A 141,691-nucleotide genomic window follows, 5' to 3' on the forward strand; every position below is an offset into this window, starting at 1 on the left:
GTGAGTAACGTGGACAGCGAAGCCACATAATATTCCAGAGGCCAACGGGTTTTTTGTTAAACAATATCCGAATGTAGATAGTAGTGAACAAAAAAGATCAACCAATTTACTTTTACTGGCTCAGTAACTGCTTAGCTCATACACATATATATTTTTACAGGTTCTCCTAGAATGAGTTGACTTTTCAACTTTTACATATCACAACAATTAATTTCAAATGTAAGAAAAACTTTATTGGTCCATTAAACATTAAATCTATAACAATACATTCACTCAGTATACAAAAGGAAGTGTCCATTAAAACCATTAACATGCTTTAAAAAGGCAAAACTGTTGACTATTTTACAATTAAGATCTTAAAATTCTGAAATCTTTACCAATCCTTAAAAGTCAAAGTGTTATAGTTACTACAGATCACAACACTCACAAAAAATGTTAAATAAACTAGCAAACCTCCACTTCACTGGGCTACAGCTTAATAAAATAAAACCACACATACACACCAAAAAGTTCCCTTGAGATATTAAGAACCTTGACAAAGACTAATTAAAATCCCCATACGATTAAGAAAAAGTGTTTACATTTTGACTACTTTGCATCCAGTTTTTGAACATGGCATATAGGAGACTGAACACTGCTCATTGGTGGTAAACAAAAAGCAGACAGTGAACCCATACGTTCCTAGTAAGTATTTTTTCAGCTTGTATATGACAAGTTGAACAATTCTCTCTGAAAGTTAATTCTCCTCACTTTAAGTTTGCATGGATGTCCAACGACACCTAAGCACCTGGACATGTAACAGCAAGAGGAAAAATAAAGCTACGGTATGAGTAACGAGACATTGTTTCCCCATAGCTTTCCAAAATTCTTCTTTGCTTCACACTGAGGCTTCTTTGGCAAAAGTGCGGCGGCAGTGCTGCACCCCGCAGCTCTGGCAGGCAAAAGCCCTGGAAGCTTTAAGCCGCTGGAGCGGTTTCAAAGCTGACGACTGTGGCCCTGAAGAAGTCTGTGCAAACGGCTGTACGCTACGGCACTGGCAGCTATCAGAGACTGGCAAACGGGGGGAAGCCAACGTGGCTTATGTCTGAAACAAATTCCAACTTTTAAAAATAACGTTACTGAACAGGTTGTGGAATGAGTTGAAACTAGGTTTGGGAAAAAACAAAACAAAACTGGATTTAAGGCCTACTTGAAACCTACAGAGCTTCTTCGGGCATCAGAAAGCAGCCATCATGCCAGTCTCTCAAAGTTTCTACTTTAAACCCTGTGCAGGGTGTCGCATCCCCATCCTCGGGCACTCGGGCATTCTGCCATCAGGATGGCAGTTCCCAAGCTACGTATCCCGTTACGAGTACGAAAAGCCAAAGCTTTCTCAGCACTTGACCCCTGGCATTCCCTTGTACAGTCATGTGAAACACTCAGCTCAAACTACTGCTTACAAAATGAAACACAAAGTAAAATGTCATGGTGCTGATTATGTGTCTTCCTCCCACAAGAACTTGTAGGCCACTTCAGAAAACAAGGAAGCCGTTTCACAGAGGATCCATATAATAACCTACAATCCTTGACTTTGCTTCAACACAGCAGGTTGTCCTGCTATAAACAGGAAAGGATCAACAAGACCCGGCAAAGAAGTCTTTGCTCGTTTCTAGCACCAAAGACATCCCACTTGACAGGAAGAAGAATGGGAGTGAAGCAGGTTTACAATGCCTTTAAAATACAAATCCAAGGAGAAAAAAGCAAATAAAACAAGGAGATACAGCCTGCAAGCAAAAGATATTGCTTCTAAAGCCCAAAAGGAAAGATGAGAGCAAAATTTTAGCTGCAGATAATCTCGTTCATCTAGCCACACAGATACAATCTCATGGTATTTTGCTTCATGAACTTACTTAGGAGAAAAGCCTAACAGTTTATAGCATAAAATCTTTATAGCATGTTTTAAAAGCCGTCAGTGGATTACTTTGTTAGCAATCTGTTCAGAGATGCCCATGATCCTTTGGGCTGCTAGCCAAAGTTCAAGCAGCACTATCTAGAGTTACCAAGTTTTCCTGTTGCATTGGTCAAAACCAGAGAACTGTTAAAAACCAGGTTTTTTGCAAGTGCAGCAGTTGCTTCATTAATAGCAATGTTCTAGCCCAGAAACGGCTGCACCGGTGGCTAATGAAGCAGTTATACGTGCATAGCTTACAATCTCAAAGCGCTTCTAGATTTGTAAAAAGGTGCTAAAACACAAAATAAATAAATAAATAGACATGCAGTGTTCATGATTCTGTGAGGGGATAAGCCCTCTCTATGGGCTATGCCTACATTAGCAACACTGAATTACCCGTTTCAGACGGAAGTGGCCCAACCCAGCCAGGATTTACCGAATTAGCTGGGCAAGTATGAGCTTTTTGAACCTCATGGAAATGCTTGAAGTACAAAGCTAAGAGTATCACAAACACGTAATAACTCTGATGTGTGATCACAGTGGAGTTCCTTACTTAGCATCCAGCTGCAAGGGTTGCCTGCGCGCTTTGAGGAACTAGGTGGTAAATGGCAAACAAGCATATCCATCTGCTTTCCACACGTTCTTCACAAGGTTTTATGGTCTGTCAGTCCAACTATTTGGATTCAGAGACTTGCTCTCCGAGTCCGTCCCGTTCATTTTACCCCAACTGCGGCGCTCGGTTGCCTTCGTGAGAAAAACTAAAATTGTTCCAGTCTCAGACAGCAGTGCAGCAGTGAGGTTCCAAATAACCTTTCTCATGATAGCAAATTTGAAAAAGTAGGAAAATGCCAATAAAATTGTTTCAGCTTCCCAGCAGAACTAACTTCTGCCAACACGGTCTGTTCCTCCAAGAGTCTGTTGAACGATAGCACTAATTCAGATTCAAGTTTAACTAGAGGAAACTTAGTACAGGACATGTTCTCTAGTCTTCCTGTCTTGGTAACAACAGCTTCCTCACTTCACACAGCCCCAAAATCCTAGGAGCCAGAAATGCTGCACCGCTCACTTACATCCAGGAACAAATTCAATGAACAACCGTAGCACACAGCAGGACAGACACCAGGACAGACACCGCACAGTGACTGCCTCAAGCAGAGCAGTTACCTGCACCTTCAGGTACGGTGAGAGAAAGTTAACCCTTTACAGTTTAAATGTAAATATAAGCAACAAATACTCATTTATTTACAAAAGAATCAGGCTATTTTTGAGTTTTCCCAGTTCATCTTCCACTACACAGTAATATCTGAATCAGTCTCATCCCCAGAGGTTTGTCAAGCACAGATTATTTGGTCTTCCACCTGCACCACAGGTCTGGCTGTGCCTTGTACGCACCGATGTAACGTACAAGGCAGCATCACCCAGTCACAGGCTCAGTTCAGGTTTTCCAGTTCCAGTGCCACCTCAATTATTAGCTATCAATCACAGCAGTAGGTATGAAGGCACTTCTTAAAAAGGTTTTAAAAGCCCATTTGCATGAACTGTTTGGAATCTATGAACTGGGCATTTGAATCCTTGACCCTAGCCGAGGATTTTATTAAGTAGTTGTACATGGAAGTTCACAGTACAGATTTTACAGCGAATGCTAAGGCTGTGACATTTGCCTGGCCAGCAGGAAGCCGTGCCTCTGAGGCACTGAGGAACGGGAGGCTTTGTACACCCAGGTGCCACCAGATACTGATTCCTTAGAAAGGCCTGAAGATCCATAGCTGGATCTGAGGCCGCAGCATGGACACACAAGTCCTCGAAGTTATTTTCAGGTCTGTTCCCACAACATCTGCTCAGAAGCAGACAAAGCAGTGTAGTCAGGCACTGCCCCATTCCCACCCTACGGATACCTACAGATCTAGATGCTTAAGGTCAATAGCTGGTGGAAGGGAAGGATGAAAGAGCAACTCAGTGAGGCGAGTGCTGTGTGAGAAGAACTGACTCATGCCTCACTGCGGACTTTCCTCTTACAACCCTGTTTCCTCTGTGCAAAACCTATTTCCTTAAATACAAACTATAAAATGAGCACAAGGAGGTGCAGGAAGTCCTTATGCAGGCAGATACTGCCTACACAAAATAAGCGTTTTCGTAAACAAATCAGAACATCCCTTGGCCAAGATATGTATTAGGATCATCCACATTTGTGACTGGGATGCCTGCTATCAGAACCAGAGAAGAGTTACCATTCCCTGCCTTCTAACTTGATATAGTGCATGCCTTCTTCTGTAGAGCTCCTTGCCCAGATTGTTCTGTTATAAAAAACATTGCTAATTTAAAAAAAACAAACATGCTTGGTTTCTCATAGTACAACACATATGGCACTAGAAGGCAACTCCTGCGAGCCTCTGTACTTTAGGGAACAGCATTTGCCAAGGGAGGAGCAAGAGCCTGGACTATCTCAGCTGCAGCTCACAGCTCTACCACTGGATCAAGACTGTTTGTCAGAAGAGCTGCTATGAGTTAGGTGGGACAACTGTTAGTCATCATTGCACAGCCCATAAGTTCTTATCTTAGAGATGGGACAGATAAAGGCTTCTAGATTGCAAATGCATTAACAAAGGTCTTTTTCTGCTGCAGAAGGATCTGCGTGGCTGGACTCCAAATGCAGGCAGAGACATCCTGATGGGCCCCCATGCTAGCAGAGCTCTTGGCAAGATCAGAACTTTCCAGCAGAAGCAAAAGGAAAGAAAAAAACCTGCCTGCCTCTCCAGAGCTATTTGTTCCTTTCCTAACTCAATGTCAAAGCTAAGCTTCAACTGCTTTTTCTCCCCTAGGGGCAAACAAGGAGAAGAGCAGCAAGAGAGTCACCTCTGGACAGACTTCTCCTTCCCTCAGATCTCATGACAGACGTATTTTGAGGCTCCTAATCACTGGGGCAGGTGGTATAAGTATACAGGACTGCAGACCTGTAGATTTCGTTTGAGGTAGGAGTGCATGGGGTTGGGAGGATCGTACCCCCAGCAAGCTCCAAGCAGGACAGAAGCCCTAGGATACCATAGCAACAAGGCAGCCAAAAATGGTAATGAAAACAAGAGCAGAACTGAGATCTGTACATTAGGATCACTTACCAGGTGTGCATTAGCCATCAATTATTGCAACAGAACAAATAAGGCATGCAAATATTTTTGCCATCTCATTGGCCTCTCTGTTGTGCATTTCTTTGTTTTGCAGAAAGCATTGGGCAAAGATTTAAGGCTCAGTCGTATTTCAAAAAGAGAACTGCTAAATCAGTTGATTTTGTTTATATCCTGCATATTTCACATTGTATGTGTGTATATATAGAGAGAGAGAGAAGACAAAACCTCTGGGACTAGCATAAGTCATAAATTCATCCCACCACCTTATTCAACATTTAGGGCATCTGAGCTCTTGTTCTCCCACCAAATCATCTGCTTAAAGCAAATAAAAGTGACGTGGTAGGGTTTAATGTTGTCAAGTCAGTCATTTGTACTACGGCAGCTGCTGTTAAATTTGTGTCTTCTGGTTTTGTTTTTCTGACTGCTTACCCCACTGCCTGGAATAGGAGTTCTCCAAAAGAAGTTTAGTCTCCATTAATGGACTGGTTGGCTAAGTCCCATCCCAACGGCAAAACTAACATCAACAGAGGAGTATAAAAATATGGCCGTTAGAAAGAATACTTTCCAACCAACACACAGGCAGAAAAGGAAGATGACGCACTATAGTCCTTTTCTGACCATCAATGCATTTAAAATACTATAAAATTAGTAATGGAAACAGAACTGAACATCCTGGGAGATCTTTAGACCCAAGTTGAAATAGCAGGGTAGAAAAGTGAATGAGCACTCCACTTTTAAAGTTAACAGCAACTTGCAGTGCTCCTGTATTTAGCATTTTCTCAACAGTAAACATTCTGAATAAAGAATGTACCATATCTTAAATCCCCGCGCAGTACACACAACTTGCAGTTTAAGTGAGCTGGCAAAGCAAAGTTGGACAAAATTCAGAGTTTAAGAATTTGTGTGTAGAACTCCCCTTCTGTTAACAACTGGACCAGATCTGAATTGCATAAAATATTCAGGTGCCTTTTAAAGTTATAACAGAATAAATACTCTATTATCATTGGTACATTCCTTTCTCAATCTAGGTATACAATAACTTAATATATTTAATATTTAGATAAACAATTTTTAGTAGATGCTTTGGCAGTCAAATTCTTACATATTCTCTATTTCTACAGAAGTATTTAGTTATGTTTTTGGAAAAAATTATCTGGATACTACTTACAAGAATTATATGCTGTACAAAACAGCAGTCCAAATCATCACTGCAAACTGTAAAAGACAGTTAATAATAGAGTATAAAAAGGAATGCATATTTGCTAGAAAGATATCCAACATTCACAGAAAGGAAGAAGATACATCTACACCATGATTTTTTCTTTTCTTGCCAATGAAGCCAGAGAAAGACTGTCAGTTATTTGAAAAGCATTTCACTTATTCCAGTTTATGCAACAACTGTATTTCCTACACTCCACACATCAGCGCTACTAAGTTTTGGAACAGATTTGTTCCTTTGGGCAATGCTTGTTCATGGCAATTAAAAAAGGTAAAAAAGTCTTCAATCATTTGTTTAGTCTGACTAAAAAGTTACTAACTGGTACAGTAAGTAAGTGGGCAATAGGTGTTTCCTCATTACAAAATGACTGCTCTATTTTATTTGTAACAGGAGGAAAAAAAAAAAAAGGAAAAGAGAAAAACACAGAAGGACCTTCTGAGTGTTCACACTGAGAACTCTCTGGTTGGGCAACAGAGTGGAGCAATAAGAGTCCATAAGTACAGACAGACACAAACCCAACAGGAGACCATCTTAATCCAGAAGATGGACCAGGTTCCGGTGAAGAATTTTTCAATCTGAGCACTTTCATAACTGTTAAGGGAAAAAAGAAAAAAAAAAAAAAGAAGCAATAAATTCACTATTTATATCTCAGACTGCAGTATCCTCTGTTTTTCCAAGTGGGTCACAGACTTTGACTAGGTTAACCCAGACACAAAGCAGGGGAGAGCAGCCCTTCATAGAGCAAGATCTTGCTCAAGAATCGCCTGGGAAAGACTTGCAACATCTCTTCCAGCTTCTTACTTAAGGAGAGGAGACACACTAACGGCACAAGTCAGCAGAAGTTCGCATCTCCCCTCTCAATGCAGGGAGACATTAATTTCTCAGTTTTAAAGAAATACACTTACTGGAACCAATGAGTTACTGTCATCATCACGTAGAGCGAAGCCAAGAAGAAAACGAAGTGGAAGTAGGCATAACTGTACACTGTGCCTTTCTTCTCATCATAAATCACAGTCTGGCCTCTCCTTTTTTCAACGTGCTCTTCAGCATCAGCTGTAAGACAGGAAACAAGAAAGCTTTTGCGACTTTAACGACAACTGAAAACAGCAGCTGGCTTCTTGAAGTACACAGCAAATCCTCTACGGTGTGATCTAGGAAAGCCTGATACAGAGCAACACTCAAACATTTCCTTGCCCTCAGGGCATGGGTCTAACCCCTTAGTAGAAGAAAATGGGCTGCCACTGATATCCTGCTTTGTATCAGCTTCCTGGCCTACTGGCTAGTTTTTGAGTATTCTGGCAAGTCCAAGCTGATAACCTTGATTGTACCAGATCTGCAAACAGGACACTCCCTTCCTAACTCACTCCTGAACTGCAGTCCCTGCAGAGCTGCTGAGCGAAAAATCCAGGAGTCAGTCACACCCACGAGCATGCAAAGAGCAGAGATTATTCTTTGTATATTGCAGTAATGAAATGTCCTTTAAGAAATTAACTGGCCTGTTGTTTTAAAATGGTATTGTTACATCTCTTGCTTCCTTCCCTAGCCTAACTTCGAGCACTTCAGCTGCCTCAGTTTGATATGCTGCAGGACAAGGACACAAGCACTCTCCATCTACAGATGTGTCCTTACACTCTTAGCACAAGTGAGGTAAATTGTGCAGTGAAACCGTAATTACCGTCTCCATCAGGCATGCAGCAAAAGCAGCAACGAGCTACCTGTGGAAGAGAAAACAGGAAGGTTAAGAGTCTGTCCTACAGCAAAGAAGCAGAACAGTTGGTGAAGGAAGGTCTGTTATGTCTGTTACAGACACTCATTTAGAAAAGTCTGGTTTGTATTTCCAACCAGCACGAAACTCAAAGTAGGATTTGCCAAGTAGTTCATAACAGCAGTTTCTAAGCTTTGGAAAAGCCTACTCAGTAAGATTTGGAGCAAATTAACCATTCCTTAAGAATTACTCTCCCCATTTTACATAACTCAAGGTCATACACTGGTGCAAATAATTATGAAAAAATGGTGGGAAAGCTACAGTAAAGCAGTTGCACATTAGTAGTTCAGAGGGGACTTACCTCTTCAGACTGGCATCTAAGCGCTTTTTAAATAAAAAATTTCTCAACTGAAATTAAAGTATAAGGAACTTTTAAAATCCTGCTGCATGGGTTGGAAATCACAACCACACAAGCGTAAGTCAGAAATGTACTTTGCAAGATTTTGCTGAAATGGAGCTAGAATGAGTACAAGCAGAAGGAGTAAAAGCAGAAAGCTGGTTTTACTGCTTTCTTTAAATGAAGATTTTCTTTTTTTTTTTAACTGATGGAAAAAGGAAAGCTGAAATTGACACTTCTTCTGTTGAGTGGTAATGTAAATGAGAAAAGGGTGCTGACCATCCAATAAATACATAAGCGCATTTTCTGCACCAGACCACAGTTCAAGTCAGCACCTACTGTGGCGTATCACCAACATCATTTGTTCTGATAAAATCCTACTGTGGGATTTATTTTGGTTGTGGTCTGATGAAGACAATGAACCCTGTTAGGAAAATTCCCTGCCCTATTATATCGATCAGTCTTTATCGTATGAAAAGTGTATTAACTTTGTTAAGGTGTATTAGTTCACAATATACACTGCAATGTTATGAGGTAGTGGAGTTTCACACTGGAGCCTTTGGTATTGTTCATGCTTAAGTAAAACAAACTAAAGGACAGCTCAGCCCTGGAAATAAGGACTTTGCTTCTTGGAAGCTTAGAGCTGTTCATGAAGGATAAAAGATGCCCCTGGACAACCAAGATAATACCAGCATCCTAGCCCCTCTGACACATCTCTGAAACCCTCCCAGCATCATAAATAAGTAACTTTTGCAAGACTGACTCAAGGGATGTCTGAATTAATAGACAAGTGGCAAGAACACTGCAGAAATACAGTTGCTTTGCAAAGTTTTACTGTAACTAGTAATCAGTGGTGTGGGTGTTAGTGATTAGTCAAAGCATGCCACACCTGAATGCTTGAAGGCTCTAACAACCCTCTCTAAAACCACATTTGGGGTGCCCCAATTTGGCTGGGACTCCTCACGTGCATGAATAAATGTTTACCCTTGTAATTCTATACTTTGCGTTGTAGCCTCTCTCCTCGGTTGGCCCAGGCCAGTTGCAAGTTTTGCTAACACCCCCAAAAATCAGATAGTATGCCTTTAAGATAAAGTGTCCAATAGAAACATCAAAAGGCAGTTTTTACCCCGTGTATCCACAGTTACATGTACTCACTGGGTTCATAAACTCATGAAAGCCAAAAAGCTCATTCTTTTTTAAGAGACTGGCTGAGAGTTTAAATAAAACCCTTATTCCCTATCTCTTTCTACTGCTGTGCCAAGCCCCACCCACAGCCCTGGCCTGAGCACTCACGTGCTGAAGCAACTGCTGGGTTCCCTCAAACTTTTTAATCAGTTGCAATTAAGTCCTTGCACATGCAGAGTGATGAAATTAGCAACGCTGGCACACATACTGCTAGCCCCTCGTAATGCTCGGCTGTCTTCAGCACAGATGCCAACAGACCCTCTGTACACCACAAGCAACTGCAGAGCTATGTTCACACTCCTGGCCGGGAGACAAAGGCCCTTTGCCACAGGGAAGGCAGTCGGAGTGCAATTAGTTGCTCTTCACCAGTCACTTCTTTATATTTACGTTCAGCAGCTCTTGTACCGCTCTTTAAAACCAAACGGTCTGGAAATAATCCTGTGGGCAAGCACTGCGGCAGAGGAGCTGGCCTTTCCTGGTGAGGGGACCGCATCCAGCGTCCCCGCTGTGCCAGCCGTCCCCAACCTGCCCGCTGCTCCCGCTGCAGGGTGCATCGCAGCCCCATGCCTTTTGGACGAGACCTCCTACGGCGTAATGCTGGCAGGGGAAGGCGGGTGGGCATGAAAGGTGGCTGTTTTCTCTCCGGTCCCCCCGAGCACAGGGCGGGAAGACACAGGTCCTGCCCGGGTCTGGCCGAGGCGGGCCGGGCCACGTCTGGGTGCTCGATGTTGAGCCTGCCGGCAGGCTGCCTGCCAGCAAGGGCTGGGGCCGGTGCGAGGAGCCACCAGGCACTTAGCTTCTCAGCGCTGGCACCGGCGCCCCGGCCAGTTGCACTATCCTTTCAGAGGGAAGCTCCTCCAGCACTGACGTGCTCCCACACTGAAACATGTTTTGCTTCCCCATGCCCAGCTACTGCAAACGCCAAGTGCCTCAGCAGATACTTCTGCCTTTTTGGATTCTCACAAACACCCTGATTAAAGACTTGAAAAAGAGGAGTTAAAACTGCAGATGCAAGTAACACTAATGTAGAGAGAGCTAGGGATGGAGATTCATCCTTCAAACACAGACGTACATCTGAAAAGTGACACCAGCAAGCCTAAGGGGTAACTGTTACCTAGCAAAAACCCAGTTGTTTCCCAGTGTTTCTGGGTGTTCCCAGGATAAGAAGGCCAAAGAAATAGGCAGGTGGAATGAAGAAACCAGTACTGCTGAAACAGGGACAAGAAATATAATCCGAGATGAAACTTTAGGCAAAAGGAAAGAAAGTACGTATGCGTGGAAATAAAAATAAGAGATAGGAACTTAGGATCATCATCAGTTGCTATGAGAACAAAGGCAACCAGGATTGAAAATGTTCAAGAATGCCTCCACTTCTTTTTCTGATACCTTCCCAGCAGACTTTTCCTTTAAATGAGACGGCATGAGCTTGTGTGGAGAACAACAAGGATATTAAATAAAATGTAAGAGCAGCAAATTATTTTAGTAGATAAAGGGACCTCCAGGAGACCAGCAAGAGCTGCATAAGGGCCAATGGGGACAAGTGTTCTAAGTCCATACCCAGAGGCACGTAGCATGCATGCTGCTAACAAGCTTTTGTTTTCACCTAATTACAGATTACTTAGCCGTGAAAACAACAGCAAGAAAAGGACATGAGGAAACCAGGGCAGGGAGGAAGCAAGAACTCACTTCAGTTTCAGGTGTTGCATATAGTCCCCTCAGTGCCTCTGAGCTTGCACGTGTTGTTGAGGTCAAACTAGGAGGAAAAGAAGATAGTGTCAAAACCCTCAGCATACATATAAGCCCAACAGGGTGATTTCCAACACCACAGCAAACATAGTCTGCTCCCATGTCTAAGCTAAGCATTTGCCCGGATACAGCATCAAGCACTAGGCATGTGAGGAGCCTGTTCTGCACAAGTATAAACCAGCCTGACAGCCAGCCACTGGCCAACTCAGGCTGAATCACAGCCTGAAAGGCCACTCCTGAAAGGTGGTGATTTCATCACCACCAGACAGTTAAGCACTCCAATTTGCAATTCAGAAGAGATCTCTCCTGCTGTGCAAAACCAGTGCTTTTATATTAACTTCACAGCCATCACTTTGGCTCAGCGTCAGTTTTTTGGCAGCAGTTTTCAAAAGTAAATTACCAACCACTATTGTAGTGCACCCGTTGCTGGAAATCGCTTTCTTGCGTGATTGCAGTTGTCTGGAGGGAATCCTTTCTAGTTTCTTCTGATTAGAAACATCTCTTGCCCAGTCTTCACCTTTCAGGATGTGTAATGCAAACTTCTTATTACCCACAGGGAGACGCGTGTTAATGCTTTGCTGTACTCACTGAGCCTTAGTAAGCAATACTTCAAAACATGTCCCTTGAAGGCCTTCTTATCTCCCCAGCTATGTGGTGCACTTCCCCTGCAGGCTACGTGAATGTTGTCTGCATTCCTGAAACACCTTCCTGAGGCGCTGGAAATACTGTTCTAATGTGAACTAGATCGATCCATGCTACATGATACCTGTATATTTGGTATCAGAATTAAATGGAACACATATGCATATTTGATAGCAGACGAGTAGCTGTGCTACCTCTTCAGAAAGCCTCGTTTTCACTTCAAAATTACGAAGGAGTTTCAGAATGTGAATTTTGAGGTGCACTGATTCAGAAGCACAACCTGCTCAAAAACCTGCAGCAGACAGACAGTGCTGTCTCCCAGCAACCCACACAGCCAAAACAAGTGACACATCACCTTTCAATCAGCAGCAACTCCCCCCCTCCCCGTCCCAGAGCATGACTTAATTTATTGATGTGGGTTGCAATAATATAAGGCAAGCATCACAACTCTACAGGCACAAACAGAATCTTTTCGAGCAGGAGATTCCTGGCAAATCCTGATGGCAGTACTGTGCTCATCACTTGTTCAAAGAAAGCCCTAAACCCTCAAGGAACAGTTACAGCCTCTGCCAGGAGGCTACAGACATTTCAGTTAGCTTTTTTAGATGGACATAACTGCATAGAGTTTGTCTTATAGAAAAAGTAAATACAGAATCAAAGCACTCCAAGAGTGTTTGGGATCATGGACAGCTGGAAATTTTTTCCCTCCACCTCTAGATGTAAATTGCTCTATTCAGTTTTAATGAAATATATTTGTTTCAGAAGTTATATTATCTTGTTGAACATTTTTGGCTAAAACATCTAACCATTCTGAAACTAAGGAGAATATGAACCTTCCAGCTCAGTTCTATTCTCCCTCTCCCCGTTACTTTGTCTGCATAAGGCCTGCTATAAGCCTTCACTAGCTGGACCACAATATTGCATTTACAGTGAAGTAACTGCAAACCCCCCAACTTACCAAGAATATAAAATGCAGCCAAACAAAATGGTAGTACCCAGGCCAGTAACCAGGTTTTCATCTCTATGCAGGCCTTGGCTAAATTCAGGTACACAGATTGTGATGTTCTGATTGTTTTCATCCAGGACTTCACAAAACAAAGGAAAACAAAGAGAACAGTTAGCAAAGCTCATTTCACTGCATTTCAAAGCAGTCTTCAGACTGAAGGTTTTCAGCTAAGTATTTTTATTACTCCAGGCACTGGGTAGGTACATTTCAGTGCTTTCTATCTATCTTTTAAAAAGATCATACAGAAAAAAATTCTGTAAATCTGACCTGGCAGATTCTGTAGTTTGGACGAAACAAAAATGCAACTTAGTAAGGTACTAAAATTTCTTGTTTCACCAGAGCAGACAAACAAGGAAAAAGACGGTCTGGTGAACTAAGAAGCTGGAAGTTTACCAACACTTCGCCCAAGACTACAGAGCCATATAACACCGAGATAGTACAGACCTGAGACCATCAATTTCTTTGACAGCAGGGGTGCCTTGAGGACAACTATGAAATTCATACTTGGTGAAAAAAGGAGGTGTGTAGCTGCCCTGTTCTCAGACTGATATACAGCAGACCAAAGAAAAGGAGATGCTCCAGTTAAAGGCAAGATTTTATCTTACCATCTAAGCATACAGTACTTTTAGGTCCCAGGCAAGATTTTATCTTCGCATCTATGCAAATACTACTTCTGGTCCCTGAAATGAAACCAATTCAGTCCTCGATGTTCCAAGATGCATCTGGCTTTTTAGTGTCCACTTGGGGTCAAAGCAAAGCAAAGCAAGTAGCCTGCAGCATCACTCCAAAGCAAGAGATTACAGCTACCCTTTATCTCAAATCAATAGGTTTTAGAGCCAATACTGTTTAAGGCAAACTGCGTTCCCATCTCCTCTTTCCTTCCAGCAGCCAGTCTGCATCCCCATTGGGACAGCACAACCATCTGTAGGGGCAGAGGGCAAAATGTAGCAAAGACTACACTCAGGTTAAAAATAAACTTAAAGTCAGTTCCCTGACCTGGTGGGGGAGGACTTTGTGCGGCCCTGCAGGGCTGCACAAACAGCTTTATCTGCACACAGCATAGACAGCGCAACAGTGGGAGCAAAAGAAGGGATGACAAGTCTTTATAGAATCACAGAATTATTTAGGTTCGAACAGACCTTTAAGATCATTGAGTCCAACCGTTAACCTAGCACTGCCAAGTCCACCATTAAACCACGTCCCTAAGCACCACATCTACCTGTCTTTTAAATATCTCCAGGGATGGGGACTCAACCACTTCCCTGGGCAGCCTGGTCCAGTGCCGACCACCCTTTCAGTGAAGAAGTTTCTCCTAGTATCCAATCTCACCCTCCCCTGGTGCAACCTGAGGCCGTTTTCTCTTGTCCTATTGCTCATTATTTGGGAGAAGAGACCAACCCCCACGTCGCTACAACCTCCTTTCAGGTAGCTGTAGAGAGCAATAAGGTCGCCCCTCAGCCTCCTCTTCTCCAGGCTAAACAACTCCAGTTCCCTCAGCTGCTCCTCGTAAGACTTGTGCTCTAGACCCTTCACCAGCTTCGTTGCTCTTCTTTGGACACACAAACACCTCCGTCAGAGACGTGCAGAATCCCCCACCTGGGTCAGGGACACATCTGCAGCAAGGCAGGTCCAGTGTCTGGCAGGCCTTTTAGCCAAGTCTGGCACCAAAAAGCTAAGGCACACTATGATAAGCACAGGTTCAAGAGACATTAGCTTTTGTTTGCCCATTACTTCTAAAGACATTTGCAACTCTGCTTTTTGGCTGTTGCAAATAAATATCTGTAGCTTGCCTTTTCTTTAAGCCTGGTTCGCAAGGTGGACCTAGTAAACTTTTGGATGGAGCTGTTCACCCAGCTTCTTCCAGAGGCATCCAAGAGCCATCTGTTCCAACTCTTTTCCCACCATGTGACCAAACACATTATGTATTTAGTCATGTCCTGTCGTACAAGAACACGCACTTGTCAGAGGGACAGGCTACAAGACTCTGGGAAATTTGTCTGTAGGAAACAGGCTGGAATTGCTCTGGTGCAACAGATGCAACTCACCCAAGGTAAGTTAAGCTCCTCTAGACCAAAGGATTTTAGGTACACAGAGAGTGCCAACTGCATGGTCTCTCTGTTGCAGAGATTTATTTTTAGTATTTGCACTTTCTTCTGCATAGGCCAGAACAGACCAAACCCAGCACTCCTATATCCCTGAATTTGTTAATTCAGATTTGCTAAATTCTTGCTTTTAATACATGGCCTGTCTAAAAGAATTTACATAAAGCATTAGATAACTTACTAGTTTCTGGTGGCTTGCTGGATAGTGCTGAGAAAGTGAGGTACATAACGTAGCAGCTGATAACTCCTGACTGCAGCAAACCAGAATGGGGCTGGCCTTTACAAGAAAGAGGAAAATAAGTGATTTCTGCAGACATTTTAACAAACTGAAAAAGACATTCATATCCTTTAAAGAACAGTACACTAGTATCTTACAGAAGAGAAGAGTATCTTTTGTGTTTTACTTAAAGCAGTTCATAAGTCTTTGAGACAGTTTAGATACATTTCCACTGGCATGCAAAGAGAAAAAGAGTCTGTCCTTTAGTTCTGCTGGCTGTTTTAGAAAGGCATTAAAGATTCCTACTTAAGTAAAGAATCACCCCTCTGCTCTCACCAAAAGCACCAGCTTTCTAAAAGCTATTGACAAGCTGCCCTGATAGTTTTATTTGCCTGTAAAATTTGTGTTGGAGTCACTCAAATTACTATTTCCAAGTCCAATGTATGCAAGATACTAACAGTACACATAAAAGATAGCAAAGCATGAAATACTACTGTCAACTTCTCCAGACCCAAACTTTACAGATGGTAAATCACAAGCAGTCAAAAGTAAATGGTAGAACACCAGTGAATGAGTTTGACAGCTATTACCTCAACTGCTACCACTGCAAGAGCTGTGTGAGCTCCACAACACATTACCAGCCATCAGCACCTGAGTCTTCTTTAGCGTATGACTGCCTGATGGCACACTCAAAATGTCTCACACCACTATAGTTTTAGCAGCTGAGCTAAAACAACACTTAGCAACAACAGCAACATACAGTAGATAAAGTGATAGAGGCAAGAACAGCACCAGCTCTGAACTATCATGAGACTTTCTGCCCAGAACACGGCTCATGCCTCCAGGCACACAACTGTGGCAGCACCAGAAACCCAGGAGGAGAAGAGGTCAGTGGACTCACGATTCTGGACACAGGGCGATATCGCCACCAGCGACACAAAGAGGCACAGGCCACCGTTAACACCAATCAGGACCTTGTTGTACATGCAGCCCTCTGAGCGCGTGTAGAAAAGAGCCATGAGGACCAGGGCTGCCACAGCAACGGAGTACAAGATGAGAGTGACCAGGGCGAGCAAACCACTCCACATCTGCTTATGGTTTGCACCTGCAGTCCTGCGGAAAGAACAACAAGCACCTTATCTTTGTCTTCCCTTCCCCAAAAAGTAAAATTCTAATAGCTGGATAGTTCATATCCTCAAACACAAAAGACAGTGCTTAGTTTGCTGAAGGATGTGTATGTCACTACACCAACACAGGCCCTTGCAAGGTTACTCCCATGAAACAGAGGGAAACATTCCTTAGCATTAGTGTTTATCTTCTATATTATCCTGCCCAGCTGTTTCTGTAATTATAGCCCAGCATGACTCCAAGAACTCCCAACCTCTGGGATCATCCCATCAGCGCATCTCAGCTCAATACTTCATGGATTTCCTCAGTGGGAACTCAGAGTGCCCCAGGCTCAGCTGGCAAGAGGTGCTCTTCAGACAAGGACAGCAAAGGCATATTGCTTCGCACAGCCTCTCTTCTGCCCCTTGCGCTACCTTGACAGTTTTACTACCCTTTCGCTCAAAAAGCCTACTCTCCATTTGGGTCTACCAGTCTCCCTCAGCTAAAGTGTGGTCCATCTTGTTTTTCTCTCTTCACCTTCCAAACACCTCTTGCAAAGATCACAGGGTTTTTTTAGGAGTAGCAACTAAAAAAAGTTGTTTTGGCACAATGGGCTTTTTGGTGCATGTAAGGATTTTTTTGCTTTTTGTTGTTGTTTTGTTTTGTGGAAACATGACTTATTTTAAAAGAATATCTAATGTAGAAAGTGCTAAAGTTAAATGCTGCTGCTGGAAATCTTTCATCCACATAAAAGCAGCTACAGTAATTAGCAGTAAAAATATCTGTGGTATAAGGACATCTTACCTCTTCCTCCCTGAAAACAGGTATCTAACAAAGCCCAAAGATTTGCTAAAACTCTTTCTTAGCAGTCAGTATGCTAACTAGAACAAGACAGGACTGCAAAGGTTTGTAGAGGAAGAAATGAGAGACAGAAAGGGTGGAGGCAGGAGTTCCTGCATATATGTGGGAGGACAATTTAGACATTTTAAATTAATGAGAGGCTAAGAAGGTAATAGCAAATATGCTTAAACCAGAAATTAAGTCAGTGCCAAAATGGGGTATATGTGGGTTGATAATGGAATCTTGCATATTTAGATGGAAGTAAAGAAGCTGAAGAGAAAGCAGCAGTTCTCATGTTGAGGAAAAAAATTGATGTGCATTAAGCTGACACAGAAAAGCAGGATTTACCAGCTTACATCACTGCACACAGTTTTGGGGTTACATTTTTCAAATCTAGTTTTATTCTCTTGCACCACTCTGTTTCTTAGCAGGTATATTTTCATACAAAATATAAAACAACCTGAAGTAAGAGGTTTTTGCATCCTAACATGCTACTACTTATTGGAGGCCGAGCAATGCAGGGTAAGAATAAGTCAGCAGAGTAGAAGTGAATAAGGAGGAAACATCTCCGCTGGGGAAGGAGAAAGTGGATGAAGCAAAGATGAACAGCTCTAAATATTGACATTAAAATGTCTTCTTTCAGAAATTACGTCCACGATACCTTTAAATTCTGTTACAAGTAATGTATTTTTCAGGAGACCGCCAGAATTTTATGCAAATAACTACTTGCCAAACACATACCAATTTTTATTCCATTTGTGTGCGAACTCAACAAGCAGGATGAGCTGAATGGCAATGAAAAGGAAACCTCCTGTTGCTCCTACGTAGCGCCAGGCTGCAAGGCAGAGAGGCAGAAAATAGGTCAAACTGCAGTTGCCTTTCCCTTGAGATGAAATGGAATTATTGTCTATGCAGTGAAGCTGTTATGCGGTTTGAATATCTCAAGCCCACAGATGCAGCAGATGAGAGATTTCAGCTGAAAGGCCAGCTCAGCTAACTCAAGATTAGCTCCCTGATGAATTCAGCTTGCAACCTGCTGCATTTTCAAAATAAGCCTGTTAGGACATTTACCAAGTTTCCCTAACTAGGAAATTTCTGTGGAGACTATGAGTTACTATATTCAGACAGAAAATACTGAAACCTTTATTTGTGACTGGCGGGAGGGAGGTGGTGTGAAGGCATTTCACAGGAATCTAAACCCTGAAATTGCAAGGTACTGGAACCCAGTACTAAAGAGGGCAATTTCTTCCAGATTCCAGTACCACAGAAAAACAAAGGTGGGGCTTATCTATTTACAAATGCTGTCCCGAGCCACTCCCAGAGAGACCGGAACACCTGGTATTCACTGACTAGTTTTAAGACAGATTATTTGACTACTTAACCATTGACCTACATATACTATATTTGGGTGGCTGTTTGGACACTTCAGACAACAGATCTCCTATGTGCAACATCAGAAGTCTCTGAGGAAATACAGATACCTATTTAAATGTTTAGTCGCATATACAGATTGTGCTGCTGTGCAGTGCATAGCCTATAAAAGACTCCAGGTGTGTTGTCCCAAAAAGCAGATTCTTTGCCCAGTGTGCAATAGGCCAATAATCACACACTCAGGAGAGATATTGCTTATTTATTTCAGGTTTGTGCAAAGCTGGGTGCTCGGTGGTTTCCTACAAAACAAGCACACTGACAGGCACAAAACAAGATACGTTTATACACAATTTCTTACATGACATCATTATCCATACATCCCTATTGGCTATACTTTAATCTGTTCCTCCTCTGATTGGTTTCTTCTTCTCCTGTTTTCATTTAAAGGTACAGTGTACTTTTAAATCACTGCACACGCCCAGAGGGGAAAGGTCTCAAGCGGGCCAGGTCTCCAAGCCTAGAGACGTGATTTTTAGTACTATAATGAGGGTAGTTCTGTAAAGGATACACGGACCTTGAGTCTTTTTACCAAGTTGGCAATGGACACAAAGTATCTTGATTAACTGCTTCCTCAAGGCCTAATTGCTCCAGGCTTTCCTTGCTCAAAGAATGCTAACTATGTACTTTCCTGATCACAACCTTATCTTGTTAACTTAGTATATATAAAGTATATCTTGTATAAAACACCCAGACCATTCTGCATTTCCGAGTTAAGCTTCAACAAGTGCGCAGCTCATTTCAGTGAAAAAGACCAAGGAAGTGTGTTAGCGAAGTTCAGCCATATCCTACCATTGTGTTTTCCTTCTGAAAAAAGCTTGTATAAGTGAAGTGGAAAAACAGAATAGTCAGAGCATGTTACCCTTAGCAGATGGTGTAGAGTTGTTTTTTCTTTTTACTGTACCATAAGCTCGTTATTTGAAAGCAAGCAAAAATGCCATTTGATAGTTTTGCTAAACTTATTGTATGTACTTGATGAGCATGCTGTTCTTCAAACAAACAAAACAAAAAATGGAAGAAGCTAGCATGTAAAAAAGTACATAAAAACAGGCAGGGAACAAGGTGTGCGTGTGTGTTTGGGAGAGGTGGAGTAGGAAAAAGCAGACCACCAATGGAGAGAGTAAATAGCTAGACTCCCAGGATCTCCCACTGCTACAAGGAGGACACTGCGGGATGTTTTATGGATCCATCATAGACAAGGTTAGCATGGCCAGTGTGGATTTAACACCACAGCCCACACAAACCTAGTGCTTGCATGTAATACTCCTCCTCCATGATTAACAAACTGCTAAGCACGGGAAGCATGGCAAAAGCTTTCTTTTTAAAAGAAAAAATAAGTAAACTGGGAGAATGCTCAGAAAAAAAAAAAGTTTAAGTGTCTTGATGGGAGGGAAAAAAAAGGAAAAAGAAACCACACAATACTCATACCATCTGTAAATCTCAAATTCAGGGGCTAACTGGAGGACAGTTTAGCAGGATGTGCAGAATACAGGTTTAGACAGAAAAGTCAAGAGCTTTGGGGAAGAATTTGGGGAAGAAAGCTTGTTATGCTGGATCTCCACACTGGGTTAGACTGCTGTCGAGAAACAGCACTCCAATCAGCACAAGAACTTGTTTCCCCTTTTCCCCAAAGACTTCAGTTCTTGACGACTTTTCACCACACAAAGGGTCACTTGCAAAGGTGACAGGCAGTCTCGCTTGCTTATGAGTACAACGCATTGCACTGCTACACCCTTCTAATCCAAACAGGTATTAAATACTAAGGACAAGTACATACAGCCACCCCATGACTTGGCAGAGGAGTAGGAATAAAGAGCCCTTCACTTCTGGGGCATCAAACTGAACCAGGACCAAACAAACAGCTAGTAGGGGCAGAAGCTGAATTACACCTATCTGTCATTTACTTGAGGTGGCTTTTGCCTTAGTTTCCCAGAGCACTGTGCTCTGTAGTATGTCTGCCCACTCTGTTCTCTTCCCCGTGTTACTCTGTCCTGTTCCCCTTTTAAACACGCCGGCTAGAGGAGACCAGTGTTGAAAATGCAGGTAACCAAGCAAGCCGTAGTGGAAGCAGGCAGCAGACACAACCGCTCCTTCGCATTACTGATCCCACTGCCTTCCACCCGCCCTGGTGAACTGAAGAGCACAAACTCATCTCGCTGTCACTGGGGTTTTTGCTCCTAGCCCACAAGAGGCCTGTGAGAAGCCCTCTCCAGAGTTGGCATTTAAGCACTGGGCCAGTACCAGCATGCCTGTGTGGTGCCAGGGCATCTTCCAAAACTGGAAATGCTTCAGGCACAGCATCCTCACCAGAGCACTTGCAACATGCCCCAAGAAGTCTAACTTTACCTTACTGCATTTATGCCACCAGCCTGAAAGCTAACAACATCCCAAATTCTTTTGTGGCATCGCAGGTCTCCAGGCAGCAAACAGCAGCGCCTGGCACGTCACCGTGCCCCCTTCAGCACCAGCAGCTCTCCACCGTGCAGCACGGACCCCGGCTGCTGCGCTAGGGCAGAGCTACCTGCACGAGCCAAACTAACACACGGCTCTGCGCTCCTGAGTGAACAATTTCTCGTGCACCGTTAGAGCTCCCTGCTTCTTCAAGAATTTGCAAGACAGCACCGCAGTGGTATTTTTACCTACCCATTTGGCCTCCTCTTGGTCAAAGAAAACCCATGCTCTTTAATGCACACAGAGATCATGTACTCGGTGCACACAGAGTTTCCCCCAAACAGCTCCAAATACTCCTTTTACACCTGGACCACACCGGCTTTACTTGAAGAAATATGGCAATATTCACATTGATCAGACCTTTAGGATTTATAACCACTCACAGGGTAGTACAGAACAAAGCAGTATAACAAAACAAGGACATACCATTGAGGAAAGTGTCCTGATCGGGAATGAAGAAGGCTCCTGAGCACATTGCTGCCAGAAGTATAAGTTTAATGAACCAGAATCTGGACAAGAAGAGAGGGGAAAAATAAAAAAAAGAATCTGCTTATGATAGGAATTAGAGGTCTTCAACTCAAGTACCACGAGAAATCTCTATTTAAAGCCCAACAAGAGAAAAAACAGCTTTTGATGACTGATTGCCACTTTAGTTAGTCTTCACTTGACCGCATTATTTCTGACAAAAGCAGTAAAATCAAATTTTGTTTTGTTTTGGTTTTTTTGCCTAATACTACACCTGACTGGAAAGTAGGCAGCACAAACCTGTAAAGAGAAGTGGAAATTAAGCAATCAAACAAATACTCACCCATTATGAATGTATGCTCGGCAGCTTTTGCTGCTGTCGATTTTGATGGTGAACAAGAAGAACAAAAAGAAGAAACAGGCCATTCCAAAACAGACTTTGTACACTGCAGAGTATCCCACCAACTTCTCACACATCTCACCCGCCTGAATACCCTTGCACATCTGCTTGTAGAAGGGAATCTGAAAAGCACAACACGTTACAAGCCATTACATGGGACACAGGGCTCCTTTTAACTAAGCATGTCTACATCTATGCATCACCGACTTTTCACTGGCTTCATTTAACACCTTTCATTCTTGATACCACTCAGCCTCGATTTAAGGGTTCAAGGGACGTAAAGAAATGTAAAACACAAGGGGCTGGAGTTTTCCAGAGCCTCAACTCTCAAATCCTTCCAGATGCTCTGGGGTACAAGCCCACCTACCTCTCTTTCAGTTCTGTTAGCTTAAGCCATCCCTCACCCTCACAGCTTACCCCCTCACCCCGGGGACCCTCTCCTTCCTACACTTTACAGTGCAAGACTTTGATTGCTTCAGTCACCCAGCTTACACAAGCCATACCGGCGGTTTTACCCGCCAAAGGGGCATGACTGGGGCTGCAGGGCAGGAAGCTCCGCTCGTGCTGCCCTCGGAGGGAACGCAGACCAAAGCACACCCAAGCAGCACAGGGGCAGCGAGCCCCCTCCCCTCCATCACAGCCTCTAAAAGGGAGTTGTGCCAGTTGCCCTGATTTGGTTTTAAATTAACAGAAAGGCAGGAAAATTCCACCTTTCTCCTGACTCATTAAATATTTGCCTTTGAGGCCTCGCTCTCACTGCAAGGGGAAAGCAAACAGCTGCACATTTTGGTTTCAGTTTCACCAGGCGGACATGATGCTGGGCACTCAAAAAAGCAGGTTTATGTGGCCAGAACCCACTCCTGTGGGGTGCCTCTGTGCAGACATCCCCCCTTACAGCCAGGGCGCCATTCAGCTGCGCAGAAATACAGGCATTTAATTAGAAAACCACTGTTCGTTTCAAAGAAAGAAGGGCCTCTCTGTACACTCACAGCCCTCAGCCAAGGGTGGTGAGACCAGTCGAGCAACACATCAAACCTGCTGGAGCCGACTGCTGCTACCTGCGCAGGTAACTGGAGGAGACAGAAGACAATGTGTGCCAGGGCACAACATGCACAAATAAATAACTCAGGCAAAAGAATTGGGAATATGACTTCAGAAAGCATTCAGCCAGGCCAGATTTTGCTTAGGAAAAATATACAAAGATTGTGGGCAACACCATCCTTGAACATTTCCAAGAAATTAGCAAAGATAGGAGCGTCTCCCTCCTTCAGCAGGCAGGTCAGTACACAAAACCAGGACAGGAAAAGAACAAACAGGACCTGAAAGCAAGTGACCAGGCAGCGTTCCCAGCTGGGTAGAAAGCCATCCGATATGCAGGAAATACATAAACTGCTGGCCTCCAGCTACCAGGCTCTGAAAGCCTGCTTCCCTCGGCAGGGTCTGCAACTTCCCATCATGTGCCAGCAGCCCAAACCAGTCAGGAGCTTAACAACCCTCCCAGCAGTTTCCTAAAAAGAGCAAATATTTTAGCAACTCACAGTAACACTGAGTTGCTGTGCTAAGGGTAGCAAACCTAACTACGGTAGCGAGCTGATCCTAGGTGGGGTAGAAGCAGCCAAGGAGATGAGAAGCAGGTCTCATGGCAGCCACGTGGTGTTACAAGAACGGACTGAAGCTGGGCCACTCTGAGACACTCTTTCAGACATAACTCCGAGATAAGTAGCCACTACGTAAGGAGCTGGACAGTAAACGAGTAGCTATGACTAACTCCGATCCAAGAGTTTTTAGAGAGCTCCTGTAAAATTGTCTGCAGCATCAGCAATGCCTTTCCCAGGTCTTGAAAGGCAATGAAACGTCAGACTGGGCAAACGTACCAGCATTCAAAATGAGCGAATGGATTGACTGGAATAATTAAGAGACCTATCCACGCCACAGTGATGCCAGGGCAAGCCAAGGGGCCACAGCAATGCCAGGGAAAGCAACTGGCCTATCAATCAATGCTTTCCAGTTCTTTGCTTATAATAACCATAAAACTAGAGATTAAAAAGATGCATAATATTGAACTAACAACATTTCTGAGAAAATCAGGTATTTGTTTGATATAGATGATAGTACTGACCAAGGAGACAGATTTCTCTAAGATCTGTACTTGGTACCAAGCAGCATTTTGCTTATGAGACTTACAGAACAAAACAAAAAAAATACCATGGAACTTAGATTAATTGACTAGCTGATTACAAACAGATCTCTGGGTAACTGTAAATGAGCATCTTCTTTAATTGCATAGGTTTCCACAGAGATCTTGATGGGATTTTTGACCCTCTATGTTCTTTTCTCCGTTTAGTAGTAATTTCCTTACAGATCTGAAAGAAAATGGATGGATTCACAAGAACAATAGCTTGGTTTATGCCTACACAAGCAACAAAGAGCTCAGCCGTCACGTAGTACGCACAATACTATGCAGTAATAAGTGATGGCAATAGTCCTGTGGGATTGAACGCCCTTTTTGGAGACCCGTGATCCTGAAGGAACAAAACAAGAATAAAACCAAACTCCTGGGGGCCCCGGCAGATAATAAACGCGAGCACAATGCTGGGGACAAAAGGGCTGGTCTAATGAAACGGGCATGTTTTCGTGAGAGGATGGTCTACTGCTGGGAACAATTTATCAAGGCTTACGTGACTTCTTCACTGAAAGTTAAAAAAGACTTAATTTTTTTGTTTGTTTTTTAAAGTCTTTATCTCTGAAACATGTTCAGCTGCTGAGCAGCCTGCCCAGCCTATGTGATTTACCAGGCTTTCCATTTGCTGGGTAGTTTTGCCAGCTGTTAAAGTCACAGATTAGTTATTTGCCAAGTTTGATATAGTGAAATATCTACTTTTGTACCTTTAAAAGCAACATAGGCTAAATTCTTTGGCCTCTGAGCAGGGGACAAAGCATTCTTGCTGCAGAAACTCAGTATCTGCTCAGATAACATAAACGCCTCGGCTGCTGCGCAAGCAATGATGTTATCACAGAAAAGTCGGCAATTTGCCGAGTGCAGTGAAACCCTCTGAGATGACGGCAACATCTACAGAAACAGGGACAGACTGCCCTGAACTTGCTTTCCCCTCACTGCGAGCTGCTGGCGCCCAAAATAAATGCAGTGCAAGAAGGAAGCCAACATGGCCACGCCACGTCCAGGCTCCAGCCAGCTGCGGCTTGGCCATCTCTGAGCTTGGGTCTGCACCCAAACATGTGAATGCAGGAGCATGGGAAATAGCATCAGAGGGGGAACAGGATGGAAGAAGTATGTAGAAATGGGCCTGAAGAGCCCAAAGGAGGCAGCTTTCATCAGGATGTCCTCATCCAACAGAGGGAGAACGTGGCAGATGAGCTTTGTTATGGAAATGGAGGAAGCATGAAAGAAAATCTGTGTAGGTGGGGAGGCAAGGGCAATAAAACAGGTAAAACCACCTGTCTTGACTGGCTGAGAAATGGAATAGAAAAACAAAAAACAATTGGACCAAAACACATGCCATCTTGCATCTATGGCTAAATTCTTATCAGAAATAGGCAATGGGCATCTGCACTGAACAAAACTAATTTTTGGTAGCAAATCTGGGTTTTAACATACTATAATGCAGTTAAGGGCCAAGATACAAAGCTGGCTGGGGAAACAAGCCTGAAAGCATGCTCAGCCAGAACATGTAACCATATACAACTGAAATGCTTCAACACAACTGAACTGGTTTTTACTGGTGTTTGTTTTCCTGAAAATATCTTTCTTATTTTTCCTTTCATTATTTAAGTAGGACATGGATATTTTCAGGGTGAAACAATTAGTTCTGAAACAGCTTTAACGTTAAAAATGTAATTAAAAAATAAATCAAAACACTATTTTGACAGACCAAAACAATTCTCTTCCTTTTCTTCTCTCAATTATCCTTTCAAAGCCTGTGAAATGCGAGGTTTTGCTTCAACAGAACATTTGTGAGTAAAGCAGTACCCGTTTTTCAAAAAACCAGAATAACTGGAAAAAAGAAATAATATATGGATCAAGGCATAGAAGCAATTCTTCAAATTGAGTCCTGCTTTGCTTCATTTTGGAACAGAGTCAAGTCTCTCAACCATTTTGTGCAACTGCATACTGGTCTTTTCTGTCTTTCTGTCCCCATCACTGAGGCTCTCATGTCTTGATGCTCTACTCCATCTTTTGCCTTGATACACAACCTTGCTGCTCTGAAATCTATTCTACATGCTACTACTGAAAATATTTTCCTGGTCAAAACCGCCCTTCCCCACCCCTCCACTGCCTCTTGCTACTTCCCCAGAGATCAGACACAAATGCCTTGGTTTCTCTGCACATTTTTCAGAACTTAACCCCTTGGGCCTCCCTCCCTTGGTGTCCTGTGGGCGCAGGAACAGCTCAGGAGATGGGGAAGACGAGTGAAAACAACAGAGAAAAAACTCCACCCCAAAAGACACTGTTCAATTCTTAAGTCTCACCACAAAATACCATGTCCTCAAAATGCTCCTGGTTAGATTAGGAACCAACGTTTTGAAACCATAACCAAATACTCCACAGGTACCATGTCCTCCCATGGACACAGGGTTTCGTCTGCCTGCCAGGTTTGGTGAGGATGTGGAAGCTGAGCTCCCTGGGACAGTGCCTCATTTTCCCAGCCATGTTGCAGGGCACAGAGCAAGTCCCCAGCTCTGGGCTGGCACCTGCAGAGTCCGGCACTTCAGGAACTGAAAAACTATCCTAAATGTGTTTTAATAGACAGAATGCACAACCATGGGGGTAGATAAATACTGCAGAACAAATACAAACATTTTCAAAAGTCTCTGTTTAAGGTGTCCATAAGAGACGTATATTTGCTGTTGCTTCCTCTCAAAATGATGCCAAAGGACCAAGTGGTACAATAAATACTTTTAGAACTACTTTAGACTTGGGAGTTTATAGCCAATCAACCAAAAAAACCTCTCACTGACAAGAGAGAGATTCCTTTCACATAAGAGCAGCATGAGTATTTGAACTCTAAACTGATAAAGCAGACACACGGTTCCCTGCCAAGATTACGGCCTCACAAAGGACTGCACTAAAATTTTATTTTTGTTTATTTTAATACAAAAATTTAAAAATTCTAATTAAAATTACTTAAAATTCTCTCTCCTTTCAAGAAAGAGAGGGTGAGGTCCTAGAAGCATCATACAAAGTGCTTGCTTACAGTCTGGCTTCAGGAGCTAGGAGAGCTCCACGATACAGCCAACAGCAAAGGAATCAGTAAGCGCCCAGCACTTTCAAAACACAGTTCATCATTGGGAAGCTGAGACTGGTTAGTCTGAATAAATATTTTCAAGGTGCACTCTATTACAACTGGGCTGAATTAGCTTCAGGAGTCTTTGAACTTTTAACAGCCCTGAACATAATTATTACATTAGAGAGTAGATAAAGAAAGCCCACTTTCAGATGGTCCGCTTCCCATTCAAAGACATTAAATGCTCTAAATTAAGAGGGTGATTATCTTTCCACTTCACACTAACAGCTACTCTTTGTGCCATTTCTTCCCACACTGAGCTTTCAAGACTATGAACTGGAAAAGAAATTTGGCAATACTGAAAAGCATGTTGTTGAAGGCTTCTTGAATCACTTTTCTGTTGGACAAAGAGCGCGTATTTTTTGTTAGGGATACAAGCTGCATTAAAACCACACTATTGATGGAAAACGACTTTATGAAATTTGGATATGAGCACGTAATTTGTCTCCCACACTCTTGATTTCCTTGGGTTATTCACTTTATTGCCAAGCTAAGCATCCAGTAAGTCAAAGTAATTCCTGGCAAGCAATTTCAGCACACACATGTTGAATACTTTTTAAGTCGCATCTCACAGGCAAGCATCATGTCTGTACTGGGTGCTCTTGCAAGGCTGTCAGCAGCTTCTGGTAGCTGGGGGTAAGAAGGTGGCACTAGGGTAACTCAAGCAAAGCGCTATTAAATGGAAAAAAAATAGGACGGAACATACAAAGAGGGTACAATGGGAAGACAGAAAGGTCACTGGCAGCAGAGCACAGAAACCCTCGAAGTAGCCCCATCATAAGCCCGCCGGTTCATCTGTGTTGCAGGCACAGGATTCTACCAGCAGCTTCTGGATCTGGGCTGCTGCGGAGGGAAGCGTTTCACAGGCAACTGGAAGTCAAGCACAGAGGGTAAGCAGGGCATCAACTTGACCAGCAACTGGTTAAACGAGGAAACAGCCTTAACTGTGCACCCACCAGCACTCCCTCTTGGGAGAGTGGCACAAAACAACTAGATGCCCACAGCGAGGGAAGCCTTCTGAACCTCCAGAGCAAGCACATCCACAACTTGAAAGCAGGTCCGATGTAGAGTTTGGTGCAGAAACTTAATTTTTAAGAATTAAGCAATCCAGCCATTGTTCCCTCTACTTAAAAACAGACTTCTCTTCTTGTAGTTTGTAGAGGGCGAGAGAGAGGATTTGTGCTACTAAGAACAACTTGGGTGGCTTAAGAAACCAAACCAAAGATGTGGTACAACAGGTCTAGTGTGTGACCGCAAGCAGGCTGGTGAGCGTTTAGCTTAGGAAAGTTATATTAAGACTCTGAAAGAAACTTGAGTTTTAAAATCTAGTTTTAGCCACAGCGCCTTTCATGCTTTTGAAGCTTTTTAATTAAAAAGACAATTAGAGATGAACAATATCGCTGTGGTTAGAGGCCATGTAAACACGATGACTAAATGCACACTGAAGAAAACCCTTTGTAAAGGATCCACAGCCCTGTGCACTGCAGTAGTCTGTCACACAGCACCAAGAACACAAAATTGAAATTATAAATGCAACACTTGAAGAGTTCTTTTCCATTTTGCTGCTTCTGCTGCTAAACAAGTTGCCAGAGACAAACTCAACGTTAAGACTGAACCAGTTTGTTCTACTATAACATATTCCCTGACAGTCTCTAGTGACACTACCCATGCAGCAAACCTGGGATGGGTTCACTGCAGCAGGTTTCCACACAACGGAAGAGGAGGAAGGCTGTGAGTCCTGTGATCCTCGACTCTTCCTGTTGTGAAACATACACAATGGGTGAGCAATCAACAGAAGAGGCTGAGCACGGAAAATCATCCCATCTGGGTTTGGAAGTGGACGGGTGGAGGGAATTCACTGCCTCTTCTGAGGGAGCGCCCCTATACATGAAGAGCTGTGGAAGGAGCCCCGTTTCTTTCCAGGGGCAGCAGTGGGTTTTTCTTACTTACGTGCGTTTTCATTTCATTAGCCACTGTTGTTGACATCATGACACAACAGATGATAGTCACCAGGATGAAGTAAAGCGCATACATGAAGCGGGTGCTGGTTGACTGTTTTATCTTGGGGCAGCATTTGCAGCACAAGGCACAGGCGGCAGTACCGCAGCAGCAGGCCAGCTGGAAAGTAAGACAAAAAACACAAGTCATTCCATCACTGCCTTTAGGTTTCTATTGCAAAAGTCAGGCGGGGAAGCTAGGAGACTTGCTGTAAAACTCCAGAATTTCTTAAGTCCTCTCCTCCCAGCTGAGCAGTATTTAAGTGGAAGCAGACTGTCTTGTTTATCAAAAGTCACTAGGTTTAAGCACACCAGTTTATAGCTTTCCACACGCTAAGGATGAGAATGAAGAGGATGAGGAGGAACCGCTTCCAATTTCTTAACCCTGCTCTTTGCTATCTCTGTGCAGCTCGTGGTCTTGACGTGTTTCACCCAGCAGAGCAGGCATTGCGACGGTAAGGGTCTATTTCCTGCAATACACTCTCCGCCCCCCCCAGTGAAAAAACAAACCTGCACAAAACCCGCATGGACTCCACAACTGTTTGCTTTTAACATAGAGACAAAACTATTTTGTTTCTAAGGCAAGCTGGAGGCTGTGTTTCAAAACAAGCCGTACAGATCCATTTCAAGTCAACAGAACCATACTGTCCTTTTTAATATGCCCTTTCTGGTACACACACAGACAAAAAACTTTTTTTCTTTGCTACAGAACTTTTTATGCCACTAAAGTTTTTGAGAAAATTAAAGGGGGGAGGGAAAACTGTTAAAGTCACCCTTTGGGATAGTTTTGCTGAAGGCTTTATAAACAGACAATAGCTACAAAAACCCCGAAACAAATCAACAAACAAAAAGCTACATTAACAGTTCTAAATATTTTGGGCAGTAGAGAAACAATCTGGAAATACTTGGCTAACTGCAAACAAAGCAAATGATAGCTGAGCTTGAAGGACCCAAAATACAATGGCACCATCTTGTACCGAAGAAAGCCAGAGAAGAAATGCAGCTTCATGGTTATTTAGATACACTTCGCGAAGGTGAAACCGGTGACTCCACGTGCACGATGGCAAGGAAAAAAAATGCACAGCTGCAAGGAAAATAATACCAAATCACACTTTAGCTGATACCATCCCAAATGTTTAAATGTTATTAGGGACAGAATGCCTTGTGTATTTTAGTTCTTTTCTACCTGCAACTGGGGGTCCACCAAGCATAGCAGAAAGTATGTAATTGCCTTATTCAACAAGGAAAAAGGTACTGAATCAATCCTGAAAGGGATCTAGATTGATGCTCATTATTTCCTTGCTGTCAACAGTATCATTAACTTTCAAAGAAGCAGGATTCACCTTCCCTGCCTTCTACTTTTAGGAAAGTCATATATAAAAATATAAGCCTTATTTTTATACATAAGGCAGCACTGTCCTTGGCCAGGCTCTTCCTTGCAGTAGGCAGCAGCTTCACATGGCTCCTGTGCTTAACCCAGCAACCGCAACCACAGGAGGGATTTTTGGACATCAGCAGGCAGCCAGGAGCAGGCAACCTCTTCCAGGTCTCACTGCTGCCAGCCCAGCGCAACCTCACCCCTCAGCACTCCCATTTTCAAGGGGCTCCCTGTGGCTCGTGTGCAGCCCAGGGGTGGTGTGCTGCTTTTTCCCAGTGTTTCCTCAGCCCTTGGAGGGGCTGCAGGGATGTACAGAGGACTCCCCTGCTTTCTAGCAAGCAGTTGTACAAGATGGATAGCTTTTCTTAGCCCTTGCCAAGGGATTCAAAATGCACAAGTGCCACATTTGAGTTGCCCAGGCAAACTTCACTGGCTTGTACGTGCCTTCAGGCGCCAAATCACCACGCACTATTTTCCTCCCAGGACACTTCCAGCATTGATGACTGCCTGACTCGGAGAAAGGGGTTTCACATGTGTGTTTGCAGACAGGCATATCTGATATAACTCCACAGAGCCTCACAACCAGACTGATTTATCAAAGAGCCCCAAATCATTTTGAAGAAGTGTCTTGAAAAGCCTCCCAGCTTATCATTTCGTTGCCATGACTATCTGCTGCACAACCAAAGCTCAGGCTTCCAGCCTTTAGCCCCACAGAAAGCAGGTAGTGGATGGGCCCTTGGCTCGCTTGACAACGGCTCTTCAGTTTGCAGAAGACCTAGAACAGGCACAGTCCAGCCCGGCTCCCACGCTGCCCTTCTCTCAGTTCACCACCGGATCTCACGCCAGAGGAGATGGGGGCCTCAGAGCACACAGCTGCTAAAACTGCTGCTGCTGCAAAACAGTAATCTTCCCCAAAACACACAAAGCTCCAACTGTGGGGAATAAACAGAATGGGCTCGTGTTGGCACCAAAGCTGGAAATTAAAACTGCTATGTGCACAAGCACATCGTGCACGTGTACTTTCAAAATAGAAGGCACTGGTGGCTGAATGGCAATTTTTTTATATGTAGTGAAATTAAGTTAACTTTTACAGCATCAATACAAGTCCAAGAAATAGGGAAGCTATGGCAAGTTACCGATTCAGCAAACAAATGGAATAATAACATTTCAAAACAAAAACATACCAGAAAAGTATAATCCACCCACTTCAGAATTATGGGGGGGGGGGGGAAGGAAAGATTAAGACTAAGAGTCCTTTCAATCTGTATCAGACAGATCCAAAGCAGCCATGATGAACTTCAACTGCTGGCCATACTCACCATAACGTTAAAAACTATAGCACAGAAGTAAAAAGGTATGCAGCTTTGGCATTTGTAAGGGGAACAACATTTTCCTAAGCCAGGTGCTAGAGAGCTCTGCCAGTGAAACCTCATCTACGTCCAGAGATGTGTCTGCTATTCCAGTCCTGAGTCCCTAGGGCTGCTATTTAAAGCAACAAATACTTAAATAGAATATATAGCTCATTTATGCATTGTTCCACATTACTCAGAGAGACTTTAATGATAGTTTCTAATACTGAGCACATACCCTATAAATTGGCAATATTCGTGAAAAATACCAATGTCTCCATCTTTTTTCAGATGCACTCCTTTAAGCATTCTGAATAGCCATGGAAACCACAGAAAGTTGGTTAGGTTATTCAGCCACAGTCCCAAATTTGGTGGTTTGGGGGTTCTGTTGGTTGTTTTGTTGGTTTTTTTTTTTTCTTTTTTAAACTCCGGTTATGACTAAGTACATTCCAGAGTGGGCCACGATGAAATAGGTGTTATCCAAATATAAATCAATACAGTCTCTGTCCCAAAGAGTAAGATGCTGGCCACAACCTACTGGCCTGAGAGGTTTCAAGAATGTTATCTTTGGGTGGCAGACTTCAAAGCCCACATATACAATGAGTTCTCTGTGGAAAGGTTTGGGCAACGTGCAGCTAAACTCCGCAGTCCCTCTGATGCCGCATGCTTTACTGTGGGCATGGCCCACCTCGCCTCGCCTCTGCCTTTTGACCGCAGCGAGGATCTGCCCAGGGGCTCAGGACCCACCAGTGCAGAAGTGCAAGCTGGTAACAAATTCTTCCCATGTTAAAAAACTGGGCTGTGAAGAAAAGGCAAGTAATGTCATAAATCTTTTACAGATTTAGCTTATTGTTAAACAAAAGCTCCTCTGAAGGTCAGGTTCTGCAGAAGGAAAGCGCTGTGCAGTTTTCAGGACGGAGACAACGCAGACAACCCAAGGTCTGCCATCACTGCCAGCAGGCAGGCCTTGAAAATCCTGGTCTGTATCCACAGAGCTCCTTCAAAGTCCTGTGATCCTTCCAAGGCCGGGCTTCCCAAGAGCCCAGCGCAACGGCATCCAAGAGCCGGGCTGCTCTGGCAGGAGCCTGTCACACTGCAGCAGGGTCTGGTTCAAGTCCTTCTCATCCCAAGGCTCCCACAAGTCCGGCAGCAAGTACAGCCACCCCGGCTCCCTCTCTAGCTTTACATCTCCTCACCGGGTGAACATCACAGTCTGACAATAATTACAAGCGCCACGCAAATATTTATGCTTTCCACAAATACTTACCATCAGCCGGCCCCCTCACGCTAACCCACCATGGTGCCAGGCCTCCACAACGTCGGCCAGCCGCCCGCTTGGCTCGGCGCTACTCTTTGGGAGCTCAAGGAGGGTGCAGCGCCAGCTCGCCTGAGATCCCGAAACTTGAAAACCTAGCGTACCTGAAAACAGACCGCACCGTGATTTGAACCACCCAGGTGGCGGCTGACTTGACTGGTTTCACAAGACCAGCTGTGCAAAGCTGTGCGGGAAATTTTTCTGTCAAAAAATAGTCAAAGCGCAGTTTCAGAGACATTTCTGCCGGCAGCCAGGCTGGCTTAACAGCCACCGGCTGCCCCCAGCCTTCCTCCTCTGCCAGCTGCTCACCCACTCCTGCCCTGGCACCAGCACCTCAGTAGCCCTGACAGTCATCTCTGCTGCTGGAAGTGACCAAACGAAGCAACCTACTGGCTAAAATAAAAAAAGGGGGGGAAGGAGGGTAGGGGGGACACAAAAATGACATATCAGTCCTTCTCAGCTGCTGATGTATTATGCAATGGCAGAAACAGTTTCACCGTTTCGCGTGAGGGCACAGTGCGCGGGTGGGAGGGGAGAGCGGAGGTGGATGCCTCGCAGCAGGCCCGCACGCTTTGACCCTCCTCTGAACAGACGTTTCGGTGGCGTTTTCCTATCGCCTCCTTTGATTTGAGTGCAGTAGGCTCCTGGCCATGCAGAGGAATGATGATTTTTAAATCCACACAGTGAGGAGCAGAAGCAAGCAGACTACGTAACAGCCCTGGTCCACGCAAACCACTTTTCCAAGTCCAGGCAGGCTTCCCTATTTCTTGGACTCGTATGTATTGATGCTGTAAAAGTTAACTTAATTTCACTACATATAAAAAGCAGGATAAATAGGCTGTAGTTTTGTATGAAGGTGTGCTTGATTTGTGGGAGATCACCGAGCCCCCAGATTTGCGCAAACCTGAAATAAATAAGCAGCGTCTCTCCTGAGCATGGGATAATTGGCCTATTGCACACCGGGCAAAGAATCCGCTTTTTGGACAACAACTCGACTACCAGCATTATCTGGGCCACAAGGTTTGCAGACAATGCGGTCACTGCGCTGTTAACAGCAACGTCTACGAAAAACACCCAAACATCTACTCTCACAGCTACATGCAGCATCGAAGCAGGCTGGAAGAGCATGAATAACGTCCTGAAGCAGCTACACACCTGCTCTTGGACTTTTAGTTTCAGGAAAGAGCATCTAGCAAGCCAACTGTTCTGCTGGTGCACTGGTTCATAAAAAAAAAAAAAAAAAAAGAGATGCCAGGTGTCCCAAATGTTAGGAGCTGGGCTCAGATGATTATTGAAAACCCCCGCTGTTACACATACACGTTTTGCAAAGCCTTCTTCAACCAGTCACATGCTTACACAGTGGTTTGTCCCTATGAAGTAACTAAATCCACTGAAGAGGCTTTATTTTGTCCTTTGTCCGACTTAACTGGCTTTTCACTGCTGCTTCTTTAATATTCAGACTCACCGCGTGGCTTAAGCCAGGAGGTTTTGTGACCAGCATACCAGTTAATCAACTGACGACCTGTTTTTGGGAGCACACCTCACATGGCAAACTGTGCAAAATCAAAACCGAGAGAAGAGGGCTGCCAGCCTAGAGGCTGCCGAACACTGCTTCCCAGTGAGGCTTTCCCACCCCGAGCTGAGTTTCCAAAGCGAAGGGCTTGTGCCCTGCACTGCGGGGCATAACTACCACACAGCACCGAGCCACTCAAAACTTAGGCGAGACGGCAGCATCTAGGACAGCTACGCTGAGCTGAAACGCGGATGAGCCACTGCCAGCTGCCGGCAGAGCTGAAGTTAAGCCGAACCGCGGGTGATTAGCTTCTGTCTCCATGCTCAAACGTTACTAAGTGGTGACTCAGCTCAGCATCAGAAAATAACGCCACTGCAAAATGTCTAAATTAAAGACTGCCCAACTGCTCTTCTCCTGATGATTTTGGAAAAATCAAGACAATTGTTTAGTCTGACCTGAGCCTGGCAGTGTATCACATCACCCACCTCCCTAATAGAGAGCTATTTTCCATTAGCATAGACCATCTGGATTTGACAGCAGTTACAAGGTGGACTGTCTGTCCCTCTGGCTACTTATTTCTATCACTAAAAACAGAAAAAAAAACCCAAAATACCTTCTAATTTGTCTGCTACAGTTCCCAGGCACTGGTTCTTGGGGAGGCTTTCTTCACTAGCCTAGAGAGCCTTTTAATTACCTGGTCTTTTCTCCCCGCTCGTCAAAAAAGGAACCCAAACCATTTACACTCAGTCTCATTTGAAGGCTTTAACACTTTTCCCCCCCAGCACGCAGAGTTGTTTGTGTTTTTTTCCTGCATCCCTTCAAATTTCCCTAGTGCCTCCTACAAAATCATGGCAGCAGCATCAGCCCAACTGCAAACAGCCCAGCAAGTCGCCTTGCTCCTCTCCCCCACGTGCAGGCAGCCAGCTAGCTGGCTGTGCTTAAAAGGAGTATTTTATTTGCACTGGGGTCCTGCCATCTGGGTTACATCACCTTCAATAGTACTCTCCCTCCACTAATCCTTCCCTGGACGCCCATGTGCTTTCGGGAGCAATTTTAAACATACTCTCAGGTCACTGATGAAAACAGGCACCTGATCCTGAAGCTTCTTTGCCCTGATCCCTCGACAATCTTCACTGAGAGCAACCTCCGCTGGGTGACAGGTTCAACTGTCCTTTCCTATCATTTCATATTTCACAGTTTTCTCACCTGCAGGTCGTTCCGGCTCACGCTGCAGCCACTTATTTGCCTTTCACAGCAGAGAAGATACTAAGAGAGCAACTGGAAGATGAAAGACAAGTCAGCAATGGCAAAGTCTGACAATTTGAGGCCATCACTTCATACAGCGAGCAGATTTCCTCCAGGTTAGCTTTGATGTTCGAGACCAGGACTCTGGAGGTAGAACGGCACACACAGATGCAACGTGGTGCATTGCCAGGGACAGAGAACCAAGTGCAGGGCAGTAACCACTTAAGTCCATGTACCACTGGAGTGAAGAAGCCGTTAAAATGAAATTTCTGTATGCACTGATTTAAAAGCATGTAGCTGGAACAGCTGCTTCACTTTTGAATGAACTGACAGCTCTGAGCTGTTCCACAAAGATGTTGTGTCTTTAAAAGCTGCTTTCAGTACTGAGTCCAAGAGGACTTAAGGTGGGGGAAAAAAAAAAAAAAAAAGACATTAACACTTTGTACAAAGTGACAAAAGCCAATAAATTGGTACAAAACATGAACTATTTCTCACCACATCATATTAAAAAAAAAAATCTACCTGCTTGAAGCATTGCTAAAGACGTTCCAGTTTAGATCAGTGTCACAAGCGCCAACTTCACACGTTTCCAGATTGGCAGGCTCAAAATGGAGTCTGCTCACGTATTCACATTGCTCACTTCTTGATAAGCATTTCTAAATACAATGACTGCTCGAGAAGTATCTTGAATAGTATTCCTGAACCACTGTTTTGCCAGTGACTAACATAAGAAGCCAAGGAAAAAAACCACGAGAGAGGTCTCTTCAGAAAATGTTAAGCATGGTTCCTGTTAAAACTCAGTGCGAGAGATGACCGGTTGACATATTTTGGATCAGTCCTACTGGACAGAAAGAAGTGCAAAACTTTCCATTTTCAGACTGTGAACATTTACATGTTTAAATACTTGAGCATACGCCGTCTCTAATTGCTGGAAGTTCCAATCACTAAACTGCAAACATCAGTCCCAGCATAGTCATCACTAATTAAAATGGCGACGAGATTGCCTGGTGTGTCAGGACTCCCTTCAAAACGAACACGGAGCCACCTTCCCCCCAGGTGCTGCCGTGGGTAAACGCTGCAGCCCCCGCAGCGCTGGCTGGCCGGTCCCTCGCTGCCGCGTGCTGCGGCACGTGCTGATGTCGAAGCCTGTCTCCTGGGTGACCTGAACAATGCAGTAGGTCCAATTCAGTCGGCGGAATGGGCAACCACAGCCTAAGAATCTAGGAGACCAGGCATTTAACATGCCAAAACATATTAGAGCCTGCACAGTTGAGAAAGAAGTGAAAGCGCCATTAACTCGGCTATGAGAAGGACCTTGGAAGCAACCTAAGGTCCAAGCATCTTCACATGGCTAAGTTCAGAACACCATCCAGCCTCAGCATGTGTTTGGGACGACAGCAGCCGCCCACTCCAGGCGACACCTTCAGCTTATACTGTAGTTACAGCTCAGGCTTTCATTCAGTTGCTTCCCTTGAAATAAGTATGTCTTGCACCCACAACTGCGAGTGCATCTGTTGTAATGAAAGTCTCAGTGACGGAAAAAAACAACCTGGAATACCTACACTTGCAAAAATTAAAATAAAAGCAGTAATAGGATTTATATCCTTCCACAGAAACGTATCCCCTTGCCCTTAAAAATGAAGGCCCTGCTCTTAAACTGCCTTCCCTCCACAGCTGCAGAGCCATGGGTATTTAAGTTGTTTCTTTAAACCCACAATGCAATCAAGTTGTGGCATGCAAGAGGAAAAGGCGAAAAAAAATTAGGCAGCAATGGGAAATTAAGCAGGAATGAGAAAGACTATCTTCTGCCTGGAATGGGAAAGGGTATCTTCTGCCTCTTATGAAGTGCCAGGGAAAGATTCCAACCTAGCAATGCAAGTGTCAAATGATACAACACTTACAGGATCTCACTGTCTTTTAGTTGCTTCTCTCTCACTTTCTAATCACTTTTGAATCCAGCAGCACATTTTATCCAGCTATGACAGGCAGATGGGGGCCTCAGAGATATTACGGTCTTACAGTTTCCTTGAAAATAGGCAAAAGGTTTAGCAGAGAAAAATGATCTCTCAACCCTGAGCAAGGAAAAGGCTGAAACACAAGTTCAGTACTTATTAGCAAGAGAATCAACATAAGATACCAGCCTCAACGGACAAAGCTGCAAACTTTGCTAACACAGTTGTTCAGGCAACCATTTGTTTAACACAAAAGCTCCATGTTTCTGCAAACAGGGAAAAAAGTCCTTCCCCAGTCTGTTTTTCCTAACTGTATTTAAGTGGAGTACACTACAATACTCCACATCAGACCTCAGACAGCTAGTTTCATTTTCAGTCATTGATTAGTAGTGGTGGTGGGGGCATGGAAAGGCAGCTGTGAGAGGGGGTAAGACCCACAGCTAAACTTCTCTTTTTTTTAACAGACTGGCTCAGGTTAAACGCAGTAAACCAAACCCCTCTCACCCAGGACGACCATCTGCAGGAGGAGAGACGTGTTTTGGGGAGCACCACGTGGAGCAGAGGCAGGAACACCGCCTGCACCATCCCACAGCGCTGCAGCGCATCACACCACCCATGTGCCCCAGCAGCGCCCCGGCGTCCTCGCAGGACACAAACCTGGACAAGGGTGACAGAGCCACCCTTTTCACCATGTAACAAGAAGAGGAGACCACGGGGACAAGGCTGCAAACCCCCTTCTCAACCTGCAGATGCAAACGGGCAGTGCCAGAGAGGCAGGCAGGCAGCCCTGGAGTGCATGGGGGCCTTCCCTCCCTTGCCCCAAAAGCCATGAGCCCCAGAAATCATAAGATTGGCCAAGGCCAATCTTATAAATAAAACATTTTAATTTTTTTTTTTACACCCCTCAGAACTAGAGGTCTGGGTATAAAATGACAATCTGATACTCACAGCACATCTTACTGCATTTACTACATGATACGACTTCGAAGTGCAGAAGAGTATTAAAAGAAAGCACTCAAGATTTAGCAGACCTTCAAAAATAGCTTTATAAGCTTTAATAACTACCAGGTCTAATTGAAAAATCCATCTTCTTGACCAAGCCAGCTACAACATACTGCCCCCCTCAAATTAATGTTAACTATCTAAATTACATTTATTTAACTCTGGAAAAAACATATTCATTGTAATAAAGATTTTCCGCAACAGCTGCTTTTCTTAACCATGATCTCAACTTTATTCTCTTGAGAATAACTACTGAAGAAAAGCCAAATGTAAAATCCTGTTTCCTGTCCATTTAAGCAGATGTTTTTATGTAATCAAAAGCATTGTGGAGGCCCAGGCCAAACTGTATTCTCACTGCATTCTCAAAATAGGTCTACCAGCAAAACACTACCCAAAGAAGAAACATATAGCTAGTTTATTACAGCTGAGAAACCTAAAAATTGCAATTCTCTTCAAAACAAGGTTGTACATTGCCTGATAAAAAACAACTGCAGAAATTAAAGTTTATAAATGGCCAAGCTCCTTGAAAGCAAGTTCCCAGGGTCTACTTGGCAAGGATACAAGTCACACAGTAATGTTAATTAAGATTATTTAAAATAATTTTTGAGTGCAAGATCAGCATAACCAAAGTACATTGAAGGTTGGCAGCTTGCTGCTGTATTCTTTAACAACAGGAATCTGGGCTGCGAAACCTGAATACATTTATTCTGACAGGCACCACCAACTAGATGTTTAGCATAGTTTGACCCAAAACTAAAAGTACCCATCACTCATCATCTGCTTCACACCAGGAAAATTTGTTGGTGTTACAAACGGAGAAAAAACGGATAGTCAAGTGGTGTTAACTCACAACAAAACTTTGATATCAGCTACAGACAACCACACATGATAAATGCACTTTCACAGCTCAAAAGGACAATACCAAAGCTCTCAGTCAGTTCAAGGAAAGCAGATCCACACAAATAAAGGTGCAGATATAAGATATATACAGGGCAAAAATACTTTATACAAAAAAACCACCACCCTGTGGGATATCAAACCCATGAAACTGATATATTTTAGGGAAAAAGGAAGGACCCAACATGAGGGTTGTTTTTCAGGACTCGTATAAAGTTCCATCTTTCCTCAAACACATCATCCCTGTTTCTGGAAACAGTGTTAACATCCTCTTCAGGGAAACATTTAAGGAGAGGCGAATTCCTTCTCAATTTTCCAGCTTGATTAACAGTACCCATAAAATGCCTGAGAAAGTTGGGTTGAGAGAAGAAGAACTTCTATCCCTTTTGTTTTTCTTGTGTATTAATGTTAAACAAACATCCCCCCATCAAGGTTGGAATAAATCAAGTAATGAAGAAAAAGACCTTTTTTCCTTTTAAAAAAGTTACACTGATACTATTGAAACATGGTTTATGCCATTTATCATCTTAGCCTATAAAAAGGTTATTCACACTAAGTTCGCTGCTATAACTCCAGCAATATGCCATATTTAGCACAGATAACTCTTACATCAAAAATAGTGCTTGAGCCAGCAGAATGCATCTCCCCAGGGTACTGCATAATTTTGGTGCTATGACTGCATCCACTTCAGGGCTTTTGCTTCAGCTCCAACATCACCGAGGAGTTCAGTTTACTTACAGACTCCAAAGTCACACATCAGTGTCAATAAAACACATTACTGTGAGATATTACTACACGGGGTAGGAACAGTGGCTTTAGAGTGTCTCGAAGTTCGGTCACACTAAAGCCACGCCATTCACCACACGAGTCTCTGGGCAGTTTCATCCTCTTGTTATTAAGTCACTTCTGCAGGAGCTACCACAAAAAAAAGCAATGAAAATGCAGAGAGCCATGAACCACTGCAGTAACAGCACCTACTCACAGCACTTCATTGAGCTGCTCCAAAACTTGTTTCACACGTTGCCAAAACGCATGCGAAGCAGCAGCCAGGGAGGCCCCCTGCTTTAAGAGGAATATTAGCAAATGCTAATACTCTGCTGTCCCCCATGACCGCCCAGGGCTGTCTGGCGAGGCGCAGGGGAGCTCGCGGAGGACAGGCGCCTGGAGGCACCCTCAGTAATCCTCCTGGCCCACTCATGATTGCAAGAACCACAGCCGGCAGACCAAATCTAGCCCAGGATTTCAACCTGCAGGGAAGATCTGAAATTTTTTCCAGGTGGTTCACACAAATGCAAGAGAATAATCAGATGCTGAGGGTGGGCAGAGTGACCAATGAAGAAATATCAATAGAATTAGGACCGTTAAGTGTTCAGACATGTAAAAAAACGGGAATAAGCTCACTGGCTACTCTGCTGCAGACGGGACAAGTAGTAATGGGCTTGTATTGCAGAAGTGGAGATTTGGGAAAATGAAGCACAAAATAAAGTGCCTGGAGGAGATGCGGTCTAACACCAAGCTAGAGACAACTGGTAAGAACAGCAGTCCTTCCCTTGAGCACAAGCCTGGAGCTCTGGGCAGGGCCTCACGGCCACCCTTCTCCAAGTCCACGGTCCTTCATCCGTTGGAGTTGATTCAATCAAGGAAACAAGCGCAGCAGGGCGAGGTGCTGCACTGATTGATCGCCCCGTGGATGCTGAAGGGCGCAGGTCCTGCACTGCCCTCCATCACCACCTGCTCTCACCTCTCACCTCCACCGCCAGCACTTGCTGAATCTTTCCACAAGCCAAACTGAACGGGGTTTGTGAAGGGGTCTGAGGAGCAACAGGCAGCCAGCCGCTAAGAGAGAAGCCCATTCCACTGCCTACACCGCGGGGTCTCGTCTCCCCGCCAGCAGCACCAGCGGCACTTATCTGGCGGCCTCTCGTAGCTCTCAGCGCTCGGTCGCCCCTTGGGGAAGGGCTCCTGGCAGCGCCGGTCTCTGGGAAGGCGCCTCGCCATGCCCGCGCCCTCCTCCGCGCCCCGCTGCCCCGCCACGGCTCCTCGGCCGGGAGGCGGCGAGCGCAGGGGCTCCCCGCCGCCCGCACGCCGCGGGGGGAGGCCGGCAGCCTTCGACCGCCGGTCCTCCTGAAACGGGAGGGGAATTCATCCCGGGAACCCCGCAAAGACACCACGGTAAACACCGGCGGAGCCGAGCGCTGCAGCCAGGCTCCGCCGCGGCACTCGGCCGCCTCTGCAAGTGCCGCTGTCACCGCGGGGCGCTGCCTGCCCGGGGCGGACGGCTCCCCGCAGCCCGGCCGCGCACAGCGCGAAGCCGCGGCCGAGGCGCAGCGGCGGGATGCGGCCCCCGGCCCTCCCCCGGCCCAGCCCGGGCGCTCCGTCCCCCGCGGTGGCCGCCGCTACCCCGGCCCGCGGGGCGCTCCCCGGCCCCTCGCTCCCCGCCCTCGACCGCGGCGGCGGCCCCGGGCGGGCCCCCAGCGCCGCCTCCCGGGGGATCCCCGCTGCCGGGGGGCCCTGCGGCGACCGCGCCGCCCGCACCTGCCGGCCTCCCCGCGCCCTCCAGCCCCTACCTGGCCGGCGCAGCAGGGCGCGGACATGCCGGCGGCGCAGCGCGGCCTGGCTCCCTCGCTGCCTCCCGCATGCGGGAGCGGGCAGGGCAGGGCAGGGCAGGGCAGCGCAGGGCACCGCCGCCGCGGGCGGAGCGGCACCGCCTCTGCCCGGCCGCGGACCGCGACGCCCTCGGCCCGGCCCCGCCGCCCCGCTTCCGCTGTCGTCAGCCGGCGCGGCGGGGGGGGCGCCCCGGGGCTCCGCGCCCTCGCCGTGCCGCGGCTCTCGCTGTCCCCCGCGGCCGCCGGCCTGCCCCGCCCCGGGCCCGCCTTCCCTCCGAACCGGAGCCCCGCCACCGGGAGCCCCGCGGCCGCCGGCGGGCACGGCGCCCATCCCGGCCTGGCCCAGGGGAGGGCTACCGCGGCCGGAGCGCCAGCGCCTCTGCCTGGCACAGCGGCCAGCGCGGCTCGCCCGCGCTTTCTTTCGCTCGCCCGAGCCAGCAGAAGCGGCAGCGGCATCCACGGCTCTGCCCTTCAGACCGGATCCGTGCAGGGGTGGCCTCCGCAGGCTGCCCCGCTCTCAGGGACGCCGCTAAGGTCACTTGCCTGCTCACAGACCCTCTAAAACACCTGGTTCTCAGTGGCTGGAATTCACCAAACCCACTGAGTAAGGCAAACAGGGATCCTCAAAGACCAGGTGTCAAACGTGAGTTCAACACCGCAAGGCACCAACCGCGGGTTCAAACTGCTTTGCCGCATCCCGTGGCCGCCACGCTGCCCACGGCTTCGTGGAAAAGTGGTGTTTGTCCACAGGGCAGCTTGAGGGCTGTGCTTGCCTAGCAGGAGCAGGTCTTTCCCGGCCTGATGGTCCCGAAATACTTTCTCCAGCACCAGTTGCTCGGAATCGAGTGCAGTACGAGGCAGTAGCTGAGCACCGCTCGGCTCCCTGTGGGACGATGGTAGGACATCTTTGCTATTGCAGAGAAAGCCGCCAATAGTAGCAATGAGGGTCTCCCTGAAAAGACTCCCTCGCCTTGTCTGCTTTGTTGCCTCTGTGTGTGTGTGTGTACTATAATATTTAAGATTACTATTTGGAACTCTTATTTCTAGTCTCAAAATGCCCTAGCTTTAGGAATTCAGCGCGACTAAAAGCTATTAAACTGTGTACGGGTACATACATGTAGCTAACGCAGCCACACGCACCAAAAAGGAAATCGGTAAGGAGCGTGGGACCTATTGCGTAAAACCCCATCCTCTTTCCGCGCGCCTGCAAACAAACAGCAGGCCGATGCTTTGGGAAGCGGATCACGTGGGGGACCGGCGTTAGGTAATCTGGTGTTACGCTGGGGACCGGAGAGACCGGAGTTACCATAAAGGTATATTTTATAAAAAGCAGACGTGCTTTATTTTTAGTGGTGCTTTACCACCTGCATATACTCGGTTAGAGATGGGATATTTACCACTGTTGTAAGATTAATTCTGTCAACCAGATGGTTATTTAGCTGCAAAGGACAGCAGCTTGCGGGCATCCCAGAGAACCCCACCACAGTTCAGGCACCGATGCCTCTGACGCTCCTGCTCTGTAGGAGCCGCAAAAGCCCCAACCCCGGGTGAGGACTCCTCAGGTCAGGGCTGGGGGTAGGAGCCTCAGCACACCTTCTCTGATTTACAGCTCCTCGCCCCAGAGGCGGGGCGGAAGAGAAAGAATCAAGAATTGAACAAGAGACAGGAAAGCAGTGTGGTCAGTGAACAGGCAATGGAAAAACACTGGTGTTTTTAACTTCAAAACATAGTCGGATTCTTCAAGCATGTGGTTAAGACAGGGGAACATGAGCATCACAACATAGTAAGAACTCAGCAAAACTGCGTTCATCTTCTATTTCTGTTCCAGACTTCTTATGCAATCACGAGAAGCTGACTGGTCAGGCTTTGCTTAATTTCCACATCTACAAAATCAACTCAAAACATGAAGGAGAACCTGAGGTTTAATTTAAAAATTAAACTGTCTTGCAAAGCAAGACTGGTGAAGGTGAGATACAGCTATGGTGGAAGAGTACACCCACATCAGCATGTCTGCCATAGCAACAAGCATTCACTGGGTGGGGAATGCCATCAGTTCACTGCTCCACACAGGTCTGTTAACGCCAGCACCATTAGCGCTGACACAAAAAAAACCCCAGCCTCTGCACTGAAGAAAACAGCAGAGCTCTATAATGGACTTTCCAATAAAGTTAGAGCACCCCAGAGCCCTGGGATGTGCGCCTTGGCTTTTTAAGTGAAAAATTCGTCACCAGAAAGGCTTGAACTTTCCTGCTGTGTTGCTGGCACGCATTAAGCAGGCTAATAGCAAAGCAATGAGCAGATGTTACTGCGTGAAAAGAACTGTCACTCTGAAACTATCCATGCATTTAGAATAAGGTTTACCCATCAAATACATATTCTGAAATCAGAAAAGACTGTTGTGTTCCCCTAATCTGATTTACGGGCCAGAAATCTTAAACCAGTAATTCCTGCCTCAAACCGTTCCTTTTGGCAGGATAAAGAGTGCCTCTTTGAAGAGATGCTAATTCTGACTTAGAGCTTTCAAGTAACGGGGAATCCATAGCATCAGTAAAGAAAAGCAAGATACTTTGGCCTTGCGTTGTATAAGGAATTTTACGAACATAGATTTACAGAGATTTAATGAGTCAGGCAGAATGGGGGCAAGAAGTGGCCGGTGAAGACGGTGAAGGAGTACCCAGGAATGGAGTTAAAACTCGGGTCTCAGTTCAGGTGCTGGGGAGCGAGGAATGAAGGAAAGCGTTCAGTTAGCAGTTGTAACCACGTGGCACTTCCCAGAAGAAATCCTGGTAAGAAGCCAGTTGTGCCGTGGGAGCAAGCCACCTTCCTCACTCAGTGCGTGTGCAAGCAGAGCGGGGCAGCAGAACCTGAAGGCCCAGCAGCACGTCGCTTTGATCCAGTTACCTCCAGGCAGCCTACAAAAGTCTGCCTGCAAGATACCCAGCCGTTTCACACACAGCGGTGACCTTCCGTGGCACGTGGGCTTTGCTCAGGTCACCAGGAGAGGCATTACCCTTGGATCCTGACTGCAGCGTCACTTGCAGATGTTGCACCTTGACACGCGTCCACGGTACTCATTCCCAACTCGTTTCTAGATGGATTATCGTAACTGAACCAGAGGTTCTCACTGTCCCCCTTCACTCTGAGAGGAACGCTGCGTTAGTGCCTCTACTGAGAACTCAAAAGATGTTAGTGGTGAAGCAGAAAGCTTTTTGGCATAGTGCGTGGAAATCATAACTTACCAGGAATGCTCAAGGACTCTGTGCTTCCTCAGTACTCGCATACTATGAACCAGCTCAGTGTATTTTAGGGTAAGAATATTAGGAATTGTGCTGTTTTGTTCACACCTTCTGAAATGAAGCTGCAACTTGGAGTGATGCATTCAGTGTTTTGTAATTTCAGTATTTTTCAGTAATTAAAGGATTTTGGTTTGTGCCAACTGGCAAGGAGAAGAGCACAAAAAGTCTGCATCCAGTGAAAAGGAGAAATCTACCACTTGGCTGTTTTTCAGGTGAAATGAAATACAGCAAATCTTTCCAAATGTAAATGCAATCAGAAGGAAAACAAATCCAGATTGTTACACATCACGGTGGCCACTTACCTAAGATTAGTTCATTTTTATAGTGTAAATTTAGACTTTATATGCCTGTTAAAATACAAAAGATGTGAAATTGCTTTTTAGGTAAATGTATATTTTGCTTGAGCCTAGCAATTAGACAGCAGTCAAAAATGTGGTTATGGGAAGGAGGGGAAATGTCTGTGCACATGCATGCACGCGTTCTGGAAACCACCACTCGGATCCAAACTGAACCTCTTACACAGCTAACGACCTAACCGCTGCTGAGATGTTTGCTGGAATAGTTTCCTGTGGAAAAGGTGTTCCAGTAAAGGGGAGCACCATGCAAAGGTGTGATGAGACGGTAAAAATAATTTATTTACCACCCAGGAGTTTTCCTTGTGTGTGACTGCAAGACCATCCCCGTCTCACAGTCTAGGTGGCTGCAGGCCACAATAAACTCATGACTTCCTCAGGTTCTTTTCCCAAGTATGCACCAGCACTTGGATTATGGACCGCTTCTCCCCAGATCCTCTTGGGTAGCCAAGGGTTTCCAGAACCTTTGGGTATCTTCCAAAAGCCAGCGTATCTAGGAATGGTGCCAGGACCAGCTGCCACAGCACAGCATAGCCCAGCTGTGGACCTGACAAAAAGCAAGTGGGAATAGCCCACTTAGACAGAAAGGTGCACCATCAGCAGTTGAAGCATCTCAGAGGCGTTTCAGTGCTTGGCTGGTGCTTTTTAATGCTTGGTGTTTTAATGCAGGAAGCCCAAGGGCAGGGTATGGCCCATGCCAGGATTTGCCAAGAGCACCAAGTCACCAGTTACTCTTTTAGCTCAGAGTTCTTGGCCGCTACACCTTACTTATTTGGCTCTCCAGTTGCTGCTCTGCTTAGAAATAAATAAATAAATAAATAAGACCATTACAATAATGGCTGCAAAGAGTCCAATGACAGAAAAAAATGTCATTTTTATGTCGTCTTTTGATGTTTGAGCTTTTAGGATCTGAGCTTTCAAGCTGTTGTCAGCTTCTCTAGGGGCAGGAGACCACATCTCCCAGCAGCAGCTTTCGGAAAAGCATCAGTTGGCTTGGGATCTAGTAACAGACTTACACACTGCAGTGTTTGTTACTGCTGTAATTGGATGATCACCTTCAAGATTGTGTGTGGAGGTGCAGGGAGGCACAGAGAGCAACTGTAATAGCAAAGGGAGCACTGAATGATCTGCCGGTGCAAGGCAAGAGCAACCTGCAACTATAAATCTCCGAGATGGGGCTGATGACAGAGATGACAGAGACTGTCTGCATGTGGGGCCAGACACGCACATGTAACTGGCCCTTCCAGAATATCAGGCTGGTCGTAATGCTAAATGGTGGTGTCTTCCACTATCTCTTCATTGGTGTTCTATAATTCACACTGATCTTTTCTAGCTGGTACTAGTTCTTAAAAAAAAAAAAAAAAAAAAAAAAGGAAAAAAAAATCCAGGCACTTAAGTACTCAAATTTGGTTAGATTCTGTGCAAATTAAATGTTTTAAATCACTTGTTGGACTTGAAAGAAAGCATTTCACATCACTTGACGATTTTAGTATTAAAAATCCACAAGGTTCGTATTTCCAGGCAAATTTGCTTAAAAAAAAACCTTTTATTTTGAGTAAGGTAGTTTAATAAACTGGTTACTTACGTTTTTTTTCACTCCAATGTTAATTCAAAGTGGGTTCAAATCTGCATTGCTGTTAAGGAAATGCACCAACTAAATCCTTCTGACTAGGTTAATTTTTGTAAGCAAGTACAGAAGAGTAATATTACACAGCTTTAAACTGAACTCCCCAGGTGCTGCATTTGCATGATCTTTGTTGACCCTTTTTAGCACAGTACCATGTAATGCCAATTATAAATGCCATTCTTTCTGACCTCTCAGCAGCTGTATGCAGTATAGCTTTTCATTCCTAAATCAGGATTTTATTATTATGATGTCGCAAGTTTCTTAATCATCGCTCATACCTTTACCTTACGAATAACTGACGTAACCATTTAACTTGGGTGACACTAAGGAAACATTGTGCTAGGAGGAGAGGGGACAGCAGCATTGCCCAGCGCACGTACACATTGCTGGCACTCAGGTAAGCAGCAGGGAGCCTGGGGCTGCCTTGAGGCACTCGCTAACTCTTACTGGAGTTAATGAGTGACAGATGGAAGAAAGGAAGCCTTCGTGCCCCCAAGTTACCAGATAAGGTCAACATAAAGGGTCTTAGTAAACAAGTTCTACAAGAATATGAAATTAAGCAGGCTCAAGCTGCATGCTGAGACAGCCCGGTTCTCCATCCTTACAATGAGCTTCAGGCTGACAGTTGTTACCCCATCCGACCACCTGCCTGCCTCACCTCTCTGTCAGACACTGCCTCTAGGGGCAGGGAAAACCGATCCGGTTGTAAATCAGCATTTCAGCTCCTGCAGTTGTGTCTGATAGATTAAAATTGGTTTCTACCAACATATATAAAGATAAAAACCATGGTGGCACTGTCTTTCTGCGCTGTTGACTTCCTCAGGATGCTGACATGAGAAAACCAGAGGAAGCTCCTGAACATGTGGGTCAGTTTCAAGTAGCAAGAAAAAGACAGTTTTACACTTCTCAACCCAGTAGTACCGGTTCTGACTTCTTTAGAATTGCCAGATTGCAATACTTTGTTAGTTATCTGTTAATTTTCTTTGGCGGTGAACTTTTTCCTTTAAAAAAAAAAAAACAAACCAAAACAGATATTCATTCACGGGTGGCCTAAGTATTCTTTGAGGGCACCTGCCTACCGGCCTGGCCCAAACTGTAGGTTTCCCAAAACCAAAACACATGGCTCACAACCTGTTGTCCAAGTCAGCTTAGTGCGACTGCCAGCATCCCTACTCAAGTGGCACAAATACGTTGTTGTAGGCAATAAACCACATTCCACTAATGCTTTCTAATTAAGAGTGACATGCCCCCTCGCCTCCTCCCTTCTCTGCATACCATTCTGTTCTTATCAGAGTAATGAACGCTGCTAGCGTGGAGGTTTCTGGGCACAATTTGAACCGACAGCACTGGAGGAAAGGGTCACAACGCTGACGGCCTCCGCGCTGACCACGGAGCAAGCCTCTCAGAAGATCCTCATGCAGGAGCTGCCTGCCTGCCTGCCTGTGGATTTGATCCTTTGGAAGGAAGAGACAGGACCCTCCCTGCCCAACCCCCCGTCCTTTTATTTGAAAGAATAAGAGTTTCTAAAAGGAAATTAATAGAAATTTTCTGAATAAGTTGCTCACAAATAGAAGAAAAGTAAGAAAATACTAGAACTGATCACAGAGATGGTATGAGGCCAGTTCAACAGCACCAACACTGAGATTTTATTCCAGCTCTACTTGGGGAAGCTTGAAAATGAGAAATTGGCATTATACGATGAACAAAGTTTGGCCAAGCAGAGTTCTCAAGCTAGTGAGAACAGAGCTGCGTCTGGAGCCTTCCCGGTAGTGGTGGTGGGCTATGGGAGGAACAAATCTAATTCCCAGCAGGTCTTCAGGAACATTAGAATCAACAGAAGGTTTTCCTAGGCAGTGCTGTATTTTGGAGCCAAAAAGAGACTGCAGCCATGCATGTCTTTTCCCCAGCCTCTCATACTACTGGATATCAGCAAGATGTATGTCAAAACACAGCCTGCCAAAAGTGCTCAAAGCACTCAGTTTAGCTCTCCGAGAAGCTTTTCTCTCTCAACTTGACAAGCTACATCCAGACCTATCCCTGTTTTATCCTGTGATTTTACTATAGCCATGTGGAGAGAATACCTTACCTCGGAGATGAAGTTGACATAGTTGAGTATGAAATGCAAGGGGGAACAGAGGGATTCAAAGAAAAGCAGGCCTAACTACAGCCTTTTTGTAACGACCCCTCCCTTCTCTTGGAGAAGCAAATGAGTATTAAAAGGTCACAGGTGAAACCTGCTCTGTAAAGGCATCGTTACATTGGAGCACGTGGAGCATAAACATTTGTGCACCAGAAGAAATGGCTGAGTAGGAGTTAAGCTAGCAGCATACGTGCAGTAAGTCAGGAGAACAAGAACAGTCACAAAACCCAAGAACGAACACAGGTAAAAGCAAAGAACTGGCAGTGCTGCCTGGAGTGCCGACAGCATCAACGCCACACCATGGATAAGAGCGTGCCACAGATGCAAAGCAACAACTGTATGTAACAACTCAGCCTGGCTCTGAGCCGCCTTTGTCAAAACAAGGCGGCTGCAGGGATCACACAGCGTTGGCACCGATCAAGAACCCAGGAGACAAGATGAGGATGTGATAGCTATCAGTCCTTGCTCTCCATGCCACCACAAGTAATCCTGGTATCTCTGAGAAAATGAAATCAGTTCTGTTTAAAACAGAGAGCACCTTCCCCTTCTGTCCTGTGTGCTCATACAATGAGTTTTGCTACGTTTATTGTGGCAACCAAGTGGAAGAAAACAAAGTTTTAATTCAATTATATAAACAGTATTGACACAACGCACAGAAGTTACGCAAATTCCGTTAAGTCTCAAGGTAAGAGCCATCAAGTTTGCACAGAGGAGTACTAACCTTTCAGGAAGAAACAGCAGCAACTCATGATAAAAAGGTGGTAAGGGCAGAACTGTCTCAACCCAAGAGAGAAGGCATTTAGATTATGTTCCAGTTTGCACGAGTGTACAGCTTAGACCTTTGCACAAGCATGCACATTGCAGGCTCAAGGCAAACCATCCTTGTTTGTTATGGTTCTGAACAGAAGCCAAGTAGATTGCAGCAGCTGTATATTCAACGAGTTGGTGTGATAACAGATTGTCAAAGCTGAAGCATGATTAGCGTGATAATAAAGCTTACAAGGTAACCAAGTCACAAATTAAACAGTATTTAGATGACTAATTGCATATGATTGCATATTAAGTTATATTCGCCAGGAGTCCCAAATATCCCTTCCAGAGTTCTGACCTGAGTCACAAACGTTAAATCAAACTATCCAAAAGCCTGAGATGAAGAAAAAATATTATGCTGATTCTCCTTCTAATCTTATCTTACTCTCTGATGTACATACACTTTATCTATGCACAACACCACCGTTAAGAGCAAGGCAATTTTAGTACCTGACACGGGCGGCTTCGTTCATGAATGCAGCTGAAAACAGGACTTACTGTATACCCTCACGGTACAGAACAGGCCCCAACCGTACATGCAGTGCACAGTATGCCAAATGAATTGCAGGGCGGGAGCTGGAAGGGAACAGCTCCTGAACCTACATCACATGGAAGCATTGTTATTTTTGAGCATCTGCTGTGGTAAACACATGACTCGAAGCATACAAGACAGGAGCCTCGGTCACAAAATACCTTCCCTCTTCAACCCCCCTCTTACAGAGCACAGCGACTGTTCTCTATACATTCAAACACTGGCTGCCCATCTAACTCAGTACCTGCTCTACAACTCTTGCCAGTACGAGCTTAGAGGATTGCTACTTGGAGTCAGAACGGTTTGGGTTGGAAGGGACCCGAAAGATCACCTGGTTCCAACCCCCCTGCCATGGGCAGGGACGCCTTCCGCTAGACCAGGCTGCTCAAAGCCCCATCCAACCTGGCCTTGAATGCTTCCAGGGATGGGGCATCCGCAGCTTTTCTGGGCAACCTGTTCCAGTGCCTCACCACCCTGATAGTGAAGAATTTCCTCCTTAATATCTAATCTAAATCTACCCTCTTTCAGTTGTTTTACTGGAAAACATTTCCTCCAGGGAATGGCATCGTCTAGGCACACGCAGCATTTGACAAGAAGGAAATGCTGTTACTCTCTCAAGGCAGAGCTGACAGAATACTTAAAATTGTCACTGCCATGCAAACTCTTTTTGTTATACCCAATAGTTGGGACACTCACTGAAAAATGCAGTATTTGTTTTAGTGGCTGAAGGTTTCTAGGCGTTGAATTCCAGTCAGAATGCTGCCCTAGATAAGTTCAATGCAAAAAAGTTTACAGTACTCCTAACTCTCTCTTCCCTACTCAGATTAACGTATTTTCATATGTGTGCTTGTAAGAAGTAGGGCTGCAGTTCTCTTAACACCCCAGCCTGCGTTCAAGATGATGATGTTTGATGACACAGACAGTAAAAACTGCTGTAACTAATGTTATTTGATAAACATTTTCTCTACACTGTCAATTAGATCTTAGTAGGAAATGTAATTTTCAACTGCCAACAACCAATACAGAACACAGTAGGGTACTGGGAGACCAGTAACTGTTCTCCCTTACAAGGCCAGCGTACTTCACATTGGCTCAAGGTAGGAGTAAAATGAAGTAACATGGGAGCAAGAAGATGGTTGCTCTTCCCCTACAAGCCTCAGAGTCTTCTACTAACACACTTGCCACATACATTAGAAAACAGAATAGTGAGAGCGGTTCACAGGTGGGACAATGACAACGGCTCACTGGGTACCCCTGAGGTCCACTGTGCAACAGGGGTGGGCATGCAGTTAAGCTGCATCAACAGCACCTGCTGGCTTGCTTCTCTCCACTGCACAAGTTTGGTTATCCAGCAGCCACTCTGCAACACAGCCATGCTGGAAATCAGGCAACAGAGCTGAGCCCAGTATCTGCACTATGAATTGTTCAACAGCCACAGGCTGACAGAAGGGCTGGTAGAGTTTTCCCAGCTGGATCTCCCTCTATCCCTTATTGCAATCTCAAGGCTGCGAAGGAAACAGTATTTATATGCTCTCACATAATTTCTCCTGGAAGACTGGAGTCTGCAAAAAAAACCTAGCACTTCACATTCAATCTGTGCATCATGTTGTTTTCAATAGAGTGGATGTGTCCTTGGAAAGTCTTAATAGGAGAGAGCACATGCCTGCTGAGAGAGCACATGCAAACTCATTTGTTAACACACTGGCATATTAACTGGAACAAAAAAGCATCCTGCTCTTCCCCTATAATGTTACATTTTTTCCAACATTTATTATAGGGCTGGCAGACAATCATATGTACATCTAAGCTCCAGGTGAGAAGGGTGTTATTCATAGTTTTCCTCCTTACGGCATGCACCTGTACAGGACAGCACATGATTCAGCATAAAGGTTCTGCAAAATTAGTCTCTGTAAATCTGTAGCCAGCAAGCAGTTTTGACAGTTACTACCTCAAAGCACGAGTCAAAGTAACGAGACAGCAAATCAGAGAAAGGACTCTCCTTGTTTTTGTTAAAAACGCTTTTATTCAAAAAAAGAAGTAGGGTTAATGAAACCTCTTTTCAGTAAGGAAATATTAAATTCACATTTTACATATGAAAATATTATAAAATAACCACCTATTACAGCGTGTTTTCCATGGTTGGGACTTGGGCCGTTTTCACTCATTTTCATCCACCAGCCACAGCAATCAAAAAATCAACTTTTTTGGTAATCCTGAAAAGTGTAAATCACATTGTTACCAAAGTAAAGGGGTCCAGCCCCCTCCTCAAGGTTTTAGTACTCATTTGATACTGTTCTTGAGATACATCCACTCTGAGATGCTGTTTGCTGCTGCAGCAGCAGTACATGTTGACTTTTTCCAGTGAATCTATGAAAGAACGCTAGAATGGAGGCTCACTTGAATCAGTAAGTGTACTCCAAATGAGTCCCAAATTCTGTAATTAAGTGTTAATTGCATTTGGGATACATGTAAGTATTTATCTTTGTGGGTATAAAAAGCTAACCAGTGAATTCTACTTTTAAAACTAAGAAAGGCAAGCTATTCTAAGGCTTAACCTGCCCCAGCACACATACACTCTTAATGATTTTTCTTACGTGCTGTCACTACCCAGCAATAAGTTGTCTGCAGGAAGTAACAGCCCTTTTAGTCTCTGCCTCATTCTTTAACCATATCTTTGTTTAGTATCAGCTGTTGAGATGACGAAGGCAGCAGTACTTTTCTGATTCCATTCCAGATCATAGAATCACAGAATCATAGAATTGTTAAGGTTGGAAAAGATGCTTAAGATCATCAAGTCCAACCATTAACCTATCACTGCCAAGTACGCCACTAAACCATGTCCTCAAGCACCACGTCTACCCGTCTTTTAAATACCTCCAGGGGTAGAGACTCCACCACTTCCCTGGGCAGCCTGGTCCAGTGCCTGACTACCCTTTCGGTGAAGAAGTTTTTCCTAATATCCAACCTAAACCTCCCTTGGCGCAGCTTGAGGCCATTACCTCTCATCCTAGACCTTGTCATCTCACTTCTTCTTATGCTACTTATTTATAATGTAGGTAGAATAAACCATAGCTGCCTTCTGGGATGGATAAGAAGCTTACTATGAAAGGATCCAACTGTTTTTGCCTCCCCTATAGGCAGAGGTCTCCTCTAAAATACACTGACATTGAATCACACCCATGAACTTTAAACGAATGCCTGAACAATATGAATTCTTAACCTAAGATATGAATAGAATTTTATTTTTTTTCCAAACCAATGCAGAATAGTTCTGAAATTAGATAGATTCCTTACACTGCGTTAACTCAGGAAAACATTTAGTGCTGTATCTTCTGTACTCTCTGTTCCATGAACCTACAGCTCCGTAGAAATGCAGATTAATAGCACTAGAAATTGGTGTCCCAGGGAAGGAGTGCTGCTTTTGATTAAGTGTTTGCCAGAGTGGAGAAGATAGACAATGATGTCATCATAGCATCAGTGTCCCCACATACCTCACTGATCAGAAATAAGTGGTAGCAATAGCTGGAAATTATGCATGCTTAATACTTTTCACAGGCAGTCATCCATCTAGTGATAGTTTTCCCCTGACATTAAAGAGGCTGTTTTTTGAGAAGTAGAGCTGTTGCACATTTAAGTTTGGTGAACACACCCCACAGGCTACAGGGTTTTGTTCTTCTGGAAAAGCAGCACTTGTGGGGATGGCACAAATTGTTTTCCTGGCAGCCAGCCCCCAGTGCCAACATTTTATAAGAAGGTAGCCATCAGTAATCACTCGGTCCATTCTGCTAAGTTCCAGAGTGTTACCTCAACAGGGCTAAGGGAAAGAGAACGTGCTGTGCAGGATGCAAGCACAGGCCAGCCTAAGAATTTCAGGGAATGCAACTTATTTTTCTTTCAAATGACTTTTGCACATTTCTACCCTCAACAGCAATAAAAACATGCTGTGCTTCAAGTTTTATTTAAACAAAGACTGTAGGATTCTTCTTCCAAACCAATATTCAGATTTTAACTTTAGATGATAATGCCATGTAAGGAGGTCAAATGAAATCCAGGGTAGCAGATTTGCTAGCTCTAACATTGGCTCTCTCCTTTAAAGTTCATTGGCACTAGAGGATCTACCTTTGAGACCCTCTGGTTCTGTCAGCCCAGCTAAGGCAGTAACAGAACATAATGGAAAATCCACATCAGGAAATCCATTATGTTTCCATTTGCATTTAGTGGAAATGATACTGCTTTTTATACTGATACTCAAATGTCTCAAAAAGTAATGCTGACTTCCTAAATTCCTTAGTTATAGCTAATCTCAAAACTCTTGGCATTTAACATGCAAGTCTGATTTCCTCTCACTGAAGATGAGACTTTCAGAAAGACGTTAAAGCAATTAGTGTTCTAGCTTGATACACCTCTGGAAACTCTGCTCATTGTCAAATGCAAGACTTCAAATGGGTAAGTCACAGAACTCAAGGAAGCATTTCTTCCTCTTCCCTGTCCTTTAGTTAACAGGCATATTTTAGGGCATGTACTCCAAAACACTAATCACAGACCCTCACACGGTCCTTGCAAAAGGAGCTAAATTAATTACTTAATCTATGGTAACTTGACAGGTTCCCACGTGTCAGCTGACCCACGGTACTGGGGTCTGCAAAGAGCATGCAAATAATCAACTGATTAAATTTTTCTTTGAGATTAGAATCTTAAGCTAGTGAACTAATGCATTTTACTTTTAATTTGACACAGACTAAGAAATAACAAGTCAAAGTGACTAAAAAGTAAGTTAAACTCTAATAATGTAGCTGTCTCACTGAATTCAAGGGTGCTTCCATGCACTTTCATGGAAGCACCTCCATTCCAAAAAGATATCACTCTTGTATCAAAACAGTCTCATACTGGCAATAACAAAAAGCTGATGCTAACCTGACAGCTGCTATCCAGCATATTCTACCTGTTAAGAAGACCAACTCCAAGTTTAAGAACCAATATTTGCCTCTCTACTAGAAGGTCTGAGTAATTTAGTGTCAGATACAGGTCTTGAGTACATGCTGCTGTTTGGGGCAGACTGGAGGCGCCATATAGAAGTAAATGTTCGGGAATAGGCTTGCCTTTTAAAAGGGTCACAGAAATGTGCTTAGTGTTCCTCACCCAGAGCAGTCTTAACAGTTACCTTGCTTAGTCTAAGAGAGAGAGAGCAGAAATCTCTCTTCTGAACTCGATTTACAGTCTCCAGTCTGTCATTTGAAAGAATAACATGCTGTGTTTCTCTGTATCTCACCCCCCACCTTTTTTTGTTTTAACTGATGTGAAGTTAAGTTATTTCCACCTCAGCGAGATGTCTCAGAAAAAAGTGTATCATAATAGCCTATAAATTACTTGGTAGTACCACACTCCATTACAGAAGTTACTGGAGTTAGGTATTTCTTCTAACAAATAGATGCCTAAGTGTCATAAAAGAGCCTTTTTTGTACCAATTCTGTTAGAACATAGAACTAAGTCATTCTCACCCTAGAGCATTTATCCTAAAACATAAATCATTAAAGGGCTTCAGCTGGTGCTGGTGCCCAGGGATGTAGTCCATTCAGAGTTTTTGTTCTGAAATACTGAAAGTATTACGTTCTCTTTGAGCATGTAGCTCCTCTTTTAAAACAGGTGAAACAGTAAGAGGTTACCTTGATCTATTCCTTCTGTTCTTTTCCTTTTTAAATTTAAAAGTGCATTTTGTTGCTCCTTTACAGCTTCTGCAGGACAGTTGGGTCTTGGTAGCTGGTTTCCTGGAGTGGGTCCTGGTCGGTTACTGAAATACTTCTGTTTCAATGCCTTAATGATAATGGAAGAAAAACAACAAAGTGATTAGTATAAAGTGTCAGAACACCACCTATAAAGAGGTTATAATGAAATAAAGCACTTGCAATTGGGACTTCAAAATAAAGCACTTGCAATTGGGACTTCAAAACTACTTTGACACTTTTATACTAGAAGGTGGCCTTGGGGCAAATCAAGATTTGTGTTCTCAGTAACTACCCACAGCACTTTGATTTGTAAGCCAAGAGATAATTGTGTACTGTTAGTTTTAACTAGTGCTCAGACATCCTAACAAAACTCTTAACAACACTGCAGGAGCTCCTGTACAAACAGCAAGTTTCTAGCTCTGAACAGCTTACATTCTGAATAGACAGATGGGACAAGAGGATAAAGAAAGTAGGAATAAAGAAAGATTAAAATAATATATCCAAAGTCTTGATCACATCCAGGACCTGGACACCAGCTGTTTTGCTAGCTTTTAAGATAGGTCTTTCCCCAAAATTTCTTTACCTGTGCTGTTTCCACACTGTAAACTGTGAGAAGAACGTAGTTTGAATTAGAGCCGAAGGCAAACACAAGTGAGCAGGGTTAATTTCATGTAGTGGAATTACATAGCCTATTTTAAATTTTAGGAATTCCACAGCTTCCATAAAATGTGGATGAGGAAAAGAGGCCAAGCTGCCTCTTAGGTAATCATTACTCTTGCTAATGTCAGTTACATGGTATTCAATGCCAGCTATAAATCAAGCCAATACAGTTAAGAGCAAGTTGTTTCCTGCCTTAAACTGTAGCGTTGTCAATAAAACTGCTAGACTAGAAAAATCATATATATTCAATACTCAAGTCACCAGCATACAATATAACCTCTAAATTTACTTTGTACATATGAACTAGTACAGAGGTGTCCCAACCTCAGCAGAACTAATTATTTGGAAACATATTGAAAGTTCTTAAAGATGGTGACCAAGAAAACCTGAGTGTGCTCTGAAAAAGCCTTCTAGTAAAAAGATATGTAACACATGTACTAATCCCCTGGATTGGGATCTGCCTTGTCTAACAAGCAATGAGGGAGTCCTGGCCTTAAGGGGAAGGCTCTGTTTCTTGCATGCTTCCCTAATAGTGTAAGGTAACAGAGATACAGTTTTGAAACTGCCAACTGCTGTATCTTCCTCATAGCAGAAATCCATATTCTGAACTAGAACATTCTGCAAGATTTTCATTCAAAGTCCTTCCTTTCTCCCCATCAAGGAGTAGTGAAATTGAGATCAGTTTCACCCAGGTATAATGGAAAAGGATACTCAGATCAGAATGCTGGTTTAAATCACCACAGAATTTCATGTTAAAAAAGAATTTTAAAAGTTTAAATGAAATTGAAGAAGAGACTGGATGAAGTAAGGATGAAAACCTTTCAAACCCAGGGAATAAGATAAGCTATGTTCAGTCTTAAGTTTCAAGCTTTAGGTGCCTGAATTTTGAATGTCAAATATAATGACTGTCTGAAGGCCATGACTCATACACCTTTTAGTTGTTTACCTTTGCTCTACATTGGGAATGATCAGTCAGCATCATTCATGCCTTTCAGAGTTCCCTCTATAAAACACTGGAAATATGCTTCTAGTATTTCATAGACCGAGCTATAGGACATTTCTTTTCAAACCTGGCTTACTGGCTTCAAAGCACATATATCTGATATGAACAGTAGGTTAATGAACATTAGGACATAATGCAAGTGTACTATACCTGCGTAGCCGTAACCCTAGTGCAAGGATTAAATGTGAATAAGCCTTGCAGAAGGTTGAGCAAATCATCACCAGCTGCACTGAAGATATGTTGAAGTGGCATTCCAGGGAAAGACTTAAATGTGACATAATCTGGAAGACTTGTCATCCCCTACAAAGACCAAAAATGGAATGTATATTTTTCAAGTTAGAAAGCTTTTCACAGAAGGGGAACTTCATATGGCTGTCTTTCAGCAGAAGCACATTATCTTTCAAAACACCTTGACTAATACTTGGTCACTGAAATAAAATAAATATAGGAATAGTAGGTCATAAAGATGACTTTTTTTTTAATAACTGTTAACAGTTGTTTCACACTTTCCCTTTCCAAGTGATCTGTCCTTCCCTTGCTTTAGTGGTGACCAGTCCAAAACGAAAAACTGCTAACAAAGAAAGGAAGTGTGAAAGAACTTTAGAGTGAGTGCAGACAAATGCAGTAAAACTTTTTTCTTTTGCAAACTGACGTGGTGGAAGAGACAAGATTCACAAAAGAGCTGGTCTGCATTTTCTCCAAGTTAATAATACACTGTCCTCCTCTTCTAAGTTAGCTGATCATCATGAGCGTTTTGAGCTACTTTTGAAATGCACCACTGAAACTTTTTATCTGGGGAGTGGTAAGGAAAACATGCCAAGCAGTTAAACAACAGATGAATTGCGTACTTTTTTTCTCCTGTAGGTATGAAATCAATCCCATTGTATTCAAATTCTATCATAAAAATGATCTTGTAACAGACAACTATCCAAACATAGTATTTTAATAGTGTTTTAAGTATTTTAAACCTCTAGTCATCACACTTCAATAAGTTTATCCAAGCAAAATAAAATATTACCATTGAAGTGAAAAATGTGCTCAATCAGTTATAATCTTGACAGTGAAGGTTTCAATTCTTGAAATGCATGGGTTTGCAAGTTAATTTGGGAATGCATCACCTCTGTCATGCTAGCAAATCTCCTATTCTCTCCTTTCCCCACCTATATCTTAACTCTTCGCCTCCAAAGAACGCAGAAATGTCATTCTAAAAATCTTCATGCATTTCAGTTAGAATCCCGGAGCAACAACAGAATTGTGTGGAGCTAGTACTGCTTTATATGATATTTCTCCGTATGGCTATAGCTCCATTTGGTGATCGCGTACCATAGCATTTGAGCACCGTTCACACAAAGGAAAAGCGGCACGGAGAGGGAGCAGAGGTGGGATGTGATGACTGGTTAACAAGTCCAGAGAGTGCTTCCACAGCCCAACTACAGAAGAGGATGGTCTGATCAGGGAATTCTGGACCCCCTGTGCCCATCAGCTGGTCCAAGTTGCCCACCCGAAGAAGCCATGCCCCGCTTCCTGTCAGCCTGCCTGATAACCATGGTTATGTAGGTCATTGTGCACCCTCACATTAGGTTTAGCCCAGTATTAGTGAATTACTGGATTTACTGTCATCTTGACCCAGATAATGATACTAGTGATTTGTATTTGTTACTGCACCATTATTCTCAGATAAAGTGTTTATCCCTAAAGCTATTGGTCTGGTGGCTGTTACCATATCCTGAACCTGTAACTTGGCTGGGCCACCTCTGGTGTCAGAAGTGGGATATGGTACACAGCATCGTTACCTGCCCCAGCCTTCTAGCAGGTGCCCTAATTGGTTGTTTTGCCCCCCCCATATACACCAGATTCTCTGTCGGAGGAATGTACCTGTTCCCTTTTCCCTAGCTACTTTAATTAGAGAAATTCAGAAAGACAAAAACACGAAGGGGAAGTTACTCTGCCTATTCCTCTTCGCTCATTGCCTCAGAAATACTGAGCACCGTTTGACTGCAGCCAAAGCCTGAGCTGTCTCCCTGCGAAAAGAATTCTTTCAAGCCCAACAGGATACTCAGCCTGCAATTGAAGACAAGGCTCTCGCCACTGCCTGTGTTAAAAGCGTGCAGGCTTGCGCAGAGAAATCAGAGCGCCTCGTGGTCCCCCTGGTGGCAGCACCTGCCCGAGAAAAACTTGACCGACAGCTGGAAGCTACAGAAAAGGGAGTTTCTGCAACAAAAATGCATAAAACTTTATATATTGACCAAGAAGACTGGGAAGGAAATATTTGGTTCGATTTAGATTCAAACAATGATACATCAAATTCTTAAAGTCCAACCAGACTTACAAATCTCATCCATTATTGAAACTGAGTATGATGCTAATGGAGGCATTGCAAGTATCTCTACACGCCCTTTCACAAACCTACACCTAGCCAAATTAAGCAAGTGCTATCGCAGATCTGTTACTTTGGATTACTTAACCTGGCTTGGAAATATGAGAGGCGGATACCATCCAAATTTCAGAATCAGAAGCCCAGACCCTCACTTTAGGGTGTCATGCTTTAGATGTAGGCTCTGTGGCAGATGAAGACCTATCATCATCCCACTGAGACGCCGCGGTGCCTACTAGTCAAAACGGGTCCACTCACATGACATTTAATGTCAAAAGGATCTGGCCTTACAGGTGCAGCACCCAGCCCCACACAGTCCCTGCTATTACAAAAGGTAGTTTTTTGTAATACTATTCACACATCTCCAAGTCCCTCTCCTACTTCCCTTCCCAAACCCAGTATATCATCCATACCCTTATCAGTATGATTTTCTCTCTAATTGAATGGTTTTTGTAATACGAACACTTGCATCAACTATTGAAACAGACAAAGAAGCAGGCACAAGAAACTTTAATAATCATTGTATCAGAGATCAAACAAATCCTGCAAAGTGTTGGTTTTTGTTTTTTGAAAAAAGTCAAACATAGTTGGCAGGAATCCCTTTTAGGACTGCCTCCCACCGTTAGAGGGATATGGAACATCCTACTACTTTACCTAGTTGTTATCCTTATTTTGAGTGGCTTCCTATTTGTTTTAGTTGTCATATTAAAGATTTGTACTTGGCTTTTGGCCCACAGTGTTCTGATGGTTTCTTGGCACACCACCTTATTGACTGTCTTGTCTCAATTTAACCCTTCATCACTCCATGACCAGACTCCTCTCTGCACCTGACACTCCCAGTCAGGTGAGTAGTGTCAACACCAGTCTTGGGCTTATCCTGCCATGGCAAGACGACCACCCTTTCCCCCTCACAGTCGCATAAACAAGGGGTGAAAACATGGGGCTAGTATTGCCTTACACAGTGTCTCCTCCATATGGTTATAGCTCCATTTGGTGATCGTGCACTACGTAAGGTAGTGCCCGAGCACCATTCACACAAAGGAAAACTGGCACAGGAGGAGAGCAGAGGAGGGATGTGTCAACTGGTGTCCAAGCCGCTCATCAGAAGTTACGCCCTGCTTCCTGTCAGTCTGCCCGATAACCATGGTTAGGTAGGTCATTGTGTGCCCTGACACGAAGTTTGGCCTGGTATTACTGAATTTACTGTCATCTCAACAGAGATAACTGTACTACTAATTTGTATCTGTTACAGTAGCGTTACTCTCAGATAAACTGTTTATCCCTAAAACTGTTGGTCTGGTGTTTCTTACTGTATCCCCAAACTGTAACTTATCCAGGCCAACTTAAGTCCCTACAAATCATTCCTACTTCTGAAAGTGATTAAAGCCTTTCAGGTTAAAGCAAACTAATTAATCAAGCATCTCAAAAACATTAAGCAACAACAATAACCTCACACCAATAGCTATGGGAAACTGTGGATACACAGAGAAAGGAAACCAGGAAGTTTCATTACTGTTGCTTAACACTAACAACACTGCTATATTGACCAGAGATTTGCCAAGAGAAACAATAAATCTCAGCTTCTTATCCTCCGCTTTCTGAGATCAGGCAGCTGCCTTCTGAAAATCTACTCAAGTATTCTGGTATACCCTTTAATTTAATTTCAAAAGCTAAAATACAGAGTATCAAGTAAAACTAGCGTCAGTCTGTTAAACAAAAGGACTCACAGGCCACTGTTCTTCTGTTGGAGTGCCCAGTGTTTCAAATATCCTTGTCAGCTGGTCAAGATCAGAGTCTCCAGGCAAAAAAGGAACCTGGAAGAAGGCAACAGCATTTGATTGAATTAACTTCTGAACTTCAATTCTAGAGAGGAGCTTTGAGCTATCCCTCATAATTGCAGGGCAAAACATCTTTGTATACCAGCTGCCCACAGAGGTACACTGAATATTTGAGGCTTTCTAGTGATGTCCAAATAGATTTCTGAAGGCTTCTTGCAACCTAGGCTTGATATCACTGACTTGATAGCAGAGAGCAAAACATAAGATTAAACCACCACCACCACATTAACATAAAATAACTAAACACAGGAAAGACTTTACATCTCAGTTGCCAGTTTAAAGTCGGTTGGTCACAGTGATCTTTCTGTCACAGAATCATAGAACGGTTTGGGTTGGAAGGGACCTTAAAGATCAGAGACTCATAGAATGCTTTGGGATGCAAGAGACCTTTAAAGGTCACCTAGTCCATCCCCCCTGCAATTGGCAGGGACATCTACAACTAGATCAGGCCCATCCAGCCTGACCTTGAATGTTTCCAAGGACGGGGCATCCACAACTTCTCTGGGCAACCTGTTCCAGTGCCTCACCACCCATCATCTGCTCCTTGAAGTTAGGTTTTATATGTATATTCAAAACATTTAAAGTGAATTGTAATTGCATTACACAAGCAGCAGTTAGGCTGATGGAATGAGATCACAACACGAGGGAGAGTAGTGACTCACTCGGACAGAAACTGCATAATCAGTGCCACAGCTCATTTAAACTAAGCAGAAGACAGAAAAGGGGATATTTGCCCAGTTCAACTTGGAGCTTGTGGATCAGGCATACAATGGAAGAAAAAAGGGACTTTGTGACCAAAGCAAAATTATGAAGTAGAGGCATTGTTTAACTAAGTAGGATAGAAAGACCATAACGAACATCCCTACTAGGTAGTGTACTAAATTTTGGTGTCATGAAAGCCCCTTGAACATAAACTGCTTTTGTAAAGCTCCCAGAAGCTGCATTGTCCCTCAACCCAGTACACTCAGTAAGAAAACAGACAGATATATTTAAAACTACCACAATGATAAAACACACATTTTCTGCTTTGTGAGAAACCAAAGAATCAACAGAATTTAACAATTTCTTATTTGCTTTCTGACTTTCCTTGAGTTTATCCAACTTTAGCAGGTCTAATGCATATTTATGTACACATCACTAGTGCTGCTTAAACAGCCACTGTATATTTCCATTTCTGCACTACCAACCAAATTGTACCAGCACACCTGTCTGTGTGATAAATGAAGGCAGAAGATTTCTTTCAAGGTGTTTTCAGACCCACCAGTTCCCCAGTCTGGTTCATGCCATGGCCACACAAACATTTAAAGCGTGGTGCAAAAACCAAGCAGAAGACACTTACTCATGGAAGTTATGTTGTATTATACTGCTTTCAGCTGTGTCTGTGCCCCTGCCCTCCACTCCCCACCTCACACTTTCACTCCTCTCCAAAGAGCTGCATAATAAATGCTCTACTTCAGTAAAAGATACTTAAGGACCATTACATCTGTGTACCATACTCAGGAGCAGCATAGGATTAGCCTGATGTTAACCTTCAGCTTCATTCTAGTATTGTCAACTAACCACAGCTTAGAAAATTATTGGTCTTCTGTTCATTACGAATAAACCCACAATTAAGGTACTGGTGATAATTATTTACAGCTATTGAGGAACAGTGTAAAAGGGACAGAGTATGCATGTATCTATGATGTCACATTTCTAGCCGGATAGCAAATGAAAACTGACAGAAGGCTGTGTGAAAGGGTAACACTCAGAGGACTGGAAGAATTATCTACTCGACCTTCCTCAAGACAAGACTGTGACAGTTTGATGCATTTTTTTTACCCAGCTGTTTTTAAAGACTTGCAATGATTGTGATGCTTATGGAAACTCAGTCTATTCCAAAACTTCACTTTCTTTACAGTTAGCAAGCTTTTGGAAGCTTTTTTAGCCTCTTCTCTACTTCCTTTCCTAAATAGCCTAACTGCCTTTGCCTGCTGCTGTTAGCAGGAAAGGGAAAGCCCACATACAAAGTTTTAACGCACTGAAGAACAAATACAAAAGGCTTACATTTGAAGACTTACCCTGAGGAGCAATTCAGCTAAAATACAACCAACAGCCCACATATCGACACCAACACCATACATTCTAGCTCCAAACAATAGCTCTGGGGCTCGGTACCACCTAAAAAGAAAACACATTTTGGGAAAATCACCTGGGTTTGCTCATGTCAAACGCTGTATACTGTAGCAATGCAAGAACTATGAAGAGGATACTGCTCCTGCCTATATATTTTTCAGACACTGAAGAGCTGTACTGTACCCTGCAAAATGTTTTGTTTAAAAAAAGACTGAACAAAATTCTGCATTCCTCACCATGGGGTCACATATAACCACAAATTAACTACAGTTTCAACTGAGCTGATTAACAAGCAACAGAACTGCAGATGTGCAAAGGAAAAAAAGTATTCAACAGGCAGGTTTGCATGTTATAAACCAAAATTTTCTTTAAACTTTATGTTGAAGAAATGACAGAAAGACAGAATTCCTTCCAGCTTCCAAAAATCTCCATACCAACAGACGTAAATATAGGGACTAGTTTTATGCAAAATGAACCTTGACAGCCATTGTTTAAAACATCTACTTCCACTGCCTAAGAACAATCAAGTTTAATGCAATGATCTGATACACGCTGTAGCATTTCTGCCTTTTGAATAAAGGTGTTGAAACAAACCAGCTTTGCCTGAGTAGTTTCAGCATTACAGCAGACAAAAGGAAATACTTTGCATATTTTGCAGTCCTGCTTTTTAAAGCATACTTTAAACAACATTAATAAATATTTTAATTGGTTCAAGCTTTTCTCTCATAATAGGTATTGTGACTAGCTACAAAAAAAATTCTATGTCTCATGATTAACAGAAAGTAACAGCTGTCTCGCTCTGAAAGCCAGGCTTACAGGCAGATACCTAATATTTCCATGCGTTTCAAAAGACTATCACACCCCAGAAAAACCCCCATGTATGCATACTCTAGCAGTTATTAAGGAGACTGCTAAACAATGCTTTCTTGTGTTTTCTTTATGAGGCTCTTGCCCCTACAGCCATATCACATGAGCTAGATGTCAAACTTTGAACATGTTGATTTGACATGGCGTATTTCAAGAGAGACTGCAAAACAGCTACATAATTACTATGTAAGAAACAAAATAGAATGTCTTACCTTGTTACTACCTGGTGTGTATAAACTCTATTTGGGCTTCCAAAAGATTTTGCCAAGCCAAAGTCAGCCAATTTTAAAACTCCATTTTCATCTAACAACAAATTATTTGGTTTAAGATCCTGTCAGCACAGAAGCACAGAATGAATTTTGTCAGTGTTGATAAAAGCAGACATACAATGAACATCCTGGCCGGTGTGCCGTAACAGTATTCTAAAATGCAGGCTTTTGATTCTATTGTAAGTCTACATTGTAGACTTACATTGTAAGAAAAAACCCTAAAAATACCCCAGGAAATCAAGTATTTCATCATACATGAAAGCCATAGTGAAACACGCCCATTTAAATATTATCATATTTAAGCTGCAGAGTTTAAAAAAAAAAAAACCTGCCTCCTGATAGGTTTTAGCTTTGCTGCAGGAACAGCAGCTCTGTCTTAACTGCATAGCTGCCAAACGAATTATAAGAAGACCTTGCAAATGTTTCAAGTAACTGTAGAAATCATGGAAGTGATACAGTTTAATACAACAACAGTGTGTTGTGGGTTGACCTCTGGCCAGAAGCGAAGCACCCACACAGCCATTTGCTCACTCTGCTCTCATCCCACCCTCAGTAGGAAAGAAAACTCTGGGAGCAATATAAAGGCAGTTTAACAGGTGAAGGAAAGAGGGAAAAACCCAAAGAAACAAGCAATGCAATGCAAATCATTCACCACCTTCCACAAGCAGACCAATACCCAGCCAGTCTCTGAGCAACAGCCACCTTGGAAACCAAAAAACCCCTTCTTCCTCTACCCCAGCGTTTATTGCTGAGCATGGCGTTATGTGGCATGCAATGTCCCTCTGGCCAAGCTGTCCCAGCTGTGTCCCCTCTCCACTTCTTGCCCACCCCCAGCCCACTCACAGGGGCAGGGGCAGAGTGGGAAAAAGAGACAGCCTTGACAGTGCCCAAGTGCTGTTCAGCAACAGCCAAAACATTGGTGTGTTACCAAAACTGGTTTAGCCACAAGTTCAAAACACAGCACATTACCCGCTGCTGTGAAAAAAGTTCAATCCATCCCAGCCAGACCCAGTTCACAGTGCTAACCAAAGTCACATGTAACTTGAGACACTTTCATATAAATATCTAAATGACAACCACATCAGTAATTCTTAACATTTCTGGTACTGCTATTACCTCTCCAAAACAGCTAGCATGAATGCTTATGGACTAAGAACATCTGAACTTCAAAACTATCTTTATTAGACTTTAGACTCAAATTCTATCAAATGTGACTTTTGTTACGGCATAAAGGGTGTCAATTCAGTACAGGCTTACCCTGTGGAGAATCCAGTGCTGATGTAAATATTCTAATCCTTGAAGCGTCATCAGCATGTATGCCTTGATGTGAGATTGTGTCAACACAATACTAGTATCCTTTATAATAACCTGTAAAGTGTTAGATTGATAGTAAAGCTTACCCTTCAAGATTAACTTACTTCCATTCGTTCAGCTCCAAAGTTATTTCATCCTTTAAGACAAAGTTTGAATTGGCAATCACATATTCTCTACCTTTCTCACCCTTTTTCCAGAAAAATAGGTCTATTCTGGAGAACAGAAATTGACAGGGGGAGTCCAGATAACCTACATGAACTTTGCATAACCAGCAAATGTGAAAATGGGTCAGAAACACAAGTTTATTTTATCTCGGTTCCAGGTTGATACCCAAACTTACAAGACAAAGATGTACACGTAAAAATTATAAATGTGTCAGTAAACTTGAAATTATGTTCCCACTTATTCCTTCTTTCTCCATGCAACCTAAGCATCTAATCTTTGTAAATGCAATGGTCTCCTCTTCTATTTCCAAGAAGACCAGGAAGTATGGCCACTTTACTATATTTTAACAAATCTACTTACATTTTCTACATTCTTTTAACACTAAAATTCTATGTAAATGTCCTGTTTGAAAGTATTTTCTACACTACTCCCCAAATTTTGCTTGTTAATATTACTATCCAGTTCAGTAATAGCCTTTCCTAAGCTTTAAGTTGTTTGAGACTTACAAAATAGCTGTCTAAGACTGCACAAAATTTCACGTATGCCACACATGCCCAGTCACAACAGGCTGCAGTCCCAAATGGTGGCCTGAGTGATACCACAATACAGTCAAATGCTCCGCATACCACAGCATTATAGAGTACAGGAGTATTTCATTCCTCTTTGTACACTCTATCTTCTTCAGCATTAAATGCTGCACAGTTAATATGTAAACAGAATGAATCCTCTAGAAAGCCTACTCATTGCGTTAACTTCTATTAGCAAAAGACTGATCTAACCTCTTCAGTCTTGCATTCATCTAGGTTTCAGCAAGCCTGTCAGTGTTTTCTTTTAATATTTTAAATGCCAGCCCCAGTTCTTAACAGCATATGCGTATTAAGCTAGCTTAACAACTACATTAATTTCAGTCCAGAGTAGGTATAATGTGTACATATACAGATCTGACAAGAATTGTCGTCTGGGACGGTCTTCCAAAATGAAGAATCTTGCATCAAAATATCTGATACAAAGACTTCCGCAAAGACAAACTTATTTAAGGTCTTGGAGAATGAAACTTCTATAAGATGCTGATTTGCAAGTACTTCGCACTGATACACTTAAAAGAATGGTTCAGTACTATCTCATCACTTGGTATACTTTAGTATCAGACTTACTTGAACATGTTTGATGATATTATACTTAGCAACTGCACTCTGAGATGTTGATCTATGACTGAGATTCTACGCTCTGACTGGAGTCCCAGGAAACTAACATAGTAAACATAATCTGTTTCTTGGAGATCATGCTGACAAGTATTTAAAAGAAAAGGCATCAGCTAAAAACTCACAAAAATTGTCAAATTATTCAAACTACTTTTAAGACATGATCTTAATCAACTGACATAATGAAAATCACCTTTCTAACACGGACAAATGTAAGCCTGTCAAAGTAGCATTTTCAAAAACCACTTGAAGATACTGAAATAAAAGTGTCTTTAAAGAAATATTACCTCTAGATCTGTTTCCATAAAATCAAACACCAAACTAATATTAGACTTGTGTCCAAATGCATCTAAAAGCTGTAAAAGAAAATACATTATGATGAAACATACTCTCATACTTCCAGTTTTCTAAAATTCTGCACCATTATAGTCTGCATGTGGATTTTCAGCTTGCTGAACTGGTTTAAGCTTTTTGACTTGCAATACAAAAATTCTTACTCCGTTTAGCTTCTTAACTCAGACCCCCCAAAAAAACAAATCCCCATTAAGTATAGTAATAACATTTTATACAATTGCCCCTCCTTCTTGGAATTAGGAAAAAAAAAAAAAAGGAGAAAGAATTAACTTTACCATGTTAGCTACAACATACAATCTAATGCACACCTTGTCCTTTCCCCAAACTTTGCTGTTCTGCAAAACTCCTACCCTTTCCTGAAACCAGACTAAGTTTTCCCATGGATTCAGCTCTGTGTATCTGCTTCCTGTAAGCATGCAGTATTTTGAAATTCTAAGTGTTAGGTTCATTAACTTGCTTTCAAAGATATTCTCAAGTGTGTATTCATCTTTGTAGCAAACTTTCTAGGATAAATAAAACTCTTTGGAGAATATCCAAACAGCTCTTTCTTAGGATGAAGCTGCAGAACGACAGAATCAGTTTTTAAATCTGAGATAACACAAGTGTGATGCTGAGTAACAATAACAGATCATCTAGCCTGGTATTCTGCCTTCAAGATCAGGCAGGTATGCTCTCCGTGGTGTGGCTCATTCCTCACAGCCTCAGTATGATGACCATGTGAATTACCCAATTACAAGATACTCATTTGCATAGTTCACAACAGCAGTGACTGTGCTCATGCTCTTCCTCAGCAGAAACCACGGTAACAGGAGATACTATGCAGGTGAGCCTACGGGCTTGGCCATTTTTTGCAATTCATGTCCCTTACACTTCCAACACCTCCAACAGTTTTATCAGGACTGCCAAGAGGAGTACAACCTTGTCTGTTACTTTTAGTACCTGCTTGTGGACCTGCTGATCATAAATTTGCTTAATTCCTTTTTGAACTGCTGATGTTATCTGCTTCTACAACACCTGTGGCAACACATTCAAGAAATTCACGACACACTGTGTCAAGTAGTACAATTTCCAACCCCTCACCCCCTCCGATGCAGGTATGTTTTAAACACATCTCTTATTTCTAGTACTGTGGGGTTTTGCAAATATCAGTTCTGCATGCACTTTACCTACAACCTCAGTTTTCTAGACCTCCCCATTCCCAGCCTGTTCTCCAGAGTGAGGAATCCCAGACTTTTTCATAAAGAAGATGCTTCATCCCTCAGCCATTTTAGTTGACTTTGCACATTCTCTAACTTTGATAGCTAAAGCAACCACTTTGAAAGTAAGTTCTCAACCCTGAAGAGAACCATATTTCCACTCTGAAAAAGTTAAATAAAATACCTGGAAAAATTCATATGTGGTCTAATATTTATGGCAGACCTTCAAAACATCACTATTAGCTAATTTTAAAATATCTTTAGCTCCAGCTGGGTATCTGTAGCTGGAAGTCAGCCTAAACACAACTGAAAAGATAGAGGTTTTACTTCTCCCAACAGAAGTTTTAGGTATCAGCAATAAAATCTAATAAGCCACATGAATCCCACTTTACTATTGCTTACAAAAGCCTGCTTTTGGCTGTCACCAGTTCCATGTGAGGCAAACCATCAGATAAATTCAGCACTGCACTCATTTGCAAGTCTATCAGAGAGACACAAAATCAAGAATCCACAATTCTTTCCACCATTAATATCCACATAGCCCCAGACTAAAAAGTAAGAGGATTTCAAAATAAACTACTTTGTTATTGAAATAGGTGTTTTGCCCTAACAGTTGTTCTACTGTCCATTTTGGTCTGGGAAAAATAGTTCAAATAAAATTAAGTACCATCTCCATGTTCCAACTAATTCTAAATTTCAGTTTGAACTTGTACCGAAAGTACCTGAGGACTAACTCTAGAAGTAGCATTCATTTTACTTACACCAATAATATTTGGATGGCTTAGCTCCTGTAACAATTTTATCTCCCTGAGGGCTGTTCTGTTGATTCCTACAGGGGGGAAGGGGGGACAAAAAAAGAAAAAAGATGAGAGACAGAACAAAATTTAAAACTTTGGATTAAGCTCCAAATAAACCTCTCATTCTGTTACTCACTGATGATTTATTACTACAAACTGCTTTTTCACCACTCAACAATTAGTTAAACACGTACATTGCCATAGACAAGTAGATTGCTGTGGAATAGAAGTGGATATACACTTTCTTCCACAGCAAATAAATTCTACACCATAGTAATCAGATTTTGATTATGAAGCAACATGTCCCCCTGTTGGCAAAAAGGGAAATTTCTACCAAAAGCCTAAGGAAAAAAAAAAAAAAATCACCTTTTTCAGGGTTTTGTAAGCTTTGGTTTTATTTTAAAGGAAAGATACGTCTTGCAAATATCAGTTCTTTGATGTATCTCACTTCCAGAGGGAGGCACGCTGACAAACCTCATGAATATATCTCTTTTCTTTTTGACCTAGCATTATTTAATAAGGCAAGGCACATATCTCTTTCTATATTCATGCTGTGGCATAAAAGCTACAGTGGCCAAAACCTGCTCACCCTTGCTTGAATCCTTTAATAGCCAGATTTTATAGAGAAAGAAACAGTGGAGGATGGGGGCAGGGAACAGTGCACTTTGGGAGTCACACTGACCGCACTGCATCAAACCATGATTCCTGCAGGGTAACAATTCCTCCTTCAAAAAAACTGGTATGTATGGCTTGTATGAAAGCTGACTGGCAAGGAAATGCTCCTGTGGTATGCTGTGCAGGAAGCTTCAGCTGCACATGAGCTGAAAAACAGTGTTCTCCCAAAACCTGGGATATGATTCAACACATAAGACTGGAAAGTTTTGGGGAAAACTACATGGATTACTTTACACTCCTGCTTTGCCTATTTCAGTGACCTATTTTGGAATCAAGTTGTCGACGGCTGCTTTTGGGTGGACAAAGCCTTAGATTAAGAAAAAAAAAAGTATGCCATGTTATCAGATAAGACAGGGAAACCAGACATGATCACTATTTTTAATAACATCTTTGAACTATAGCTAGACATTGTATAGGCCAAAAGCAATGACTGTCCTTAAAGGACATTAGTCCACTGAAGGCCAGGTGGACCACAACTCTCTTGGCAGTCGGCTCAACCGTGAGACTCTGGGATGAGCGCTCAGTTTCTTTTTAAAAATTCTTCCCTTATAACAGAATTGGAGAGCTAAGAGCAAAGATTCTTCACTGGAAAGCTGGTAACCTGATGCAGGATCCCTGAAGGATGGCAGCCTACGCACATACAAAATTCTACTGCACCACACAGGCTGTAAGAGAAAACCAGGATCCTTGGGTTTTTACTTGCAATATCCACGCCTAAAGGCACGTGGCTGGTCAGAGCACACGATCAAAAGACACTGCTCTGTAGACCTGATTTCTCGACATAAAACAAACCCACACAGAGACAAGAGTTTTAAGGTCTTGTTTTTATCAACTTTTGTCTCAGCATAAATCACAAAAATAGAACAAAGGAAACATCTGAAAACAGAGATAAATACTCTTACCTGTCTTAAATATTTAAGGCACAGAGATGCATCAATACAGAAAGGTATTCTAAACTAAGTGCTGTAAAGATTATTATTCTATGCTATATTCATGTTTGTATTCCACTTAAATTGAGAAGCTAAGCAGTTATATACTCTTATTTAGACACATACTATGCATGCAGGTATCTCTGCTGCTTTTTTCCGTCTGTGCAGTTTGGGAAGCAATCCTCCACTAAGCCTTACACTGAGAGTTGAGCTCATTTTTCTCAGCCAAGTTATGGTATGTGAAATTAATGTACCAATTTGCACACAAAAAAAACCCCAAACAAACAAAGCACAGCTTCTGCAGCATGAATTACTTTTGAAACTCACCATCTTTAGCTTCTGATCTATGTCCCAGTTTAATCTGAAAAGAAATGTTTCATATTTTTAAGGTTAAGCCATCTGTCCCAACAGCAGGGGATACATTCTTTAGTATTACTCTTCTAAGACATTATGAGTTTCAATACCATAGAGCACTTTACCAGCTAGGGTTGGTTTTGGGTTCATTCTCCCCCCCCCAAATAATTGTTTCTACAGCATTAGTTTTTATAAAAGCTTAAAAACAATCACGATGGCACTGAAACCAGACATCATGCAAACTGGCAGCATAAAATGCTTTGTAGCTGCAAAGCTTTATTATACCACTAATGAGCTTCTCCTCTGGGAGAAATGAGGGCAAAGTAATTGACAGTCATCTTAGAAGGAATTAAGGCAGCCCAAGTTTACAGAGTATGCTGATTTTACTAGAATCATTCTATCTCAATCATCTACTGCCCTGAAATTTCCAAGTCCAGAATCCCGACATTCATATTTCCTGATGATAAAAGTTAAGAAAATATTCTGATAAAAACAAGAATGCTTTTCACAACAGCTGCTACTAGAAGCAACCATACAGGAGAAGTATTATAATGCTAAAAGGGACTGGTGTATCAAACAAAATTACTTACTATTGATATGGTTCAACTTGCCTAGTAAAATAGGCTCTTTAACTAACCAAAGCTCTGTAATATGCATTTTTCACCCCTCACAAAGCACAGCTAATCATCCATTTTTAATACAAAAACCTCCTGCACTCTATTCAAATAGTATGAAGTGAAACACTTTATGACAACATAGACATTTTCAACATTTGTATTCAAACAGCCAAGCTGCAGATCTAAGATCACTTTTGTCAAATTTTGTCAAAAAAATATCACCAATTCTAAAGAACTTAATCGGGAGTAACATTCCTGGGCTGAAGGAAATTTGGCACAGCAGGAAGAAAGATTAAAAAAAAAGCCAGTGTCAAGGACTAATAAGGTCTGAAGTTTGGAAATGCGTGGGTGTTTTGTTTGGTGTTTTTTTTTTAAATAAATCTAACAAATAACCAAAAATTCAAGTTACAGACCAAGTAACCCTTTAGAAACACAGAAACAAGACTGAAGCTAGCCTCTCTTCCTGGCGGGGGAGGGGAAGGCATTAAAGAGAGGTTAACTAGATCATTTAAACAAAACAGTCTAGAAACAAAAATATATATTCTCCCATTACCCATTAAGTCGGTCATAAAAAAAAAAAAAAAAATGATTGGGCAGGTCAAGGGCAACCAGACACTTGATCGCGCAATGGGAAAACTATTCCGACACTCACCTTTTTAATAGCCACGATCTGGTTGGTGTTCTTATCCCTCGCTTTATAGACAGTAGCGAACTACGGAGAGAGAGAGGCTGGCGTGACCGCCGGGGCAGGCGAGCCGCACGGCCTGCGCCAGCCCGGCCTTCCCCGGGGCTCGGACGCTGCGCGGCGGAGGCGGCCCGCGGGCCCGGCTCCTCAGGCTGGAGAGCTGCCCGCGCCGGGGCCCTCCCGCAGCAGGAGGCCATGAAACCCCGCCGTCAGCAGGCTGGTGCGGGGCAGCCCGCCTCCCCGGCCGCCTCCGCTCTCCCCCTGGAACCGCCGCACCCCCCAGCCTCGCAGCGGGGCCTCGCAGCGGGGCCCCGCCGCCGCCCGCGGAAGGCGAGACGGGGCCCGGCCCGGCCGCGGGCAGCCCCCGGGCCGCGGGCAGTTCCCGGGCCGCGGGCTGCCCCCGCCGCGGCCTCCCCAGTCACGAGAGGGCCCCCACCGGGGCCGCCTGACCGCCCCGGCAGAGCGGCGGGGCCCGGCCGGCCCCTCCGGGGAGACCCCCTCCCACAGGCACCTTCCGCCCCCCCGCACCCGCTCACCTGCCCCTCCCCCAAGAAGTCGAGCTTCTCGTAGCGCTTGGCGCGCGCCCGCGCGTCCATAGCCACCGGCGGCGGGGGGGAGGGGCGCCGGCGGTAAGCGGCGACTCCGGCCGCCGGGCTCCGACACGGGCCCCGCCCCTGGCAACGGCCGGCGTCACCGCAGCCCCCGCCCCGCCCCCTGCGCGCGCAGCCAGTGGCGCCTCGCGAGAGCCGCCGCAGGCCCCGCCCCCCGAGACGGTCGAAGGCCGCGGCCAAGGCCGCCGCGCCGCCATTTTATCAGCAAGGAAGGCGTCTGGCCGGGGCGCAGCGGGCCTCTGGGCGTACGTGGCCCCGGAGGGCCGCCTGCTGCGGCAGCTACCCGCGCAAACCACCCCGGAAGAACCTGGTTTTATGTCGCTCGCAACCGCAGCTCTGACCCTCAGGGAAAACGGCTGCTGCGCAACTGCCCGACCGCAGCTGCCTGGCTGCCGAGAGCAACTGAAGCCTCCGGGTAATGCCCGGGAATGCCTCGGTGTCCCTTTCCTGCCCCTGGAAACACTCCTGATGAGACGCCCGAACCTCTTCCAGTAGAAAAATAAAATTACTCAGATCTATTGTCAACTTTGCAAATGGCTAATTAGAAAAATACTTTAATGCTGTAGACATCAAGTATATTCAATTGCTAGTTAGCCATCAACAGAAAATCCTTCTCCATCACAAATTAATACATAGTGTGTTGTGTCAACCTTCTCACCCTCCATATGGGGTTTTATTAAAGCTATTAGTGTACAATCATTTATAATATTAAGGAAATGTCTTTATTGTGAATACAATACTTCACTCTTCAACAGCGGCCAACGAACTGCCGTCCATACTTATTCCGGACCTCCACGCTGTAAAAAAAAAAAGCAGACAATTAAATATATTCCACTAAAAGAACGGGAAATGGAGCTCAAATCTTTGGCACTGTCACAGACTAACAGAGTTCTAGTTTTAATTTCTGATTTATACATTGATTTTTAAATCTATATAAGAACACGCACAGAGAGTCAAATACCAGCACCTACCAGTTAACAGCTCCATTTTTTCAAGGGAGAATACAAAAAGATCGCAGCTGCTTCCACTTCTCCCCCTCTGAAGAAACCTGACTCTTACTCACTTTAGAAAGGTCTCACAAACACAGCAGTGGTGAACACAAGTTTTAGAATTATTTTCACTGCCCAAATTCCAAAGTGCAAAGTAAAAACAAAGCCAAGGTGAGCCATTACAATCTTTATGAGAAATCAGAAAGGTATTCATTGTATTGCCAACAAAGTTATTTTATAACTTACCTCACCGTTAGAAAATTTACACTAGAGGTCAAGAAGTGTATTACTATGGGAAATAACTAATTTTATTTCCAATTAGAATACCCTACCCACATATATGCAGGAAAACAGATTTCCTCTACTACGAAGATTACACTGTAGGTGTCCTTATCATTTAACAAAGCTACGCAAGCATCTTTCCATTTGAAACACACGCCCATCTCACATGGCGAAATTCTTCAAATTTCGTGCATTCTCCCTTTTTAAGCACCAGTGTTTACAGCTGAGAATTGTTACAGAACAAAAGCAGGTGTTTCTTGCCTTTCACGTACAATGCCGTATTTGCAAATACTGCAGAAAATATTTGTATCACGTTTAATAAAATGCTTCCACTACTAGAAATACAGGAGCTAACTTACTAATAAATAACTTATAAAAACTAGTTTGAGAAACATTTTGGACTTCAATCACCTGGTGATAGCCTTTGCTGGTCTAAGAGCAAACTCGCATGCTCCAGTCCAGCACATCCACATTACATATTAAACAGCTGTTACAAAACAGGTCGTGACAGTGATTAACATAGGCTACGACTGTTGCTAGCTATCTGCCGGTCTGTTTTAAGTCCGTATCTCTGTAGTCAGTGGTACCACAAGCTACTAATTAGTGAGAGCTGGGTACCTTGTGTATTAACAATTTGTAGTTTGGGTGTTGTGCATCAAAGCTATGAAAGCTGGGAGTGCACCCTTACCAAGAATTACCATGCAATACCATGTCTGAAACTTTGAAGAAGGTGTAGAAATAAGCTAAGTACTAAGTAGATACAAAAAAATACACACCAGTAAATGAAACTTACTTGAATATATTCAATCTCTTCATCTGACATAAGTTTCCTTCTGTATTTCTGAGGTAAGGTTCTTGCTAATTCAGAAGTGTCTGGTGTACCTTGTACTCTATTAACAGGTGAGATATTTTGAAATGCTGGTGATCTGCCTCCTATGGACTCCTGTGCTTTTGAAGCATGGAGAGATGGCACACTTGCTTGTAGAGATTCCTGTACTGAAACCCAGATTACAAAACCATTTACAGAAATACAAAAGGACCGTAAAATTAATTAATGAGCAGCCAATAAAAGTTACCAGCTATTGACAATTTCTTCATCATAACAAATGCTTAAAAGAATTAAGACACTCTACTTCTCACAACATGTTTTTATTGTTGTTAAATATACCAAGAGCATAGTGAAAAAATTCTGACAGTGAAAGCAAGCATGTTTGAGTGGCAGAAATACCAATGTGGAAATAGAAGACAAATGAGCGTATATCCTAACAAGGGCTTTTTTTCACTGGGAAGCTGTACTTACAGAAAAAGCATAAAGTATCATAAATGTGTGTGTGGAGGCAGTTATGTAGAAAGATAACTAAGATAAATAACTAAGGTCCACTGAGATGATGCTTTTTGTTTTCTGCAAAGACAGACAAGTGAAAAAGAGACAGAGGCTCACAGAAAGATCAAGCTCACAACTATGACATACCACAACACGCAATGCAGTGTTGTACCCATTCTTAATGTTACAAACCGGCATCATATCAAATTTTGTTAATGATGTGCAGAATGGCCACCAAGTATCGGGCATCAGCAATCAATGCTAATGAAATGCAGAGACCAAGGAGTGCATGAAGTACTTTACAGGCGAGGGCTTCAGGAATTCACATTAGAGAAGGTGCCTGGAGTTTGCAGATAGGAGAAGAGATGACAGAAGGGCAGCGTCGTCAAAGTCAGCATTCTGAACCGTAGGCCTGTCCCACCATGTCTGATTATACAATGGAAGTATGCAATTACCCCACCAGGCAGGACGGCGTCTCACAGCAACGTGTTTACTTCATAAGCACTCAGACCCCTACATATAAGGTTGAAACACCCAATAAAGCAGAATGCTTCCAGAGGAAGTCCCTCTCAGTGCTCCTGAAAAATGAGCAAGACAAATGCAACACCTGAACAGCTGGGACAGAGGGACTATATAATTATAAAATAAGCAGCACCAAAACTGGATGAGTCAAAGAATGCGAGGAGTTAAAATACCACAGCATTGCCTGCCTCTCTCCCTCCTGCCTCCAATGGAAAAAAAAAAAAAAAAAGCCACCACTGAGAGGCATATTCAGAAGTTCTCTGTCAGAAGACTGTATCTGAAAGTCCCAAGCTGATCAGGTGGTTCAGGAACAAGAGAAGGTCCCACAGAGAGCGAGGCGGAAAAGAGCCCATCGGAAGGAGCATATTCTGAACAGGGGGCAAAGTATTTTTGTTCCAAGAAATAACACGCCTTATATATGAAAAAAGAAGAAACAGTTTGTTTCATACACCACAAAAACGTCTTAGAGATTTGCCAAGGATTTTCCTCTATTGTATGTTTCGAAGTCTGAAGTGTAGCTGGAGTAGACACATTAGCCAATTAAAAGCATCAGAAGTCAAGACTCAACAGTACCAGACTTAATGCTGCTGTTGCTTTAGCTCAGATACAGTCTCTACTACATTCTTCCCTTCCCTGTTTGAGACCACCATGTCGCAGTAGTAATATGGTAAAAGAATTCAGCTGGCCTTTCAAGCACCCACATCCCTAGAAGTTTAGTCTTGATCTGCAGAGCTCTGTTTGGCTACACAGAAGCAACAGTCTGGTACAGTGAAATGCAGTTATTTTTACAGCGTTCAAGCAAGGTGAGGTAGATTACAATTTACTAATGAGACGACAGAACCAGCTTAAGGTAAAGTCCAACATACTTAAAAGATATAGTCATAAAAGTTTTATGATGCAGAGATAAATAAGAGGCAATACGTTTTCAAGCCTTTGAGAAAGCGGTTCCCTGGCACGAGAGGCGGTGCATTTGGCTGAACTGTGCACAACATACAGAATTCTTACAGAGACTTATCGCAGAAAATCGTTCCTCAAGAGTTTATAGGTAAGTCAGAAGTGGCACTGACGTGCACTGTAGATACTTTGTAATGTTAATGGATAAACTAAGCTTAAAGCTAAATCACAAGCGTGATAATGCTGTGGCAAATAATGTGGTATGGTATAATTTCTAAACAAGTGAGAACAACATAACAGAGCTTCTTAAGACATTTCAAATGCTTTGTTGACTCAAAAGGAATATTAAAACAACATATCACTCATATAACTTTGATGTCTAAATGTAACAGTATTGGGAATCCTATAAATATCAACATAGCTATAGGTATAAAAATAAATGTCAAAGATTGCAATGACATTCTTTTTTTCTCCGCATTAATTAGTAGCACAAGGGAACACTTCTTAGAATGTACAGTGGGATGGCTTTCCCAGCTATAACCAGGGTTTTAAATACCACAGACATCGCACACTCCAACTAAGAAAAGATGAGGAAAATGCAACATCATTTCTGCAAATATCACCTAAACTGAAGCTGCTTCAAACTAACTTGGGCACAATCATTTCAGGCAAATATTAGTATTTGAAAAAATTAGACTTATTGTAAGTAGAAAAACAACACTGGAAATATGTGCAAATCTGCCTTGACCAAGAAAATAAAGACATGCATGTATTATGTGTATTCCCACAGTTGCATAGAGTCTGAAAAGTCAAAGCGTTGTCTTCAAACTAGAACAACCCTGCTCAAAATCAGTTGAGTCATGTAGTTAAATCAGAAAAATTGTGTGCTGGTTCTTATATAAAACAGCTAATGCAAACAAAGGTGGTGCAATTTGTACGTAGAGATTAAATAACTTACTTTTAGGTCTGGGACTACTTTTTCTGTCCGGAAACTTAATTAACGGAGTATGCGGCTTGACTACCTAGAACGAGGCAAGGCAGCAGGAGAAACAGGGAGAGTAAAATACATTTCTAGGCACACATTACCTTCACAGGAATAAACCGGAACGTACAACGTATGACACAACCCCTGCTATAACACTGCTTTCTGTACCACCCCTCTGATAAATTTACTACTGGTTAACGTCCTGTGTTCACCCACGGAGAAATTTAAGGGCATTCCTCCAGCCCAGCGAGCCACCCCCGTCGCAGACGTGCGGTTATGAAGTTTCAGCACGCGGAATAGCTCGCTGTGCTCTGCCTCCTGCAGGTATTACACTTCAGGTGGCTGGACGGGGCTGACGAGTTCCATTAAGGAAAAAAAATATAAGTTATCAAGCTTGGTAGTCGAAGCCACACGTCTTGTTTTTGAAACACGCCTTTTGAAGAAGACTCCACGTCTCACCTTCACCTTGAAGAGGGATGGCTTAGGAAGGAGCTGCCGGCTAGCGTCCTCCCTCCTCGAACAGCGCGCAGGAGGGTGCGGGCTGCCCCGCAGCATCCTTCGGTAGCAGAGAACCAGGCACCGGCGCCAAATGACCGTGCGACAGCGGGCGGGCCCCACCGCACGCCTCTTCCCCCGCCCCAAGGACACCGGCCTCCCCGGCGGCGCCTCAGGCCCCGCCGGCCGCAGTCGAGGCGAGGACCACCGCCCGAGTCAGGCTGCCGGCCCCCGCCGCCCCCCCTCCCCGCCCCCGGCCGCGGACCGGGCGCCGTTACCTGAACGACCCGAGTGGCGGCCGCCATCTTACTGCCCATGGTGACCCCCTCGCCGCCGCGCCCCGCCGCCCGCGCCTGAGCGGCAGCGCCGGGCTCCGCCCACAGCGGGCGAGGCACCGCCCACAGGGGGCGTGGCCACGCCCGCTGTGGGCGGTGCCTCGCCCGCTGTGGGCGTGGCCCGGCGGCAGGGCTGTGCCAGACTACAAAGGCGGCCAAGGGGGGGGGGGGGGGGCACCGCATTAAAAGTAAAAAAACACAAACAACAAAAGCGCTTCAAGCGAGCCTGCGTTTTATTTTCAGTCGATCAAGACACACCCCATCCGCATTTTAAAAGACAACAGCCACTTGCCAAATTAACAGTGACAATGCTTACAAACGTTAAAAACATTAAGACAAATCTTTAAAATGTTACACGTTATGACTCGGTCAATTTTCTTCAAATGTAAAGCAAAAATGAGAAAGAGAAAAACCCCAAAGACTGACTTAAGTTTCCCAGTCGGGGCTTTCTGCAGCGGCAGAGCAGGGTACCAGACCCTGCCCATGCCCAGACGACGAGGACAGAAACAGCAGAGCCTTGGTTTCAGTCCGTTTTGACATAAAAGCTTGAAATACTTAATTATGCTTCTTTCTTCTGTTCTTGCTGCCTTTCAGAGGGAGATGAGCGCTTGGGACAGGACAACTACGAAGTGGCTCTTCAGACAGTTTCATCAGCTATGCTACCTGTTCAAAGATTGGTTGTGTACCAGGAATTAAATTTCATTTCAAAGACTTGCCTGGCCACGACTTCCAGAAAGGTTAAATTTTCAAATTCTTCAAGTGTGCTTTTATGATGCATATTAATCCATCAAGTTTAGTACATTGATTACCTACACTGCATCAAATCAAACACCGTTTCTTCTGACTCACAGAAAATATACATTTTTTTCAAGCTGTAGAACAATTGACTTTAAAGACGGATCTTCTGCCCAGTTGACTCTGCTTCCAATTATGATATTCTGTAAGAAAGGAAGATTATTGGTTAAAAAAAAAGCTTTTACTAGGAATAGTGCTTTTAAAAATCTCTCAAAAGCTGTCTCGTTTCTTAATTTTTAATTTGGAAGCCCTTGAAATTCACAGCAGTGTTTGAAGTAGGCGGTATGGGGGGAAAGAGGAGAAATGGAAGTATCATTTTAGATCCTATTTGTCAATACATAAGCAAAAATAAAAAAGCAGTGCTTTGAATTTCCTAGAGGTGCTTGCACACCATCCTTATTTTAAACATAAGAATGTAGAGGATTGATTTTTTTTTTTTAAAAAACACATGAAATAAAGTTTGCCTCAAGCACAAGATAACACAGTTAACATTCTCACCCTGCCATTCTGGATTGAAAATAGAATTACTAAGTTTAACCAAAGAAGTTTTGCTCTACTTGCAGCTCAGAAGATTCCAGGAATACAAAACCAGAAGATAATTTTAACAATCTAATTAAAACCCGCAAAAATGTTTAATTTCTCATTCTCAGTTTGAGATGTAACATTGTTATCAATGCAAACTAGTAGTGGACACAGCATGAGATACAAAAACATGTGGCTCTTTTTCTGTCTTTGGAATTCTTCTGATCATCCAAATTCACAGCATGGTTATATTCTGTCTTCTACCTGAAGCCCTCCAGTATGTTCTCGCTTTTCCCCAGTCTAAATTTTTTAATAAACTTTGTGCACGCTTAACTGGGATTTCATAACCGGATAAACTCAAGAGCACTGCAAGTGCAATTTACCGTTCACTGTGCCTGCCATCTCTGTACTTAAGTCACTGATCTGTGGGGCCAGGTGAAGGAAGTCAGGACAAGGACACGGTGAGAGGCAGAACACCAGACTGCAGCAGAGCGTGCGTGACCCTTAGCAGAGCCCCTCTGAGTGCAGGATGCTGCAGGAGGCCCTTCCACCCTATCCCAAATCACGAGGTCGTCTTCTTCGCTTTGTGTGACCCCACGCTCCAGACGACCTGCCAGCCAGCTGCATGGACACAGGCTAGTCAGCAGCATCTGATATGTGGGTAACCGAAAGGTTGCAGGCTACAGCGCTGAAAGTATTTGGAGACTGGCCATGGCTGCCGGCCACGGCTTTCACAAGGCTGCAGCGGGCGACACAAAGAGAGAAGTGCGTGTGGTCAGAAGGGGCAGACCGAGGAGCAGCAGTCTGGCTCACTGGTATCGTGGGATTAAGACCTACTTATTTTTTCTAACCCTGAGACAGGGGAACTGATTTGGGGGTGTGTGTGAGGGTGACTCTCAGTGTAAGGAAACACAGCCACTGCTGTGACAGACATTCTCTGGGAAAATGCATTACTTTTGTACCTTTAAGAGAACAAAGGAATAAAGACAGATTGATAGACTGTCTCTAAACTCCATAAATAATTATCCCAAAGAATTTTGTGACAATTTCATGCTTTTAGCCTTTAAAGCAATGAAGTTTTCCTTTCATACAGCAGTTTTTCCATTACCATCGTTACTTAAAGATTTTAGACAACACAATTTTGTAAGTTACATTTACCATACGCTATTGTTACCTTGACTGTAATGCAAAACTGTGAACTTGCTCCTAAAAGCTACAACACATTACCTGAAATATGTTTTGAATTACCGTAGTCATCTCTCTTTCTTTTCGTAAGTTATTACATATGGTCTCCAGTGCTTTGCTCACATTCTTACTTGTTTGTTCCTCCTTTTGTTTTTTCATCATGGTATGAATTTGCAGTAGTTTCTGTCCTCCGGCTTTTTTTAGTGCTGTTCCATTATTAGGAAAATGAAGTGTTAATAAATAGTTAGGTTAGCAGTACGACTAAAGATTTGCCTTTTTCCTCACAGGCATCTAAGGCACTTCCACTGCAATAACCTTAACTTCACACTCCATCCCTTCCCTCCAATACACCTCAAGATATTCCTTTCACACAAGAGGCAACATGTGCTGTGGCTACCTGGCATCAAAGTACATCACTTGGTTCCCTGGCTGCTAGCAAAACGAAAAGTACTTTTTATGCTGTCTGCATTTCCATCAGGCACGGACCGTAATTTGAACATCTGTCCTACACCCCATCTTCGGTTGTCACAACTTTAATCATCAGAGCTGTTTAAGACCCTTTCCCCTTTTTCAAATTTGATCGAAACCAAATTCCAAAGTTGTACAAGGGACATATGGACAAGCCTAGTGAATATTACTAGTTTTTTATAGGAAATCAGGCTAAAAACTAGACTGAATAAAACCATTTAGGGACAATTCATACACTGAAAGAATGCTGACATAGCATTCCTTCCCTTATTTCCAAAGATATTAGGCGTGTTCATTTTTCCTATGAAGACAGATATTTCATTGTGTTTGTTCATTACTGTCAACATATACACCACTTCCTATGCATGATACAACCAATAGTTGTTTAAACTGTTGGCAACCTGGTCATATGACAGTAGGAGCATTCAAAAAACATATTTACCTTATCGAGTTCTGAAGATTGACTTCACATCTAAATTTGACTCACTCTAACAAGCCTACTGAGTACAAACATATATACTATTACGAGAGTTCTTTGTAAGTAAATCCCTTCCCCTATTCTGCAAACATTTCATAACGGTGCAGTCTGACAAAGAAAAAAATCCTTTAGGTGTTGTAGGACAGATTTGCATCTCTCATTCTAACGTGTCAGTCTCATGCTCAAGCAGACAACACGCTAGCTCATTTTTACAGTACTTCCTACTCTTTTCAGGATTTTTATAACTGTGTTTAGAGTTTTGCAGTTACTTCAGATGTAAATTCATATTTCTACAAGAAGAACTTTAAAATATGAACTGTACATTCAAATATAAAACAAAGTCAATATAGCTAACGCACTTACAGAGTCTCTTCCTTTTAAGGTCCATCAATTTCTGTTCCTTCTCACGTGCTTGCTGAAAGAAAAAAGAAGTATTTCCTAGACTATTGGCTCCAAAAAATATTGAAAGATGCCAATTCAATCCACAAAAGCAGTTAAGGGCAGCTCTAGAAGCAGGCTTTCTTACATACTCACTTTAAGTAATCATTTCAGTAATTTTAACACCAGTAGAAACCACAGCCTTTGGGCCACATATTTAGCTTCAAATGACTTTTGCAATCCTGTTACTTTCAAATTATGCTCCTGCCCACATTGAGGTTGGTGCACCTGCACAACTGCGACTTACCTGCTGATATTCAATTACTGCCCTGCTGAGCGTTACTATCTGCTTCATGATTTCCATGATCAGTCTAAGGAAGGAAACACAGTTGCGTACGTTAAGACCATTAATAGGCGTCAACAGCATAAATGTTTTAATCAAGGTTATTTGGATTAAACAACAAATCCTCATTTCCCCTAACACCAAAATAAAGCATACTTTTTTTTTTTTTTTAAACAAACTGCATCCCTTTTTTTTTTCAGTTATTATACTACGTATTGTTGTAGGGGCCAACTAGTCTCCTTATTTCCCTCTCAGTTTCCTTAATGTTTCAGTTAAGTCTGTCTAACATTTCAAATCACAGAGCTTGGAAGGCATCAAGGAAGCCTAGCCACCTGCAAATAGCTCAGGATTGGACCTCCTGAATTCTAGTGTGTGGCAGGGACACCATGGAGATGCAAAGTTTTCAGCTGTATGTCTGACAGAAATTAAACTTCTCATATTACACTTCATATGTGTGCACTTGTTAATATTGGGCAGGAAATTAAAAGCTAATTTTAAACGTGTTTGAAACTTTCAGTTCTTTTTCAAAGACATTAGGCTCTTACACGATTAATTAATGAAGGCAGCAAGGCAGAGGAAAGGCTCTGTTACAAGCCTGTAATACGTGCTCAGCTGTTATAAATGCAGGTAACTCATGTATTAAAGACAAAAACTTGTTAAGTACAAACAGTTCTCATTAGTGACTCAAAAATTATGATCTCTGTAATCAAAAGTTAGTTAATTCAGAGCCCAAATGTAAATCTACCCTGGATATAAGAGGTCTGATCATGCTGATTCTAGCCAGAAGGTGAACTGTATATAATTCAGCCAAAACTGGAAGGAGGAAGCTTGATTTTAAGAAAAGGTACAATAAAGTAATGTAGAAACGTGTCACATTAAACTGTGTAAAGTCCATTCCTTTCTAGCTGTTCCTTTTCCCAAGAACACCTTACCCTGAGTCATTATCATTTTGCTTCACTTTGTTTCTCAGCGCAGCCGTAAGTTGCATCCTGCGTAGTGTGGGGAAGAAACATGTAACTGATGAGAACTGATAAGAAACTGAGAGAAGTAGATTTAGATAAGTAACGGAAAAGATATTCCCAAGGTTCCATTTATGTCCACTTTCACATTGGAATGGTATATATAAAATACTCAGTACCTTTTAAGTATCACACTTCTTAAATAATGGGGCTTAACTCCCAGGACAAGAAAGGCGTTATCAATGATTATTTGTGAGAGTGACAACTCTCTTCTCTCTTGCCAAACATACTCGGACACCATTAATTCCAGAGTCTGCAGAAGGGAAGCTGGGCAAAGGTGGGAATTCAAATGAAGAGCCATGTAAGACAGGAGACATAGAACACCTACCAACTTCTGCCTTTTCATAGGCATTTGTAAAATACTGCCAAGAAATATGTTTACTGATTTATACAGTCAGACTTTCACAATTTTGCAGGAACCTTTGGGTTTACGCGTTTCAACTTGTAATTTTTTTTTGTTCTCTACAGTATCTCCATCTGCATTCCTACTGGTATAACGGTACTAAAATCTCTCACGTTTGTAACACACGCCATATCACTTTGAAACCCTATTTTAATCAGAATTATGTATAAGTGCCCGTATGTGCGCACACATAAACAAACAGAAAACCTCCAAATAAACAGGAAGAGAATTCTACCTTTGCAAGGCTAATGTCTTGTTCTGGAAAGAGACTTTTAATCTCTCCATATCTCTTTCCAAATCTTGTGTGGTTCTGAAGGAAGAAAAAAAAAAAGCCCAAACAGTGTGAAGATAACAAAAAATTTAAAAGCAATATCAGATTTTTAACTTGCTTTCTACACATCTAAAGTAAGAATTTTTCCTGTAAACCACAAATTATTAAGGCCAGGAGTATTTTAGCATGAAGAACTATATTAGTGAATTCTAGCCATTGCAAGAAGGACTGCAAATTTAAAAGCCACATCAGATAACAGAACTACATTAGGACACTAAGTAAAATATTTCTTCCCGATATTTTCTCTTAATTTCCTTTATTTTCACCAGACTCCTATTACGTACTGATTGTTCATCCAGAGATTTACTAAGAAGGAGTGACTAGAAGAAAATCTCCAACTTCAGTTCTCAACCCTTCTCTTTATTTTAAAATACATCAAAAGTTTGAAATTATCCAATGACATACTTATTGATAAACTTTTCTTCAATGACATGATCAGGGCCACTTTCTTGACCTGCAAAGAAAGAACATCGCTAGAAAAAGCACAACAGATTAATACAATCTACAGAGCATAGAAGATAAGCAGTTTGATGGCTATGCTAACAAGCTGTTTCTTATTCCTACCTCCACCCCTTATCATCTCTCCCACTGTTAGTGAGACTACACTATCAATCAGCTGTATCAGAGAAATAATTAGGCTTTAAAATATTTCCATTTAGCATTTTTAGGCATGCCAGAGCTGGCTCAGAGCATTGCTCTGCACATGCAGCTGGCTGGCTCAGTAGAAGAGGACACAGGTAATGGAAGCACAGCAGGAACAAGAAACACCTTAAATGAGTATCGCTGACAAATGCTTTGGCAGACTTTTGGTAAGACGTGAGCCCCAGTGATCAGGTTCCTGAAAACCATCATCACGTGTCAGTGTCAGAGGGATCTAAGGTGAAAACCCAAGGGGGGAAAGGGCAGTGGGTGGTAATCACATGGCAGTTTTGTAAGCACTCAAACGTGTCTCCAGGAGCCGTCTAGAAAATGCAGTAATGCTCAGCCAAGAAAAACATTTCATTATTATAACGAGCACTTTTGACAAGTAATTTTTAAAAATAGATCTATTAGCCACGTCACACTGCTTATGACTGTAACATCACATGAAGAGGAAGCACAGGGGGTTGTTGGAGGGAGTGAGAGTAGAGAGGAGCTTACTGGCGTGAACTGCAGTGCTGTACTCCATGAGCTGCTGCTTCATCTGGTCCCTCAGGCTGGAGCAGAAGCAAAGCCACAACGGTCAGACCCCGCGCCACGGCGCGGGAGAGCAGGGGCTGAGCGGGCCCCGCCGCAGCCACCTCCCCTCGGGCCCGCCCCGGCCTGCTCAGAGCGGCCGCCGCCGCCGCCGCCGCCCCAGCGGCTCCCCGCCACCCCCCCAGCACTGACCGGAGCAGCATGAGGACGTCCACCTTCTCCTCCGCCTGGCCCGCCGCCCAGCCCTCGCCCGCCGCCGCCGCCGCCGCGCCCGGCTCCTGCTGCAGCCGCTCCATGGCGGCGCCTTCAAACGTCCCGCGCGCGCCCCGCGGCAGCGCGGCCGGCGATTGCTTCTGCCTGGTGGGGCGGGGCTCCCCAGCTCCCGGCCAATAGCGGGCCTCTGCTCGTGGGTCGGCGTGTCGGCGCTCGGCCGCCAGGCGGGCGCGGCGGCCGTCGTGGGACGGTGCCCGAGGCGGACCCCCGCCTGACGCGGGGCGCCCGAGGGGCCTGCGGGAGTTGCTGAGCTTATTCCCCACCCGAGCCCTCCCAGGGAAAAAAACCCTCCACCTGTAGCGGGCACAAAGGGGGAAAGAAGGCAGCCCCTGCTTCCGGGCGTTTTTCGGATCAGTAACAGAAGGGAAGCAGGAGTGCAGTTAAATATTTGTAACAGAGGCAAAAAAAAGCCCATCCCAAATCGGGAGAGGGGAGGAAAGAACAATTATCACTTCTAAGTGAAGGCGGATAGAGCTCTCTAACCCGTATCCTAGAGGTGGATCTGACAGATAAGTTTTACCACAACAAATAAATACTAAGTTAGTGGAGCTGCACTCCAATTGACAAAGCTGGCAGAAGCCATCTCTGCCGGCGTTAGCAGAGCCCATGCCCACAGGGGCAAGCCCCCAGCTCACCTAAGGCCTCAGGCTGTTCACCACCTCCACAGAGATGCCTCAGCAGTGGGAGGAAGTCAACTGTGCTACCACGAACAACAAAAGTAATAGACAACAATACTTTTATTAAAATTCTTAATCACACAATTATATACAGTCAAAGATAGTGTCAAGGTTCTGTTTGGAAGTTAAGACTTTTTAATTAGAGGTTGGGCTAGATTCCATACAATAGAAGAGTCCAGTTGTTTAATGGCACTTATCTTGGCATGTTTGCTGCTGGAGTATTTGTTCTTGATTGCCTGCAGAGAGAGAAGTTTCATTAAGGTTACCGTGTTCATATCTTTGGCAAGATAGTGAGCTTCAGCTGAAGGGAACAGGTCTGATCCAAGTCTGACAGCAGTGGCTCAGCTAAGCCAGCTTCAAAGCGCCATGTATTGACTTTTAACCATGCATACACTTCCCGCCCGCAGCATCAGGTTCGTACCGTCTGCTTGGTAATGCCCTCATTCACAAGAATTACATTCTTTGCTATATGCTGCATAACTGGGAGAAGGTCACTCTCAGTGTAAGACATGTAGTGTTGCAGAGTTGGTGTCTGAAAGACAGAGAAGTCATTAGACAAGCCTACTAGCATAATCTAAGTACACTGGGTTCTTTGTCTTCTGTTGGGCTCAGGCAATTGCAGTCCCCTGCCTCACAGGGGAGGGTTAACAGTTACTGCTCTACTTCTGTCTCCTTGTAATGGGCCATGGGGAGCCAAGAACATGCTGAGATACCACGAGGGAAGCAGAAGGTATGCACTAGGCCCAGAGTGGCCTGTAGAGCTGGTGCACAGGCACACCAAGTCCCAAACTAGGAGGCAGCCTGACAAACATGACTTACCCACTCACATCCATTGAGGAGTTTCAGAGCCAAACAGGAAGCAGCCGCCGCAGTCTTGGATGGAGGGAAGTGAACCATATCATAGTCCACAATGGACAGCTCCATCAGGTACTTGGCTAGAACATGCTGCTCCAAGTCCACCTGCAGTAAGTCAGAGTTGAGTATTGGCTGTCTCCAAGGCAAGAGCATCCTGTCAAGCCTTTGTTTAGGCAAGCAGGAAGAAACACTCCCTTAGTAAATAGTTTCAGAGCTATAGGCTTGAAAGTCAAGTGGCTTAATCACAGAGCAGTTCTGAGCTGTATTAGGCTGCTCATAGTCTAGGACGACTCCTTTCAATGGCAGTCTAGCAGTCACCTGCAGTACCAGGCAGGCATTTTAGCTCTGTTTTTGGGTGGGTTAGGCTCATGTGACTGAAAGCAGACAAGACCTGTTTCTACGTGGGAGACAGGTCTCAACCAGGCTCAGTTGCCTGAACCATTTTAGCAAGCTGCCACAGTTGAGTATGGCATTTTCCAGATGCTGTTTACAGTAACACCCGTTCTCAGCATTACCTCTGCTATCTTTGAAGCCCTCCTTAGGAAGTGCGGAGGGAGAGGGCGACCCAGACAAAAGTTCAGGGCTTGCAGGATCTTCATCTCCATCTGGGAGATTTGGAGCTTTGTGTAAGTGTTATCCGTTACATAGACAAAATCTCCAATATGTGGAGGAAACACTTCTTCGTATTTGCTGGCAATGAACATAGCTGTGACACCAACCAGCTGCAATGTCTTCTTGGAAACACCATTGTCCTGTAGGAAGAAGCAGTAGAGATTATCTCAACGACTTGGCTCAGAACAGAGATTTTCAAGATAAGGTTTGTTCTATGGCAGGATAGTCATACTGGCATATACAGAATAACTGTACATCTTCTGTTACCTCTGTTGGCATCTGCAGGGATATTAGAAGGCTTTGAGATCAAACCAGGGAGACGACTGAGCAGTTTTGATATATCAAGTCACTGTTCACAACTGAGGGGGTTATGTGGCTTATACAATTCAACATCAAATGCCCTTTGTTGGTCAACTGTATTTTGTTGAGGGTAACATGTCTAACCATGTAAGGTATTACTGATCAGTGCTTGTTGTGCTTTACCTTAGGGGAAAAGCATTGCCTGACACTGGGCAAGAGACACTCACCTGCAGGAAGCGATCGATGATAGCAACTGCCATGTACAAGGTCTCCTGCTGGAGTCTGAATTTTACCTGTACTTGCACAAGCCAGTCTATTAGTATGGCACGCATGCTCCCATTGATTTCCTGGCCAGCCAGGTATGTGGGTCTGACAGGTTGGTTTTCCTGTGTGGACAGAATAGGGTTAATAGATCTAGTCACCCAGATGAAGCATCTGCAATGCCTAGCCTCTGTTTCATCTTAAGGCTTATCAAGGAGTTCAGTACGGGCATAACCCATAGGTGTAAGCCACAGGGCACAAGGTTTCTTTGCTTACTAGAGATGAGCTAGGAAGAGCATGGTACTAGTACTATAGTTGATTGGTCTAACAACCAGCATGTCTTTATGTTATCAGCTCAGTTTAAGCTTGTATTTTAAGCTGAGGGATCACTTATTAGTGCCTCAGGAAAATCCAGAGGTGAAAGTGCATACCAGCTCCAAGCCACAGCTATAGTGACAGGTTCACTGCAAGTGTCGGCAGATGCCCCCCACAGTTCTGACCCACTCCTACCAACCTCAAGGTCTTTCAGATACTTGTAGATGTCCTTCACATAGTTGCTGCAGAGGTTTGGGTCAGTGCCATCATCCACATCGACATCTTCCACATCGAGCAAGACATCAGAAAAAGCTTGGCACAGGTTGTCGTCTGATGGGGTGCATCCAGATGTCTCCATGGGGGTGGGAGACTGAGGCTCCAACTACAAGGAAACTCGGGGTCAGCGTGAGCCAGGCTGCGCCCAGCAGCCCCATGGCGCGGGAGGGTGGCAGGGGCTCACCTCCCCAATTTCGGGGTGAGGCCGTGGCCCCCCGCCCAGCCCAGCCCAGCCGCGGGGGCAGCGTGGAGCGGGGGCACAGGGCCCCGCGGGCGGTACCTGGCAGGGCTCCGGAGCTGGTGGCGGCACGTCCTCCTTGGCGGCGGCCCTCAGCGTCCTCCTGGCAGCCGTCGTCTCCAGGGACGGGGCGAGCAGGGCCTTGGTGCCCGGCTGCCGCCCGCAGCCCCCCTCCGCCGCCGCCGCCGCCGCCTTCTTGGTGGCGGTCCGCGTCCTAGGCTCAGCGACGCGGTTGCCGATGTCCCCCAGGGCGGTGCGCGGCCGCATCCCCATCTTGGCGGCCGCCGCCACCCCGCGCTTGGCACTGGGCAGCAGACCGGTCTTCGCCGCGGCATCCGCCGTCGTGCGAGTCTGCTGCGGGGAGAGGGGAGGGCGGTCAGCGGCTCCGTGGCGGCGGGCCGGCACGCCGCACCCCACGGGCGGGAGAGGCACGGCCGCGGCCCCGAGACCGGAGAGCTGGGGAAGGGGAGCCGGGGAGGGCTGCGCGCACCCGCGCCCCACGGCCCCCGCCCGAAGCGCTCCACGGCCGCGCAGCCCCGAAGCGGCAGGGCTGTATGCGCGGACCCGGGCGGCTGCGCGGCGGCCCCCCCCCCCAGCCCCAAGGATTTAAGGGGAGCCGGGGAGAACCGGGGGGTGCCCCAGGAGAAGACGCGTGCGCGCACACCGCCGCCCTCCCACGGCGGCGGAGCCGGGGCGGGTGGAAGCGGTCGGGAGGCTGCCCTGCCGCAGCCTCTGCCCGCGAGGCTGGGGGGCTCCGGGCGGCGGGGAGGGAAGGAGGGAGCGGGACGGGACGGAGCGGAGCAGGGCAGGGCAGGGCAGGGCGAGCAGCGAGCACCCCACCCGCGGCTGGCACCCCGCCGTTCTCCCCCACCCTCTCCCCTGCGCGCCGGCCCGGCCCGGCCCGGCCCCACCTTGGTAGCCCTAAGAGCCATGGCAGAGTGGCAGCGGCAGCAAGTGGAACGCGAGGCTCGGCCCAACCGCCGCGGATTTAAACCTCTCGGCCGCCGCCGCTCATTGGCCGCCCGCTGCCTCCCTATTGGCCGCCGGCGGCCCCGCCCCAATGCGTTACCGTGGCGACCGGCGACGGGCGGCGGCGGGTGTTCGAAAAGGGGGCGGGGCTACGGCCGCGGCGGACGGGGGGCGCGGCCCACTCCCGCACCCCCGGCGCCGGCCTCCGCCTCACCCCGCCGCGGCCGCGGAGCCTGCCTGGGGGCGGCGGGCCGGGCCGGGCCGGGCCGGCGCGGGGTCCCGCGGACACGGCGGCCGACACGCGGGGAAAAGCGCGTTGGGCGGCGATCTGCCGGCGACGCTCCCCTCGGCGGCACGGCGGCGGCTGCCGCCGGCAGGCCGCGGCCCGGTCGAGGTCCTCGGGCGAGGGAAACGGCCGGGAAATTTGTTGTTGAAGCGTGTTCCCAGGCTGCCCGCCTCAAATCAGCTCCCGCGCCACCGGCTGCGGTGGAACCCGAGCTGCCTGTTTGCACAGGCCCTTCCTTGACTGACTTTCCTGTTTCCACCCCTGTTAACTTTTCAACCAGAAGAGTCAAGATGCACCACATGAAACCAAAACATTATTGAAAAACGCATTTATTGTTTCGTTATTAAATACGCATACGTTGCTTGCTGCCAGCTGTACAACACAGAGCTGCCGCTTACATCTTCGTTTCATCTGTGGAAGTGTTTTGTTGCCACTGACTGCATACAAATCAAATGACCGCACTAAAAGCTCCCCCGCTGTAGCATTCATTAAAATATAAATCAGCTGGCCTACACCTGCCATTTGAAGACCTGCCCTTACAGCACGGCTCCAACAGCTCTTGGGACGGGGGGGGCGAAGCCTGAGCCCTTCTTGGGAGGGTTATTGCCAGATACGGGGCTCTCGTTAAATGCATTTCAGCTAGACGACGTTTATTGCCATCGTCAGCCTGTCAGGGCAGCCAGGAAAAACACCCCGCGTGTGTTGGGTAACGCACAGAAAGCTGCCGATGCCTGTCAGCGTGCAGGTTTGCACTCGCCTGTGAAGTATCCGGGTGCGAGCTGATCTTCGCTGCCACGGTCATCTAACCTGGTCCCAGCCATCTTAATTTGTTTCGGGCCCTGTCGCTAGCAGCTGAAGTAGGAAACCAGCATTTGCTCAGAGAAAGCTGTGGCAAGCATGAAGACTTTTCCATTATGTTAAGCTAACTTGATTTGAAAAGAAAGACTCGCCCCCCCTTTCCATCTATCCCCCCACCCATCACGACGGGGCCAACGCTCGGTTTGGTGAAGGGCTGTCAGCTCCAGTAGCATCACCTCCAATGTAAGTGGCACATGTAAATACCAACTGAACCTTTTTGTTGGAAAATGGTTTTCAAAAGCCAAAGATCACCCTGCCTACAGGCCGAGCGGAATTGTAGCACTGTCAGTCAACTGACCTGAGCCTTCTGGAGGAGGCAAGGTGAGAAAACCACTGCCAAAGGCGTAAGCCGGAGGAAAACAGGATCAAGTTTTGAGAACGCTTCCCTGCAGTACTATCCTGAGAAGTGAGCGACTGTGAGTTGTGTAGTCAACCTTCACCACTCTGTGTAAAAGCCATGCGACTTTGAGAGACTTTCGGACCACAGTTTTTCAAGTCGGTCCTGTACTACAGATGACGGTGTTTTAACACAGCACAAGAGGAAGAGAATGGAATGCAAACTTGCTTAACAGTTACAAAAGGAACTATGCAGTTTGTATAAACAGTCCGATCACAAGACACGCAGAATTGCTCAAGGACATTTCGAACTGCCTGGCTGGTGAACCTGATCTAATCATGTAACTCCTACATCGCTCTGTCCTCAAATTCCACTAACATCGTCTGGTCTTTATAATGATACTCGGGTCCTGATCCTAAATGCCAACAAGAAAACTATATGACAAAGTAAGACTGCCGTGATACACGGAATGATGAAAGATGTACTCATTCTTGCCAACCACTGAATTGACTTGCTGAATTCCAAGGAAAATATTTAAGACAAGAAGAAAAGGGGGCGCAGGAAGATTGTAAACAGATGTAAGGATAACTGCCTCTGAAGACATGTTATTACCCTGTTGACAGGTTTTCACTAAAGACAGAGACTTTTTTTCTTCACAGTACTAAGACCCCAACACACATCATTCTTTCTTAAACATACCTTTTCTCTTTCCAGTCAAGAAGTCTCAATTTACAGTTTGTTTCAGCAACTTGCAAAATCCCAGATTACTGGCACAGTTTAGCGTTCTAAACCTGGGCTGCTTCCTTGGGCAATACACAAAGGTACAGCTGGCTACAGCACACCTGCTAGGGTGTTATGGTATTACGAAAAAAATCAAGTAAATGACAGAATAACATATCTTGAAGAGGTGAAGTTTAGCTGAGTGCTAGGAGGCTCACTGATGAATTTCTTTAAGCTTCAAACTGTTGTATTTGCAGTTATTCATACAAAAAGTAGAAAAGTGATTTTTACAGAGTGGTTTTTTGATTCCTAGTCTTCCCAGGAAACAGAAAAATGTCTGCAATTTTTCCCCCTCCCAACTTCTCACTGTTAACCTGTGGATTTCTCTCCTTAAAAAAATAATTAGATATAAATTTTAAATGGTAACATCTGTTTGCTCTGATGCATTAAAATTAAGCTTAGAAATCAGATTTGTATGCTGAGACATAATATAAAAACTGCATTTCTATTATCTAACAAAGTGGGCAAAACCCATAACTTCATGTTGTTTTTTACTCCCCATAATAAACATGTATTTTTTTTTTATTCAAAGAGTCTTCAAGCTATGTTTGAAAGAAAGAAAAATATTTCTCAGTTGATTATGTTTGCATTCCACTATAAACTATTTCCATTTCCCACTGCTAACATGAAATTATAATCATAATGTTCCATACTTAAGAGAAGTACGGAATATATCCGTGCTCATCCACAAGTTGCAAGACTTCTGTTTAATAAACACCAAGTACAGTATTTAAGATTTCCATTATTTTCACATATACAGCAAATATTCAAGTCCATCTTATTTCCTTTATAAAAGCATCTTGTCCAATTTTAATAAAGATAGTATGCTTAAAAAATTCCAATATATAGTACATTTGTTTCTTTACATGTATGTGCAAGATCCCCTGACAAAAAGTAATACGAATACGGAATCCTACAGCTTCACCATTTACACCTCCTTTGGCGAACACAACTTTGTATCACATAATGTAAGTACCATCTTTGTAGTATTTCATGGATTCCAGTTGCTGAGTCATTGCAAGGACATCCTGAAATCCTGTACTGAGTCCGGACATGTGTTGAAAATAAGCTTCCTTCTCCACTTGGACAGTTAGGTTGTTTACGCCAGCATCTTTCAGAATCGCTGTAACCTGAACAGAACAGCATGGTTAACATTAGTATTACACTTTATATGCATCTCACAGTAACTTGCAATATTCTGGCGCTGGAATACTGTGGATTAAAAAAATATCATAATACATTCAGTTTTCTGGAAAGTGAAGACTAGCTTCAGAGCCTATGGCTTTGGAACTTCTGCATAAGGGGTAATTCTCAGTGTCTTGCATAAGAAAATAAGTATCTTTCAAGGAAAAGAAAAAAACAAGGCAGACAGATATTAGTAAGCCAGTTATAAAGCCACAATTAGCATCCACATATCTCTACTGTTTACTGCCTGTTTTGCAGCATGAAATCCACCTCTTCCTCCTTTTCTCAGAGCAGATGTAGTGCTACTTTCAACAATGAGGAAAAAAAGCCAGACTTTTTTTTTTTTTTGTTCTGTTTTGGCAGATGTTTTAGCCAACAACTATTTATGCAACTAATTCCAAGCTAGCAGGCAACGGGACATACAGCATTAGACACCAGCTCTGAGACATTGACTAATAGCTATAAAAATAAGCACAAACAGCAGCTTCAAACTTCAATCTATGACCGACAAATGGCTACAGAGTAAGAAAATAAGATATTAGGGTCTAAAAACCTTGCACCTTACCTGCTGTACAATTCTCTGTTCCATCACATCCGATACCACTTGCACATGTATTGTACCTGCCACAACACTTGCTGAGTGACACCAAAAATGAGGATCTCTGTAGGATATGACTCCCTCTATTTTTTGAATCTGTACAGAAATTACATTAGCAACAATTTATTTAAGAACACATTTTAAACTTGTGTATGTACATGGATATTGGTGGCAAATACTTCACAGGGAAACGAAGCTGTATAGCAAAGCAGCTTTCCAGCTAAGCCATATACAGACATATGTAGTATTGAACGGTCACCTTGCTAATACTGTCAAAGACTAGAAGCTAGAATCAAACTAAATGAAAAACCCAGCAGAGGGCAATGCTAAATAGGATGAGAAAAAAATGATTTCGTGTACAGATCACAATAACATCAATGGATAGACCAACTAGAAAGCTGACTGGGTATGTAACCGTTTCTAGGGCACGTGTTACCTCACTACCCAGGATGTGCAGCTATTTAGTTGTCATAGCTGGACTTAATTCAGAGACATAATACCTTCCTATAATTTATACTTTTTTGAAATTGATCTTTGTACTGGGTCTGGCTGGGATGGATTGAACTTTTTTCACAGCAGCGGGTAATGTGCTGTGTTTTGAACCTGTGGCTAAACCAGTTTTGGTAACACACCAATGTTTTGGCTGTTGCTGAACAGCACTTGGGCACTGTCAAGGCTGTCTCTTTTTCCCACTCTGCTCCTGCCCCTGTGAGTGGGCTGGGGGTGGGCAAGAAGTGGACGCAGCTGGGACAGCTTGGCCAGAGGGACATTGCATGCCACATAACGCCATGCTCAGCAATAAACGCTGGGGTAGAGGAAGAAGGGGTTTTTTGGCTTCCAAGGTGGCTGTTGCTCAGAGACTGGCTGGGTATTGGTCTGCTTGTGGAAGGTGGTGAATGATTTGCATTGCATTGCTTGTTTCTTTGGGTTTTTCCCTCTTGCCTTCACCTGTTAAACTGCCTTTATATTGCTCCCAGAGTTTTCTTGCTTTTGCTCTTCCTGTTCTCTCGCCTGTCACACTGGCAGTGGTGGTGGTAAAGGGGGGAGTGAGCAAGTGGCTGTGTGGATGCCTGGCTGCTGGCTGGGGTCAACCTACAGCAAGCATATTGTTTTACTGTGACATATTTTTTAAAATGCTTTTCCTATTATCTTTTAATGAATTGCTCTTTGATTGTTTTCAAAAAGTACTTTCTTCTTCCTCAGTCTCCCAGAATTGCTTTCTGTCTTCCGTCATCAAAAAGTGAAACCCCACTCTGCACTTCACTTTCCTTTCATTACACAAGTCTCCCCCAGCCAACTTCCATTTATTCTTTTCTTTCTCTTGAAGACAAGAACACATTTCCCCCTCTACGAACTGATGGGACACCATCAGGATGGTCTTCCTGGCTGCTTCGAGCTGATGGCATCCTCAAAGAACATGTAACTAGTTCTCTGGCAGAGAGGAGTTCTCCACACTGGGGTCTGCACTACGATTCTGGGCAGGAACTTCAAATGAGCCAACAGTGAAGACTAAATACAGCCTCAAAGCAGATACCGTACTGCAGCAGACAGGAAAAGAATGGACTAGAATGAAACAGTATTTAGAAAAACCAGCTTTACTTTTGCTGTCTCACCTACTGTGAACCAGCACGCCCTTCATGATATGGACAAGTAACAAAACCTGTAATTAGAGGCTTAAGATACAATCCTGTAGCCTGAACTGTACACATGAAGTTTAAAAAGGCTGCAAGCTTTTGGGAATTGCTACATTACTTACTTAGTACTAAGTACCTTTCCCACAGTGTTACCATACGTGTCTGAAATCATGAGCTACCCATAAAAGCAAAAAACAGTACAAGCTGGTTTTAGTTGCAAACCAACTTTAATCAGTAGAACTCCTAATGCTGTCACATCTCTGCAAAATAGATTTAAAACCATTTGAGACATGAAGTTGTCCAAGACAATGGAAGCTGTCAGAATGAGATACTTGAGTTTAATAATTATTAAAATAAGTTATAGCTTTGTATGTTTGTATGTGAAAACATTTAGAATTATAGTTCTGACCTTTTCTAAAGCAGCGTGCAGATCTTTCTCCTGTTCTGGAGGTATCCTCAACAGAAGCACTTGACAGGCATCTTTCAATAGTGGGATAACACTAAGAAAAATCAATGTAGCAATAAAAAGAGAGCAGAGTGGATCAGCTATGAGCCATCCAAATTGCTGAATAAATATCGTAGATACAATAACACCAACGCTGCCAAGAGTGTCTGCTAACACATGCAGAAACACACCTGAAAACAAAATAAACAGAGTGATTAAGTTGAACAGTTCTGTTTAAAATGTATGTATATATTCAATAACGCAAACACAGTAGGATTTGTTAAATATAATAAATGCCCCTCAAGCTAAACAGAGGCAACTATCTGCCTAACTGGGTGCAAAATTAAACAAAACACTTAGCGTTTCTAATGTTTAATTACAAAGCAATGCAAAAAAACCCCCCACATTTTTAGGCTACAGTGCAATGATCTAGGCAGGCATTCGCAGATTAAACCAAACATGAATAGTCTTTCAGTTGTTAGTGGGATTTGTACTATATAGCATGATCATTTAACTCTGTTTAGAGGGGCTCATTGATCCTTAACAGAGGATAAAAAGATAAGTGTAAATGCCTTGGCCTGCTAAAGTGTACAGATCGTAACGTATCATTTGTTTTTTGTATGCCAACTCTGCTCCTATTTTATAAGAAAATTGTCTATCTGCTACTGCTAGGAATAATCCTTTGTACTGCTTTAATGATGGGTAGCATTCTCAGTGTACACTTAAAGGGCACAGAAAAATAATCTCTAATTACTTGTAAGATTGGTGCTAGTTAAGTGTCAGGATTTGAAAGAATATAGTTAAGAGTATGGGCAGACTTCACAAAAATGACAGACAACAGAACAGCCAACTGAATTAGGATGTAAAATAACCAATGAAATATGAGACTGTTAGCTAAAAAACTTATGCTCTGACAAGCTTACACAAAAAACTCATTCCTTTATAGATTTTTTTATAAGCCAGGCAGTTGGTAAATAACTACCTTCTAACTACTAGGGAAAAAATTCTCAGAAGTAGCTCTGCTGAAGTTTTATATGTATTACCCTTACCAGTTAAATTCTGATTTTAGATTTCAAACAGAAAGTTTCATCTTTACCACTGTATCTTCTGAATCACAAATAGAAGCATATTACAGATTGCTGGTCTGCCTTTGTTCTTCTGCTTCTTATCCCCTCCCCCAGTGTTTTTACAACCTGCTGTCACAGGATACCTGGTAGCATGGTACTATCTTTATAGATAGAGATCTTGTGCTTTCAGTTCCAGATGGAACTTAGAAACACGGACTTTAAGCTCTTTCAATAAGGTTTACAGTGACTGTTTATTAATATTAATATTAATGAAGACTGTAGATTAAGGCTTTTTATTGGTCCTTAGGTATTACCCATATTTAACAAAGCCACGCAAAGAAGCATTTGAAGTTATGTTTCTTCAAATTAAACTCATTAATGAAGAAACAGTTTGAGAAATTCACGTATACTACATTCAACGGTGTCAGATCACTTCTGGAGATTTTAAGAATAATGCATAGTATGGGACCTGATTCTGGAAACTTTCCAAGTCTGCTGGAAATCACACGCATCATTTACGATTCAACAATCTGTACTTGCCTCTCATGTTGGTGTTCATGCCTCCTCCCGAAGACCCGTGGGAATGTCCATGGCTGTGCCCATGGTCACTGTGGGAATGGCCGTGCCCATGGCTGTGGCTGTGCCCGTGGTGCGAATGGCTGTGATCGTGTGAGTGACAACCTCCGCGAGAAGCCCCGTGGGAGTGCGCGTGGCTAAAGGCACAGATACCAACGAGGTTTACGATCAGCCCTCCAACAGAGACGGGCTGTGAGAGGGAGGAAGAAAAGCCTTTAACATCACTGCATCTTTCCAGGTGTTCAAGTTTATTTTCTAGAACATGGTAATCAGAAACACTGTACACCTAATAAAAGAAAACTGTGGAAGCATTAACATCAGCAGAAGGATTATTCTCATGTGGATTCTTCATCATATTCCTTTCAGTATACAAGCTGGTTTCAAAGGAATTTTCTTCCCCTCTCAAAAAAATCCAATTCTCCCCAGCTTTCCCAAAAAACCCACCCAATAACCACCACCAAAATGCAAAACCTAGTCTCCACAAATCAGGACAAGACAGCAAATTTAGTTTTAAGTCGGGGTGATTGATTTTATTTACTTTGAAAAAGAGATAAAGTGGTTTAATACAAGCTTTGCTTTGCTTTCATTGGCAAAAAAAAAATTGTACATTGTATCTAGGACATGCACACTCATTTAAAATTGTACCTAACTGAAGATAGCAACTACCGCTTTATGGGTTGAGTTGTGCTTTTCATCTGTCTTCCTATTTTTTTATTCTTCTCTTGAAAAACTAGCAAAGCATAAGAGTAATTCCAGCTAATAAAGGAGTTAAGCAAGTCCTCCTCGGGGGTTATTAGACCTTTCCTTGGCTATGCAGACTGTGCTCATGTAGAGGGGGTAATCCCTCCCACCCCCCAGAAACAAAATCAGTAGTGAAAATGGAATAAATATTGGAGACTACAAAGGGAAAAAAAAAATCAGGCCTTGATTCCAGCAATGCACATTTTCAGTAGTGCCTGCATAAAAATCTCTTTGTTCCTGAAGAGAGCAGCAGAGCACAAATTCGTGTGTGTGTGTGTGTGTGTGAGAGAGGGAGAGAGGGAGAGAGGGAGAGAGGGAGAGAGGGAGAGAGGGAGAGAGGGAGAGAGGGAGAGAGGGAGAGAGGGAGAGAGGGAGAGAGGGAGAGAGACCAAGTGAAGCTGGAAATGTGATAAATGAAGGCTTGGATTTGCAGAATTCCATAATTAAAAAATATCAGTTTGAAGAACATGAACTATTGCAGTTGAAAGAAAGGGATGGAAGCTTGAAAATTTAAGTGGAGAGCCCCTGAAGAGGTTGTGGAAGGTAGAGACACAGGTGTAGTTAAGATTAGCTATGCACAGCTTCATGACTGTTTATGCCATAGTAACACACTCAGCATAATGTTATGAATTCTGGCTGATTTTTGAGGTTTCTCAGAGACTAATGCAAAATCTTTTCTGTAATACTTCACACTGATATACGTAACAGCAGAACCAAATTTAGTCTTGTACAGATTATTTCCTTAGTATCTCTTATTGTAGAAAGACCACCACCTGAAAACATTAGAGCTGTAACATCTTAGAAAAAATTCAGTTTAACTGTTGTAATTAAATTATATTCACCCCTACATATTTTCATATTTTAAAACTAGATGTAGTTTGGCTATTAAAATTAGAATATGTTAAAAAGTCAAGGCACAGTTTAGATCTCTTGAATATGCAACTCTAGTCTCCTTAACTTTTTTTTTTTTTTTAGATTAAGACGAACATAAATGAACCATTAACTGCCAAACAACATTCAAACAGAATGACAAAACTTACAGTTAGCATATTTGTATCTATGTCCGGAGGATCCACCAGTCTGGCCACCGATTCCATGAAGACAAAGAAAGCAATTACCATCAGAAAGAGGCCATTAATAAATCCAGAAAGAATTTCTACACGTCCATACCTGAAAGCAAACATATGTACTTTTGAGAGTGAAGAACGGGTACTCTGAACAAATTTCAAAGTTATAATAAATAAAGCAATAATACATTTAACACAGCATTAAGATTGCTTTGATTTTTTTCCTCCACGCCACAAAATCATGCCTCAATTTCTGGGTTATTTGTTTCTGACCAAGACGCAGCTAGTTTGCAACTGTCCAAACACCAACAGTATAAAGCTATAATAATGTCAGTATTTTTTTATATATACCACACATTCAGGGCTTCAAACTGCTAAACTGCTATGCAATTTAACCATACAAATTTTGATTATGTCAGCACAACTGAAATCCTCACATAAACACTGACTTTCAACATATATTTTGGTTTTACATACATACATATATAGAGTGAGGTGATTTCTACATAATATTCACAGTGATAAAGTTTTATGTGTAGAGATAAATGCAAATTATATTTCAGACACTTTTTTGCTGGGGTAAGAGGGGGACAGCATGAGCACAAATGGAACAGAAAAGAGACATAGCAAAAAACCCACAGAAGCATGCACCATTAAAACATCCCAAACACATCTTCATAGCAGGGCATTTTGAAAATGAGCAAGTAGAATAATTTTCAGATAGTCCTTAAAAAAATTAATATACATACCCATAGGAAAATATGCGGGTTGCTTTCCATCTTGTCATCAGAGCTGCAAAAAGCCCCATCACTAATGCAGAACAATCAAAAAGCATGTGAAATCCATCAGAAATAAGACCAAGGCTATTGGTCCATACTCCATAAAAAAGCTCCACAAAAGTGAAAGCCTAAAACGAAAGAGAGTTTGAATTTTTCCTCAAACATAAACTTGTAATTTTTGTCTTGGTAGCTAGCAGGAAACTCTTTCCATAGGACACTTGATAGTTTTCAAAGGTATTGATAAACATATTTCTAGTCCATCTTCTCTCTACTCCAACAAAACAAAAATAAGTGATACATTCCAAGTCTATGAAGAGACATTTTTGAACCTACCCTCCCAAAAGCCTTAGACCTAAGAAAATAACCCTCTACAGGAGTAGATTTAAGCTTTCATTTAGAATTTTAAACTAACATTGTGCAGACAAAGTTTTAAGCATTTTGTCATTAAACAATGTAACAACTCTGATCTGATCTACTATTAGTGTAAAAGCAATGCTATCTATACATCTGTTCCATAAAAATATTCTTCAGCAATTAGCTGACTGTTTAAATCTTGTGAATTAGTTTTGAGAAGCGTACAGGAGGAAACATTTTCAATACATACATTTTCCCTGTATGATTTACTATTATTAATTAGTCTGCCTATAAACTTTCTTTCCCATCTTTCATATTCCATAATGGAATTCCTTGAAGTTATCACGGATACTTCAAGTTTCTCCCTCTGTTTTCTTGGATAATTGCTGAAGAACGAAGAGAGATCTTTGCAAATGAGGTTCTATCAATCTTGCTTACTGCATGATCTTTTCCTATTTGAGAAAGAGAGAAGCTAGAAATAAAACCAGCCTACTTCAAAATTACACTACTCAATCCCACACTTACTCTTTTGTGGTCCCCATCCTTGACGGCCTTATTAGTTTCAGCGTATCTGCTGGTAACATTGAGGTACCTCGATCTTAAACATACCACCATACAAGTATTTACTTACTGGTGTAACAGTTACACATAGAACCAGTGCCACACTGTGACAACAAATCAAAGTGACCTGCCACTTACAGTAAGATTAGCATAAGAATCTTCTATTTTAACATTCCGTCTAACGAAACTACTCTATCAAGCGCCACTTTAAAAACAACCAATCATGGGACCCTTGTAAAGAATAACTCTTCTTACTGTACTATGTATGTACTACTGTGATTGGGTTTGAAAAAAACCATGCTTACCAGATTTAGGCACAAGAAATAGAAGATCTGCCTAGAATCATACTCCTCAAGGATTTGTTTCAGTGACTCCTTAATAAACCGGGGTAATGACTGAGAGCTCTGCTGTAATGCGTCACCCATGAAGTTATATAGAGGCATGCCTTCAGGGGAATAGCCAATAAGGGTACCCTTCTGCCCTTTCCTGGAGGGGGAGGACAGGATATTGGCAGCTGCAAGGAAAGTATTGAAGTTTTTGTTGCCGTTTCTAAGCTTCACAGCTATTTTATAATGTGTTTTATCAGCAATTAAAGCTTACATGAAATTTGCAGGCAGCAAAGTGATTGTCAACTTCATCTTGAGGTTCACCATTAGATTTCATTGCTATGTAAGATTAGATCATCACTTCCACAACAGAACAGATCTATTACATTCTTTTTTTTTGTAGGCAGACAGTAAAAGAGCACAAAGTTACAGGCCCTTTTTATCCAAAAGAATCCATAAAAGCTCATCCAAAAGAATTCTGCACACATCCACCTTCTGACTGGCTTCCCAGACAATAGCTTTATTAAAAGATAAATAAGAATACGTACATAAAATGAAGAAGACAGCACTCACTACCACCCCTCCAGAAAGAACGTGCTCTGTGCTTTCATGGTGCGGTGGCTTGTTCATAGCTCGAAGCTGGTCTGTTATTGGATGTGTCCAAAAGTTGCCGAAAAGCAGTGCGCTAATGAAAATAAGAAAGGATCCATATCGAGCACACGTGGAAGCTTCCATCTTGACGGAGCATATGGACTCCACATAGAAATCCAGGATCACAACAAAAAAGATGACTGTTATGAAAGGCATGATGAGAGAAGACCAAGACTCTACTTTACTCTGCAAGAAGAAATACATTTCAAACAGGATTGTTCACAATTAGATGCGATTGTATATACAGCATTAAAACTAGCTCACTTTCATTACAAATGTTTCCAGCAATCCATCAAAACATAAATACTTTTATACTTTCAGTTTATCATATAAAACCAACATTCCAGCTATAGAAAGACACATATAGCTACTATGCACTACAGTACTTTATTTTAAATACTTCCATGTGTTTAAAAGGAATGCCACATGCAATGTCATGTTTGCAATGGTCGACTCTCCCCAGACATGCAGGCATAACGAACATGTCTTTAAATTACAATAATCTGCTCCTTAGGAATAAGAGAGCCCTGTATTTATACAATCATTAATACTTGTGCAATGTTAGTATATGAATCCAGGATATAATATCTGAGCTAGAAAGATGAAATAAAGTTATCACACAAAAAAGGAAATTAAGGTATCATGCAGATATACACCAAAATACAGAGGAAAAATTTCAAACAGCGCTTACTAGAAAAATAAAGACGGCAACTTTGGTAATTTGAAAGATATGTTAAAGGAAAGATTTAAATTGCACTTCAGAAGCAGAAGCATTATAAAAACGATTTATTTATATATATATATCTCTATATATCTATCTTACCTCTGTTGTCAGAGAGAGAACAATGACCCATGGGCACAACAGAAGGACAGAAACAAGATGAGACAAAGCTTGAAGACGCTTGGCTCCACCTACATCTACAGAGAGCTTTCGGGAAGCCATGTGAAAACCAACCTTACAGCACAATGCCAGTACCAGAAGCAGTACTCCTCCCTGGAAACACACAGAAGGATCTCATTAGCATTTCTTGAGAGCCAAATACCTCATTCCAAACAAAGTGACGCTTCCATGAAAAAAGATTAACATGCTTTCCTTAACTTATCAACAAAAGCCATAGACAGGGCATTTCCTCTAATTGTTAACTCTAGTTAAAAACAGTAATATAGCATACACGGTTATACCTCAGCACTATTCACAACAGCCTAGTATGACTTTAAGTTTAAAACTCTCAATAGTGTTAATTGACATACAACACCAGTGAATTGGTAGTGAACAGCATACGAGGAAAAAGAAAAATGACGCAAAACTGGGTTTCCCATCTTCCATTATTAAAAAAGTGTTGAAAGTATACGTAAACCCCAACCTGTCATGTCACCTTGGCCTCTAATCCTTTCATAACCTTTTCAATCACTTACCTTTAATCACACCATACCATATTTCTTCACAGTATTTTCTTTCAAAATTGTTCTATAAATGAATCACAAGATACACATACAGCATCTCATCTCCCTTAGATGACGCTTGCTTTGCACACAGTTAACCAGTCTCTCTAACATCTGATTTATTTTTATATTAATACTTTCTCAGCTGCTCCATATATTTTTTTTCCTGTTTTAGTCCTCAGCACAGCCACTTTAGCAACAAGACTAAGCTAACAAAACAACTCAATCAGCCAGGTCAATCCCATACAGTAAGATTTTGATGCTCAGTCATTCATGCCGCCAATTACAATGGGACTATACTGCTGAAAAGTATCAGAAACCGTGTCTTCAAATGCAAGCATCTAATGTAAAGGAAAGACCGGGGAAAGATAAAGAAGCAGCAACAAAACACAGACCCCAAAAGTAAGCAAGAAACGTACTGTATGCAAAGCATTACGAACATCCAGAACAGTGATGACATGGAGTAGTTTATGATCATTTTAATAAGACTTTTTAGGTTACGCATTACAGCCAAGTCCTTATCAGCTATACAAGCTGAACATTGCATGGTTTGGCTCGCTGTATTGAAGCTGTTTGTACTCAATCAAGATGTAAAAATTACAGTGCTAGTTCAGTTTCAATATGGGGTGGGGATACTGAACTTTCTGGTTTTGATTTAGGCTTGGATTAGCTCTGAGCTGGTGAAATTCTTACCTACAAAACTCAGATAAATATTAACCTGCTAAAATACAAGTTCTTTACCTTGTGATCTGCAACACCCAGGAAAGCAATGATTGTATACAGAACATGGGTAAGAGCACTGTCATGATGCCCCTCAGCTAAATAAAAAAAAAAAATTAAGGAAGAGTTTCATTTGATGATTTTTTTTTAGGCCACAGAACAGGTAGGTGTAGCAGAAGACCACGGGAAGCAGAAGTAAGCAAACTGAGCATTAAGGTTCGTCAGATCCTTAAAGTTTAGGAAAGATGAAAGTATTTCCACAGAAAATAAATAGTTAAAAATATTTGGGAAAAAAAAAAAAAGAGTATTTTAAAACATGAGAAGATAGTGACTGTTAAATACTGCACAGTAGTCATGATACAGGATTTATGTTAATTTTGGCAACCAGGTTTTGAAAAATATACTCAACAGCATTAAAAATTAGACTAATTTTCACTAAAAGCATTAAAACAGTGAGGTGTCTAAAATATGATCTGTATCTTTCCAGTTTCTAAATATTTAAACTTTAGAAAACAAAGAGTAATTGACAAACACAATCCAGCAAAGATTAAAATAATGATAGCTTTTGGGAAAACTACCAGAGGGCACTTTAACAATGAATTTACTCACTGAAAACTCAGTGGATTAATTCATACTATTCCTGAATATACCATTTACATCTGTAATTCCATGTTTCCATCCTTCTTTGAGAAAGTTTACTTTCACCTTGTTTGTTTTTACCACCCATTCTTAGATGTATCACTTTTTGTCACTTCACTATCATGAGAAGACCTGTTGAAAACTTACTTCAGAATCACTTCCAATTAACTCAGTGGCTTTGAAAGCATGTTAGCTAGCTTCCATTTGCAGTTTAAAGTCCATTGTTGTTGGAGCTACTGCAGGCTATTTCACATCAACTTTTCAGCTTAACAGATGACCTGAGATTACCACATTTGCAAAACCACAGAACAATCTTTCTGGATATACCAAAAAGACTGCCAGGCAGGCTACCAACCATTTACTGCACGCACTTAGGCTACAGTCATTATGTCTAGAATTTCTAAAAAAAATGAGAGCTGATCAAAAAAGCTTCTAGCAGTCCTAATCGGTCTAATAGGTGCAAATGGGCAGGGAGCCTTTAACTACAGCTTAAAATCTGCAGCTGTGTTCTAAGTTATCAACAAAGTAAGCAATGCCATTCATTTGGCCATAAATATCAGTATTTAGATGTAAAAGTAAAATCTTATGCTATAATATTCTTGAAAGGTAAGATTCCTACAGAAAAAATGCAAGCATATTTAATTCAGTGCATTCAACTTCACATTCTCTCTGCTCCAGTAATAAAAGGCACTTGCTCTTAGACACAGCAAGAAAGGATACGATGTTCTGCTATTTTAGCCATGAGGTCGTCATTGTCAAAAAGTAGTAAGCAGATGACAGCTATGATGAAAAATGCAGCACCTCTTGTCTGTAAAAAAACAAAACAAAAAACACCAAATACTTTTATAATATTCTGTAACAGATTACTGTAAGAAAATCCAGGAAATCGGCTTTCTCCCTCCCCCCCTCTTCCTGATCAATGTAAACATATTTTAGCTCAGCAAGAAAAACATGAGGAAAAAAGACATTTTTTTGAAAATGTGACCTTAACAATATAATTTTATATTTATTCCGTTTTTCAGATTTACCAGATAATGCAGGACAAATCACCACTGTAACAAGCCAGAATCCTGTATCTTACAAACTTCAAGTGTGATTGCTTCCTTCTTCATGGTGTGCTTCTGCCTGCCAGAATGCAGAGCTACTTAAGCCCGATGATTTAATATTTTGCAGCATCAAGGAGCTATAAAAAAGATCTAGTGGACAAATTGTAGTATTCTGTCTTATGGGAGGTAAAGGCTAGAGCACTGTGCAAAGGCTCTGAGAAAGCAGAGCTTTGCAGTGCTTTCGTGAGGAAGGGATAGAGGTAACTATGAAATCCCAGCTCCCAAGGTTTTCACCACCCTGACTTAAAACACTGCAATTTTGGTATTCATCATCGTGGCAAAACACTGAGCTCTACAGCTAAAAACCACTATTACAATTCATCTTCTGAAGCCAAATGCAGCTATCACATTCTTGTTTCAGAAAGTCAGCTGACTTCTCTTTGTCACAGTTCACTTCATAAAGCTGAAACACTCAGAGGACAGGGTTATTGCTCCCTTGTTTCTGCTGCCTTACACGTGCAATTTAACTGTCAAGCATGGCCCACTAATACACACATTGACAACCAACCTCTCTGAAGCTTCACATTTACCCTTTGGGTGGATGGCTGGAGAAAAAATTTGTCTTCTAGGTGAAGAGCTTCATGCTGGATGAAGGGGATGGGGGTAGAGTGTCAGAGCAGATGACTGTGCTATTCACTCTAAGGCCAGCCTAAAAGCGATAAGGAGACTCCAGCAGCAGCTATGAGACAGAGATTTCAAAACTCCCAGCCTGAGGTGGCACCAAAGCCAGACTTTCTCTTACACAGCAAGTACTCTAGCTTCAGGTATATGACATCCTAAGGTACCTTTCTCCAACTACCACTGTTTTTGAGGGAAAGTGCCCAAGACTGTTAGGTGCTGGGATGAGCTCATTCCATTTAGGGCTGATTAGGCACAGTTAGAGAACACCTTGCAAAATTGCATGTAATGGGACTCAGACAAAGGATGTTTCAAGCATAGATCTCTAATTAAGTGAAAGACTGGGCCTAAGTACTCAGCACATATAGGCTCATGCAGACACTGAAGTACTTAGAGAACTTTTTGGCAGAAAAAGCAAAGTATGTGAAAAGCTACAGACACTGAAGAGGCTAGGCAAGGATCTGGAGACCCTATTGCCAGACTTCCATGCCTAAAGGCCAGGACCACTATATACACCCATGTCCTTCTGTGAGTTCAAACCCAAAATCCCATTTCAAAGAATGCTGAAGTGCAAAAATCATTCTCAAGGTTCCTTTCTGCCTACAAACAGAAAAAAATGTCAGGTATCTGCTATGGATCTTCAACAGCTTCACCCAGTGTTTCTCTTTTAATGCCATATTGATTAAGTCAAGTAGTACATCTTATCATTTCACCACTAATTAAATTTAAAAAAGAACAGTTTCTGTGAACATAGGTCCAAAACACTGTTCTGGGTGAAGAAGTACTTGAATTCATAGCATTCAGTATTTTTTACATATGGTAAAATAAATTTTTAAATACCTTTGCTGGTCCTCCACCTGAGCTTGTGAACAAGACGCTAAGGAGTGACAGCACAACCACATCACTGTGCTCAAACAGCAACAATGTCCTATAAAAAAGTGAAACAAACAATTATATCCGCTTACAAGGAGTTTACCTCACAAGCTTGATATATATTATTTCAACTAAAATTCAATGACACAGTAGTCAAAGATTTATCCTGTGATTTCAACAGCAAGTTTAAACAATTCAAAAGGATAAATGCAAATCTATTTGCCTTCACTAGCAATAGATCTAGCTGCAGACAGCTAGACATATCACAAAACAAAGAACTTCCTAACTCAAGGAACAGATTAAAGTTATTCATTTACAGATTACTTTAAATTGTACTTTCTTGTAGTAACACAAGAAGATACTAACTTGCTCAAGATGGAATTATTATTCCCATTACAATACCTCCTCTAAACCAAAGTTTCTGGCTCCCAAAGAAAAGAGGTCCTGTTCCGTTGTATTACATCCTGTTTATTGAACTGCTGATGGTCTAGCAGTCTATGCAACCTCAGAGCCTCTTAATTGCTGAAAATAAGAAATTTTAACTTGCACTTTGCTATCCTTCAGATAGCAAAGGCTGACTAACAAGTTATATTGACAGCTTTCCAGAGCAGAACATGGAAGTAATAAACGCTGTCAAGTTTACCAAATGCTTCTGCCATTGTCTGCATAGCAATACAACCTGCTAGGGCCCACGTTACTGGTTGTGTTTGGGAAGACTGCCAGCATCCAGAAAGGCACTACAGTATTTCTTAAAGAAATCCCATTATTCTCAGGTATGCCTTCTCTTGTGCAGAGGATAAAACTTCAACTTCATAAAATGTATCATTTAAGGCTTTACCTTCCTCTCTCTAATGAAAGATGCTTTCTAACACATTAACCTTCATTTTTGGAAGTCTAACGTTATTCTTTTATAGTTACTCAGTAACACTAACAAACAGCACAAGTAATTTTACTCGAAGTATATGCACTAATGCTACCCAATTCCAACACGGCACAGGCATGTGACCAGACAAAGCAGTGCCCTGCAACAAATGCAGTAATTGATTCCAGTCACCTGGCACAGGAATACAAGCTGCTATCACTAGCTGTCAAGCCATCGACTTCAAACAGTTAAATAAACTGGGGTTACATAAATGAGACTAGGGAAACAATGAAAACTAGTCAGTAAACCAGTCAATGATCTTCTTGTGTCACTCACATCAGTCGTTTAAGCACTACCAAGAATTTCACTGGCCTCTTGTCAAAGAATGAATGATGAAAATTACAAGTTCTACAGAAAATTCTATGTAGCTTTTCCCAAGCACAACAGAGTTGACAGGAAAAAGCGTAAAGATTCACTTAAAATCTCAAAAAATAAAGCAAGAGGCTGGCATCATGGGCTGATGGACAGAAAACAAAAAACAAAGGAGCAAGACAGGGAAAGATCACAAAAATTAGCTTAAAAAGAGAAAACATTCTTTACAGTAAATCTATATATTTACCTCAGTGGTCCACAAAGAGTAAGGCCAAAAAACCACAAGAGTGAAATGATACATCCCACAACAGCATGCTTAAAAATTTTGATCCACTACAAAAGAAAGGTATTTCATTATAATTTTCTCCACAGTTTCAAAATAAATACCCCACTATTAGCATTCTTCTAGCACAGTAGCTGTAGAAATAGAGGAGAAAACACATGCTCTGCAAGTTCTGTAAAATTTAGAGTATGATTATCTTCTTACCTTCTTTGCTGGGTAACTAAGGTTTGTTAGGACATATTATGAACCAGAATTACTTATTTATTTTCTACCACAGTACTAGATTCTAGAGTATATTTTGAGATCTCTTTAACAAAAAGCCTGAAAAAAAATCAAGTCCATTTACCTGTCAAAGATGCTGATTATTTTGTAATCTATTGTATATATCTGATAAACATATATAGAACTAGATAAAACATCCAAGATAAAAAGACCAAGACCTTAAGTCTACAAATATTTACGCATGTGTTAAATTCTTTCTTCAGGAAGCAGGTTATCATTCAGCTGTTCAACACATCATTATCTTTAAATGCAAATTTTTGAAGAAAAGTTATTCATTTTGGAAATACATTAAACAAGACAAAGTGCCTATGATGAACACCACATCTTCAAAGTCCAGAATTTAAAAATTTTTAGCAATAGTGAAACCATAAATGGACAGATTTTTCTGAACACAAATCAAAGATGCAATTTATTCCTGTTCACATTTTAAAATTCTGCCATTCATGTCTAATCATGAAAGCGGCTGACATTTGGAACACTTCTGAGGCCACCCTTCAGGTTCTCTCTACTTAGCACATACACTGACAACACAGTGCATGGATCAAGTTTTTCTGCACAATTACATAAAACAAAGATGAACACAGAGCAGGTGAAGAACATCTACTTCTTACAAAACAGTGGGTTCCAACCTGGCCCTACTCTGACTTCTCAGGATACTGGGAACTCAACACAGGTCTGAAGAGCAGTTAGACTAGCCCCTCATCACCACACACAGTGCAGAAAGCACTCTTTTGACATATGGGGGACATGACTGGAGCACTTCAACATTCTGTCAGTCCAGAAATTGCCCTTCTGAACTGTTGAAGTCAGCTAAGTAGACTAAGCTCTTTTTGAAAACCAGTCCTCAAAACAGATGCTCGTATGGAGTCAAGGACCAATCTTTTCATGATACTCTCAAAAGGAGCTGACAAAAGCTAAAAATGCTGAATGTTTTTCACAGTGCACTAGACACAAAGTTAGTTACACACTTCCGGAAATTGCAACCACATCTTCCAAGTGGAGTAACCTTTGTTCTGCTTTCATTTCTGGCAAGAGCCACGTTGTCAAGAATATCTACAAAGACACGAATCACTATTACATCTGTCAACTCACCTGACGCTTGGTTACCACTTTTCCAGAAGAAAATGGTTTTTGAAACAAAACCATAAAAAATGCAGACCTGTTAAAAGGAGAAAGTTTTCTCTATTAGTGTATTAGGAATCAGCTTTTTATTCAAACCAGCACTAAATAACTAGGTCCCTCACATCAGGCTCAGTTTACAAAATGGCTTCCTCTACATTTTTCATTAAAAGGCCACACTGACCACACTCACTGGTTTTATTTTCCCTGCTGCATTACATGTGTCAGATACCAGTATGAAGGTGATGACAAGTGAACTTCAGTTCTCGTCAACTTTAAATGCAAGTTCTTCAGAGAATGGCTAATGAGAAGTCTACCTGTGATTTACCAAACTCAAAATAACTGATCTCAGAAGTTTTGAGAAGAAATAATACTATGGTTTTTATTAGCAAGATACATACACCCAAAGGCTTATGTATCTTGACATATGGAATGCCGAGTACACAGTCATTAGAAATGGTGAGACAGAGCACGCATCTTCCTCAACTGGGATCTTGAGTTGAGTGATGGAGAAAAAGACTATGGTGCTTGGGAACAAGCAAGCGAGAAGCCCAGAAATGTAAACAAATTTGAAATAAAAGGAAAAAAATGAGGTTCCAAATATTCCAACTCTGCCAAGTTTATTACAGAAATGCTCTGCCACATCATACCAGGTAAACATGAAGCAGGATTGTGTCTGCGAAGGTTGTTTCTATATATTTGCTATCAGTTTCTACACTTCACCTCTCAAGCAAGGAAAACTAGCAGTTGAAGCTCACAACAACTACAGGAATGCTTCAGTCTTTACTGCTAAGACTGCTCCTCAGGAATCCCAGACCCTGGAGGTAGAAGAGAAAGTCTGGAGAAAGAAAGACCTTCCCTTGGTCGAGGAGGATCAGGTTAGAGATCATTTAGGCAAACTGGACACCAACAAATCCATGGGTCCCAATGGGATGCACCTACAAGTGCTGAGGGAGCTGGCAGATGTTATTGCTAAGCCACTCTCCATCATCTTTGAAAGGTCATGGAGAACAAGAGAGGTGCCTGAGGACTGGAGGAAAGCCAATGTCACTCCAATCTTCAAAAAGGGCAAGAAGGAGGACCCAGGAAACTACAGGCCAGTCAGCCTCACCTCCATCCCTAGAAAGCTGATAGAACAGCTCATTCTGGATGCCATCTCTAAGCATGTGGAGGAGAAGTTTATCAGGTGTAGTCAGCATGGATTCACCAAGGGGAAATCATGCTTGACCAATCTGATAGCCTTCTATGATGGCATGACTGGCTGGGTAGATGCAGGGAGAGCAGGGGATGTTGTCTACCTTGACAAGGCTTTTGACACTGTCTCCCATAACATCCTCATAGGCAAGCTCAGGAAATGTGGGTTAGATGAGTGGACAGTGAGATGGATTGAGAACTGGCTGAATGGCAGAGCTCAGAGGGTTGCGAGCAGTGGCACACAGTCTAGTTGGAGGCCTGTACCTAGTGGTGTTCCCCAGGGGTCAGTACTGGGTCCAGTCTTGTTCAACTTATTCATCAACGGCCTGGATGAAGGCACAGGGTGTAAGTTTGCTGATGACACAAAACTGGGAGGAGTGGCTGATACACCGGAAGGCTGTGCTGCTGTTCAGCGAGACCTGGACAGGCTAGAGAGTTGGGCAGAGAGGAACGTATTGAAGTTCCACAAAGGCAAGTGTAGGGTCCTACACCTAGGGAGGGATAACTCCATGCACCAGCACAGGTTAGGGGCTGACCTGCTGGAAAGCAGCTCTGCAGAAAAGGAAGAAAGCTTGTCTTCTACACCTTTCTTCAGAAAATTTGGACATGCCTGAGTTTTCTATGATCAGTACTGTCATAGTATGATCAATTTTGAAGTAGCAAAAACTTCAAGGTTTCTCAAAGGTAGAGAGGCCTTACAGAGAGATCTGGATAGACTGGAGAGCTGGGCAATCACCAACTGTAAGAAATTTAACAAGAGCAAGTGCCGGATTCTCCACCTGGGGCGGGGTAATCCTGGTTATACGTACAAACTGGGGGATGAGAGGCTGGAGAGCAGCCCCACGGAAAGAGATCTGGGGTTTTGGGTTGACAGCAAGTTGACTATGAGTCAACAGTATGCCCTGGCCACCAAAAGGGCCAGCCGTGTCCTGGGGTGCATCAAGCACAGTCGAGGGAGGTGACTGTCCCACTCTACACTGCACGGGTGTAGCCCCACCTCAAGCACTGTGTGCAGTTCTGGGTGCCTCAATATAGGAAGGACATCAGACTGTTAGAGTGTGTCCAGAGGAGGGCAACCAAGACGGTGAAAGGTCTTGAGGGCAAGACTTAGGAGGAGTGGCTGAGGTCACTTGGTTTGCTCAGCTTGCAGAAGAGAAGGCTGAGGGGTGACCTCATCACAGCATATGCCTTCCTCACAGGGGGCAGGTGATGGGGAGGTACTGATCTCCTCTCTCTGGTGACCAGCGACAGGACACGAGGAGATGGGATGAAGCTGCATCAGGGGAAGTTCAGGTTGGGCATTAGGAGAAGGTTCTTCACTGAGAGGGTGCTTGGTCACTGGGACAGGCTCCTCAGGGAAGGGGTCATGGCACCAAGCCTGCCAGAGTTCAAGGAACGTCTGGATGATGCTCTTAGTCATATGGTTTAGTTTTAGGTAGTCCTGCGAGGAGCAGGGAGTTGGACTTGATGATCTTTATGGGTCCCCTCCAACTTGAGATATTCTGTGATTCTGAAATTATAGTGAGCAGAGATATGAAGGAAAAACACTGATATGAACACAGCATTTCCTGGATCCACTGCTATGCCTTCTCCTCCTCGATTAATCTATAATAACATAACACAGGATATAAGCTCGGCGCTGACAAAGAACACTGTAGACAAAGCGTGCTGTAACGGTGGCAGACAAAGCTTCACCCCCTGCAGACTCACCCCAGCTGTACTATAAAGATAAACTGCACGAGGTGGACCGCTTTCAGGAGATCGTAGGATTCAAACAGCCCCACGGCTTTCAAAAACTTGGTGAAGCAGAGCAGCACGATGTACCGGGTCAGCCTGCAAAAGCAAAGAGGGCAGTTTGCACCCGCCACCACGCCGCCGCCGCCGCCGCCCGGGCCCGGGCCCCGCCGCCGCTCCCGCCCGCTGCCCGGTGGCCCTGCGCCTCAGGCGGAGGAGGCCGCCGGCTCCCGCCGCCCCCGGAAGGCTGAAGGGCGACACCCGCTGCTCCCCGGAGGGAGCGGGCCGCGGCCCCCCTCACCAGCGGAGCGAGCGCTCCCCCCCCGCCGCCGTTACCGGGCGCTGGGCACATCCACGGGCCCCAGCACGCCGCCGGCGGCCAAGGCCTGCCCGCTGTACTTCTCCTCCATGCCGGGCCGGGCCGGGGGAGCGGGCGCGGCCCCGCGCCCCTGCGAGGGACGGAAGGGGTGCGAGCGCTCAGGCGCGGCGCGGCCCGCCTGCCCCGCAGCGGGGGGACCTCATCCTCCGCGGCCGGCCGCCGCTGCGGGAGGGCGACGGGACCGGACGGGTCGCGACGGGACCGGACGGGACGGGACAGGAGGGGAGGGGATGGGAAGCCCGGCCCCGCCGCCCGCGGCCGCGCGCATGCGCCGGGCGCAGTGCGCAGGCGCCCCCGCGGCGGGGGCAGGGCCGACACGTCACGGAGGGGCGCGGCAGGGAGGTGGTTCCCCCGGGGGCGGGGCTAGCGGGGCCCGCCCTCCTCGGGGCGGGGGTCGCTGCCCGGCGGGGGCGTCCGCCATTTGCAGCCCGTTGCGCGCGGGGCTGGCGGTTTGCGTGGAGCCGCGGGCGGCGCCTGCGCCGGGCGGGTCCTGCCGCGTGCCCGGGTGTCCGAGGCGAAGGGGAGCGTTGTGGTTTCGCGCCGAGTGGTGTCACAGAGAACCGTTTTTCCCCCGCTTAGTGAGGTGCGGTTGTGGCGCTGTGCGCCTGACGGTGTTGCACTGGGGAGGGAAGCCGAGGATTGCTTGGCCGCGGGCGAGCAGGCCGCGGGCGAAACCGAGCTTTAAAAAGGGTAAAATATGCGGCATGTATGCTACAGAAGGATTTGTCGTGCGTTTTTTGTGGCTTACGTTCGCAACCTATACTTGTTTTTTTTCTCTTACTGTGCTTTAGAGGATATATGTTCTTAAACTCATCCATATTACATGCAGCCTGCCTTACAGTAGTTTCATGTACGGTGCCGTAGAGTGTGGCTGCACCAGCGCCCCACAGGTGTAAGCGTTCTTGGTGCCATGAAAACGGGGCTGTATCGTGCTGTCCGATAGAATCATAGACATAGAATGCTTTGGGATGGAAGGGACCTTTAAAGGTCACCTCGTCCATCCCCCCTGTAATTGGCAGGGACATCTTCAACCAGATCAGGTTGCTCAGGGCCCCATCCAGCTTGACCTTCAACGTTTCCACGGATGGGGCATCTACCACCTCTCTGGGCAACCCGTTCCAGTGTTTCACCACCCTCATTGTAAAAATTTTTTTTCTTGTGTTTAGTATAAATCTACCCTCCTTTAGTTTAAAACGATTACCCCTTGTCCTGTTGCAGCAGGCCTTGCTAAAAAGTCTGTCCCCAGCTTTCTTATAAGCCCCTTTCAGTACTGAAAGGCCGCAATAAGGTCTCCCCACAGCCTTCTCTTCTCCAGGCTGAACAACCCTGGCCCTTTCAGCCTGTCCTCATAGGAGAGGTGTTCCACCCCTCTCATCATTTTTGTGGCCCTCCTCTGGACCCGCTCCAACAGGTCCATGTCCTTCCCGTGCTGAGGACCCCAGAGCTGGACGCAGTGCTCCAGGTGGGGTCTCACCAGAGCAGAGTAGAGGGGCAGAATCACCTCCCTCGCCCTGCTGGCCACGCTGCTTTTGATGCAGCCCAGGATAGGGTTGGCCTTCTGGGCTGCGAGTGCACATTGCCAGCTCATGTCCAGCTTTTCATCCACCAGTACCCCCAAGTGCTTATCCTCAGGACTGCTCTCAATCCCTTCATCCCGCAGCCGGTATTGATACCGGGGGTTGCCCCGACCCAGGTGCAGGACCTTGCACTTGCCCTTGTTGAACCTCATGAGGTTCACACAGGCCCACTTACTTCTCCAGCTTGTCCAGGTCCCTCTGGATGGCATCCCATCCCTCAGGCGTGTAAACCCCACCACTCAGCTTGGTGTCATCTGCAAACTTGCTGAGGGTGCACTGGATCCCACTGTCGATGTCATTGATGAAGATATTGAACAGCACTGGCCCCAGTACGGACCCCTGAGGGATACCACTTGCCACTGATCTCCATCTGGACATCGAGCCATTGACCACTACCCTCTGGATGCGACCATCCTGCCAATTCCTTATTCACCAAACAGTCCACCCATCAAATCCATATCCTTCCGATTTAGAGAGGAGGATGTTGTGGGGGACCGTGTCAAAGGCCTTACAGAAGTTGAGATAGATGACATCCGTAGCTCTCCCCTCGTCCACTGAGGTAGTCACTCCATCATAGAAGGCCACTAGGTTGGTCAGGCAGGACTTGCCCTTGGTGAAGCCATGCTGGCTGTCTCGAATCACCTCCCTGTCCTCCATGTGCCTTAGCACAGCTTCTAGGAGGATCTGCTCCATGATCTTCCCAGGCACAGAGGTGAGGCTGACAGGTTGGTAGTTCCCAGGGTCCTCCTTTTTACCCTTTTTAAAAATGGCTGCAATATTTCCCTTTTTTCAGTCCCCAGGGACTTCACCTGACTGCCATGACTTTTCAAATACCATGGTGAGTGGCTTGGCAACTACATCAGCGAATTCCCTCAGGACTCTGGGATGCATCTCATCGGGACCTGTAGACCTATGTACAGTCAGGTTCCTTAGGTGGTTGCAAACCTGATCTTCTCTTACAGTGGGAGGACCTCTGCCCCCCTGATCCCCTCAACTGGCCCATTGATTCGGGAGGTGTGAGGAGAGAGGGTGCCAGTGAAGACTGAGGCAAAGAAGTTGTTGAGTACCTCACGCTTCTCCTCGTCTGTTGTTACCAGCTTGCCATGTTTGCTCATCAGAGGGGGTACACTTTCTTTAACCTTCCTTTTCTGGTTGACGTACCTGTAGAAGGCCTTCTTATTATTCTTTGCATCCCTCACCAGATTCAGCTCCAGCTGAGCTGATAGCAGAAGTATCCTGTAGCTGTTCTCACTAATAAAATGTTACATACCAGTAGCTCTCATTTTCGAAGGATGCTGTGCTGGGAGGAATCGGATGGAATAGGTAGCAGGGATTGACTGCACTGTGTTATGTCACCCCTTTCCATCTGAAGAAGTTGGTCAATATATAGAGCCTTGCAACTTGCTTCCATTAGAAGGAGAGGTGAATTGTGGAATTGCATTTTTTTTTTTATGCAAGCCTGTCTATTTTGCATTATTTTGTATTATTATGTGCAAGGCCTTATTGTCCTGACCACTGTTAGGATCAAGCAGCAGGAGAGGATTTCCCTGCTCACAGGTCCTGCCTCCTGTCCAAAAGCCCTCAGTTCACACCCTGAAGTTCCCTGAAGCCCATGGATCAACGGGAAGATGTCGATAATGTTTGTAGGCTGGAAAAAAACCAACAACCCAGATGTTTAGTTACATGCTGTGTGGGCTGTGTCCGGGAGATGGAGATGTTGGCAAACAGTGCAAGGGAGAGGACTGCAAACCAGAGGCAGGGCTGGGTGGGTGGCCAAGGAGCTGAACAGGGAGACCAAGAGCTGTTGGAGCGGGCAGAGGGTGAGAATCAACGCCTTGGGTCAGAACCATGCAGAGGAGAAAAGAGACAAAAGCTAGAGAGGCACAGGAGAGAGCTTTCTGGGACCAAAATTGGGAGAAACACAAAAAAGAGAGGTGTGAGTTAAATGATGGCATTGCAAAGACCAGCGGATGCAGGCATGGGTCCTCAACACTTTTTAAGGGTGGGAATATGTGGCATGCTGGGACAGGCTGCTGCTCACCAGTGGCTCGCCAGTGACTCCTGGCTGGTGACAGCACGCACAAGCCTTGTTGTCCCAGACGCTGGCCCCCACCGGGCTCCTCCTCAAGATGTGTCTCAAGCACCCGTGCCTGCTGGCATCCTCTTGGTTGCTGGTGGTGCTGGGTGTCCTGGGCTGGAGTGGTGGCAGGGCACCCCTGCCCAGGCTGTGCACCCGGGCAGGACCCCTGGCTCAAAGGAGCCCACCGGGAGGACGCGTATCCTGCCACATAGGCAGTCCTGCCTCGCTTTACATACAGAAGCATACCTAGGACATGAACTTAGGTGCGTGTGGATCTGCCTGTGGTCTTGACATACTGGAAATCCACTCCTGGCTTGTCAGCCTAGGGCAGTGGTATTTGGTTTGGCCAAGAGGTGTCTTGGTGTCAGCATGTGAACTCTATTATGTGTGAAAAAACAGCGTGTCTCCACTAGTTGTGAAAATACACATTACTAGACCCTGCCAGGGTCAGTGTGAGGGCTGTTAAAAGTGGGTGTTCATATTCAGGTGGAGCACTGCTGCATGCATAGGTGGCTACTACCCTGCTGTAAAGACAGGGGGCAGGTAACCAAAAATCAAAATTGCAGAAGAAAAAAGACCTGGTGAAACTGGTTAGGATTGTTCAAGGGAATGGTGAAAATAAATTACTATTAACTAGGGCAAAGTTGGAGTCTGCAGGGACAGCTGAAGGAGAGAGAAACTGAAGTCTCAAAAAGAATGGATCCAAACCCAGAGACTTCAGGATTGAAAAGAGAAGCCATACGCAGGAGGATATGGGGTTCTTGAATAGGGTTTGAAAGGGCTCCTATTTAAACCCTGCAAAACCTGCAGAAATGGTGAGAAAATCAAGACATAAAATCATGTACAAACATTTACTGTTTCTTCTAGTTCTAAATATGTGTTAAGGTAGGGTTTTTTTGTTTTTGTTTTTGTGGGTTTTGTTGGGGTTTTTTTGAGGAGCCTTGTGAAGCCTGTGTTTCTGTTTGGTTAAATATTGCATGCTCCAGAAGACTTGAGTTGTGAAATCGGAGTATCTAAAAGGCTAGAGCTGTGGGGAAAAACTGTAGTTGGAGTGTTAGCAGTAGTTCTAGGGTATCTATGTTACTCCTCAATGAAAATGTGACTTGGTAAGAAGAACACATGCCTAAGAAATGTCCCTGTGAAACAGTAAACCTGATTGTTGCTGCAACCTAGTGAGACCAAAGGAAATGCAGAAGAGAAAGGCTGAAAGAAATTTGGGAGGATAATTTTTTTCATTTTTTTCCACTAAATGAGATCTTGGTGCAATTGAAGCAAAAACTGACCTGTGCCACTTTCTAAGTGATGTACTTCTTTTTGCTATTTCAAGATTACACTTAACTATGGTAGATTAAAAAAAGAAATCCCCTTCCCCTGAAAGCAGAAGTGCTTAAATTTGTGCTCAATGAAGAGCTGCAGAGTCATTTCAAGTTTGGGCTTTTGGTCTGTCAAGAAAGATCAAGCATTTTCCTTCTGGGGGGAAGGAAATGATGTGTGTGGGTGCCACCGAACGCAGGAGTGGTTATCTGGAGCCCGCTCTGAAGTCAGTCAGGTCTGTGGGGAAGCACACTCAGGACAGTGGCAAATGTGCTGGTGGGGGAGCTCTGGCAGAGCTGTGCTGCTGATGGGCATTTCTTTTGAAAGTTGTGCTTTCATTAAGAGTTTTGTTTAGAAAATATCTTAATAGCTTTGTATTTATTGAGTAATGGCAACACAGATATCTGTTCCAGGAAAAGCTTGCTGGGATTAACTAAGTAATTGGAATGGCAGAACATGTCTTTTCTTTCTGATTCGTCATGAGAGGACAGTGACTTTGCTAAGACTTGGCTTCTGCATTTCTTCATTCTGATTCTAATGCAAGCTGTGCTCTTTCATTTTTCAACTAGCAAAGAACAACTGAGCAGAGAGTGGCATTACTGGGAAGTGCACAGACATCAGTGGTCCGTGGATTTTGCTTCAGTCATGATACTAGACTGACCCACAGCAATTTGCAGAAAATTTCAGGATTGGTGTCTGAGGAAGTGAGGAAAGGAGAGCAGCTGTCTCTGAAATAAATGTCGTGACTTGGACTGCTGTGAATCTCCATCGCTTCTTGTGCTGCTTCCAGTGATAGAAGAGAAAGCAAAACAAAAAAAGCCTCTGTTGTAGTAATTCAGAGAAAATATGACATAGCAAGAAAGCCTTATTGTGACTTACTTAAAAATGACATTTCCCTGTTATAAAGCTCCAATATTAACTATGTAGCAGGTGTGAGGGGGGAAAAAGGGCTGACGGAAAATCAGAAAAGCGCCTGAAAATCAGGGTCACTTTAGAGGCTTTCGTGATTTCCTGTAATGTGACATAAACCAACTATTGTGTTTTTGCTGGGAAATTTGTAGCTGAGGTCAATGTAGCAGAAAATAAAAGTTGAGAAAACATACACAGGGTTGCTGTGCTGGAATGAGAGTTGTGTTCCTTATCAAACCGGTCACAGAGGATGGTGCCTGTTCAAATTTACATAAAACAAATGCTAAAGCGTCTGTTAGACTGTATTCTACCATGTGTGTTGCTTCCTGTCAGTTTAATTTTGCATTATCAGAAAGCTTGTGTTTAGATATAAGCAGCTTTTGTTACTCGGACTCGTTAACACAGGTCTCTGGCAATGGTTTTTCCTCCTCTCCCCACTGCGGGCTGTTGGCACCGAGCAGCGGTGCTTGCTGCGGCCCCAACACCATCTTCCCGGTGCGGTTCTGGCTCTGCCATGCTCAGCACAGATGGGGCTGGTGGTGGGGACCTGGCCGGCTCCGGCACCTCCGGTCTGGAGGGCAGTCAGCCTCCTCCGCCTCGCTCCCTGCTCAGGTGCATGGCCCCACTGAGAGCTAGTCTGCAGTCTGACCTGGGTTTTTCCCAGGAAGAGCAAGAAGCCCCAGAGATCGGTCCTCCCTTCCATGTCCCCCCTTCAGGGTTTGGCCCTTCGATGGTGGCGATGCATGCAGAGAGCTGAGCATCTCCCAAGGCCATGCGTGTGGTTTGCTAAAAAGTTTAGTGGAGGGAAGACATACAGCAAGGGCCAGCGAAGTGATGTGGTTTTGTAGGGAGCTGAGTCAGGAATTGAACCTCAGTCCTAGGCCAGTGGTTTAACCACAAGGTCAATTCCTCATTCATTACAACTTATTTAATAATAAAGCTGAAATAAATACTTGAAATTGTCTCAGAGAATTTTTTGCAACTTTCCAGTCAGAATTAATTAGGTGCTATGAGTAGAGCACCTGAACCATTAGAAATGATTCACTGCTTTCCTTCCTAAGGATATAAATTAACACATGTTCTGTTTTGCTGACGGGGTGAATTCTGCTTCAGGAAACTCATGAAGCATGGCTAGTGTGAGTAGAGACAAATGCATGATGCTAACTTTCCATTTGAAAACAGCAGCTTCAGTTAGCTCTTATTTTGTATTGTCTTCCCTCCCCTGTGACAGACCTGAGTAACAAGGAACACATGCTGCTGAGAAGCTGAACCACACAAACCTCTTTCAACAGCATTTTCCCTCAGATTTCCCCCTTCCCCAGCATGACTGAAGGCAGCAATTACAGAGTCGCAATCACGTGAACATTAGCAATAAAAACATTGTCCTCTTCAACCTCCTGGATGATGCGGAGATAAAAACACTAATGGTCGGTCTCCACCAGCCCACCTACGTTTTTTAGCACTAGCAGAAAATTGAAGGGAGCTGGTAATGCAGGCACGGGAGATGATGGAGACATGCTGAATTCAAGGACTAAGACCTAATGGTCTAAGCCTTGTGACCTGGTTCACTGCCCTTCTGCCTCCCCCCAGATACTGGCCAGGGGCTTAAAAAACAAGCCCCTGCGCAGGTATTAAAAAAAAGTATAATAACACGTACTTGAAAAACCCTGTATTTGGGCTATGTTCTGGTAGACTGTGCCTCACTGCATCTGGCTTTGTGCCGGTGTAAGCTGTGTATGGCCCATGAGTAAGCACTGGGACCTCAGGCTCCTGGCTCTGGAGGACTGCAGATGTATGGGCTTGAAATGACATGGATGGTGGGCAAGCCCAGCCTTGGGAACAAGACTGGCCCAATGTGTAACTCGTAGTACAGGCATATTCAGAAAGCTCATCGTGCTGACAGAGATAAATGGAAGCTGTAGGGAAGTGATAGAAAGCAGAGTTCAGACTATTCTCTGTGGGTGATATTCCTCTTCATGTTTTATTTCCAGTTATTTTAAAATTAAGCCATAAATTGAAGTCAGAATTCACATTACACATTCATCTCCTCTTCTGCAGGCCCCTGGGGGACAGCCGGTCTACTTTATCAGGACGCAGAGCGGAGGATTTCTGACCATTGTTGAGCTCTTGTGTGTATGTATATGTACTGCTTGAACAGGGAGGTGTTTTCTTTTATGCTGTCCTGGGATATATCATGCTTTTTTCCTGTGCTGTTACTTGTTAACATCCATACTGGTATTCCTCAGGTCTTGTTTTGACAAGATGTATAATAGGGCCTGATCCCTGGAGAACCAGGACTTATGCTGGGGATACATTTTTGCCCATATTGGAACACAGGGTTGAACTAAAGAATTTTTTGGATTTAAAAAACATCGTTATGAAAGCAGGTAAGGTGAGGAGAAGGGGGAAGAGAAATAAAGAACGGCACTGTGAACAAAGGAACATTTTTATTGCCAAAACCATAGCTATTAATGATTTGTAGGTTGTCTAGAATGACTTTCTAACCACTGAATCATTCACTAAGCCTGAATGAAACTTTTCCTGCTATTGAGGCATTTAGGATGGTCTTAATCTATGTGGATTCTCTATTGTCTGGTAGTTGGGTCAAACTCATACTGAAGACTTTTCCCTAGTGAGACCCCAGTCCAGGTCTCTTTTCTCCACCTGGCTGCATATTTTCACAAAACTCTGGCAACTGAACATCTCTAGGACCTCTACTGTTCCGTCAGTAGCTAAGGCTGGCCAACAAGTAAAAATATCTTAGGAGGGGATGAAGGCAAAGCCAATGAAATGACCTGTAGGTAGTGCTTAGGAGAGCAGGCTGGTAGAAAAGCACACATCCAGCAGCAGTGAACCTATCTAGGAAATTAGGCGGTGAACATGCCTGGGCACTGGACTGAAGCTGTGAAATGGTTTGACTGGCTTCTGGCACATGTGGCTGTGGACAGTGGGTTCCCTTGGGCTGTCTTGGGGTATGGGTTTGGTTCTCGCCCCAAGGAAACTCACCAGCATGATTACTCACAGCTAATTTACCCTGTGAGATCTCATGGGTTGGAGGCAGGGTGCAATAGAGGGTGGCTGGCTGGCTTAAGGAGGGAGGTGTGTGGAGTTGCTGGAGGCCAAATGACATAGCTTGTTGTGGTGTTGTGGAAGTAAGGGAACCTATGTGGTAAGTCCTTGTTGGAGAAGCAATGGAAATGGAAACCAAGGCAAGAAATGCAGTGGGGAGGGTTGCAAGGAAAGGAACAGTTGAATTAAGATGGAGGTGCTCTGACAAACTACTTCTTGCTTCTTTTTCTTTCATAATCTGGTCCTGCCTACAGCTCTGAGCTCATGTTTTTGTACTCCTCAGCTTGCTCCATCTGCTCCCACTTGCTCTTTGGCAAGGCTGAGTGTTTTCATGGCTGGGCTACAGAGTACCAGGCTCTTTGGCACAGCTGGTGGCCGGGATCAAGGCTTGCATTGCATTCTGCCTTGGCAGGCCATGCTTCCTCTCACTGCAGATCTTTTTGGCTTTTGCCGCCCAGGCTTGTTCTTTCCTGACTGAGCGTAGCCTCCCTCCTCCAAGCTAATGGTGCAGCATTACCCTCCCAGGAGTGAGAATTAGCCCTTGTAAGCAACACTGCTTCCCTCTCAAATGGACCAAAAGGAGCCTGTGGTGCAGAGGCTACAAATATGTCCTTTCTTACTTGACAAGTGAAAACCCTCTTCTAACAGAGCTGCCTTGCCTTTTGGGAGGGTCTAAAGCACCGCAGCTGTATTTCACACAGCCCTCTAAGGTTCTTTGTTTGTTTCAGGCAGTAAAAAGTAGCAAGAAAGGACATGGTCAACAAGACAATTCCCCAGATAATTGTGGAAACATGTTTAATCTTACGTTGCTGTGAGCCCGTTGTTTGTTTCTTGATGCCAGTAGTCAGAACATTTATCATAACTGCTCTGAATTATCTCAACATGCCATGATGTCAGGCAGGGCGAGAGTCTCCCTTTGAAGTGGCCTGTCGTTCAGTAGGTGGATTTAGCAAAGAAAAGGAGAGAGGATTTAGTCAAGGTTATTGGAACAGCCCAAGATCACTGAGCTCACTCGGCGCAAATGCTCCTGCATGAATGTTTGTTTTGTGTGCGCTCAGAGAGCAGCAGCTGATGGGTAGCCCTGTAGGATCATGGATGATGAAGGGCAAGATCTGACACTGGCATCCGCAAGTGCGGGTCCACTGAAACGAACAGAGAAGCCTCTTGTGCCAGGTCTGGATTTGGTAGTGAGTGTAAAGACAGATGGGATGTGGAAGAAGGAGATTATCAGAATTTAGGAAAGAGCGCTGGGCTAAGTAGTTAGTCTGTACTGGAGATGATCAAGCTGCTCTCTGTCTCCTGATAAACAGTTATTAGGATTATGAGCTGAGGGAGATGTCATGTCTCAGTCCTTCTAGTGCAACCTATTAGCAAGGCTCATTTTTGTCATGTCTGGAGCAGCTGGAGGCACTTGAAATGTGCCATGACATGGAGAGCTTGAGTCTTACAGCCATTAAAACACAGCCATGGGTCAGTCTGGAAGGATGGTGCTATCTCTGCCTGTGCTTAGAGCTGGTTGGACACCAAGCAGCTCAGCCTGAGCATGCTGTGGTGAGAGGCTCAGCCAGAGCAAGTGCATGCTGCATGCATGTGGAAGGATTATTACTCAGCTCAGCATCAGGCTAACGTGGCCACACACTTCCCAAGATCGCATGGCTCACGTCCTGCCAGGGAGGCAAAGCAGGCCTGTTCCTCCCTTTGATCTACCCCACAGACATGTCTAATGTGTCTGGGATGATGCTGGTGCAAAACTGGCTTCAGCCTGGCAGCTGCTGCAGATTCCCCCATGCAGGTGGGGATGTCAGAGGAGCAATGCACCCTCATTGAGGAGATATGTTGACCCTGTAGCCTCTGAAGATGCAGCTGCTGGAGAAACCTGAAGCTGCAGAGGGGATGGAGCAAGGAGGGTGGCAGGGCTCAGAGCAGCATTGACATCTGAGCTGCCAGGAGAGAGAGATTTCTGCTCTGATGGCAGCCAAATTGCACGAGAGGATCTGAGGAAAAGTCTGGGGATTTAACTGGGACAACTAACACATCTTACAGCTTGATATCCTCGTGCAGCACCAAGAGACCAACATGTCTTCACCTGTATGTGTTCCTGTCAGGAAGTTTGGCATCAGTACCAACAATGGCCAAGACCCATCCTTTTTGCTCCTTTTCCCCACAAAGAGAGGGCTGTTGTAGCCATGCGGAGTGCATCTGTGTCTGTATGCTTGCACCTCTCACCTGGACCTATGGGGTAATTTCAGCTAGAGAAGTAGAAGCATTGATTTCAAATAATTTTCATGAAAATGACAGCCTAGATAGAGAGGGGAGATCCCATGGAGGGCTCCTTTAAGGGACCAGCGCCTGTCTGTGTTCACCCTTTATTGAACCCCATAGAAAATCTACATGGGAAAGGGGTATTTTAGATGTTCCTCATAAAAGAAAGTGTCACCTGGAGTTTGTGCTTGATTAGAAAGGCCAAGCCTGAGAGGCAAAGTGGTGGGAAACCAGGCTCCAGTAGCTCAGTGGCTCCCAGTGCTACTTCTCCCGCCCTTGCTCTCTTTAATGGACATGCAGACCTGCTGGCAGTGTGCGGGTGTCCTGGCACCGAAAGAGCTGAACTACATGGAGAAGCTCACCTCATTTGCAGCATGCTGCCGTGCCGGGGGCATGCTGTGAGCTGGGCTTGGAGGCGCTGGCCTGGAGGGAGAGGAGGACCAGGAGCGACCCTGGGGGATGGAGCAGGTTTTGCTGCTGAAGTCATGGAAGAGCCAACCCCATCCTACAGTTTCCTTCTTTAGAAGTGTTCCTATAAAGTGTGGCTCACTGAAGGGCATTGTCCCATTTGCCTAAATGTTTTGACACTGTTAGTTATTATCAGGTCTATTGGTGCTCTTTGGGGTTTCATTGGTTCACGGAGACCAAGCCCTCAGGGCATATGACAAGGGATATGAGCTAGAAAAACAAGCAGCCTCATATTGCAAGAAGTCACGTTTCTTTACTGTAAACATGTGGAAATTCTTTGCTAAAAACACAATATGGGAAAAGCAAACTTTGATGAAAACTAGATCAAGGAATGACTGAGCCAATACAGTTCATATGAAAATAAAAAATAATCAAACTAAAGAAAGCCAGGAGCTTTCTTGGCTGTCTTTCAGTGATTGGGAACATTGTAATTGTGAATGCAATTACAGTTTGAGTTTTTCTTGAGGTTTGCAAGATTCTAGCTAGCCTTTTTGTTCTCCTTTTTGCATCTCTTTACACTTCTCGGTCTTAGACATTACCACAGAAGAACCCACTTGTGATGAGAAAGATTGGTGTTACTATATTTCTGGCCAGACCAAAATGCAGAATTTTCAGAATCTTTCCTGGAAGAAAAGGCATGTGATATTTTTCTAAATCAGGTAGTTTTGGACACTTGAAAACTATGCCTCAAGCTACTGGTTGCTCTGCAGATAAAAACGCAGGACTCCGTATGCTGGAATATTGAGTTACCTGTTTTGCTGAACCCTGCATTGCACGTGTAACTATTTAACAGGGACTAAATTCCCAGAGCCAACTTCCCATTCACATTACAGTCTCTTTGCCAGCTTGGCAATGCAGTCAGATACTTATGCTGATACATGTACGTACATACAGCTGCACCCGCGGCTACACACAAATGTATGCATGTGTTTATCCCTAAAATGCATACAGATTATGTCTATATCTAGATATATTTCTTACAAGTGAATCCAGGCAGCAAGCATGAAACTTCTGCTTTACATGTGATGATTGTGGTGTTCTCCTCTTGACACCAGTGGAAGATTGGTCGTGCGACCAGTCAAGGGTCAGCCCCTTTTGTGGTATCTGTACTGTTAATACAAACACCCTAATCTAAATACTGATCATATGGAAATCAATGGCAGTTCTGCCATTGATTCCAGGGCAATGAGGAGTTGGCCCAAAATTTCAATTTACACTACCTTCTTAATAGTTTTGTCTATTAAATTTAAATTGCCGGAGACTATAAGAAACATTGGGGGTAAAAAAATGTAATAAAATGGTTTAATTTATTTCTGAGTCTATCAAACATTTGTGCTGATAGTATTTTTATGTTCTTAGTTTTCATTTTAAAATAAACAATAACACTGTGATGGGAGATCTCCTAATTTCCTGTTAATAGAGTTTAAATTGAAAAGCATTTTTCAATGGGAGAGCTGCCCATTTAAATTACGGATGGCAATTTTGTTCCATTTTTAAGCTCTTCTCTTCTGGCTGAAGATCCTTGAGTCATAAGGCATTTATAGCTTCTTTAACAATACATAACAACAACAGAATTGACACTTCTATATACATCTATAAAGATGTTAAAAGCCTGTTATGGTTATAACAGAGAAGGGCAGAATCAACAAGTTACGAGAGAGAGTCCCATTCACCTGCAGCCCCTCCCCAGCCCTGAAACCCACGTCTCTCTCTTCCCCGTGGTGGTGACTCACCCGTGTCAGCCCATGACCAGACGAGCAGAGGAGTACAAGAAATGAGAGCCCCAGGAGTGCCATGACCCTCAGTGAAGGGAGGACAGGATTGTCCCCATGGCCCTGACTGTGTATCAGACCTGCGAGAACCGCAGTCCAGTTCCCATCTAATTTAGAGCAGAGGGGAGGCAAAACTTGGGCACCAGGAGACGACACCTCTCCCCTGTCCTGATGCTCCAAGGTGGCCTGGGCTGTGCAGCTGGATCCCTAAGCAGGATAACTGTGTGAGCTAATACAGCCGTGGGACCAGTACATATTCAAAATCTCTAGTTTAGGTGTATACTTTATCTTTGCCTCCTTGGAATCAGAGATACACATACATACATACATACATACATATGCATATCCATATCTGTATCCGTATCCATACACATATATGTATACAAGCCGTGTGCTCAGTAAGAGGTAGGAATTTCTTGCTAGTGATGGAGCTGTGGGGATATCTGGTGGGCAGAGGGCTGGGAAGGGCAGGTAGTGGGCAGAGGTGCAGGGCAGAAGGGGCCCCGCAGGGCTATGCCAAGCCACAGGCACAATAAAATCCGAGTGTGAGGTCTTGGCCCTGCTGAAGTAAATGGAAAATCTCACACTGTCTCTAGAGCCAATATATCACCCAGTATGAGCAAGATATTAAAAAGGAACTGATTAGAAGGGAGAAACCCTGGTAACCAGTGACCACGGAAAGGAAAACAGGAAGAGTACATGACATCTTAATGAGGCTTTAGTTTAGCAACACATTTTATTCTCTTAGGGACTGATGCAGTGTAAGAGTGATTCCTCGACTTCAAATTTATCTGCTTTATTGGTTTTGTGTCACTGCCATAATTTTATCGATTTTTTTTTTTTTTAACAGTGATACCGTAAGAGGCCTCTAAAGCTAAAACATATAGCAAGTAAACTCTTCTACATTCATTTTACTTTGCAAGTCAGGCTCCTATGTTTAAATTTGGTGTTTCAAGGTGCACTTTGAGGCTTGTTGTAGTTTTATAAATGGCCATTATGTGGGAGTAGGAAAGGCAGAATTCTGTCCTCAAGGCTCATTTTTGATGTCCCTCTGATTTGAGATTATTACCACAGCATGTTGCATCAGTCATGTTGGATATGCAGTAAATGACCTCGACTGTTAGGAAGCCATTAATCAACAAATCATCAACAAGATAAAACTTAGTGTCTCTTATTGTGCCTTTGGACGTGAAGGACAGTGCCTCATTGTTCCTGAGCCGCTATAATCAGAAGAAAAATGCTGCTGGCTTCCTGGTGAGTTAGTGCAGTTTTGTTCTCCTGGTGCCACATTTTCCTGGTGAGGATGTGAAGTCCTGCAGGCTGATATCAGGGGATGTTTTGCTGGCTGCTCACCCATTACCAAGGAAATTCAGAGGCCGGAATTTCTTGATTTTATGGATGTGAACAAGTTGTTTGGGAGAGCTTGTGTGGGGCCTCAAACTGAAGGCAAGTGCACAAGCAGTTTTGCTTGGAATAGTTATTTTTAAGCATGAAGAAGCATAAAAAAACAGTATAGTATGTGCTTCTACTGAAGCATTTGATGGTTATTGTATCTCCCATTCTGAAGAGATGCAGGGGGAAGAGGGAAGCACGTTTTATCATCTTGGAGTGGGAGAAGATTTACAATCCACTGGTTTTTGGTGTTGCTGGTCCACAGCACTGTCTGCATCCGTGATTCCCTTCATTATGGCTCCAAGCTCAGTTCAATTTTCCTGGCATATATATTTGTATTTTACCTGTAGCAGAGTTAGAACTTAAAATAAGTATTAGGTTTTGTAATGTTTCTGCTGCTTATGAGAATGCCTTAGTTAACCTAGCAGATATGTCTGATAGAAGAGGGAGAGTATCAGGAAAATTTGACTTGAACAGCCTTGAAATGTGGTACCCAAGCCTGTAACATGACCCAGTGACGTGCACTCATCCAGATATATTTTTAAAATACTTGAGAGTCAGACTCTCAGCCGATGCAGCTTTGTGCAGCTCTTTCTTACGTTTCCAGTTCACGTTGTCCATGAACATCTGCTCATCCATGCCAAACTCTAAAGAGGTCCCCGCCGTCCTACCTGATATCTTTGGATTTCATTCAGTACTGTACAGTGTAGAAGTGAACCTCAAATCCTGGCTTGCCTGTGCTTACAGAGCAATTTTTGGAGGAGCCAGATCCACTGGGTAACTGATAATCTCTACAACAGAGGGAATGCAGGGAATTTGTCCTTTGTTTCCAGCAGAAATATACCAAGGAACACGCTACATTTTGTTTTCTAAGTACCTATATCTCACTTTCTTTGTGTAGTTAAATGATTTTCAATGAATGATATGTATAATCCACTTTATCCGCTACTGTGTGATGCATTGCAAATGGGTTAGCAATTTTTAGGGCAGAGACTGTTGAACGGTTATGTGTGCACATATACTGTGTAACAGGACGGGGCATGGTTTCTAAGGGTTACCACAGTAGGTATACATTCCCTATGCATGGTAAGCTGCATCTCAAATCATAATGTTTACTAAGGAGATACAACGCTACATCCATACTTCTGTGCAGGGAACCCCTGAAACGAAAACCACAGCACCACTAGAACAAACACACCCTACTTAAGGGCACTAATAAAGGTACTGTTTTGCATCACACACATTAAAACCATGACATACAGTACTCCCACCCACACATGTTTATGTTTGGTGACGATGAGGAGAGGGACAATTAAAGTTTCTGGTGCTAATTGTAGAGATCAGCTGGTAATTCAGCTAAGTTACAGTTTTGCTAATGTGGTTTGTGACTGGCGAAATTCTACTGTAAATCAGTGAATTGCGTATGTCTGTGAGTGCATGCATTAAAACAACAAAGGCTTGAGGCAGTATTATTGGTTTGCGCTACAGGACGGTAGAGCTACTTACTCCGCTGACTGACATGGAAGCTCAAAGAGATCAGTAGAAGGCAGGAAAGCTGAATCTTGGTCTTGCAAACACTTCTGCATGCGGTCAATTTTAAAGCTGTGTCTAGCTCTATTGGTGTTAATGGCACTCCTCAAGGGCTTAGAGATGAGTTGATTTTTAAAAGCTTGCAAGTCTGTAGGCTAATAGCATCCCAGTATTGGACCATAGGAGAAGAAGGAAAAAAATGTATCACATAATGTGCTGTATTAATTCAACAAATGTATTTAAGTTTTAATTATTTATAACATTTCAGAGTATATTAGTAAATGTTCTGTAATGTATTGATAATAGTAATGAAGTCTGAGTAATCCAAGATCTAATTACATCATCTTGCTATTAAGTCGTGCTTAGAAGTAGAAGAGAAAGCACCAATATGAGTTCAAACAACAAAATATGATTCAGCAAAAAAGTGCTGGTTGGACTAGATTTCTGAAACTTTCAGGAATATTGAGTACTAAATATCTCTGTTTGTCTTAATAGATGGGATTATTTAGGTTAGTTGCATAACTTGGAGCATTGGTTTACTCACAGTATATGTGGTAAGAGAAGCAGACTGTCCTATAATTTGTATTTAAAAGGTATTCGGAACCCACCCAAAACCTCCCAAACCTGCTCCCCATCACTTTATTCATGTAAGAGGCGTCGCTACCTTGCATGGACCAACCGGGCTGGCACAGCAGGAATGACACCTGGCATACACACGGTGTCATGGGATTGACCGCCACAGCTGTAAAGGCTGGTGCCAGCACCAGATGTGGTTTGGCAGGGACACCGCTGGCAGGTCCAAAGGGCTTGTCCTGGCTGGCCAGGGCAATAAGCGCCATGAGGAAAAGGTCTCCGCCACAGCAAGCCAAGGCCACATCCCCAAGGAGACATCCTGGCTTCCCACCAAAATACCGGGGCAGTGAAAATGGCTGTCATGGCTGATGGGCAGCTGTGTCTGAGATGGCTTCCCTTGCTCATCTTGCATCGCCTGCTTTGTGATGCTCTCCTTTACCTCCTCCCTAGCGCTCTCATGGAAAGATCACCAACACATACCCCTTATAAACAGATCGATAGACCATAAAGGATGATCATTAGGAAGATAAGACCTTCCTACCTCATTGGCAATTATTTTATAATATTTCTGATTAATGATTTCGTTTTAGCCATTTCACTGCTCAGCAGTCTTCATTTGTTAGTGTTGATTATGGGAGTCCATGCCTTGCCTGAATCTGAGTTATTTTGACCAACAAATGTGAATTAAAATCAATAGAAATGTCATTAGCATCCCAGTGCCATGAAAGATAATATGACCATTTCTCATGCATTCAGTTTATTAAAATTTGCTAAAGTGTGAAATATGTATGACAAGTAATGATGTTTTAATCTTTCGCCAAGGTAACAATTGAAAGCTGATTGATTCCATTCAGTAATTATAAAATCAAAATGATGGAAGATTGTAATCAAGAAGGATTCTGTCTCATACTTTGTCACGCCTCCATGCAAGATAAAATTCTCATTTGTAACATCTCTTTTATCTGAAAAGAAATCAAACTCCTATTTGCCCCAGTTTAAATCTCATGGCTAGTTAGATAATAAACTTTTTTTTTTTTAAACTCTGACGAGAAGATGAAAGCAGCCTGCACCCACCAAGGGGTTATATCCTTGTGTGCCACGGTACATTAAAAACTCTTTCTTCATTTCCAGGTCTCCTCACACAGGGCAAGGCTGAGAGGACGACTGCGTTGTGTTGCTGGGGTGCTGGCAGTTATTTCGGCCCTTGTGAGACAGCTGAATGCCCAGTCCTTCCTCCTTTCCCTCCAAAAAAAAGCAATGTCGGCTTCTAAGCCAAAGCATGGAAATGTCCTCAGAGCCTGATGGGCTCCGTGAGTGATGCCTGGAGTCAGGCAGGGTGTGCTGCCCTGCCAGAAACATGCTGTCCCACTGGCCGCTCAGCATCTCACCTCTCACTGAGGCACCTCAGAGATGTGGGCACTGAATGAGCCGGTCAAGAGGCTGAACCTCCAAAACTACCCATGAATGTTTTGCTTGAAGTTACGCAAAAGAGATGAAACTCTCCTCTCAGTCGGCATTTCACTGTAATAGCGAAGTCCAGTAAGAGCACAGGGGCTCGGGAGACCTGGCTTTGTTTCTGACTCTGCCATTTATCTTCTGTGCAGCCTTGGGCAATTCTTTTCCCTTCTCTGTACCTCCCCTTGCCCACACACCACTCGTCTGAACTGTGTAATGGCAGTAGAGGTGACTTACTGCAGTGCCATGGCTGATTGGGTCTACATAAGTAAATAAACAATGGCGTAATGGCATAATTTTTTTAAAAAGATTCTGCTTGGCAAGATCTTATGTTAACTAGAGATGGAAAAAATTGTGGTATGTTGAGGTTTCTCCACTTCTACTCTCTGCTTACCTTTGGTGGAAAGGGGAGTCTCACCAGCTGGGGACAACAAACAGTAGTAGGTGATGAGTCCCAACCTACCAATGCAACTGGAGGATGAATTATGAATGGTCTGAAACCCAGGCAGGGAGTCAAAATAAACCCAGCTTATCTCTTCACCCGCTTTAGACAGTAAGAGTAGTCTGCGGACCAGACAGCTACTCAGAGATGTCCTGGAGCAGAAAGCGGTTTCCTTTCTGGACCGCTTGTTTTTGACATCCAGACTGGGGAAGCGCTCAGCTATTTGTAAGTGTAGAAGCACGTCTCTGTGAAACACTTACATTTTAGGGTAGGCTGAGTGCTCTGCAATGAAATCCCAGATGCCGTGCAGTCGGTGGGTGGCCTCAGACAAATTTTAATGGGTTTTGGAATAGGGCCCAAGCATATCCCAAAGAACAGGAGAAAGCTTTGGTTTAGCCAAATCTCTAAGCATGTGCTTAGCCATTGAAATTAATGAGAATTAAGCATATATTGACTTTTCTGCTGACCTGTACCTTAATTACTGAGAAACAAATACTGACCTGGAGAGACCCTGCATAAAACAAGGATATGCCTTTTATATGCCCAAAGGGGACATGCCATTTAAAAGACCAGATTTCTTTGATTTTCTAGTGACATAGCAAAAGCAGAATTTGGCCCTGTGCTCCTTGGAAGAAGGAAATTTTAAATTATTATCAACTGAAGCTTCTCACTGCAACATTTTGCATGATGCAGGTTAATGGCTGTCTGCTACAAAAGAGGGCTTCTCTGTTTCAGTCCTCTAACAGGATTTTTGCCATCTTCCTCATTAGAAGGGTTATTTTCTTTTCAACCATATTGCTGTAGGAATGCATCGTTTAAGTATCCTGCTGCCTTATTTTGACATGACCTTCATATCTTTTCAGCTTATAGTTTCTGGAATTCTTTTTCTCCTGATAAGAAGCAATGTTGTTGGGTGTGCTTTTTCTAACAAACCTTGATGGAAGATCAGGAAAAAAAAAGCTAATATATCCAATGTCTTGATAATTTCAGAGTCAAAACAGATTTTAAGCGTTGATCTTCTTGCACTTGCTGATGAATCTGTTTCACCAAGCAGCTGGTGTATGAGATCTAGCCGGCAGCACACAGAACACATTAGGAAAACAAAGAGAATGTGAGATTAAACTGAAAAGAGGCAAGAACAGCATTTCCTCACCATTCTTGTTGAAGGCAGAAGATGCTCCGAAAGGATACAAACTCAGTTTTCATATTGGACCTATGGCCTCTTCCCCCCATCAGATTATTCAAAGGTAAATTTGCTTTTCGCTCTCTCAGACAGACCATTTCCCCCTCACTGGTATACTTATTTATTAGTAACGTTATTTGTAAAATGCTAACTTCATTGCCTGCACTGTTATGATGTTATCGCTATGTGCTTCTGTGAGAATGTAACAATGTCATGAAGAAAAATGATGTAAAAATGATGTGGGTACATAAAATGGGATTGACAAAATGTAATAAATCACTGCTGGGCTGAAGAACAGAGCTGCATGTGTAATGAAATACTTCAGCATTACATCATCGTTTATGTAACATCTGGCAGAGTCTTGTACTTGAGTGCTGCTTTGAATCAGGATCGTTTTTTCTCTCTGAGAAAAGAGGAAAACAAGCCATTAGGTTTTGCATATAGAAAACTGGAAAAAAGAAAAAAAAAGAAATGTCCGTGTGAGGTTCCCCTGAGAAGTACTGTCATCCCCATCTTGATGCAAATAATATAATGTCTGAGATGTCTACAAAATAGTTAACATCCAAGCAGGATTTTTTCAGTTTTATAAGAGAAACATGTCTTTAATGTGAAGGGGATTTTTTGAGGTTGCACAGTTAGTTTCCCCAAATAAGAGTTTTTCTAATTTGCATCATTATGCATACCCTGGGGCCAGACTTATAGCAAAAAAACAGGTGTGAATTATATGTATTTGAGTGTTTTCCACAGAGATTTTTTTTTTCTCCAAAGGAGAATTGAATTATCTTTCTGCAATTGTGGACTCCTGGTCCTGTCTCACATGAACATGTGGGTGCTCCTTCAGGGTGGAGTCCTCCATCCCAGGCTGCCAGCAGAGTCTTCCTCTGGGGTGAATCGCTGTGCCCAGGTTCACCTGGGGTGCCAGGTGGGACAACATGATGTGAATGGTGTGAATGTTAGTTGAAATGTATTTAATTAGCTGTTGCAGTAAATGAAGTCGGGAATGGAAGTGTCTGCTACAAAAGTCTCTGGATGACACCCTGACCTGGCTGAATTCAGCAGAAGTTTTGCTATTAATTTCGAGGAGACTTAGCTTTTGTGTTGCAGCTCTTGCCTTTGAAGCCCCCCGGGAGGTCCTGGTGCGGTGGCCGCGATGCTGTGCATGGTGCTGCAGGGACGCAGCCCTCCCGACAGTGGTGACCCTCTCCTTCCCCAAACCTTCGGCGGGTGGCAGCTGTCCGGGACGCAGGAATGGGGCATTGGCAAGAACTCACTGTATCTAAAAATAGGCTTTTTGCTCCCTTTTTTCAATACTCTACTGTTTAAGGAGGAAATAGGACAGGTTGCCAAAGAGAAATCACTGTTTAGTTCCTTTTCAGTTAATCAAATATCATGCAGATAAGCCACTGTTACTGTAATCACTCTTCTTCCTGAGATTTTCATACGGTATATTTGTACAGCAGTATGGGTCTGGCTGATACATACATCGAGCTAGTTGTTATAGCTATTATACTCCCCCTCTGTATTTTCCCCAGGTTGGTACAGAATGGTAGCTCTTGATATGCTCTCAAGTAAAGTGCGCTACACGAGTTTGGTTTTTCACTCTGGAAATGGCACAGGGAAGCGGAGCAGTCTGTATACAATAGTTACTGCTCTAGCAACCCGATGTGGTGCAGGCGTCTGGAGTGCTTTCGTCTTTTCTGAGCAATTGTTAGAGTTACTGAAATGTTTGTTTGCTTCATTTTTTAAACCAGTAGTGGCTTCTATTGATTTTCATTTGGAGGAGAGAGGTGCTGTAGTGCATGAATGTCATTGCAAGCAGGGACAGTATAAAATTGTTAAAGGCAAAAGACGGAGGCAATGGCCGTATGATTGAAGTGTGAGATTTGGAGTCGGATGTCTTATTCCTATTTCTGATTTTCCTGCAGGTGACCTTGGGAAAAGAAATCACTGTTGGGGCTGAAAGCTGGCCATGTGTCAGCTCTTACTAGCAGCAGAGGCAGCAGTGGGACGTTTTGGGATGAAAACCCCTCTTTCCAGCACCTCAGGTTTCTGGATTAACATATTTTTCCCTTTCTTATGGGAGTGTCATGGCAACATACAGATGACCTAGGGATTTCCAAGGTGAAGGAGAAACATTTTTACATCTCAGAGGCATGTACATGACATTTTTGATCGTGGACATTGCAGGAGCGGAAGCAGACTGTTGCATCAGGGTGGCACTGGGCAGCAGTGGGGTAAGGTTTGAGGACAAGCGCTGGTAGAGGCTAAGCTCACCTCGGGGTGAAAATGGAGTTGTGATGATGCCATCTCAACCAACTACCTCTCCTGTGATGAAAAATGAATTGCCGTGGCTTGAGTGACGGGGCCTTTGCCGTGAGGTAGCAGTAGATGATGTCTCTCCACAGGGATTTCTGCAAGACACCGAGTGAGACCTCCAGTGAGCTTAGCTGTTCCTTTGCATTTACAGTTTGTACCTGTGCCCCTCGTCCTATGTCACAGCCACAATTTAAACAGGGTAATAGGAGACTAAATTATCTAATGCTAATAAGGTTCTTTCAGTCCCCTGGGAAGAATCACAAAAATATGAGCTCACAATGCAAGAATATCTATGAGCATCAGTGAGAGCTGGCTCTCAAGGAGAAAAGAAGAGTTCTTATTTGATAAAATATTGGCCAAATGGCAGGTGAGATTATTTTGGTCTCTGATTGCTTCACTTTCTGCAGCCCTGTCTGTGAGGAAACGTGGGTCCTCTCCTGGGCTGATGCTGTAGACATACAGCAGTTCATGATCTCCTGGTTTTAACTAGCGAAGTCCAAGGAGAGGCATGCAGTTTGCTTTCTCTTCCACGCATAAACCCATGGTTTTCCACACATGAACTCCAATGGTTCAGGAGCCAGGAATGCTAGCCCTTAGCTTCATCCCTATCCTCATGGGATCAGAGCCCTGGTATTTAGCACATGCCTCCTTGTTGAAGACTGAGCTGTGTGTCAGTAAAAGAGAATGAAAAGACCCTCTCTCTTGCTGTTCTTTATTTTGCCCATGGCAAGGGCATGAGCTGGTGAGGAGCTGTTGCTGTTTTCTGCTTTCTCAGAATAATTGCCCCTGCCTTCCTCAAAAACCAGGGTGGGATCAGCTTCTTCCAAATGGATTGCCATACCCACTTTTATTTCGTCTTGGTGAAAAAGGCGATGCTGGTTGGCATCACTGATCTAACTTAAATGCCTGAACTAGTGGCATGGGCACTAGTCTACATGGTCACAGACCAGGTCTCATTCAGTGTACGGCAAGGCTCTCAGGCAGTCCATTACTGTGCCGACCAGAAAAGAGCATTTTACTCTTTAACGGATCAGTAATGTGCTCAAGATTTAGTCATGCACTCAGGCAGGTGCTAATATGTACCACTGGGGCAAGAAATGAGTATGCCCAGTCTGCCAAGAAGATGGTAGCATTTCTGGGGAGGTGAGAGCGGTCACTCGCCAAGGGAGAGGGCTGAAAAGGGCCAAGGAGCAGTGGTGCCTGGGCGGGCAGGGGCGCTGGAGCCAGCTCACTCCTCCTGCTGGCCCAGGGACAAGTCCCCGTCCCCCATGCTCACCAAGGTCCTGTGGCTTTGCAGCAAGGGCAAGATGCCCTTGTGATTTCACTCTGTGCAGGAGGAGATAGAGCATGAGTTTTTCCACTTCTGTCAACCTCTGTCCATAATGAGCTTTGCAACCGTGCTGCCTGTTGGGATTTATGACTACCTTACCCACATTTGCTTGTGTGATGACTTGGCCCAAATTAAGGACGAGTTGAGGCTAGGATCCAGGTACCTCCAGGCTGGCAACCCTTAAAATGGATCCCTCTCCCCAAAGCCAATGCCCAGTGCATGGCTTGAGGTCCCCCTCACCTGCACCAGCACATATGCTGGGCATGGGCAGCTGTCACCATCACTGCCACCGCTGGCCACCTGGGCAAATGGCTGCGAGTCACTGGTGTGGCCACACCAGCCTGCGGGCAGAGGGACAGTGGCCCTTGGCCATTGCTCAGCAATCAAAGCTTTGAATAATCTTAATGAGTTAATTCACCACCTAGCAAATGTTTCCCTGCTGGCACAACAGATGAAGGAGCAGTAATGGTTACAGGGAAAGAATTTTGTATGGGGATGCATAACAGTGTCATTTCAGATTTGTTTCTTTTTACTTCTTTACAGCTGTTTAGCATTACACAGAGGTACGTATCGATAATTTTTCCCATCATTTCTACAGCATGAAGCTGCACTTATTTCCCAGATATTCTATTTAATTCAGCCAAGCAATATTCAATTACCTGTTTAAGCAGGAGGTTGGGGACAAACAAGGCTGGGCTGGCAGAAGAATCAGTTGGTAAAATCACAGCTGTCTGTGGAAAGGTGCCTCCAGCAGGCTCCGCTCCGTGCCTCTCTTCCTCCCGATTTTGGGGAGCTGTAGGAACAGGGGAAAGCAGAAGGGAGGCAAATCCTTCACCTCCTACCCTGGCCTCTGCCCAGGTTCCCTGTTCCCACTAGGCTGATGCTGTTTGGCAGGACTCTTCTGGCAGGAGAAATATTAAAGTGAATAGCTATCATTGTCAGTTGGTAGGCTGAAGATTGCCACCAGCACACCATGTCAAGTCTGTGCAAAATATTCAAAGTGTTTCTGCTGCCTAAGGTCGTTCCTGCCTTGTTTCTTCCCTGTGCTGGTTATTCACAGTGACCCTTACTAAAGCTTTCGGCCCATTTCTGATTGCTCTTCCATTGTGTTTTGTTTGCTTTGAGCTGGTGATGTTTGGCTGACACCTGCCAAGTTACTCCCGAGTTATTGCAGATGAGGTCAGAATCAGAACCATTATTTGAAAACAATAAGTTTGGGATATATAGTTTGGGTACTTTTCCCCTTTGTTCTCTGTTATTTGATGGGTTGCTTCCAATGTTCCTTCCCGCTGACTTCCAATAGAGGTTTCTTGCTTTATAAACAACTGGATTGATTTCCAATATGGACTTTTACTTCCTTGAAAAAATATCTCCTTGGGGGAAATTGGCAGTTCTCTCTGTATATATTTTCTTATTTGCATTTAC

General features: G+C 43.8%; 6 protein-coding genes across 23 annotated transcripts; all 6 read right to left on the reverse strand.

The window, feature by feature from the left end:
- Positions 1 to 211: 211 nt before the first annotated feature.
- Positions 212 to 42,664, reverse strand: SERINC5 (serine incorporator 5). Its single transcript, XM_087742069.1, has 12 exons — positions 42,481 to 42,664; positions 29,216 to 29,383; positions 21,906 to 22,084; positions 21,524 to 21,606; positions 17,960 to 18,053; positions 16,173 to 16,384; positions 15,236 to 15,331; positions 12,905 to 13,031; positions 11,245 to 11,311; positions 7,947 to 7,986; positions 7,177 to 7,324; positions 212 to 6,862 (listed from the first exon to the last, which is right to left on the reverse strand). The coding sequence occupies exons 1-12, from the start codon at positions 42,505 to 42,507 to the stop codon at positions 6,715 to 6,717; spliced, it is 1,389 nt and encodes a 462-aa protein (XP_087598195.1). The 5' UTR covers positions 42,508 to 42,664; the 3' UTR covers positions 212 to 6,714.
- A 10,613-nt stretch (positions 42,665 to 53,277) lies between these two features.
- CDK7 (cyclin dependent kinase 7) lies at positions 53,278 to 75,110 on the reverse strand. 13 transcript variants are annotated; one of them, XM_087741563.1, is made up of 12 exons: positions 74,951 to 75,110; positions 74,382 to 74,441; positions 73,086 to 73,119; positions 71,119 to 71,186; positions 69,095 to 69,163; positions 67,384 to 67,494; positions 66,070 to 66,188; positions 64,936 to 65,035; positions 62,765 to 62,851; positions 58,814 to 58,963; positions 56,941 to 57,088; positions 53,278 to 53,490 (listed from the first exon to the last, which is right to left on the reverse strand). In XM_087741563.1, the coding sequence occupies exons 1-12, from the start codon at positions 75,008 to 75,010 to the stop codon at positions 53,465 to 53,467; spliced, it is 1,032 nt and encodes a 343-aa protein (XP_087597689.1). In that variant the 5' UTR covers positions 75,011 to 75,110; the 3' UTR covers positions 53,278 to 53,464. The 13 variants fall into 13 exon arrangements, with proteins under 13 accessions (XP_087597689.1, XP_087597701.1, XP_087597693.1 ...); XM_087741575.1 differs by having other exon boundaries at positions 74,943 to 75,091; XM_087741567.1 differs by lacking the exon at positions 69,095 to 69,163.
- A 431-nt stretch (positions 75,111 to 75,541) lies between these two features.
- KGD4 (alpha-ketoglutarate dehydrogenase subunit 4) lies at positions 75,542 to 80,924 on the reverse strand. Of its 2 annotated transcripts, none has more exons than XM_087742527.1 (4): positions 80,795 to 80,924; positions 79,995 to 80,058; positions 77,090 to 77,292; positions 75,542 to 75,822 (listed from the first exon to the last, which is right to left on the reverse strand). In XM_087742527.1, exons 1-4 carry the CDS (start codon positions 80,831 to 80,833, stop codon positions 75,805 to 75,807), a joined length of 324 nt encoding a protein of 107 aa, XP_087598653.1. In that variant the 5' UTR covers positions 80,834 to 80,924; the 3' UTR covers positions 75,542 to 75,804. The 2 variants fall into 2 exon arrangements, with proteins under 2 accessions (XP_087598653.1, XP_087598652.1); XM_087742526.1 differs by lacking the exon at positions 80,795 to 80,924 and adding an exon at positions 80,481 to 80,747.
- A 160-nt stretch (positions 80,925 to 81,084) lies between these two features.
- CENPH (centromere protein H) lies at positions 81,085 to 88,296 on the reverse strand. 3 transcript variants are annotated; one of them, XM_087742140.1, is made up of 9 exons: positions 88,142 to 88,296; positions 87,914 to 87,969; positions 87,179 to 87,227; positions 86,678 to 86,752; positions 85,953 to 86,009; positions 84,985 to 85,048; positions 84,663 to 84,714; positions 83,396 to 83,559; positions 81,085 to 81,789 (listed from the first exon to the last, which is right to left on the reverse strand). In XM_087742140.1, the coding sequence occupies exons 1-9, from the start codon at positions 88,243 to 88,245 to the stop codon at positions 81,697 to 81,699; spliced, it is 714 nt and encodes a 237-aa protein (XP_087598266.1). In that variant the 5' UTR covers positions 88,246 to 88,296; the 3' UTR covers positions 81,085 to 81,696. The 3 variants fall into 3 exon arrangements, with proteins under 3 accessions (XP_087598266.1, XP_087598263.1, XP_087598265.1); XM_087742137.1 differs by having other exon boundaries at positions 83,417 to 83,559; positions 88,142 to 88,275; XM_087742139.1 differs by lacking the exons at positions 85,953 to 86,009; positions 86,678 to 86,752 and having other exon boundaries at positions 88,142 to 88,275.
- Positions 88,297 to 88,941: 645 nt separating this feature from the next.
- Positions 88,942 to 92,775, reverse strand: CCNB1 (cyclin B1). 2 transcript variants are annotated; one of them, XM_087741945.1, is made up of 8 exons: positions 92,668 to 92,775; positions 91,799 to 92,110; positions 91,442 to 91,624; positions 90,894 to 91,052; positions 90,270 to 90,506; positions 89,719 to 89,859; positions 89,321 to 89,431; positions 88,942 to 89,135 (listed from the first exon to the last, which is right to left on the reverse strand). In XM_087741945.1, the coding sequence occupies exons 1-8, from the start codon at positions 92,686 to 92,688 to the stop codon at positions 89,025 to 89,027; spliced, it is 1,275 nt and encodes a 424-aa protein (XP_087598071.1). In that variant the 5' UTR covers positions 92,689 to 92,775; the 3' UTR covers positions 88,942 to 89,024. The 2 variants fall into 2 exon arrangements, with proteins under 2 accessions (XP_087598071.1, XP_087598072.1); XM_087741946.1 differs by having other exon boundaries at positions 91,799 to 92,107; positions 92,668 to 92,743.
- A 2,892-nt stretch (positions 92,776 to 95,667) lies between these two features.
- SLC30A5 (solute carrier family 30 member 5) lies at positions 95,668 to 116,861 on the reverse strand. Of its 2 annotated transcripts, none has more exons than XM_087742142.1 (16): positions 116,552 to 116,861; positions 116,192 to 116,314; positions 113,261 to 113,327; positions 111,851 to 111,936; positions 110,337 to 110,424; positions 108,493 to 108,580; positions 107,155 to 107,231; positions 105,794 to 105,964; positions 104,868 to 105,156; positions 104,299 to 104,507; positions 103,049 to 103,206; positions 102,273 to 102,402; positions 100,456 to 100,681; positions 98,813 to 99,039; positions 96,737 to 96,865; positions 95,668 to 96,116 (listed from the first exon to the last, which is right to left on the reverse strand). In XM_087742142.1, the coding sequence occupies exons 1-16, from the start codon at positions 116,623 to 116,625 to the stop codon at positions 95,946 to 95,948; spliced, it is 2,313 nt and encodes a 770-aa protein (XP_087598268.1). In that variant the 5' UTR covers positions 116,626 to 116,861; the 3' UTR covers positions 95,668 to 95,945. The 2 variants fall into 2 exon arrangements, with proteins under 2 accessions (XP_087598268.1, XP_087598270.1); XM_087742144.1 differs by having other exon boundaries at positions 116,517 to 116,861.
- Between the last annotated feature and the right edge of the window lie 24,830 nt (positions 116,862 to 141,691).

This window comes from Nipponia nippon, unplaced genomic scaffold (genome assembly GCF_047370975.1).
Source record: "Nipponia nippon isolate SJK-2023a ecotype South Korea unplaced genomic scaffold, ASM4737097v1 scaffold_8, whole genome shotgun sequence".
Classification (NCBI taxonomy): domain Eukaryota; kingdom Metazoa; phylum Chordata; class Aves; order Pelecaniformes; family Threskiornithidae; genus Nipponia; species Nipponia nippon.

Excerpts from the sequence above, each read along its gene's own strand:
- SERINC5 (XM_087742069.1), bottom strand. The coding sequence starts at position 42,507 with ATGTCCGCGCCCTGCTGCGCCGGCCAG. Across the intron at positions 11,312-12,904 it reads GGCTGCATTTTATATTCTTG|TTTGACCTCAACAACACGTG; the intron begins GTAAGTTGGGGG and ends TTTTCCTCCTAG. Across the intron at positions 6,863-7,176 it reads ACAGTAACTCATTGGTTCCA|TTATGAAAGTGCTCAGATTG; the intron begins GTAAGTGTATTT and ends TTCCCTTAACAG.
- CDK7 (XM_087741562.1), bottom strand. The coding sequence starts at position 74,611 with ATGGCCTCCTGCTGCGGGAGGGCCCCGGCGCGGGCAGCTCTCCAGCCT. Across the intron at positions 65,036-66,069 it reads ACACACCAGGTAGTAACAAG|GTGGTACCGAGCCCCAGAGC; the intron begins GTAAGACATTCT and ends TTTTCTTTTTAG. Across the intron at positions 58,964-62,764 it reads CAACAGAAGAACAGTGGCCT|GGGATGACAAGTCTTCCAGA; the intron begins GTGAGTCCTTTT and ends TGGTCTTTGTAG.
- KGD4 (XM_087742526.1), bottom strand. The coding sequence starts at position 80,576 with ATGCTGCGGGGCAGCCCGCACCCTCCTGCGCGCTGTTCGAGGAGGGAG. Across the intron at positions 80,059-80,480 it reads CATCCCTCTTCAAGGTGAAG|GTAGTCAAGCCGCATACTCC; the intron begins GTGAGACGTGGA and ends GCCTCGTTCTAG. Across the intron at positions 77,293-79,994 it reads AAGTAGTCCCAGACCTAAAA|TACAGGAATCTCTACAAGCA; the intron begins GTAAGTTATTTA and ends TCTGGGTTTCAG.
- CENPH (XM_087742140.1), bottom strand. The coding sequence starts at position 88,245 with ATGGAGCGGCTGCAGCAGGAGCCGGGCGCGGCGGCGGCGGCGGCGGGC. Across the intron at positions 87,970-88,141 it reads GACGTCCTCATGCTGCTCCG|CCTGAGGGACCAGATGAAGC; the intron begins GTCAGTGCTGGG and ends CTTCTGCTCCAG. Across the intron at positions 84,715-84,984 it reads CAGTAATTGAATATCAGCAG|CAAGCACGTGAGAAGGAACA; the intron begins GTAAGTCGCAGT and ends TTTTTCTTTCAG.
- CCNB1 (XM_087741945.1), bottom strand. The coding sequence starts at position 92,688 with ATGGCTCTTAGGGCTACCAAG. Across the intron at positions 92,111-92,667 it reads TGGCTCTTAGGGCTACCAAG|CAGACTCGCACGACGGCGGA; the intron begins GTGGGGCCGGGC and ends CTCTCCCCGCAG. Across the intron at positions 89,860-90,269 it reads GGGCTTCAAAGATAGCAGAG|GTGGACTTGGAGCAGCATGT; the intron begins GTAATGCTGAGA and ends GACTTACTGCAG.
- SLC30A5 (XM_087742142.1), bottom strand. The coding sequence starts at position 116,625 with ATGGAGGAGAAGTACAGCGGGCAGGCCTTGGCCGCCGGCGGCGTGCTG. Across the intron at positions 105,157-105,793 it reads TTCTCTCTCTGACAACAGAG|AGTAAAGTAGAGTCTTGGTC; the intron begins GTAAGATAGATA and ends TTCTTCTTGCAG. Across the intron at positions 99,040-100,455 it reads CATGAACACCAACATGAGAG|GTGTGTTTCTGCATGTGTTA; the intron begins GCAAGTACAGAT and ends TTTTGTTTTCAG.